This window comes from Trichosurus vulpecula, chromosome 6 (genome assembly GCF_011100635.1).
Source record: "Trichosurus vulpecula isolate mTriVul1 chromosome 6, mTriVul1.pri, whole genome shotgun sequence".
NCBI lineage: Eukaryota > Metazoa > Chordata > Mammalia > Diprotodontia > Phalangeridae > Trichosurus > Trichosurus vulpecula.
In genome coordinates this window covers 8,282,449-8,411,504 of record NC_050578.1, presented here as the reverse complement: position 1 = coordinate 8,411,504, position 129,056 = coordinate 8,282,449, and the positions used below count along the sequence as shown (strand labels likewise).

At 39.2% G+C, this 129,056-nt stretch overlaps 1 protein-coding gene and 1 pseudogene across 1 annotated transcript; both read right to left on the bottom strand.

Moving 5' to 3' along the window:
* Positions 1-36,537: 36,537 nt before the first annotated feature.
* Positions 36,538-36,921, bottom strand: LOC118852800 (ubiquitin-60S ribosomal protein L40-like). Its single transcript, XM_036762497.1, has 2 exons — positions 36,819-36,921; positions 36,538-36,731 (listed from the first exon to the last, which is right to left on the bottom strand). Exons 1-2 carry the CDS (start codon positions 36,919-36,921, stop codon positions 36,538-36,540), a joined length of 297 nt encoding a protein of 98 aa, XP_036618392.1.
* A 14,740-nt stretch (positions 36,922-51,661) lies between these two features.
* On the bottom strand, positions 51,662-122,509 carry LOC118853300 (annotated as a pseudogene).
* Between the last annotated feature and the right edge of the window lie 6,547 nt (positions 122,510-129,056).

The following is a 129,056-nucleotide window of genomic DNA, read 5'->3' as shown; positions in this document are numbered from 1 at the left end:
CACAGTCAAAGGTCCTAGATGCCACAATCTTCAGAAGGAGGCTGGGGGCAGGGGAGGGGGTTAGAACAAGGAGGGATGATGGGCCCACAAAGAGGCACACCACAGAACTGAGCCCTGGGTGTAGGGGCTCCGGGCCAGGCAAATGGTAGGGGTAGTAGCTCTGGTCGAACAACAGAAAACCAAAAGGCAAGGAGCTGGAAAACTGTCTTAAGGATAAACAATTCCCCCTAGAATGTCAGCACACTGAGGTAAAGTCCCAATCATTCTGACCTATTTATATCTCTTTAATCAGAAGACCTAGAGAATAAATTCTGGGGCATAGCTGTCATTCACCTTCTCCTTCAGATCTGGAACAACTTCATAGCCCTCCCTGGAAATGTTTGATTTATTTTGCGGCTGACAGCCTCTAAACAAATATCTCAATATCCCTTCCCCACGTGTCATTGCAACTTAACTGTAAACTCCAAAAAAAATCTCTAATTTTTTAAATGTCCTCTCCATTTTGTCAAATTTTACATGGTGAGAGCCTTCCAAATTTTGGCCTCAAACTGGTGCCATAAATGCAAACAATGATGTGGCAGATAGATCCAAACTAAAACCGATGGATAAGAAAGACACAAATGTTCAACTTGATGTAATAGTGATAAGACTTTGCTCATATTTTTCTTCCCACATCACAGGAGCTAATGTCTCGTCATGGCAGGACCTTTCAAAAGAGCCCAATGGGATGTGGAAATGAACAGGAACACTTCATATCCTCAAGATGAAGAAAGACATAAGCCTAACAGTCCCCAGAGTTTATGCCTGTGAAGCAGCACTTCTTTCTCCATCAGATACAGTGACTCCTTGGATTTGATTTAGGGTTAAGGTGTCACCAAAGCACTTTCTTATATATATATATGTGTGTATGTGTGTGTGTGTGTGTATCAATACATATACATATATGTGTGTATGTGTGTATATAGATATAGATATATAGATAGAGCCACAAATTACAGGTGTGGAGCTGAGCAAGAACTCTGTCAAGACATACTTTGCAAACTAAGAGAAAATGACACTTCAGCCAACTTGTCAGGTATTCTTCATTTTTCAGCTGCCACATGAGACCACAGCTCACAAGAGAGCAAACTTTTCAACTTTTGATCTCACTGAATTAAGAAATTGAGAAAATCAGCCCCTTTTAGCCGTGGCTGGTTCAGGAGGAGTTCTGTAGTCATAGAAACTGGGACTGATCAGAATAAAGTTCTTGGCCACTCTAAGCACAACCCTCAGTTGGAAAGAACTTGAAGTTGCCAGAGATCTGAAATGTATTCTCTGGGGACTGTGAAAGGAAAGTCTTCCCAGACTGCCAAGCTGGAAGGAACTTGGCTCTGCCTGTTCTTTTGCAGATGAACGGTACATAATAAACAAGCAGAGAGAGAAAGCTTAAATTCTAAATACCCTCTTGAGGAAAACCAGAAAGTAGTTCCTGGGAACAATGCACAAAGGCTGTCATAAAAAGTGAAGTCATTGGTTTCTATCATGAATGACTTATGATCATTACAATGTGGTTAGAATGGAGATTCAGCTTCCACTGCCTAAGGAATTGCTGGGACTGTCTCCTATGAGGCTCCATTTACACTCACTTGATAAAAGCATCCCTATAAATTAGACCATCTCTGGTTTGTTTAAACCTGTCTTTCTCAGGCTCATGAAAGTATTTGCCCATTAGTCCCATGTCCATCTATCAGTGCCTTTGGAATTTTGCTCACTCTCTTAGGAAGGCATGATGCATGCTGAAGGTTTGGGGTAAGATAAATATTGCATATTGTCCAGCTTTTGATATTTTCATGTCAATATATGTGATGCACTAAAGCATGAAGAATAAAGAGTTCTGTGCACTTTCCAGATAGCATGAAAGCCTTGAAGTAATCTACTGCATGCCAAGTGCATCCCAATCCTAGATGATTAGCAACCAGACCCTGGCACTGAACTGGCAAGGGAGTTAGCAGGCTAAAACATCCAGGATATCAAGCTTATACATGTCTAATAAGACCAGAGCTGGTGAGCCTAAGTCATCCAAGCAAGTGAATAAATGGGCCACACTCCATTCCCTTCCAATCATACTTCAAATGAAAATAAATGTATGCTCATCTGTAAAATTCAAAATTAAATCTTTTTTAAAAAATTAAACATTAAATATCATTACCATGAACAATGATAACACAGGACCTTCTTATGCTCATAGGAAGTGCTAGAAAACAAATTTAATAATATAATTATAATAGCTAATGTTTATTTAGTGCCCACTATGTATAAGTCACATACTATGCTAAGCACTTTATATATATCACCTAATTTGATCTTCACAATAACTCTAGGAGATAGATGCCATTAATAGCTTCATTTCATATTAATAAAACTGAGGCAATGTACACACTAAAATGTACTATGCCCCCTCATCCACATCTTTTCAAAGTCTGAGAATGTCAAGGTCAATGCTTTAGTTCACAATAATAACCTGTTGTAGGTCTTATTGAATTACTATCAATCAATCAATAAACATTTATTAAGCACCTACTTTGTGCCAGGCACTGTACTACTACTACTACTAGACTACAAGCTTCATGAGAAAAGAGTCTACATTTTATCTTCTCCCACCCTCCACCAAATCCTACCTCATTGTGGCATTCACAATACCCTGGGTTTTCAAAGGTTATGACAGAATAACAAGAGCTTTAATAGGACCTATCATGCTGAAAAGGGTTGCCTTTTGGGCCCAGTAAAGAAATGTATATCTACTGTCCAAGAACTGGCCTTGCTAAATCTGGAGAGGCTCATCATCAGACTGGCCTCAGGCTGGTGAATTTTGTAGCCACAGCAATCCTTCAACACTATCTACTAAGTCATAGAGAGTGTTATAACCTCAATAGAGAGGTTGTAACGTCTGCCAACAGAACATACAATAACAACAGCTAACAGTCCAAAAAGATTTTGCAAAACACTGAGCATGCCACCCTTTCAAACTAATCTTCCTAAAGTACACATCTGACTATGTCACTTCCCTGTTCAAGGAGCACGATAAATTCCTTGTCACCCCTAGGAGAGAACATTTAAAGCCTTTCATGGTTGGGTTCCAGGCTGTCCATCCAGGATGATGACACATTTCCCCTAATCATCATGCCCTCTATGTATGCTCCAGCCACCTGGGCCTCCTTGTTCTTCCCCATCTTTGACATTCCTCAGCCTGTTTGAAATGCTTTCTCTTCTCTCCTGTTCTTGGAACCCCTAACTCCCTTCAAAGCTGAATTCAAGATATATACATATATATATATATATATATATATATATATATATATATATATGTAGATAGATAGATAGATAGATAGGGTTCTGTATTTGGAGTCAGAGGACATGAATTTGAATCCCAGAACTGCCACTTAATTTTGGTGGTGGTTGTTGTTGTTTGTTTGTTTTTGGAGGCAATCCGGGTTAAGTGACTTGCCTAGGGTCACACAGCTAGTAAGTGTCTGAGGCCAGATTTGAACTCTGGTCCTCCTGATTCCTGTGCTCTATCTGCTGCGTCACCTAGCTCCCCCAAGTCGCTTAATTTCTATAGGTCTTGGCTCCACATCTAAAAGTGGAAATGCTGCGTGGCCTGGCCTCAGAGGTCCCTTCCAAATCTAAATTTAATCTAATCTAGAAACACTAGGGTTAAGGTACTAACAACTGGGGGATCAGGAAAGGCCTCTTGAAGGAGGTAATACTTGAGTTAAGCCTTTATAAGCATATATATACATATATGTGCATGCATAGCATGCTCACATGTATATGTGTATATATTGTATATAAACACATAAACACTTTTCCCCTGGTTCTGTGATTTCCTTTTGGGTGTAGTTGGGTGACTCCTAGTGTGAAAACTCCTTCCACCAGCATAGGTCAGCAAATCAACCTACGACTCAATCTTACAGAGCTGCTTAAGACACTAAGGTTATGACTTGCCTAGGGTCACATCTTTAGCTTGTGTTAGAGTCAGGACTTGAAATCCAGGTATTCCTGGCCCTGAGGCTGGCCTTTTATCTGGTACCTCATGCTTACACACACACACACACACACACACACACACACACACACATTATATGTTGTGTATCCATAAACATGTACATGCACCTATACAAATACATGTACATTGTGTCCATGATAATGATTGTAGCGGTTATTAATCCATGCTGTTAAAAATTACCTTTATCCCAGACTACATGGAATATTTGGAAATCAGTCAAAAATTTGATTTAGGAATTCAAAATATTCCAAGGGCTGAGAAATATACCCATTCTTTGTAAAAAAAAAACTACATTAAGCTTAATCATTTTTTACTAATTCAATCATTGGAATTTGTGCCTCATCATACAACCAGACAGGTTAACAGTTTTCAATCTTAATATGACCAGAAATCCATTTCTTCTCTTGTTCAAAAGGTGTGAGTTGGTTGCGTCATTTGGAGACAGCAATCAGTGCTTGCTTGGACTACTGTGTGAGTAATCTAATAATCTAATAATCTGTGTGAGTAATCTGAACAACTCACCCTTAGTTAGGAAGAAGCTCTTAGTGAAGTTGAGGCTGAGAATAACTCTCTGCATGCTAATGGAAACTATACCAGTGAACCAAATCTCTGGAGATTTATGAATTTCCATTAAGTAAACCGTTGATTACAATATTATGGAGTAACATCACTGCATTCTGTTTTTCAGAGTGAGAAAGTCTTTGAAATCTCTGAAAGCACTTTGAGAAGAAGAAGGCAAATAGGAGGGTGGGGCAAACCAGTCTTATCACCGTGCTTCCACTTCCATCTAGGTGTATATCCTTCAGCCTCTGCCAAGCCTATCAAAAGTGATGAAGTAGACATAGATAGTGTTATTGCAAAGTGGGCTCATATTGTTTTCAAGACTCCAGCTCTGCCCCTGACACTCCCACCTTTCCCTGCTGCTCCTGTTTTCAAATCTTTTAATTTCGTCAGCTATCAACTATCCTCAGTTAATTGTTCTCTGCTAATATTTGTATAATACTTCAGCATGATGATACGGTGAAAAGAGTTCTAGACTTTGAAGTTAGAAGATCTGGATTTGAGACCAATGTGATCTTGGGAAAGTCGCTTAACCCCTTAATCCCTTAAACTTCTAGTCCTCAGATGTAAAATGAGGAGAGTGGACTTGCTGATCTCTAAGATCTCTTTAAATAGCCAACATTCTATGTTTGAATAACTGAATAACCTTCAGTTATTAAGCATCTTAGGGATATTTTCATTTTTAAGAGGTGACTCTTAAAGCCCATAAATACCTTCAAGACCAAAAAGTGTCAGACTCTATTCTGTGCAGGGGATGCTGGTTAGTAGAAGAACTTGTCTGGATTGGGGCACTGCCCAGAATCCCTCAATTCAAAGCAGTAGATGTACCCCTACAATTCTTGTTCCTAAAGTCAGGATTTCCCAGCCCCGAGGCTAGAAAAGTCAGGGATCAGGAATTCTGAAACTATTAGAGGGAGGTAAGGGGGAGGGAGAGAGGGAGAAGGGGGGAAAAGAAGAGGGGGAAGGGGGGAAGGATGGAGAGAGGGTGAGGAGAAGAGAGATGGGGGAGAGAGAGAAAGGAAGGAGGGGGAAGAAGAACCAGCGTGAGAGAGAGAGAGACAGAGAGAGAAAGTCAGAGACAGAGAGAGAGCTACAGAGAGAGAGACTTGACATTCTGATTTTTTCCTGTCACAGGTTCTTCCTTTAGAAGCCCCACGCAGAGCTTGGAAAATGGGCAGGCCCTAGACCTAGGCATCACTTTGACCATCCTCACTCTGCCAATAAAAATATTTTTAAAACTATAAATATCATGGGAAGCAGTTGCTTGAAAATGAGTTCTATTTTATAAAACAGAAATAAAAGCAACTATTTAAAATCAGAACACATTGAAGCATTGACCAAAGCTAATAGAATGTTTCTAAGCAACAGGGACGGAGAGGTGATCAACATAAGTGGTATCAATAAAGAGTGAAAAGTAATCCAAGAATAGCCTGGATTTTTCATTTATAAAGGATTCACTTTAATAGTTAACTTGAATTCCTTCCAAATATTTGAGGATCAAATAATCTCTTCCTAGGCCTACCATCTCAACAATAGCTTCAGCTTAGAATCTCTATGATTATCAAGATCTTTTCAATCCAAAATAATTTCCTCACTTTAGAATACCTACACTACCTGGTGCCAGAAAAAAAACAGCATGAATTTGAGTCATTTGTCAATGCTATGCACCAGTCACCCAGTCTTTGATGTCAACTTAACTAATAATTTATTTCAACTCGATTTCTTAAGGATATTCTAGGGGCACAACACTATGCTAGGCCCTAGGGATTCAAAGATGAGATGACACAATTCCTGCCCTTAAGGAGCTTATAGTCTAATGTAACATACACCAGTAAGTATGATACAAGGTAGAATGTGATTAGGGCAAAGGATAAATTCATTCAAAATATTTTAAATAACTGAGGAAGTAGAGAACACTTTCATGTGGGAGAATGAGTGAAAACTTGACATGAGTCAGTCCTAAAAGGAAAAGAAAGAATATATGGTGATCAGAGAGGGCAGGATGTGATCAGGGAAGCAATGATATGGTAAGATAGAGAATTGATTTCTTTTAATCTGTCAAGACATCAGGAAGCAGCCTATTTTCCAGAGCTAAGGCCCAGCAAGCAAGCTACGCCTTGAGCTTGACATAACAACAGTCCTTTGCACCCACCCTCTGGATGATCTCACCCTCCGGCAAAATCATGTAATTATTGTATTGCTTTGACCAGCACCAAGCGTTCTTTGAGCTCAGACAAGCACCAGATAAGCTCCGACGAGTTCCGATCATGAAGCCCTGCTATGAATCAAACTTGTCACATTGTTGCCGTCACCCGTCATTGTCAGGGCTACAGCTCACTGTGCAACCATTGGTGTAAGCATTGAGATCTCCCCACGCTGCGCACATTCGTCATTTCTTGCAAGCTGTTTCCCTCACTCTAAATTAAAATTCTTTTTGATTCTTGACTCTCTTGTCTCTAGCTTTCTCTGTTCAGCCCTGGCTAGCCACAGGTTAGAGACCAAACTGGTCTCTAACAAATCCAGTTAACAAATCCTATAACGAGTAGGCCAAAGCACAAAGTATTTAATTTTATAAGTACGTATTTTATGAGGCAGCTAGTAGCACAGTGAATAGAGCACTGGACCTGAAGTTGGCAAGACCTGTGTTCAAATCCCACCTCAGACACTTAGCAGTTGTGTGACCCTGGGCATCACTTAACCTCAGTCTCAGTTTCCTCACCTGTAAAGTGGGGGTCATAATCGTAGTACTGTCAAGGCTGTTGTGTGGATCCAATGAGATAATATCTGCAAAGCACTTTGCAAACCAGCAAGTGTTACAAAATGTTAGCTGTCATTTTTTTTATATGCTATGTGATTTTCTCAAATGGAAATGTGATATTCTCTGACAGCTAAATTCGTCAATAAGAGAGCTATTATATTTTATTTCTTAATGTTATGGATGCCTTTTGTTTTTATAGCACAATGATTTCCTACAATGCCGCTAGTCACCCCTACACTAAAATGAACCCTCTGTCATAACAAAAGGGAAAAAAAGTCCAGCAAGTAAAAACAACTAATACAGTCTCATTCAACGCTTGTCTACCAAGAGAAGGGAGGTGTGTTTCACCTTCTGTAAGAGATAACTAATTTAGAAGAAATTCTGGGCACTGCAAGACAATATCTATAGATCCGACTAGTAATCTCATAGAGAAGAGCATTGAGCACCCTAGTATGTTTTATTAAAGTTATACAAAAATCCTTTAAACTCTTTTACAACTCTTTCCATAGGATAATAGCTTGGGAAAGAATTCGCAAAAATTGGAATCAATTTATAGGTATGAGGAATAATTAAAACTTGTTTCCATAGAAATTATGTAAGATATGATTTATGAAATTTAGGAGATCCATACTTTCCAGAAAGTCTTTTGACTTGCAGCAAATGTAGGAAAATAAATTGATTGTAGAAGACACTATCAACATAGATTACTAATAGATTACCTTCTAGCAGAAGAAGAGGAATTGAGAGATATAACAGAGAAATTTGTTTCCATAAGTTCAGAATAACAATCAGCGAAATGGGAGATATAATGGAGGAGTTATGTCTCACACAGAAAATAACGGGCAAAGCAAGGATCCAACTAATTTTGTCTTGTTTTCAGGTTGGAAGTCAGCTAAGTAGAGTAAAGGCTAAGTCTTTCTTAGAATGCTCATGCATAATAACCTTATGAATATTAACTTCTCCTCTTCTGGGAGGACTTAAGGTTCATTTTAATGGTCATACAATGCGTGTAGCAGGAAGGGGAACATATCAAGAGGAACTGTGTAGTAGGCTTATTGAAAAGTTGTACATCCTGTATTACCCAGCCAATGGGGAGACAAGGGAGGGACTTTGTGGTCAGGCATAGGTGTTCAGGCTTGTTTTTGTTTCTATAGAGGTGTATCTATCCAATGAGACACCTGCCACTGCAGTCATGTAAATAAACTTAACAGCTTTTATCTTCACCCTTCCCGAGCCTGAATCACAATCGATGATGAGTGATGTGGAAAATACACACTCTTTCCATTAAAAAAAAAAAGCTAAGGCAAAAGCATGGGACCTATACTTTTGTGTTTTCAGCCCTCTTTTACAAACAATAACAAAGCACAAAATAAGATATGGAGGCTGGAGGTGGGGGTGGGGGGTTGGGAGAGAGGAATAGTCCTAGGATCCTTTATGCCTAAGATAATCAAAACTAAAACTTTTTTTAAAAAAGGCAATCTATGAATTTTCATCAATGAAAAGCAACCAGTTTCTGTGATCAGATACCAGACAAAGCAAGCAAATAATGGGCAATTGTCAAACAGGCATTCTGTTTTGCTAGAAAGCTATACACCAGGAAATCAAATTCCAACTTCTCCACTCCCAGCCAAACAAAGGAACAAGTAGAGGTTGATTTTAAAAAAAAAGTTAAGCTAACATACCATGTGGTGAACAATAATTGCTTACATTTATACAATTCTGGGAGATTAAAAAAGCATTTTGCTCACAATAACCTTGTAACATAGACTGTGTAAGCAGAATTATCCTGTTTTCCAGATGAGGAAAATAAATGTCAGAAATGTTAAATAACTTGCCTACTGTTCCCCAAGGAGTAATAGTCATAGTTGGAATTTGAACTTGGGGCTCCTGACTATAGGCCCAACATTTATAATGTTTATGATGTAATGGACATCATTCCTTTGCAGAGTGGTGCAATCTTTTTCTTAAAATTGGTAGTCTATTTGATGGGTACCCAGTGGCTTGGCAAGTGACACACATTTTAAGAATTATCAAAATGAAGTATCACTTACAGCTTTTAAACAACATGGGATACTATTCGTAGGGTTAAAAGTACCAGTCCTTGGCTCTCACCAAATATCAGTGTGGGGAATGAAACTAGCCCTGACCTTTTAACCCTGTGTTATATTTTTGTCTACTTCACATTTAAATTATGACCAAGTTGCTTTGTTTTATTAAACTACTAGTGCTTTGCTTTTTGGAAGTTGCTGGACAAATTTATTACCATCTGTTGGAACTTTTCGGGGTGAAATGAAGACATTATATTATTGTTGTTGTTATAGTTTTTAAAATTATTCCTATCACCTATTATTCTTTGGACGCTCGGAAGGTCGACATTATAGTAAAATGAAATGTTTTGAGAGGTTTTTTTCTTCCTCCAGGAAATGCTTAGCATAAAGGTCATGTAAATCCACTTCACACCCTTAAATTAAGCTGCCAGGCCTTCCTATCATAGTTTCTAAATTCTTCGGCTACAATAAGAATCTTCAGTTTTATGATGAACACTCACGGGAGTTAAAGAGCTATATTAGACTCTAGAATCAAGTGAGGGATTGCTCTTCTTTTCCTCACTCACTCCCCAGCACTAATGTTCTCTTTGCTGATATAGTCATCTTTCATTCTGATATAATGCAATGGTGTTTCATTCAGACGTATAGCTTGCCTTAATGCTGTCTGCCCTAATGTGAGTGTGTATGTTTAAATGGCACCAGACCATGTCAGCAAAATATTATGTTGGCCGCAGCTCATGGCTGATAGAGTGGGGCTGGACTGATAAAGACACGAAGCCCCTTCTAATTGTTTGTTACATTATAGCTTGATCAGTCAAACTACGGAAAAAAAAATTTCTGACAGGCAAGATTTTTCTTGAAGCTGCTCACTCAGGCAAGTAAGTCGATATGGTCTAAGCAAATGAAAGCATATGCACAAAATCTGAATAGTGAGGTTGATGCCCCTGATCTCATGTTCCCCATAGGATTATAGCATCACAGATTTAAATCTAGACAAAATCTCGGAAGCCATTTAGTCCCACCCAACCCCCTCCCCATTTTATAGATGAAGAAACCAAGGCTCTGAATTGATCTAGGCTAAATCCACCAGGTATTCAAAGTCAGTGATATTCCAAAAAAAACACTCTGCAGTCATAAGAGGCACAGTATACGGCATCCAGGTCATGTGACCAACAAGATGGCTGACTAGGCACTTTCTCTGATCCTCATGCCCTTCAAATCCCTCCAAAACAGGAATTAGGCTCAAGAGACAGAGCATTTTCAGCTCTCTCCAGGGTCTAAGATAGTGGTGTCAAACTCAAATAGAAATAGAGGCCATACATAAACCATACATAAAGATTCCTGTGTGCCATGTATTGACTTAGAAAAACCACATACTAACATTATCTATGTTCTGTTGTGTTTTTATTTTGTTAAATATTTCCCAATTGCACATTAATCTGATTCCAGCTGTACTTGGATGGGGAATGGGGTGGTCAGCCTCTGTGTTTGATACCTCTGGTCTAAGACACCAAGAAACCGGAAGTAAAAAACCTTATGAATTGAGAGATATAATGTGGGAAAAGCTTTGGATCTTGAATCTAAGGACCTTGGTTCATACTCCAGCTCTTTTATTAATATCTGTGTGACCCTGGGCACTTAAGCTTAATATCACTTAACTTTTCTGCACCTCAGTTTCCTCAAATGCAAAATGAGGAGTTTGAATTAGATGGCCTCTAAGGTTGCAGCCCTAGATCTATGATAGGTGGATTCATTTCTGCTACATAATATTTGACTTTTCAGGCTGCAATGGACCACTTCACTATCATCAAGTTTTAATAACACAGTGATATTTTTTTCCTGGCTTAACATGACATGTGAAGGGTTCAAATTGCGAAAAAGCCATAAAATGCAGTAATAAGTGAAAAACTATGAAAACTTAAATTCTGTGAAAGGTGGAAGACCAAACATGGTGACCTGTTTACAATCATAACTTAAACACTGAGTCATAACTTAAGATATTATGACCTATTAAATCCAAAACAAGAATATTGTGACCCATATATGACCAGTACATTTTCCATACACAAACTTATATTTGGGCATAATAATGGCTTAACTCCCAAGCTTATTATTAAGCAGGAAATCAAAAATATCCACCAATTAGTAGTGATGCACTCTCTAACTCCTCCTGCCTTTGTCAGTTTTCTCTAATTACCATAGGGATTTTGTGGTTCTTTAGTGGGAATCCACAGAATGGTCTGGCTCCCACCTCAGACCAAAGATTGCCCATTTTTAAGTATTCATAAAGATTGATTAAACTACTACCTATAATTAATCTAGAGCTCCATGGCCTCTTCCTTTGGTATTAAAAAGAACACCCCATGGTTATGAGGGAGGTGCAGGATTCCCTAGCCAGGGGAATTCTGGACCTTACAATTGGCATAATCAGGCAGAAAACCATATGAATGCTAAGGGAGTAGGGGATCGGCCAGGGGAGGAGGAGGGGAAATCCCTGGATGGCCTCCACGTGGGCAGTAGTGATTAGGGGAATGCTCTGAAAGTGCCAAAAGGGCTAGAGTCCCTTCTGATGGAATTATGTTCCATCGGGTTGGGAAAAGGAGGAAGTAATGGGAGTATTTTAGACCCTTCTCACAGCATTAAAAAGTCACTACCAAGTTCCTAGACTCAGAGGCTGAGAACTGAAAGGAATTCCAGTTAGAAGAAACATGTCATTTAACCAGGTTGAAGGAAGTTAAAAATGTAGACAGGAAAGCTACAAGGCATGTAATTATGAAAGAGTCTTTCTCCTCTCTCTCCATCTCTGAATAATTAGGACATTTTCTCTCTCATTTGTTATGTACCCTTTAAGTAAGATATAACTTCTCCTATTCTTAATGTTATTTATTACAGTCAAAATACTTTTAACATGGTCATCAATGACTCTTTTCCTCCTATATTTGAGTGACCAGTATACAATACCAATGGTGCTTTCATGCTCGATTTTCTGTGTAAGGAAATTTAGAAAATGAGTTCAACAGAATTGGAGTTACCTGACTGGTAGTGGGTTCGTTCCAAGTATCAAATACATAATATTGTTTCAAATTGGTTATAATGTTTTGTAACTGCCATTTGGAAAACTAAGTATTTCTACCTTTGCTTGTAGTTGAGAGGAGGTTACAGCTAAAACAATTTGCCTGTCACTTATGAAAGTTGTAAGATTGTTAACTAAGTTATTTGGGGCTATTGTTTTAATGCTAAAACCTAGAACTAGTAATTGATTATTGTGTGTGAAAAGGAGGGGATGAGGTGAAAACCTTATCTGGATTGGTTCTGTCCATTCAAAGCAGTCCTCCTTGAGATATTAGAGTGTGCAACAGCATTAGTCTATTCTATCTTGGGGATGGGGGGTGGGGTGTGAAAGAGCCCAGCCTGTAGCAACTCTAAAGCTAAATGAGGTGGCTACCCCTTGATTCCCCTCCTTTAGAAAGATGGCCAAGGTAACCTCCAATGTGGGACTAAAAGGGGTGACCAGAGGCCCCATGTGCCACCTATGATTTACTGGGGTCCTAAAAGTAAGCAAACCATGTCTGCTCTGGCAGATACTGCTGCAGAATGCATGATGCTATATGGGTATCCCAAAAGACATCCTGGTGAGTGGGTAGTCATAGAAGAATAGAAGGGGAAATTCAGTCAGAGCAAAACAAACTAAATTAAGACTGCCACCCAGAAAGTATGTGGTTTACATCAATCTGGAGGAAGAATATCATGGGAGTGGGCAGGCAGGGGCACTGGAATTAGCCCCGTCTTTGGGATCCCTATCAATTCCCCTTATTTTGTAAACTTGCCTGGGCCCCAGAAACCATCTGTGTGGGAAAGGTCATCAACCCTGGGAAAAAAGCTTGTTTGGGTTATGAAGTTACTAAACAATGAACCTGGTTTGTTGATAATTTGCAAGTTTATGTATAATATAGAAATGATATCTAATATTATCTTCATATAAGGATAAATTTAAATTTGAGAAGGAAAGAAAAACAAATGAAAGATGTTAAGTGAAATCTCTTATGTATGCGAGTCCTGGTAAATTTTGGATGGCTCATTGCAACTCTATGAGAGTAAAAATAATTGTATCTAGCTCTAAGCTGTAATTAGCGAAATTTGCCATTTGAGCTAAAAGCTCTTGGGACTATAACTGATTTTGTTTTGAGGTCTGAGATTCAAATTCAGGTATAGTTGTCTGATGGATCATAATAATCCATCAACAATGAATAGTCAATAATTCACCATTTGAGAGTAATGCCACAAGCTACTCCGAGGGAATGTGATCCTGAACTGTTACAGGTGGAGGTTTGCATCTGGGAAAAGCCAAGAGGACAACCTGGGCATCCGCCTAAGGTGGAATCCTCCAGACTCAGTTTCACCATTGTGTTCCTTTGAAGAGGAATGTTTCCCACATGGCTATTCCTGAGTCTGGTTCTGAGGTAGAATTGATACTGCATGGTTGGTTGCCAAACTGTGACTCTTACCTGAAATCAAACAGAGCTATGGTTGCTTTATCATATGTGTGCCCTTAGGCTTAAGCCTGAAGGACCATTTTGATGCTGGTATAATCATTTTCCTTCTTTTTTTCCCTTGTGGCAAAATTTTATAATCATAGCAAGTGGTCAGTAAAAGACATGAGCACAATGGAAGTATGTGAGATCTTACTATTTTCAATCTAAATGTGTAGTAATTCCATATCCCAAACAACTAAGTAAGTTAGTAATCAAGCTTATCATCTGCCTGCCTTCATAGTCATGTGAAAGATTAAGTCTCTGAAATAGTTCATCCTTTCTGAATAATATGGGAATAATTAGGCAAAGATAAAATAAGGTCCTTAAATGTTTCAAAATGATGTAAGAATAATTGGGTATTGATACAACTGACTGAAGGACCTAGCTGTTGTTTTGTTAATTACTGAAACTAAATCAGAAACATCTTCAGTTTGGTTTGGGGAAGAGAATTTCAGTGCAATCAATTTTCTTAGAGGGAGGTAACTTATAGAATATTTTGTGTTACATTAAAGGAAAAGTCAATTTCATTCAAGGTTAGTACTAATGTGGAAATAACACCTGTTTGTATTTCATGCCCTGAAGCATCATTTTGATCACCCCCCATCCCCTTCTCAGAGCCACGAAGGAGCTCTTGGTTGCTTTCCAGATCAAAGTGAAATTTCTTAACCACTGACTTCTGTTTTTTCTCCTCTCTCCTTTCTCTAAATAACTTAAACAACTTATCGATATGCACTGTTTTGGAATTAATTACTTAAGTATCCTCCTGAGTCTTTTATTATTACAATTGGAGTAAAGTCAGCCTCTTATTAGTAAATTCATTTGTATAACTATTGAACTCAGGAGTGGAAAGGTTTTACCTGCAAGAATGTTGTTACTTATATTTTCATGTATAGGATGGAATCCTTATAGCATCCAGTCCTCCTAAAGGAACCGGAATCAGAGTAGAAATTTTTGAGAAAGTAACAATACCAGACAATCTTGTATATCAAATATAAATGATTCTAATGGAGCATGTAAAAAAGAAAAGAAAAGAAAGAAAGAAAACCCAAATTTTCTGAAGCTTCAAGCAAACTCTGGGTTCCTACTTTGATGTTCTCTCTTATAGTTCTGTTGTTAAGATTAGCACTCTAAGGTTTGATCTGGTCTTTACAATATGAACTAGTTATTGGAGAGCTAAAATTTGAGAGGTTATACTAAACTTGTATTGAGATCTGTTTTATAAAAGATTTTTAGCAGCAACATCTAAGGAGTCTCTACAAGTAAACTAGAACCAGAAAAGCAATTCTGTTGAAGAACTGCCCCTGAGGACAAGACATTTTCCAGGTTGCCCCAATAAAAACTGTTCCAGAGAGCAGACAACTACATGGAACATCTGATCCCAAGATAAAATTTGCTAATTAAATGGACATTGGGGGTGGGTTGATGGTCATCATCGTACAAGTCTCCCCTTCACAAAAAGGGGAAAATTGAGAAAATCAAATTGTTCTGATCCCGTTTTGTAATTGATTCTATTCTCTGTCACCCCCAATATGCTGTCATACTTTTTTAACTTTGTTTTTCTTGAGTTTTTTTGTCTATGTTTTCTTTCACAACATGACTATTAAGGATATGCTTTGCATGAGTATACATGTATAAACCTATGTTGAATTATTTGCCTTCTCAATGAAGAGAGGTGGGGAGAAAGAAAGGGAGAGAATTTGGAACTCAAAGTTTTAAAAATGAATGTTAAAATTGTTTTACATGTAATTGGGGAAAAATAAAATACTAAATACAAAAAGAAAAGTGAAAAAAAAAGAAGGCAGCTTCTAGTACCTTCTAGGTAGGGACCTGTAGGGAGGAGGTACAGAAACACATGAACAAGAATCACCCAAGAAAAAAGGTCTAAAGAGGGTCATCATCTTTTACCAACAGAGTTAACCACACTGATCACTGATCACAGATATATTCGAATGTGAAATATAATTCTGAATTGTACAAATAATTATTTTGAAATGGAAACGGAAATAAGGATGAGTTATTCTTTATTTTATTTGTATTTGTTGAAACTGATATTTTTCGTGATTAGAATTATTCTTTAACAAGCTTAATATATTATTAAATTTCACCTTTCTTATGCCCAGCAGAGGGTCTGCCACAAAACAGGTACTCAATAGATGGTTTTCAAGTTGGACTATAAATCATTCAACCAGAAAATCCTGAAAAATGTCCCTAGGGAATAGAGAATTGGCTCACAGGCAGCCTTAGGGCTAAAGTGTTGAACTTAGCAACAGGAGACCTCTATTTGAATGATGGGAAAATTATTTAAATTCTCAGAGCCTCCATTTTCTGATCTTTAAAATGGCAATAATACTTGTATAAACGTTCTTACTCCAGTCTCCCCTGCCTGAAGGTCAGGTATTTTATATTTCACCCTTTCCCCAGAGTTCTCTGGTACTCTTAAGGGGTTGAGAAATGGGACTCTCATCTCTACTATTGGTTCAAGCCCCCACTCATTATGTTCCCTTAATTTTAGGAGGTCCCTAGCATCCTAGTTCCATTTTACCATTTAAAAGTCAGGTTAGTATTAATATTTACTTCAAAGGCATAGCAAGAACAAACATACAAACATTCTTCCCCATACTAAGAGAAGAGGCATAATCCTCCCTACACAACCTCAGTCTGCAGGGGGGAAGGGGATTACATTCACAGCTTAATTCTGATCTTATATAGCATCATTCTCTTCCTTCAAGGAGCTTACATTTTAAAGAAGACCACACATGTGGAACGCCTGTGCAAATGCATTCTGTCACCTCAAAACTAACTAACCCTTTAGAAAAGTAGAAGCTGCCTTTCTTGGAGCAACCTGGCACAGTTTTCCAAAATTATCAGGTTTATAAAAGTTGTTCGTTCCTCCCAAAGTAGATTGGCCTAGATTGTATTTAATGATATTGTTTTCTGCCTCCATCTCTTTCCATGACTCCCTAATGGCCAAGAAACACAATCAATACCTGTAGTCAATATATTCAAATTTTTTCCATAGAAACAGAATTCTATAAAACTAAATGCAAAAGGAAAAGAGAAAGGATCTGTGATATATTGGATTATTTGCCTGACTGTCTGATTCACATTTTTCCCTAATAGCCTTCAGACCTGAGAACATGAGCCAGATCTCAACCTTGGAGGAGGATGCCCCACAGGTATCTGGTTGTGGTACTAATTTTCTGGATCGTACCCATTGCCTCCTACAGTCAAAAACCATATTATGATCAGGAAAGATAAAACTGCAGAATAAACGTCCAAAGATAGTTAATTGCTCAATAAAAATTCATAGAGCATCACTGGTTTTGTTTTGAGTTGATTTGTTAAAGATTCAGTAGATTATGAGAGTTAGTCCAAAGCCTATGTTGCCGGTCACCCCAGCATTTGCAAAAAATATGAAATTCAGGTTTCTTTGACTTTACCACCAGGTCCCTGGAAAATGAGGCTCGATATTTAATAAATCAACTTAAAGTCAGGTATGCCCCGTGCATTATTGAGTAAGAATTCTTAGGAATATGTGTGTGAATACACATAGATAGATAGATAGATATTCTGAGGTTTTTATTTTTCCCAATCTGAATTTGGGGATATTTGTGAAATAAACTCTGTGCTTGTATTGTCAATGGTTATGGACCAGCGTAAGGATTTCAGAGTTAAATTCCAGCGCTAAACCATGGAACTATAAACCAAGGTTGTTCTCAGCATCAAGCCGCCTCCTCTCATAATCAGTCATTATTGAATTTCTGTTAGGAGAGAGAAGGATTTTCCATCTGGGGTTTTCATTCCATGTAGGATCTACAACCACGAGGCCCTGGGAACCTTACCAAAGGTGTCCATTCTCTGAACAGATTCAATGCAGTTCACCAAGTAGCCACTGAGTGGCCACTGTACAGATCAGAGTTCTAGACCTCCTTAGAGGTCATCTAGTCCAATGTTCTCATTTTACAGGTGAGGAAACAGAGGCCCGGGGAAATCGCATGACTTACACAAATAGCAAGAGGCAGAGTGGAGATTGGAACCCAGGTCCTCTGATCCTAACAGAGCTCCCTCCTTCAGTAAGGATGGTTTTATTGTGGAAAAAAGAGAGCTATTCAGGAGAGTTCATGGCTCTACAGGCATCTCACAGAGGAGGATCCAAGAAGCAAAGTCCCAAGAAAAGTTAGTTCTTTTCCCAACTTACCTTCCTGATACTCATCTATCTACAGACACTACAATATAATCTGTCATTTCATTACGCAAATGTTTCCAATAAACTGAATTTTGCCCCAAACACCAACAGGCCAAGGGTTAACTAGTTGTTGCTGTTTAGTCATTTTAGTCACGTCTATCTCTTCATGACCCCATCTGGCATTTTCTTGGCAAAGAAACTAAAGTGGTTTGCCATTTCCATCTCCAGCTCATTTTACAGATGATGAAACTGAGAACAGCAAGGTTAAGTGACTTGCCCAAGGTCACACAGCTAGTAAGTGTCTGAGGTCCAACACTCTGTTCTTTGTGCTACCTAGCACCTAGGGTAAACTAGGGATAGATATAAATGTAGGATTAGGCAGTCTGTAATTAGGCATCAATAGTTTTCCAAACTAGGGGTTCATAGCAATTGTGACTGAACTCAGAACTTTTTATCTAAAATAAACTCCCTAAAACCAAAAAGGAGAGAACCAAGTAGACCTTTAAGGCCACTTTATTGGCCACAGGCTTAAAACAAGCTAAATTTATAACAGGGTGTTGCCCCTTTTGTTGTTACTATTTTATAATACACTTTAGCGGATGTGTAATGAGTTGTTTCTGCACCTCAGGCAAGTGGCATACACTTTGCCAAATAAGCTCTCGTAGTAGGGGACAGGACCATGCCAGGAAGGCAACCACTTGGACTCTAGCCACCAGGAGAAGGAAACACATCATCTGGTAACTTCCAATTTAATTATTCTTAAAAATTAATACAAAAAGTATAAGTGCTACTAGAAACCTCTCATTTTAAGTACCTTGGGACAAACCACCAGTGTACCTGCCCTAGTTACAGTTCTATCTATAATCATATCATTGCAGAATTTGTACTGCTCCTATAATAAGAGACACTAGTAATTGAGCTCCAAATGAAGAGAATATACAAAAAACCAAAGAGAGGCAACATGGCTTAAAGCAGGGCTGGGCTTCAGAGTCAAGTTCTGACCCTGTACAACAGTGGAAAGAGCCACAACTCCTTTATCAGAGGACATCAGATTCAAATCCCACCTCCAATGCTTATCACTTGTATAACCTAAAGCAATCTCCCTGGACCTCAGTTTCCTCATCCCCACCTGTCAGACTAGCTGGCTTCTGTAGTCCCTCAAAGCTCAGATTCCCAGAAAATTCTCTGAGACTACAAGTTCCAGATGAGAAGCCATTCTGCATCAAGGCAAGCAGTTTCCACACCTCTACTGATAAACCAATGGCCAGGGAACAAACAAATAAACAAATGAATGAATTGCTAATTATAGGTCTGGTCTGCCTAAGTATGCTTTATAAAATAACAATGAAGTGAATACTGAATAGATATCTATTTGTTAGTTTAAATAGTTTTTATTGATTTTTTTTGCATCACCAAATTTCCCCCAGTATCTCTCCCTCTCCTACCTAGAGAACCATCCCATAAACAAATAATATTTTAGAGAAAAATAAAGAAAAAATGAAAAATCTACAAAAGTGATAAACATCAAAAAAGTCTGAAAACATACACAATGTTCCATAGCCATGGATGGACCTCCCATCTCTACAAAGGTGTCGGGGTTGAGGATATCATCTCCCATCTCTTCTTTGGGGCCATGCGTGTTCTTTGTAATTTTGCAGTATTCACATTTGATTGTTCTATGGTGGTTCTTTCTATGTACATGGTCATAGTAATGTATATTGTTTTCATGGTCCTGCTTACTTCATTCTGTATCAGCATCATGTAAGTCTTCTCATGCTTCTTCCATACATTTATTATATTTGTCCTTTCTTATAGTATAGTAATGTTCCATTATATTCACATAATCTGTTTAGCTATTCCCCAATGAATAGGTACCATTTTGTTTCCAATTGTCTGCTACCACAGAAAAGCACTGCTATAAATATTTTGATATATGTGGAGATTTTTTCTTAGTAGTGGAATTTCTCAAAGTGTATGGACACTATAGTCACTTTGCATAATTCCAAATTGCTTTCCAAAATGGTTGTATTGATTCAAACTCTACCAACAATATATTATGTGCCTAATTTCTCATCACTCCTCAAACATTGACTACTCTTATCTTTTTTATCTATGCCAATTTGCAGGATGTGAGGTGAATGCTCAAGGTTGTTTTGATTTGCATGTCTATTATTATTTGTGATTTGGAGCATTTTTTTCAAATAGTTGTTAATGATTTGCAGTTCTTTTGAGAACTGTTCCTTTCCTTTGATCACTTACTTATTGGAGAAGGGCAAATGGGAACAATTTGTTCCAATGGCAATGAAGATAATAAGATGGCTGGAGCAGGTGCTTTGGAGTGGTTCGAGCTTAGTTAAACAGCTAAGACACCAAGGTCATCAACTGCATCCTGGGCCATCACCAGTTGTCTTAACTTTTGTCTTGCCATTGAATTTCAATGACTCTGGAAGAGAGAGTGAGGCTAACAACTTTGTGCAATTCTGCCTCACTTAAATCCAATTGACATGAGTCAATACATCACCTTGTGATATCATTGGTCCTCTTCAAAAACAAGGGATAAATAAATAATGACATTGGAGAATGGCTTTTGGTCTTATATACATATATTAGATAGTTGTTGAACTGTACCAAATCTATCCTATAGATAAGTATTGTTGGCAGGACTCTTCAATGCTGTGTGGTTCTCAAACTTCCTATTTTGTCCCAGATACCCAGGCAGTATAGCCACGCTGCTATGCTTACATATATTAATCCAGCAAATAGGCTTGGAAAATCTGGGGTCCACTCTATTTTTAATGCCATTGTCTCTTGCTGTTGACCTGTCCTCACTCCTTCCTATCCCTTTCCACATCACTGTAGCCAGAATGGACTTTGTTTTCTTTGAATGACTCAGCTCGCCTCGTTGAGCTTCCCTGGACGCTGGGGCTTGCTCTTCCGGGGCAGGACCAGAGCTTCCTGTGTGATGAGTCGTGGCGCTGGCTGAGGGGAGGTGTGTTAACGTGGTCTACGCTAGGGGGAGGGGCCAAGTCAAGAACCAATCGGCCCTGGTCGTTCAGGCGGCGCTTGATGATGTCAAAAACTCTATAAGAGGGGAGAGGACAGCTTGAAGATCCTCCTTTCCTTTTCCGGTTGGAGCCAGAGACACCTACAGCCGAAGCTGAGCTGCCGGTAGCAGAGCTGACTAGAGGCTAGTGGGTAATCTTCTTACCGTAGAAGGGAAGCATGTATACGATTTTTCCTTATACCATCTCGCTTCTCTGTGGCCTTCTGATTACCCTTGTAAGGCGGACTTATTGGGCCTGGAAGCTTTTGATGAAAATATCAAAATGGGGACGCTGGTTTGTGGGCTTGTTATTGTGGAGTGTAAATACATGCTTTAGTTCTCCTGCCTTCTGCCTAGAGAATTCCTTATATCCTGCGGTTCCGGACCTTTTAGGCACATATGAGATTCTCTTTGAAATCATAAATTCTGCCTTCCTAATATAATCACTGAGAGAAAATATTAATTACCTTCAGAACAAAATATTTTCTACCAACCACAAATGCTCAAAGAAACAATGAGGACATGAACCAAAACAATAACTTACATTTGTACAATGTTTTGTGATTTACAAAGCATTTTTTCAAATTACCCCCTGTGAGACAGCAGTTATTATCACAAGATCATCATAAAATTATTTTACTTCAGCACAGAGCAATAACTAGGAATGAGTGACCATGGCTTCTACCCAGGGTAACAAAATGTAATGAGTACTCCTAGTACATTCAGTCCTTCTTGCATAAAAACAAGTGAGCTTAGTACCTAGTTAGCAAAAATAATTAGATAAAATCATAAGTTGTGAGATGGTATGCAGAGCTCACTGAGCCTTGTTTCATGCTTTTGGAATGAGTATTGTAGGATCATGAACCTAGCACTGAAAGAGAATTCAGAGCCCTCTAGTCCAATATCCCTCCCTCCCACTGTAGAGATAAGTAATGTGAGGGTGAGATAGAGTAAGTGATTTTTCCATGGTCACACAGGTAGTAATAACCATCAAAACTGAGATTTAATCAGGGTATCAGACTCCAGAGCCAGCACTCTTTCCACTAATCCATACTGCCTCCCATTTGGTGACTACAAATAATTTCAGCCGAATCAAATCCAAAATCCCCTGCCTGGCTTTGAAGTCTTTCTTTACTTATCTTTATTTCTCATAGGTCCCCATGGATTCCAACATCAGTAGGTCTCCTCAGAGTTCCAGCTTTATTTCTGTCTCTGTGCCTTTATTCTTACTGTTTAGAATACCTTCTCCAACTTCTCTCCAACTTTTCAATCCTTTAAAGTTTGCCTCTCTTCCGCTTACTCTCTTCCATGTAGTACTGTCCACAACTTGAGCCTCCGCAGATCTCTCCCTTCTCTGAAATCTTATTGTGCTTGGAGTCACTCCTATGTAGTTTGTGCCTTATTATTCTGTCATTGTTCCATGGACGTTAGGTTCACTTCTCCAACCTGACTGGAAGTTCCTAAGGACCATAATATAGTACACAGCCCTCTCCGAAGTTTCAGTCATACATACATCTGTAAAGACCAAACTCCATCAACAATTCATAAATGAATAAGTTGTGCCTCATTCATGGTGGAGCTATGAATTGTTCCAACAATCTGGAAAACAATTTGGCATTATGTCCTAAAAGTTACTAAACAGTACGTTACCTGTGGCTCAGTGTCACCACTATGAGTCCTGTGCCCCAAAGAGATTCAAAGATAGAGGAAAAGGTCCTATATGGACAAAAATATTTGTAGCTGCTCTTTTTGTAATGATAAAGAATTGGAAATCAAGGGGGTGACTATCAATTGGGGAATAGATGAACAACATATGGTAGAGGAACATGATGGAATATTATAGTGCAGTAAGATGTGAAAAAAGAGATGATTTCAGAAAGACTTGGGAAAACATATAATGAGGTACAGTGAATTGTACAGAACTAGAACAGTTTGTACTGTAGTATCGATATTGTTTATGTTCAGTCATTGCAGTCATGTCCAACTCTTCATGACTCTATTTGGGATTTTCTTGGCAAAAATACTGGAGTAGTTTGCCATTTCCTTCTCCAGCACATTTTGCAGATGATAAAACTGAGGCCAGCGGGGTTAAGTTACTTGCCCAGGACCACACAACTAGAGTAAGTGTCTGTTTCAACAATCCGGCTAGCAGCTTCTGTGGGGGTGTAAGATCCACCCACAGCCAGCACCCAGAAAGCTGCCAACAGCGCAGGTTCTTTTGATCTGCTTAACTAAGGAAAGCAAGGTTAAGGGGTTGACAAGCTTACTTTAATTCAGCACACAAATATCATTCACTTAGTTCGGGGAAAAAGCCAGCACACTAAACTTCAGAGCAAATTACAAACAAAGTACAAACATCAACAGACAGACCCAATACAGATTCATAGTTATCAACATCTAGGTTCAGCTCAGAACAAGGGCTGGCCCAGAGTCACGAGCGCCACCACTGCTGAGGTGAAGAGCTCCAAGGAAGAGGAGGCCAACCCCTGGTTTTATATCTTTTTTGGCGTCAGGGGTAAGTCACACATGCGACTCACCCATGTGACCTAGAATCATCACAAAGAGGCGACTTAAACCCACATGGTCTAAGAGCCTCTGCTGTCCCAGACATGTAAACTAGGCCCTCCCTGGAGTTAGCCCCACCTTGGGCCCCACCTTAGTTGCCAATCCACACCCACTAAGGTTTTACACCTAATAGGGGTTTGGGCCTGGGGCTTAGCACCTAGTAAGGCTCAATGAAATACACTAAATTACTCAAAGGGAACAAAAGCCAAACTATTCAAGGGCACTTGGTTGAACTAAGTGCAAAGGAGCCCATTTTGCTTACCAGGTCTTCCTGGCTCCAGGCCCAGCATTCTATCCAGTGTGACACATATTGTAAAAATGAACAATCCTGAAAGACTTAATAATCCTTAATAATAACTTAATAGTTAAATAATCAACAGTGATTCCAGAGGTCTGATGAAGAAGAATGCTGCCCACTTCAATACAGAGAGAGAACAGATAAATGCAGAATAAGAAATGCATTTGTACTTGTGGCCAACATGAGATTGTGCTTTACTTGACTGTGCTTATATGACACAAGGGTTTTTTATTCCTTCCTTCCTTCCCATGTAGATACAAATACATATACACATGTATAATCACATAACATACACATACAAGCATATATGCATGTGCATGCAATACATGCATATACATGCACACACATGTACAACCACCCATCACATATGTGCATATATACATACCTAATCATATACTGTGCACATACAGGTATATATCATACGTTATCTGTGCACATACATGTAGCATATGCAAACTGTATGTGCACACATGGGGATATGTGCTCATGTGCATGCACATATATGCACGTATATAGTCACATGCTTATGTGTATATTAATTATAATGCCTATGTGAGTGTGTTCATATACATACACACATGCGTGTACATATACACATGCACAATGCATACATATATGCATGAAAATTCACATAGACATACACATACACATAAACACACACAATGAAAGGCAACCTGGCATGATAGAGAACTGGCCTCAAGCCCAGGAAGACCTAAGCTCAAGTCCTGCCTCTGACACAGAGTAGCTGTGTGACCCTGAACAAGCCACTTAACTTCTCAACACTCTTCAGGCAATACCCCTAAGACGGTAAGTTGCAGAGTGCAGACCTGGAAGATGTGTCCTCACACGGGAATTCCCTACACCCATAAAATCACAGGTCTAGTCCCTTCCCCTCTATATGATAATAACTGTACATTTCTCAAGTACTTTATGTATATTTCTCATTTGATTCCTTTCAAAGGATAGAATCAAAGTGGGGGACTCAATACATCAAAGGAGATGTTTGATAATTAGTCTTAGAGATAAGCAAGTGTGCACAAGCACAATTTATGACTTCAGGGCAATATGTTAATATCCTTTTACGTGCCATATTATCAAATAAATTTCTGACAGAAGCCAGAAATATCCACAAGAGTCCCCTGCATAGTAGCTAATGTCACTGTGTAGAAAGAGACTGATTTCCAATCAGAAGACCTGAGCTCTGATCCCAGCTCTCCCACTTAACTGTGATGGGACCATATGCATGTCATTCAATTTCCCTCAACCACAATTCATTATCTGTGAAATAGGTGTGATACTATTTGCACGACTTACCTCTCCAACTTTTTTGTGAAGCTGAAGTGGAATAATGTCCATAAGACATTTTGTAAACTCTAAAACTATCGTCAATGTCAGCTATCAAGAACAGTCTACTAATTTGCTGATTATTGATAGACATTAGTATTTATATTTGTTACATATAAATATATCTTTACACAGTATGGATTATTAATCACTCAACAATCAATGATGGGCCTAGAGTAGGAAGACCTGAGTCCAAATCCAGCCTCAGACACTTACTAGCTGAGCGAATCACTTAATGTCTATCTGCTTCAGTTTCCTCAGCTGTAAAGTAAGGACAGCACCTACTTCACAAGGTTGTTGTGAGAATCAAATGACATAAATTTGTAAAGTGCTTAGCACAGTGCTAGTAGATGCTTAATAAATGCTTGTTCCCCATTTATTAAGCATCTGCTTTGTGCCAGGCACTGCATTAAGAAGCTGAGGAATGCATAAAAGATATGTGTGCATTTGCATTTTCTACAGTTTTCATAAGACCTCTTAAGCCATCTAATCCAAACCTCTAACTTTATAGATGATGAAATTGAAGACAATAGAAATTAAGTGATATGCTCAAGGTTACATAATTAAGCTTTACAAGCAGGATTTGGACCTAGGTCCTCTGACTCCAGAAGTAGTATTCTTTCTCCTAGTACATGGTAAGTGCTTAATAAATGTTTGTTGACTGAATGTACACCAGTGTCTTCAAATTTAAAGTTTGAAGACACCTCAAAGTCATCTAATACAACTTGCTAAATTTATAGATGATAAAATTGAAGGCAAGAGAAGTTAGATGACTTACCCAAGGTCACTCAGGTAGTAAGTGGCATAACTGGGGACCTGTGCCTTTAAATTCAATACTCTTTCCACTGCTTCATGGTCCACACTTCCAGGCAGAAGCACTTTGCTTAGGGTTCAGGGAGCTACAGAACGGAATTAGAATAGCAGAAAGGCAAGATAGGATGCCAGAAGTTTCTCCCTCTCTCAGAATCAGTGGAATGAAAGTAAAGCCTTCCGCACCCACTAGACTGTCATTCTCCTTCTTTATTCCTATTTATCTTTTTGATCCTCACTGACTTAGCAGCTTCTACAACTATTTCTCCTACCACATGCTTCCAGAGTTCCTTAGGAATAAGATAGTAAAGCTTTCCCTATGAAATGACTCCTCCATTGCATCCCACCCCCTCACCTCATTCCTTACCCTGTGATGAGCATCCCAGAAGACAGGTCAGTGTGGAGGTCTGAGTTTGTCCAGGTTACTCTCTTCTTTCAGCCATTCAATTGAATCTACACCAGAATACTTCAGAGACCTTGAAACAGATTCAAGTGTAATAGGTTAGTCCAAACAGTGATCGGGACAATGGACCTGGTGGCTGACAGTCACCCAGCACTTTGCCCCCTTGCTGGTTAATCTGGGACTCTTTGGTCTAGGTTGCCCGTTAACCTCAAGAGTAGCCATGCTGCTCATTTATTCAGACCCCCACCTCTAAACCAAAGCTTTTCCTTTCTGATCAAGCATGTAGTTGATACCTCAATGTTCAAGGTTAAACAACCGTTTAATTAAATTAGTAAGGAAAAAAAGCATGGTAGAAGTCAAGCCACTTATATCACAATGGCAAATCCTTCCCAGATCCAACCCCAAGGCAAACCCTGCCCCCTCAGGTCAGAATCTATTTCTATTCTTTTCAGTTTCTGAAGTTGCAAGAGAGAAAATTAGAAAATTCATCTGCCAAATATACATACAACACTCCTCTAGCCTTTCTCTCTCTCCACAGAGAGGCAAGATTTCACCCACCCAACAGAAATTAAGAGAATGATTGTGGAAGCAGAAATGATGAGATGAAACTACCGAAGGGGAATGAAACATGAAGCTTATATAAGTGGTCACTCCTAGTGCTATTATTTCTTTTTATTTTTAAATTTTTTAAAAACATTTTTATTTAAGCTTTTGAGTTCCAAAATCTATCCCTCCCTCTCTTCCATCCCCCCTCCCTGAGATGGTAAGCAATCAGACATAGGTTATATATGTACAATTACGTAAAACATTTCCATATCTTGTACAAGAAGACTAGAATAAAAGAAAAAAATGAAAGAAAGTATAAAATAACATTCTTCACTCTGTATTCAATCAATATCAGTTCTTTCTCTAGAGGCAGATAGTATGTTTCATCATTGGTCCTTTGGGATTGTTTTGGATCATTGTATGCTGAGAATAGCTAAGTCATTCACAATTCTTCATAGAACAACATTGCTGTTGCCGTGTACAACATTCTTCTAGTTCTGTTCACTTCACTATGCCTCAGTTCATGTAAGTCTTTTCTGAAATCATCCTGTTTGTCATTTCTTACAGCACAACAATATTCCATTACAATCATATACCACAGATTGTTCAGCTATTCCCCAGTTGACAGATATCCTTTTGATTTCCAATTCTTAGCCACCACAAAAAAAGCTGCTGTGAATATTTTTGTACAAATAGGTCCTTTACCCTTTTTTTGAATGTCTTTGGGATATAGACTGTTATGTGAATGGGAAGATCTTTCCCATCCATTAATAGGCCTATGTGACCTGCTTTGAGCCAGAGTCACATGGAAGCCTGAGTCACATGAGCCTGGGTCACATGGAGCCTTTGATGGGAGGAGCTTGCTGAATGGGTAGAGCAAGAAGGGGTAGAACAGGAAGTGTGAGTGTGGTGGAGTTGGCAGAGGCAAAGGAGGCAGAGAGAGAGGAGGGAGGGAGAGAAAGAGAGAGAGAGAGAGAGAAGAGCAGCTAGCATGGGTGAGAGAGGGGCATTTTGCCTAAGGGAGCTTGTTTGTGGGGAGGCTTGATACAGGGAAGGCTTAGGGACGGTGATGCCCCCTGCATTGGTAATGTGTATAGACTTCTTTATTACTATGATAGATATGGCTTTTTGACGTTTGAATAAATGTCTTGGTTTCATCTTCAATAAAGAGAGCTTGTTATATCTTGTGATTCAAACCCGGGAATACACCTGCATATTCATAGCAGCCACTGTGGGTGTGGCATTGGTGATATATTTGGCGTCACAAACAGGATCACAAAATATAAAACCTCTACTTGGAGACAGGAAGGCTCTAGGGAAGAAGATGGGTATCCTGGGATGGGAGGATTTACCTTATTCCTCCCTGGAGAGAGAATGGGCTAAAAGCACAGAACTTTGTGAAAACTGGGAACCAAGGCTACAGAAGGGAGAACCCAGAGATTTAGAAAGATGTTTACAAGGAATACCAATAGAATCAGGGAAAGAAATGGCAGGGGTGTGTAGAAGAGGATGGGCCTTGTTAACAAGTTATTGCATTATATGTAAAAGTAGAGACAAATTGCTAGAGAAAAAGGTTCAGATGAAAAAGGAGTTAGCTGATTTGCATGAGAAAGCTTTCTATGCTACAGTGTTCAAACTTCCCTTTAGAAGAAAAAGCAGCTGTAAGTTTAGTTCAGAAAAAGAAAGGAAAGAAAGAAAGAAAAATTTAACAAGAGGAAGGTGCATGTAACAGCCTTGCACAGGATTGGGACCCAGACACCTGGGAGGAAGTTGCCTTGTAGGAAAATGAAACAAAGTTACATGAGGAGGCTTCTAGGAATGCAATACTAAGAAGGAAGCAGGAGAACCAGGGGGACCACACAGTGTTTAGGGAAGTAATTGAAGATTTTACTCAGCAGGAGGTCACAGATATTTTGAGTCAATTCACCCCCTAAATGGGAGAATTGTTAGTATCTTACATGGTGAGAATCAGTGATGAAGGGGCCAGAAGAGTAGGGATAGATTGTTTGAAATTCATAGGTATTAGTCAGAATCCTTTTGTAGTGCAAGCTTTTAGGGATTATCATTTACAAGGAGATAACAATGAAACTATTCTGTTAGCTTTGGCTGCAGAGGTATGCAGTAAGCAGTATCCCACTGACACGAGGCAGCCTAGTGGAGATAGACCCTGGTATTTGCTTGGAGACTATATGATAAAGTTAAAGGAAGAGGTAATGAAAACTACAGTAATGGTCAGAGATAACAAGGAAAGAATTATTCACTGCTTTATTAAGATCAGGGATAGATTTTGGAAGAATTGATGGTATTCCAACTAATGAACTATATAAGATGTATCAAGAAAAGGTACTTAATTTTAGACTGGATAGAAAAGTAAAAACTGCCCCTACAAATCCTCCTAAATCATTATATCCAAGTTTGTCACACCTGCAGGGAGAATAGGAATTTGGCCAAGCCCCAGCTCAGATTAAAGAAATACACAGCTGTAAGGAAGATAGGAATTAATACAGTTTCAGTGGGTTCATGGACTCCAGAAGCATGGCTGACACTATATTTACTCTGTTTCTGGTTATTGTCACCTTATTCTCTTTGGCTTTTCAACTTGTTTGCTAGATTTCTCTCTTGCAGGCTTAGTACCTTCCACTTGCAGATGACTGACTGCTTGAGCTGGATGTTACCTCCTGTCCAAGATTGTGATGCATCACCCCTGGACCTGGCATCAACCAAGCTCCGGACGCCAGCTGAAGAACTGACCTCTTCAATGGGACCTCTCAGGGCAGGGACAGCTCTATGTCCAATCTAGAAGAAGAGACCTTCACCCCTTACCCCAAAGGATTTGGGGCCCCATTCATTCAAGAGGGGAATGATGGGGTGTTTGTGTTTAAGACACCACCCTAAGATATTGTTTTATGCATTTATTTAGTGTTACCCTTGTTATACTGTTGTAAAGTAGTAGATACGAAAGATCTTGGGGCCAAATATTATGTTAATGGGAATGGGAAGATCTTTCCATTAATAGGCCTATGTGACCTGCTTTGAGTCACATGGAAGCCTGAGTCACATGAGCCTGGGTCACATGGAGCCTGTGGTGGGAGGAGCTTGCTGAATGGGTGGAACAGGAAAGGTGGTACAGTAAGTGAGAAAGTATGGCAGAGCTGGGAGAGAGAAAGGAGGCAGAGCAAGACAGCAGAGCAGCTAGCATGGATGAAAGAGGGGCATTTTGCCTAAGGGAGCTTGTTTGTGGGAAGGCTTGATGGAGGTAAGGCTTGGGGATGGTGATGTCCCTTGCACTGGTAATGTGTATAGACTTCTTTATTACTATGATGGATTTTGGCTTTCTGGTGTTTGAATAAATGTCTTGGTTTCATCTTCAATAGAGAGGGTCTGTTATATCTTGTGATTCAAACCTGGGAATACGCCTGCATATTCATAGCAGCTGCTACGGGTATCACATTGGCGATATATGGGCCTACCAGTGGTACTGTTGGATCAAAGGGTATGCACAGTTTTATAGTCCTCTGGGCATAGTTCCAAATTTTTCTCTAGAATGGTTCTCTAGAATGGTTCTCTGATTCTCTAGAATCAGTTCACAACTCCACCAACAGTGCATAACAATCCCAGCTTTCCCACGTCCCCTTCAACATCCAACATTTTTTTTGTCATATTAGTCACTCTGATAGGTGTGGGGTGGTACCTCAGAGTTGTTTTAATTTGTATTTCTCTGATTAATAGTGTATTAAAATATTTTTTCCATATGATTATAGGTAACTTTGATTTCTTTGAAACTGCCTGTTTACATCCTTTGACCATTTATCAATTGGGGGATGACTTGTGTTTTAATAAATTTTACTCGTTTCTCTATATATTTAAGAAATGAGGCTTTTATCAGAGATATATGTTACAATTTTTCCCAGTTTTCTGCTTTCTTTATAATTTTGGTTGCATTGGCTTTGTTTCTGAAAAAATATTTAACTTCATATAATCAAAACTATTTATTTTAGATTCTGTAATGTTGTCTGTATCTTTTTTGGTCCTAAATTTTTCCCTTATCTATAAATCTGATAAACTATTCCATGCTCTCCTAATTTATTTATGGTATCACCCTTTATATGTAAATCATGTAACCATTTTGACTTTATCTTGCTATATATGGTGTGAGATGCTGGTCTGTACCTAGATTCTGCCATTCTGTTTTCCAGTTTTCTCAGCAGTTTTTGTCAAATAATGAGTTTTTGTTCCAAAAGCTTGGATCTTTGGGTTTATAATATACTACATTACCATGGTCATTTACTATAATGTAATCTGTACCTAATCTATTCCACTAATCCATCACTCTATTTCTTAGCCAGTACCAGATGGCTTGATAATTACCACTTTATAATACAGTTTGAGATCTGGTACAGCTAGAGCACTTCTTTTGCAATTATTTTCATTGATTGTCTTGATATCCTTGAACTTTTATTCTTCCAGATGAATTCTGTTATTATTTTTCTAGCTCTATGAAATATTTTTTGAAAGTTTGATTGGTATATCACTGAATAAATAGATTAAGTAGAATTGTCATTTTTATAATATTGGATCAGACTAAACATGAGCAATTTATGTTTTTCAGCTGTTAGATCTGACTTTATAAATGTGAAAAAGTGTTTTATAGTTGTTATCATACAGTTCCTGGGTTTTTCTTGGCAGGTAGACTCTCAGGTATTTTATATTGTCTGTAGTTATTTTAAACGGAATTTCTCTTTTTATTTCTTGCTGCTGGACCCTGTTGGTAATATATAGAAATACTAATGGTTTATGTGGCTTTATTTTGTATCCTGCAACTTTGCTAAAGTTGTCAATAATTTAAAATAGCTTTTTTAATTGATTCTCTAGGATTTTCTAAGTATAACATATCATCTGCAAAGTGGTAGCTTTGTTTCTTTATTGCCATTCTATTCTTTTTCTTCTCTTATTGCTATAACTAACATTTCTAGTACCATATTAAATAATAGAGGTGATAAGAGGCATCCTTGCTCCACCTCTGATTATATTGGAAAGGCTTCTAGCTTATCCCCCTTACAGATAATCCTTGCTGATAGTTTTACATAAAAAATACTTATCATTTGAAGGTAAGCTCCATTTATTCCTATGTTCTCTGGTGCCTAATAGAAGTGACCACTATATTTTGTCAAAGACTTTTTCTGCATCTATTGAGATAATCATATGTTTTCTCTTGGTTTTGTTATTGATATGGTCAATTATGCTAATAGTTTTCCTAATGTTAAACTAACCCTGCATTCCTGATATAAATTCCCTTTCATCATAGTGGATACTCCTTTTGATATATTGCTGTAACCTCTTTGCTAGTATTTTATTTAAAATTTTTGAATTAATATTCATTAGGGACATTGGTCTATAATTTTCTTTCTCTGTTTTAGCTCTTCCTGGTTGGGTATCAACACTATATTGGTATCATAAAAGGTATTTTGTAGGACTCCACCTATTTTTCCAAATAATAATGGGATTAATTGTTCTTAAAATGTTTGGTGGAATTTACTTGTGAATCCATCTGATCCTGGGGATTTTTTCTTAGGAAGTTCATTGTTGGCTTATTCAATTTCTTTTTCTAAGATTGTGTTATTTAAATATTTTATTTATTATTCTGTTCATCTGAGTAATTTATATTTTTGTAGATATTCAATCATTTAATTTAGATTGTCAAATTTATTGGCATATAATTGGGCAAAACAGCTCCTAATTGTCTTAATTTCCTCTTCATTGGTAGTGAGTTCACCCCTTTTGGTTTTGATACTAGTAATTTGGTTTATTTCTGTATTGTTAATGTATTGTTAATGCAAAGGGATGATCTTTCCCATCCATTAATAGGCCCATGTGACCTGTCTGAGTCACATGAGTCTGAGTCACATGGAAATCTGAGTCACCTGAGCCTGTGGTGGGAGGAGCTTGAGGAACAGGTGGGGCAGGAAGTGAAACAGAGCAGTCAGAGCTGGGAAAGAGACAGCAGGCAGAGGAACTAGCATGAGTGACAGAGGGAGCAATTCTGCTTAAGGGAGTTCATTTATGGGAAGGCCCTAATGGAGAGAAGGCTTGGGGATGTCGCTGCTCTCTGCATTGGTAATGTGTATAGACTTCTTGGTTACTATGATGGATTTCTTTGTTGCTATGATGAATTTGGCTTTCTGGTATTGGAATAAATGTTTTGGTTCCATCTGTTACATTTTGTCTGTTACATTTTGTGATTCAGAACTACGCTGGCATATTCATAGCAGCCACAGCCATTGTGGGTATCACATTTGTGCTACAACTTTTTTCCTTTTTTTAACCAAATTAACTAATGGTTCATCTATTTTTTTTCATAACACCAGGTTCTAGTTGCCTTTATTTTTTTTTTGCTTTTTGTTTTTTTTATTTTGGAGGGGGGAAGGCAGGGCAATTGGGGTTAAGTGACTTGCCCAAGGTCACACAGCTAGTAAGTGTGTTAAGTGTCTGAGGCCAGATTTGAACTCAGGTCCTCCTGACTGCAAGGCTGGTGCTCTACTCACTGTGCCACCTAGCTGCCCCTCTAGTTGCATTTATTAGTTCAATGGTTTTCCTACTTTCAATTTTATCAATCTCTGGTTTTTCCAATTTGGTATTTTATTGAAGATTTTCTTATTTGTTCTTTTTCTAGTTTTTTTTTAGTTGCATTCTTCTCTGTTTTATTGATGGAAGCAATTAGAGATATAAAATTTCCCCTAAGCTTTTTTGTGGGATAACTTACCCCTTCAATCTCCCCCCTCCATCTTCTTCCAGTGCAATTTTCTTTCTCACGCCTTTAGTTTGTTTTTTGGGGTATCATCCCATCAAAGTCACGTCATATCCACACCCTCTGTCTACATATACTCCTAATTGCTCTGTTTAGTAATAAAGTTAAGAGTTACAAATATTAAAGAAATATAAGTAGTTTAACCTTATTGAATTTCTTATGTTTTCTCTATCTTGTTTCTTTTTCACCTTTTTATGTTTTAGTCTTGCATTTAGAAGTCAAATTTTTTTATTCAGCTATAGTCTTTTAATTAGAAATGTTTGAAAGTTTCATTAAATATCCATCCCCCCCCCAAAAAAAAGAATATATTCAATTTTTCTGGGTAGGTGATTCTTGTTTGTAATCCTAACTCCCTTGTCTTCTGGTATATAATATTCCAAGCCCTCTGTTTCTTTCATGTGGAAGTTGAAAAATCCTGCATAATCCTGATTACAGTGATCCTGAGCTATAGCTCCACAATATTTGAATTGTTTCTTTTTGGATGCTTGGATACTTTCTCCTTGATCTGTGAGTTCTGGAATTGGGATCTCTTTCAGGTGGTGATTGGTGGATTCTTTCAATTTCTATGTTGCCCTACAGTTGTAATTTCTTTGATAATTTCTTGAAAGATGTTGTCCTGGATCTTTTTTTAGTGGCTTTCTGGTAGTCCAATAATTGTTATATTCTCTCTCTTGGATCTATTTTCTAGGTCATTTGTTTTTCCAATGAGAAATTTCACATTTTCCTCTTCTTTTTTTTTTTACTTTTTAAATTTTGTTTTATCATTTTTTGACATCTCATAGAGTCATTAGTTCCCACTTGTTCAATTCTAGTTTTTAAGGAATTATTTTCTTCAGTGAGCTTTTGTACTTCCTTTTCCATTTGGTCAATTCTATTTTTTAGGCAATTATTTTCCTCAGTAAATTTTTGTGTATTTTTTCCCATTCTATTGACTCTTTTTTCATGATTCTCTTGCATTACTCTCATTTCTTTTCTGAATTTTTCTTCTAATTCTCTAACTTGCTCTTAAAAATCCTTTTTTAAGCTCTTCCAGGAATTCTTTTTGGGCCTAAGGCCAAATTACATTTGTTTTTGAGCCTTCACATGTAGCCATTTTGACATTGTTGTCCTCTTCTAAGTTTATGCCTTGATCTTTCCTGTCACCAACTTTACTTTCTACAGTCAATTTCTTGGGAGGGGGGGGTTGCTCATTGTTTTCTGTCTTCTTTTTTTGTGACTTGGTGTTTTTATGTGAGAGTTGGACTCTGTTCCTGTATTGTCCCAAGCTTTTTGTGCTGGGATTCTGGGTCTTACTGCTGACTTTCACTGGGCTTCAGGGCTTAGTTGCTTGTTTTTTCTGGTGACCAGGCTTCCCTTCTGGCTTGTACTGGGGTGTGGGACCTCCCCATTAGCTTCTTCAGGTGTGGGGTTTAGCTGCTAGCCTGCTCCAGGGGTGGGGCCTTGCTGCTGGGTTGCTATGGTAACAGAGTCTTTCTGGTGGCTGGTCCTGGAAGAGAGAACCTTGTTATTGGGTTGCTATGGAAATAGGATCTCTCTGCTGGTAGGCATCAGGGGCAAGGTCTCACTATTGGAAAGCCTTGGCCAGCCTTCCTACTTGTCAGCAATGGCATCAAAGCCTTATCTGGTGGCATGTGCTGGGAGTGGGGTTGCTGAAGTGGAATCTTGCTGTGCTACACAGACTGCTCACTTGCCTAGGGGTCTGCAGGTGTGCAAGAGGGCAGGGACTCCCTGGTGGATTGCTTCAGGCTTCCAACATTGCTGCAGGGCCCCTGATGTGAGGCTGGCAGCAGTTGCTGCTGCTGCTGCTCTTGGACCTCTCTCTCCTCCCTCTCCAGTGAAACAGACCTTTCCTGCTGGGCTGATAAGCTCCTAGACCAATTTTGAGGTGGCTTTCTAATTGTTTGGAGGGGAATTTGGGAGAGCTTCAAAAGGTTTCTTTCTCACTTGCCATCTTGGTACCAGAAGTCCCAGTGCTTATGTTTCAGTAGTATTTCTTATGTTTACATACATAAATTTTAAAAAATTATAATACAATAACTATAACAGCAATAATTATAATGCCTGAAAAGTACATAGCAGAAATGCAAACTAAGCATTAGATGAGGCCTGAAGTGGGGAAAAGGTAAATCATCAACAACAAAGTCAATAAAAATATATTAAGGAGAAAAGCATTTATTAAGCACCTACTATGTGCCAAGCACTTTCCAAATATCATTTCATTTGATTCTTACAATAACCTTGGTAGGTATTTTTATCCGCATTAGATAGTTGAGGAATCTGAAGCAGATAAATGTTGAGTGACTTGCCCATGATCATGAAGCTATTAAGTGTCTGAAGTAGGGTCTGAATTTAGCACTTACTATGTGCTAGTTCCCATGTTAAGTTCTAGGAATATAAATACAAGCAAAAAAATAGATAGTCCCTGCCTTCAAGGAGCTTATATTCTTTTTTTTCCTGCTTCTCTACTAAAAGGGGATTTTATTGATATCACAGACCCATTAAATCCAGGAACAATGCCTTGTTACAACAGACTACTCAAGAGCACTTCATCAGTCAGGGGAACCAAACCAAAATTGGGTCCCGAGACTGGTCTTTATTTGATCTTCTTGGGGTGCAGATTGTTGGTGTGGCCACATTTCTTCTTATAGCAGTTTACAGCACGGGGGTGCAGGCAGGAATAACACTTACAGCAGATCATCTTGTCACAGTTGTACTTCTGGGCCAGCTGACAAAGGGAAGGCTCAATGATGCCCCCTTGAAGACACAGCACCAAGTGCAGAGTGGACTCTTTCTGGATATTGTAGTCAGAGAGAGTTCAGCCATCTTCTAGCTGTTTTCCAGCAAAAATCAGACATTGTTGATGTGGTGGGCTACCTTCTTTGTCCTGGATTTTGGCTTTGACATTCTTGATAGTATCACTGGGTTCGACCTCAAGTGTTTTGGTCTTGCTCATCAGGGTTTTCACAAAGATCTGCATCTCTGCAATGCTGTGCCCGCCACTTGGCCACCTCGCCAAAGAGAAAGAGCAAGGAGCTAATATTCTAATGGGAGAAAGAAGCTGAAAAGGGTATGTGTGTGGAAAGGGGAAATGAAGGCACCTGGTTGCAGGAGTATGGTAGACAAAGCCATATGGAGACGAGTCAGAGGTACAGCCTGTAAAAGAATGAAAACATGGTTGCCCTGGGCACCGTTCTTAAAAAGGAGGTTCTAGAAGAAACGAGCCCATCAGAGGGAAAGGCTGCTGGGAGAAGGGGTAGAGGCATTTGTATTAGGCTTTAAAGAAGAGCTTTGAGAAGAGTGGAGGAGGAGGAGGAGGAAGAGGAGGAGGAGGAGGAGGAAGAGAACATCTCAGGCAAAGGAAACTATGAACAAAGGTATGGAGGAAGGAAGAATTTTTTATTTTATTATTTATTTATTTAATATTTTTAGTTCTCAGCATTGATTTTCACAAGAGTTTGAATTGTAAATTTTCTCCCCATTTCTACCCTACCCCACCACTCCAAGATGGCATGTATTCTGATTGCCCTGTTCCCCAGTCAGCCCTCCCTTCTGTCACCACACTCCCCCTCATCCTCTTTTCCCTTACTTTCTTGTAAGGCAAGATATATTTCTATGCCCCATTGCCTGTATGTCTTATTTCCTAGTTGCATACAAAACCTTTTTTTGAACATCTGCTTTTAAAACTTGGAGTTCCAAATTCTCTCCCCTCTTCCATCCCCACCCACGCTCCCTAAGAAGGCAAGCAATTCAACATAGGCCACGTGTATCATTATGCAAAACCCTTCCACAATACTCATGTTGTGAAAGACGAATCATATTTTACTCCTTCCTATCCTTTTCCCCTTTATTCAATTTTCTCCCTTGACCCTGCCCCTTTTTGAAAGTGTTTGCTTTTGATTACCTCCTCCCCCTATCTGCCCTCCCTTCTGTCATCTCCCCTTTTTAATCTCCTTCCTCCTTCTTTCCTGTGGGGTAGGATACCCAGTTGAGTGTGTATGGTATTCCCTCCTCAGGTCAAATCCAACGAGAGCAAGATTCACTCATTCCCCCTCACCTGCCCCCTCTTCCCTCCCAACAGAACTGCTTTTTCTTACCACTTTTATGTGAGATAATTTACCCCATTTTCTCTCTCCCTCTCTCAATATATTCCTGTCTCCTATGTATATTCCCTTCAGCTACCCTAATACCGAGGTTTCATGAATTATACACATCATCTTTCCATGTAGGAATGTAAACAAAAAAGTTCAACTTTAGTAAGCCTCTTGTGATTTCTCTTTCTTATTTACCTTTTCATGCTTCTCTTGATTCTTGTGTTTGAAAATCAAATTTTCTATTCAGCTCTGGTCTTTTCACTGAGAAAGCTTGAAAGTCCTCTATTTTGTTGAAAATCCATATTTTGCCTTGGAGAATCATACTCAGTTTTGCTGGGTAGGTGATTCTTGGTTTAAATCCTAGCTCCATTGACCTCCAGAATATCATATTCCAAGCCCTTTGATCCCTTAATGTAGAAGCTGCTAGATCTTCTGGCTGCTTGCAGTATTTTCTCCTTGATCTGGGAGCTCTGGAATTTGGCAACAATATTCCTAGGAATTTTCTTTTTGGGATCTTTTTCAGGAGGTGTTTGGTGGATTCTTTCAATTTCTATTTTACCCTCTGGCTCTAGAATATCAGGGCAGTTCTCCTTGATAATTTCTTGAAAGATAATGTCTAGGCTCTTTTTTTGATCACGGCTTTCAGGTAGTCCAATAATTTTTAAATTATCTCTCCTGGATCTATTTTCCAGGTCAGTGGTTTTTCCAATGAGATAGTTCACATTGTCTTCCATTTTTTCATTCCTTTGGTTTTGTTTTATAATATCTTGGTTTCTTATCAAGTCACTAGCTTCCACTTGCTCCAATCTAATTTTTAAGGTAGTATTTTCTTCAGTGGTCTTTTGGACCTCCTTTTCCATTTGTCTAATTCTGCTGTTCAAGGCATGCTTTTCCTCATTGGCTTTTTGGAGCTCTTTTGCCATTTGAGTTATTCTATTTTTTAAGGTGTTATTTTCTTCAGTATTTTGGGGGGCTCTCCTTTAGCAAGTCATTGACTTGTTTTTCATGGTTTTCTCACATCCTTATCATTTCTCTCCCCAATTTTTCCTCTACTTCTCTAACTTGCTTTTCCAAATCCTTTTTGAGCTCTTCCATGGCCTGAGACCAGTTCATGTTTTTCTTGGAGGCTTTTGTTGTGGACTCTTTGACTTTGTTGACTTCTTCTGGCTGTATGTTTTGGTCTTCTTTGTCACCAAAGAAAGATTCCAAAGTCTGAGTCTGAATCTGAGACTGTTTTAGCTGCCTGGGCACATTCCCAGCCAACTACTTGACCCTTGAGTTTTTTGTGGGGATATAACTGCTTGTAGAGTAAAGAGTAGTTTGTCCCAAGCTTGAGGGGATGCACTGTTGTTTTCAGAGCTATTTCTGCACAGCAAGCTCGGCCACACCAGCTCTCCTCCTTCCCCAAGAACTGGCAACCTGGACCATGACTCAGATCTAAGCAGGCTCTGCACTCCAGCTCTGATCTGCCACTTAATTCCTCCCACAAGGTAAGCCTGGGGCCCGAAGCAAGTGCAGCTATAGTTCTGTAGCTGCACCTCCTCTCCTGCCCCTGGGGTGGTAGCAGATCCGTGAACTCCTTTCACTCTGTCCCCCACAGTTTTTCCCACTAACCTTTTCTGTTGTCTTTGGTATTTGTTGATTGAGAAGTCTGGTAACTGCCACAGCTCACTGATTCAGGGTGTTAGGGCCTGTTCCACCTGGCTCCTGGTCTGGTTGGTCTGGGCGCAGCTCATGCTGGAGTTTGCTCCCCTCCGCTCCCAGCTCTATGTAATAGACCCTTTCCTGTGACCATCCAGGCTGTCCTGGGCTGGATCCCTGCTTCCCTCTGTTATTTCGTGGGTTCTGCAGTTCTAGAATTTGTTCAGAGACACTTTTATTGGTGTTTGGAGGTTCCTGGGGGAAAGCCCTAGGCAAGCCCTTGCTTTCCAGCCTCCATCTTGGCTCCTCCCCCACCCCACCCCCACAATTTCCTGAGGGAAGAAATTTTTAAAAGGAGAACCTTCTGTTTTGGATATATGCAGTTCATAAGAGATAAATCTGGACAGGAAGGATGCTACAGAATTCTAACTTTACACTGATGGTTTATAAACTCCTTAAGGACAGGCTCAGTTTCATTGTTGTTTTTATATCCCTGGCACCTACATCATAGTAAGAGCTTAATAAATGATTTTTGATTGATTGATTCCAAGAAGATCAGGGATATCAGCAGATCTATGATTTTTGTCCTTGTTATTTTGGACCTGTTATTTATTGGTGTGGGGGAACTTCTGGTGCAGAACCTCTGTCCACTGAAGACCAGCAACTTGTCTGGAACTTAGAGTCACAGTTACCTGGGGAACTGAGGAGTTAAATAACTTCTAATCTGAGGCAGGATTTGAACCCATGTTTCCATGATCCCATGATGATGGTCTGACTGCCAGACAAGCTCTGCCTTTTTGCTTAAAAAGCATTCATCTGGCAGGTGTTGGAAGGATGGATTAGACAGAAGAGATACTGGAAAGTCTGTGGGACTAACAGATGGACTGTTAGGAGGCTATTGCAATGGCCCCGGCAAGGTACTGAGGCTCCATTCTGGGTGGCAGCAGGAAGGAAGAAATAAAAGTTATGAGAGATATTGCTAAGGCAGAATCAGTACCAAGCTAACTAGAGAACCATGGGCAAATTGGGCCTCAGTTTCCTCATCTTAGATGCTCTCTAAGGTTCCTTTCTGCTCTTAGTCTATGATCCTAGGAACCTACAAACAGGACTTGTTAATTGATTAAATACAAGAAAAGAAAGGAGAGTCAAAGATAGCCCTAAAGTTTCTTTCTCTTTTTTTTAAGGCAATCAGGGTGAAGTGACTTGCCAAGTATCACACAGCTAGTAAGTGTCTGAGGCTGGATTTGAACGCAGGTCCTCCTGACTCCACAGCTGATGCTTTATCTGCTGTGCCACCTAACTGCCTTTAATAGCCCCAAAGTTTCAAATGTGGGGTATATGGTGTTGCCAATGACAGAAAAAGTTAGCTCAGAAGAAAGTTTTAGGAGGTTTGCAAATTGCTTTACAAATATTATCTTATTTTAACCCCACAACAACCCTTAGGAAGGGAGTACAGGTAGGGACTATTATTATTGACGTTTTACAGATGGAGGGACTGAGACATGACTTGACACAAGTTAGTGTCTGAAGCAGGACAAACTCAGGTCTTCCTGACTCTAGGTCTTGAGCTCTATGTACTGTGCAGCGTGAGATAGCCTAAGCATATCAAACTGAAATCCTCGTGAACCTCCTCATGGAGGTGGTTGCAGTTTTTGCAAAACAGTTGTGCTGAATTAGGGCACCAGCATCAAAGAAGAAGCAAAGCACCTGCTGGTAGCCATTTGTTCATGGTATTTTAAGCCTCAACAGGAGGCAAATAGTTCTGTGTGCCATACTCATCCTCTTTCCTTCCCACCCTCAGTACTAAAAATAAGTCTTCTAAAGGCAGTTTTGTCTTGCAGGTGTTCTATATACACACCATAGTTTGTATTTTATGTGATTAGAAAGAAGGGAGTTGCTCCTAGCAGCTCTGGCTTTGCACTTATTTGTCAGGACACTCAGCAGCCTTAGAAGGCAGCACATCACAAGGAACATAAGGAATTTCTGGTTCAATAAGGAAAATGAATTGAATTCAAGTAAATTTTGGACACAAATGAGGCAGAGCCAGTCAATAGGCAACAATCAGAAATGCATGCCATATTTTTCTAAAGCCCTCTTAGGGAAGAGAAATTTAAAAAAAAGAATTTTAAAGCAGGCTTTAACATAATAATGATACCCACACTGCACCATCCTTCAAGTCTAAAGCTATTAGTGACCCATCGTTGACAGAGGAAGCAGCAAGGCATGGTAGTAATAACCATACCCTGGGAGTTCTAGACCTGGCTCTGCTATTAGTTTATTATATGATCCTAAGCATCATCTCTGTGGACCTCAGTTTCTTTAGCTGTCAAATGAAAGGGTTGGGGTAGATCACAAGTTCATCTACTAAGAATTAGCAGGGACTTTAGACTATCCGAGGCAGCTAGGGTGCAATGGATAGCATGCCAGGCCTGAAGTCAGGAAGATTCATTTTCCAGAGTTCAAATCCAGCCTCTGCCATTTAGCTGTGTGACCCTGGGCAAGTGTATTAGTAAGGCAGTAATGACAATGTAGATGATAATTGTCAAAATTCTGTATCGCAAAGTATGACAGACTCTACATAAAGAAGGTAGTAAGTATAACACTTATTCAGACACCAGAGAACCATATCCCATAGCCAAACGTTCAGCTCCCACAGCCAGTCAGCCCACTTTATCATAACAGCAAGGAATCCAAAACACAATATCACAACATGGAGCCTCACCATCCCAAAACCTCTCTGACCCCCTGCTGTGGTCTTCCCAAAAACAAACTCACCGTACAGCTAAGTCAACCTGTTCAGTTCTAGCAATCACGATGGCAGCCATTAGCAGCCATTAGCAGCTCTCTCTTTCTCTCTCTCTCTCTCTCTCTCTCTCTCTCTCAGCACTTCCTGTGACAAAGCTTCCTTTTCCTGTCAGGAAGCTCCTCCCACCACACATGCTTCCTGTGATGTAAGCAGATCACATGGCTTATTAATAGGTGGGAAAGACCTTCAAATCTAAATTGCTACTACATAAGTCACTTAACCCAGTTTGCCTCAGTTTCCTCATCTGTAAAATGAGCTAGAAAAGGAAATCGTGAACCACTCCAGTTATCTTTGCCAAGAAAACCCCAAATGGGGTCACAAAGAATCAGATACAAGTGAAAAGTGAAACAACAATTTAGAGACTTTCTAGTCTGGCCCCTTCATATAAAGTACTAAATAGAATAGTCAAGATTTAAACACAGATCTCCAGACTCCAAATCCAGTACTCTTACCATGACACTGTCCTTTCAGCTTAAAAGAAAAATTGTGATGATTCATGATTTGTATGGTTTGAGGGTTTTTTTCTTTCAGTAGGGGCAATGGGTGATACTTGACCAGATATACCCTCTAGCTTAATCTTTTAGGGCTAATGACAGATTTGTTAGTAGATAGGTGGTGAGTTTATTCCAACAAATGTGAAGATGGCTGTATTTCCTTCTTGTAAAATTAACTGGCCTGTATAGAGATTAAGCCTTTGACCTTGCCCTCATTAACATGCAATCCAATCATGGCCAAGTTGCCATGAAAGCTTTATGGACAATAGCCGACTGTCCACTGGGATACTTGGAAATGTGAATTCCTCAGCAGAACTTGAGTGCTTTGGTGTAATAAAAGCTGCTTGACAACCCCCCACTGTTTAGGACTTTTGTCTTTGTGTCATAGATTTAGGTTGGAAAGGACTTCACAGGCCATCTAGTGCAACTCATTTGACAGATGAGGAAGTTAACTGTATACCCAAGTCTATGCCTTGCATATAATAGGCACTTAATAAATGCTTATCAAATACAGATTTTTAGTTGTGTTGTTGTGTTTGTCCTTCATTCTCAAAGAGGACCACAGCATCAGGGAGAAGATGACATGAATTGTAGTTGACTTTGATTTGAATGAGGGAGGTCTTTGCAAGGTCACCAGCCTCACTTTCTCCTCCAGAGCCATCTGGGTCCAGTGACAAGATATTCATCAGGACAACTGGAGATGGCCCAGGATGCAAGGGGAGACCCTGGCCCTTTTAGGCTAAGGTCTTCTCAGGTTCTCACTTTGAATGAGGTAAAGCCCATTCAGTGAATAGGCCTCTTTAAGATGTGAATCAAGGGATGGGCCCTTTAATAAAAAAAAATCAAATTCGGAGGGGAAGACCCTCAGGGTTGCTGGCCAAAAGAGAAGCAGTCACTATTTAGATTCACTCTGAGCCAGGAGGGCCCAAAAATAGCCATTAAGCAGTACTTGGGCAGGAACCTATCCAATCTATGAGCTCCAGTGTGAAATGGGCTTAAGGCTTGGTTTTTAGTAGATGCAAAACAACAAAATTGTTCAAGGATCACTGATCAAGGAACCATGAGAAGCTTAGTTTTTCACTTAGCAGTATTTCACTGCTTCTAACACTGAGAGTTTCTGGTTCAAGTCTGTCCTCTTTGGTCATCTTATCAACACTCTCAGTTTGAGGTATTCAGTGCAGCTCCTTTTGGCCATTATCCACATCTGTTTTGGGAGCATTTTCTAACAGTGTTGTTCATACAAATTACCAAAACTCCAGGTCCTCAAGGATGGATGATTTCAGGACTGGGCGAGGGGTGGGAGGTGGCAGGGGGCAGAGTTGGATGTGTATACTCCCTCCATTGACACAAATCTCAGTTCTCTGTTCTTTAGATGGCCCTCACACCTTCACGAGTCGTTCTGGTCAAAAAAGAATCACTACAAGTCAACCAATCTGCCAAACATATAACAAATGAGGGGGAGGGAAGTGGAGGAAGAGAGAGAGGGAAAATGCAGTTAAGATTTTAGCCATGTTCTCTTGGTATAAAAATGTAAGTTTAATTTCTCATGGTGGGAAAACCAAATATGCAACCACCAAAAAGAGAAAATAATTTGGGAAGAGTGAAGAGGCTTTCTGGAAATTCAGAAGCAGAGCCATAGGAAGCAATTCTGACACTCCAGTCAAACATAACAGAACCGGGACATACCACAAGAAAGGTTCCGTCACCTCAGTTGTTTAAAAAAAATCAGCAGAGTGGGGCATAAGGATGGAGTTTTGAGGGAGACCTAAGGGAGAGACTATCAGATCACAGGACATAAGACTGAATGGAGGAAGAAGACCCAGGATAACAAAAAGTCATTTCTGGGGAAGTTGCTGCTAAAGATGAGAACAGAGTAGAGCCAGACTGGGCAGACTCATCTGAGGTATGAGATGGGGAGAAAATAACATCATCTGGTAGCTTCCCATTTTCAAGAATTATTCTTGCTAACTCAGGGCTAAACTCAGTTGTTTGTATTTTGTATAGAAGTACAAGCATTGTCGGGTCCTTTTATATTTTAGCACATTTGGGCAAAGCGCTTAATCACCCCACCCTAGTTTTAACTCTATAGTGGATGGGGTCACTACTCAAACTAGCACTCATTTTGCAATGGAGAAGCTTATTCTTCTGGGCTGTGGGTACCGCTTAGTTCATTCCCTAAACTCCTTAGGACGCATGACTCAGAGCCGACTCTGGGCCCTGGTAGTATGTAGTAGGCAGTAGAGAGTAGTATGTAGTAGTAGAGTAGGTAGAAGTTCAATAGGTAGTATGAACATTTTCTACTCTTCTTCTACTGCTATTCTCTTCGCCATCTCCTTTTTATCCCCTCCCTTGCTTTTTTAAAAGCCAAAAACCTAATGAAAATGACCTCAAAGGCCACTGGAAAATAGGAAGTACAGAGAATCCTAGATCTCAAGCTGGAGAAAATCTCAGAAACAACCCCTAGAAATTCTGTCCAGTGGCCTGATAGTAGGGAAATGGGCTTGACCTGCTTGTTGGAGGCCGTGGCAATATCAATTACACTCAGATATCTACAGACCGATAAAGATCATTTAGTGCAAATCCATTTTATAGATGAGGAAATTAGGACCAAGGTTACACAAATAGTAGAACAGACCCTATAACCCAGGTTTCCTGGCCTTTGCGATGGTGGAGGGTCCTTCGGTTGCTACATTCTTATTATCAATGTCTAAGGAAGGAAGGCCTCAATGCACAGGGTTCAAATACCACATTCTCCATGAAATCTTCGCTGAGCACCTCAATTTGTTTTGACTGAGCACCCATATTTGTTATGAGTTTTCTTTTTTTTCTCTAGTGGGAGGCAGAAGGTGGGAGTGAAAGAAGACAGATTTTTGTTCATTGAGCAAAAGTACTTTTAAAAAAGACACCAATGGAAAAAATTAAGTCTACCAAGACACCTCTATTTCTGGAAAGGAAGGAAAAAAGGAAGGCAGGAAGGAAGGAAGGAAGGAAGGAAGGAAGGAAGGAAGGAAGGAAGGAAGGAAGGAAGGAAGGAAGGAAGGAAGGAAGAACTCTTCACATGGCACCACCCGAGTCAGGTTTCAATTTGAAATAGATTTATTGAATCATTCTAACTGTCCACATTGTACGATGAAACTGCTGACTATTATTGTTGTTGTTCAGTTGTGTCCAACTCGTTGTGACTCCGTGGACCATGGGGCTTATTTCCTTCTCCAGTGTGTCTCCATTTTATAGATGAGGAACTGGAGCAAAGTTAAGTGACTTGCCCAGGGCCACATGGATAGTAAGTGTCTAAAACTGGATTTGAACTCAGATCTTCTTGACTCCAGGTCCGGTGCTCTATCCACTGCACCACCTAGCTGCCCCATCACAGAATGCTGACTATCAAAGAATCACAAAATTTGAGAGTTGGGATGGGTCTCAGTGGCCATCAAGTCTGATCTATACAGAAAAGGAACCCTATAGATACTCTTCCAGTCCGAGCATAATAACTATAGAATCTCATTCCTTGATTCTTCTCTTTTCTTCTTTTCTTTGACCTGTCTCTGCCTGTGCCACATGGGCAATATAGCCACAGTGGAGTCACAGTGCCAAGACATGAAGAAAGAGGCAATTTCCCCCACCACACACCTTAATCTCTCCCTATGAGAACAGGTACTCCTCATCCAAACCAGCTCTCTCAACTACAACAGGGGCAATTGGGCTCATTATTTTGTTTTTTTTCCCAGCTCAAGGCATTTGAAACAAATGGTATTTCACTGAATCTAGCTGTGGAAAACATTAAAAAACAATGGCTCATTTCTGTTAATAAAAAAACAGTTCTTAAAGAAGGGGAAATATCTAGTCAGAAATGGTCACTTCAAGCTATAGAATTAACTCATCCAATGGGAGCCCCTCCAGTCCCTAAACATCATTCTGAAGATGGATTTCTGATTGGTTTTCCTTTTGCTAGGTTTGCTGGTTTCCATATTGTGTGCTCAGGTAATAGGAAAATAGCTCTTCCCAAGTCATCCTTGTTCTGAAACTATCTCTATGCAAAGATGCCCTAGCAGATATATATCAAATTTCCATTCGATGTTCCACATCTGAGCCCTGTAGTTGGTACAATATTCTACTAGTTCTCCAGCAAATAGACCAGTACTGTACAGTATTTCTTTTGTTGGCACTGTCTAAAACCAGGGTGTCAGGACAAATAACCTGAGGCAAACAACCCAAAATTGGGAACTTGGTGAGCTGAAATACCAATACCCTATGGTGCTAAATTATGGAGTACCATGTTCTCAGGAGATGACACAATTACATTTTTGTAACTACTCAAGGCCAAAGCCTGACATCACCATCAACAACTTCCCATTTCTCACTTTCTAATTTTCAGCCTTACAATTCTATTATGGTCTAAATTTCCTTTTTGGGGGGAGGGGCTTCATAAGAGACATTATAGCCTAGTACCAATGTGGTGATTAGCTGGTCAAAACGGGAATGGGTTGAAAGATGGTGGAAGCTTCAACATTTTGATCCCAAACAATGTCAGCTCTGGCCAGTTATTTCTACCAACAAATTAACTTTCTGGTTCTCTTCTTCTGTCCTTCACCCCTATACCCTCACCCTCTCCCCCAATTTGGTACAACTCACAAATGACTAACTCCTTGGACTGGGAGCATTCAGAACTCAAAGTAGCTGCAAATAGGTGTTGGAGCTGCACCAAGAACCAGCTTCTTTAATGTGCAGCACCACTCTTTCCTACCAAAGAGAAGGCAGGGAAAAAAACCTCAGAAACATTAGGAGGGGAATATAAAGGAGACCAGCAGAAGGGAAACATATCTCTTCATAGTGCTGTGAAGGGTCTTTTTAAAATGTACCACTCATGGTTACTTGGTATTTTAGATTGTCATTACATTACATCGCCACAGCAATGACATTGTAATCTGCATTCTGTCCAGAAGCACTATTGTCAGGATACAGTTATTTTTATTGTTTTTACTAGATGTATCACTGCATCATCACCACATTCCCACATCTAATCTGCACAATGTATTTTGCCCCATGACTCCCTTCACAGATTCAGGTCAAATGAGTAGAAGCCCAAGTCTTTAATGCCTCGAAGTATAGAAAATACAAATTCACTACTCTATGATGTATTAATCTGAGAGAGATGGAAGATGGAAAGAGAGAGATAAACAGAGAAAGAGAGAGAGAGACAGACAGAGACTGAGACAGTAAGAGAGAGGAAAGGAGAGAGAGGGAGAGGAGGGAGAAAGAGGCAGGAAAAGAGAGGAGAGAAGAGAGGAAGGGAGTAAGAGAAACAGAGACAGAGTGGAAGACAGGGGGAGGGAAGGAAAGAGGGAGCGAGAGAGAGAGTAGAGAAAGAAAGAAAAAAGAAAGAAAAAGGAAAGGGAGAGAGAAAGGGAGGGGAGGGAGAGGGAGAGATAGATGAACAGAGACAGAGATAGACATAGAAAAAGGGACAGACAGAAGTGGGCACCAGTGTGAGAGTACAAAACCTCTGGTGTGAGGGTATGCTGAGCCCTTTTCAGGGCTGCTCATTCACCTTCAGTGTCAACCTGCTACCCAACTCAACTATGTTTCCAAAAAGCTGCAGCATGCACAGAGTGGCCACACCCTGGTAAAACCGTCTGGGCAGACAGGCTAAACCAGGTTGAACAGAACCTCAAACCCATCAGTGACTTAGGGAAATGTCTATCCCAAGTGTGTGAAGATTTCCCCAGTGGAATGAGCAGACAACAACAGTTTGTTCTAATGGTGTAGCAACAATGTGGCTAGCAGCCACTGTGGCTGTGTAAGACCAACAACCAGCACACACAAGGCTGCTAACACAGGTTCTTTGATCTGCTTTTCTAAGGAAAGCAACTTTAAGGACCTAACAATCTCAGTTTAATCAAACATACATGTATCACTCACTTAGTTCTGGGGGACTTCAAGGCAAATACAAACAGAAATTACAAACATCCACATTCTCTGATCAAATCACAATTCATAATTACTAGAGAAACACCAACATCTATCTGGGTTACAAAGCCGGGGGTGGGGGGCAAGTTCAACAGCTTGCCCAGAGTCTCACCACCCACGCTCTTTCAGTGAGTGTACCCTCAAAAGTCAAACACCAACCTTGGATCTTATATACCTGTCTCAAGGCCCTGGAGCACTTGAGACTCTCCATTTAGAGTATGAGAAATCAGTGTGGGAAAGCTCCAACCACCAGTACCACATCACATAAAATTCAATGACTCCTGATTGCCTCAATACTGAGAAATACTCCAAAACAAAGACAGCAAAAGGTTTCCCACCTATTCAAACAAAGGGGAGACTTGATAGTCTTAGCATCCCAAAAGGGAAGAATAGGGAAAGTCTGATTGCCATAACAAATGGCCATGAAGGCCGCCCAAACAGGAACTGTGGAACACTTAGAGATTGGTCGGATGTCAAAAGGGCTTAGGTCATCCAACGAATCTGGGGCTATCTTCAGTCATCTTGACTTTTGTCTTGCTACTGGACTTCAGTGACTCTGAAAGAGAGAGTGAGGCTGACAACTTTGTGCAATTCTGCCTCACAAATCTAATTCATGCACAACTCAAGACATCTCCCCTTGATGTTACTGGTCCTCTTAGAAAATGAGGGATGAACAATAAAAAGCCATAGAAATTGAGGAAGAAGTAGCCTAACCTCACTCATTAGAGACAAGGCTATCCAAGAACTAAACTTGATAACTTTGTATTTGAGGTTCGTAGAAGGGCTCTCTTAGTTGAGAAGGTGTAGTGTCCTAGTCCCTTGGACCCATCATCAGTTATTAGTATTAGAAAAGAAAACTGAGAAATAGAGAGAAAAAAGATATGACAGAAAAAAGACACAGCCCATGAAGAGAAAGGAAACAGAAAGACAAGAGAGATAAAAGGGGAAAAGGAGAGCAAGCACATTTGAAGATAACAAAGAAAGAAAAAAGAAGAAACAGGGAAAGAGAAAGGAGAAAGAAAAGAGAAAAGGGGAGGAAAAGATAGAGAGTAAAGGAAGAAGAGGGAGAGACAGAGTAGAAGGGAGAGGAGAGAGAGAAGTGAATAGAAAAGAGAAAAAAAAGAGAGGCAGGAGGGGGAAAGAGAGGAGAGAGAGGCAATAGGGAGAGAGAGAAAGAGAAAAGTGACAATGTAGAGAAAAAAAGAGAAATTAAAAAGGAGAGGGACAGGGAAGGAAGGACAGAAAGAAGGATTCTCCTCTTGACCTCAATAAAGGATGGTCTCTTGGAATTCTCCTTCAAAATTTTCCAAGGTTGCGACTCACCTCAAGATCCCCTATACTCACTGTTTTGTGATTTTAGCAATAGTTTTCTTACACAGTGCACAAGGAAAGTCCTCCGGGAGCTTGGAGGAACATAGAACTGCATGATCCATTCACAATTTACTTCTTGCTGTTTCCTGTTTTCAAACTCTGGTACATGTACAAGTACAGGGAAGACAGGCCATTTTAAATCATCAGAGACAGACTCACTGTATCCTTTTATAGTTTTCTGTGGGGCTATGCTGTCTGTTGACAGTGCCTGAGTGCAGTTGTTGCCAATTTGCAAAAAATGCACACAGCAAGAAGAAGAATGGGAAAGGACCATAGAGCCTTGTGTTTCACCAGGGTTCTCCCTGTTGCGCTTACTGGCCCCATGCTCACTCACTGGAAGACTTTCCCTGAGTATACAGAGGACCATGATTTGTTAAGTCAAGAAAAAGTGAATATAGGGGAACTTCAGTGAGACTAGTTACCTTAAAGAATTTGGGAGGAAGAATGACTTCACAACTTTTACTGCCCTTTGGGGTCACAGTTAAGAAAGGGAGATGTTTTGTCACAGAAGGAGTTGAGGAATAGAGCACATATAGTGTGGCCTCTATAGAGGGCCAGAAATTCAATCAATTAAAAAATGTTTTTCTGAAGAACTATATTTGGGAAATTGCTTTCCCTAGGAGCTAATTTGCTATTCCATTCAAGCAATAGAGTTTCTCCAAATTGGTCACTGCAGCTGCATTTGTCATCATTCTTACCATGTAGTACTAAATATACCCTGGTGGGAAGAACTGTGCTATTGTATTTACAGCTAAATGTATTCAAAGAATGTCTTAAAGACCATTCTTTATCTTCATCATCAGCACAGTTTTTATGTTAGAATGTTATAGCTTATGGGTAAAACTGTGTGGGTGTATGGAATAGACAAATATCAAGAAATCCAGTTAGAAGGTTGTTATAATAATCAGGTAAGAGTTGATGAGAACCTGAATCAAGGTGGTAGCCCAAGGTTGAAAAGAGGGATTTAAATGGGAAATATGTTATAGTAGTAGAATATCCAAGACTTGGAAATCCAAGTGGATTTTGGAAGGGAAAGAGAAGGAAGAGTCAAGAATGAAGACCTTCTCTCTTACTTTACAGAAAAAATAGAGGCCAACCACTCTTAGCTTTCTCTTCTCTACCCACACCTCAAAATCTATTGACATCACCCTCATTCTCTCCTCCATCATTCAAGTCTTGACAGACAGATGGTGCCATGTCTTGTCAAGCCCAACCCTTCCATTTATGCCCTTTGAACTTTTCCATTTAGTTGAAACTGTGATCAACAAGGTTAGCAGTGAACTCTTAATTGCTAAGTATGATAGAAATATGATGGCATTTTCTCAATCCTCATCCTTTTTAGCCTCTTTACAGCATTTGACTGACCAGTTCCTCCTCCTGGAGACCCTCATCTTCCTGAAGTTTTGGAACATTCTTGATAGTATCACTGGGTTCGACCTCAAGTGTTTTGGTCTTGCTCATCAGGGTTTTCACAAAGATCTGCATCTCTGCAATGCTGTGCCCGCCACTTGGCCACCTCACCAAAGAGAAAGAGCAAGGAGCTAATATTCTAATGGGAGAAAGAAGCTGAAAAGGGTATGTGTGTGGAAAGGGGAAATGAAGGCACCTGGTTGCAGGAGTATGGTAGACAAAGCCATATGGAGACGAGTCAGAGGTACAGCCTGTAAAAGAATGAAAACATGGTTGCCCTGGGCACCGTTCAATGCAATGAAAGAGTTGAAGGAAACTATTTGAATCATAGACTTTTCTAAATTTATTTTTTAAATTCCATGTTTAAATATTAAAAATGAAAAAGATCATTTTCATATGCAAAGTAGAAGAGAGAAGGGGATTATATGTGAAACCATGAATCTATTATATACATCCTGATTTTTTCAAAGTATATGAAAAATGTAATGTTACTTTCAAAGCTCTCCTCCTTAACTTCCTTCTGTACATTTTTAAATATACTTCAATGAATTTCTTTATTTGTTTTTTCTTGGTAACACTCTAACTAGCTCTCCATCTTGCTAAGATATCACCTCCATTGAAAAAAAAAGAAAAAGAAAAAGAAAACTCTTGTAAGCAGTTGTAATATTCATTAAGTTGGGACTTTTTTAATGTTTTAGAATGCTAAATTGACTAAGTGTCTTTTATTGAGCCTTACTAGGTGCAAAGCCCCAGGCCCAAACCCCTAACTACTAGGTACTAAGCCAATGTGGGCGTGAAGCCCCCAGGGCCCTGAGGGGAGTTGCTAAGACCAGAGCCAATAATAGGTGCCTAAGTTCTGGTCACTCAGATGACATTTGATGAAGTCTGAAGACCGTATGAAAAGAGAGAACAGAGCTATTTGCTTGAGGCTCTCACTACTGGAGGAATCTGGGCTTAGGACCCTGGGCAGCTGCTCTAAGAGCCTCCTGGCTTGTTGATCCAGATGTTGATGGTTTTTTGGTGACTATGAATTGTGATTTGGTCTGTTTATATTGTGTATGCTTGTAATTTGTTTGTATTTGCTCTGAAGTTCAGGCTGCTGGCTTTCCCTCCTGAACTAAGTTAGTTTATATGTATATGTTGGATTAAAGTAAGATCGTTAACCCCTTAATATTACTTTCCTTAGTAAAGCAGATCAAAAGAACCTGTGCTGGCAGCGTTCTTGTTGTTGGGCTTGTGTTGGTCTTTTACCCCCACAACAGCTGTTAGTCGAATTGTTGCAACAGCAGTAAACATTTGTTGTTGTTGTTCAGCCATTCTGTCATGTTTGACTCTTCTTGACCCCATGGACCACACTGTTCATGGAGTTTTCTTGGCAAAGATATTGGAGTGGTTTGCCATTTTCTTCTCTAGTAGATTAAAGTAAACAGAAATTAAGTGACTTGCTCAGGGTCAAACAGCTAGTAAGTGCATGAGGCCATATTTGAACTCGGGTCTTCCTGACTCCAGATCCAGTACTCTATCCATTGAACCATCTAGCTACCCCCAAGCAGTAAACATAGTCAAGCAAAAAAAAAATCCACTCCTTTCATGTTTAAAAATTAGTGTCTCTTTCTGTACTTTGAGTCTCTTATCTTTCTGTCAGGAGGTTGGTAGCGTCCTTCATTATTAGCCTCCTGCAATGCCAGTCTATCAGAGCTCTTAAGTGTTGCAAAGTTGTTTTTCTTTAAAATATTGTTACTATATAAATTGGCAGCTAGGTGGTGCAGTGCTGGGCCTGAAGTCTGGAAGATTCATCTTCCTGGTCATTAACCCTATTGGCCCCTGTTTTCTTAGCTGTAAAATGAGCTGGAGAAGGAAATGGCAAACAACTCCAGTATTTTTGCCAAAAAAAGACCCCAAATGGGGAACAGGATTCTGGGAAGATGGCGAAGTAGGTCAGAAAATTTTAAGGTCTCAAGATTTTCCCCCATAAAAGAAAGGAGATAGCATCTCTGGGCAAAGAAAAAGCAGTAAAAATAAATAAGAGTAGGGGCAAAACAGTGGTCCTTCTGGGACAATTGGACATCTGAAGAAAAATCCCGGGAGGGGTTTGGTGCCTGTGAAGAGTAAATGCCTCCAGGCTAGGGAAAGTTTAAACAACAAGCCCCAAGCCCTGGGGTTAGCTGTGTTGGGAAGCTGCCTCAGCCCACAGGAACAAAAACCCTGGGATGGTGAGGGGATTTGGGCACCTGAGGCAGGGAAGACTGAGGGGACCTCTGCTGACAAAGAACACCAGACCCAGTTGCGCCGTGGAAATGTGGTGGGGAGAGGGGAGCAAGAAAACCAGCGCATAATTGGTGAGTGCAGAGGCAGGGACCACTAGCTGCGGGCTAGAGGTCTCAGTTTTGGTTCCAGGCAAGAAGAGAGAACTGAAGAGACACTATCCCCCATACCCCAGGACTAGAGGTGATTACAAAAGCTGAGCTACTACAAATTTTAAAAATGCACAGGCAAAGGAGAAAGAACCCAATTGTAGAGAGTTACTATGGGAATAGAGAAGACTGGGATTCGTCTTCAGAGGATGCTAAAGCACAAAGAGTAACGTCAAATGGTCAGCTGCCCAAAAAGAATTCATAGAAGAACTTTAAAAATACTTGAAAAATCGAATGAGAGAAACTGAGGAAAAACTAAAAGAAAGAAAGAAAGAAAAGAACAATCCAAGAAAAACAAGATTGTGAAAAGAAAGACAACCAATTAGAAAAGGAGATCCAGAATCTTAGGGAAGAAAACAACTCCTTGGAAATCAGAATTGGACAAGAGGAAGCCATCAAAGTTATAAGAGACCAAAAAATAATAAAACGAAATATAAAGAATGAAAAAATAGAAGAGAATGTGAAACATCTCATAAGAAAAACAACTGATCTGGAGAAGAGATCAATAATTATTTAGAGCATTTTCATAAGACTATAGATAGCTTTGATTTCTTCTTCTGAAACCTGCCTATTCATATCCTTTGACCAGTTATCAGTTGGCGAATGGCTTTTATTTTCATAAATTTGACTCAGTTCTCTATATATTTGAGAAATGAGGTCTTTATCAGAGAAACTTACCATAAAAATTCTTTCCCAATTTCTTCCTTTCCTACAAAATTTTGATGCATTAATTTTGTTTGTACAAAACCTTTTTAATTTCATATAATCCAAATTATCCACTTCATTTATGACCCTCTATTTCTTATTTAGTCATAAACTCTTGTCTTATCCATGTATCTGACAGGTAAAATTTTCCATGCTCCCCCAATTTGCTTACGATATCACCCTTTATGTCTAAATCACATATCCATTTCGACCTTCTCTTGGTACACAGTGTAAGGTGTTGGTCTATGCCTAGTTTCTGCCACACTGCTTTCCAGTTGCTCCAGCAATTTTTGTCAGATAGTGAGTATTTGCCCCCAAAAGCTCGGAACTTCAAGTTTATCAAACACTAATTACTATGGTCATTTGCTACTATGTATTGTATATCTGGGATATAGGGTGTGTTCAGGACAGACAAGTGCCTCTGGTGTGAGGAGTGCTGAGCCCTTTTCAAGGCTGCTTTCTACCTTTGGTGTCCACTTGATCCACCAACTCCAAGAAGCTGTAGCATCCACAGCAGCCACACTCAGGTAAACAGTTTTGGCAGACAGGCTAAACAAGTTGATTGAGGGGTCTCAAATCCATCAGTGAGTTAGGGAGGTGCCTGCCCCAAGCATATGGAGACTTCCTTGGTGGAATAGGTGGATGAGAACAATTTTTTCCAATAGCCATGAAGGCAGCTAAAACAGGTGCTGTGGAGTGCTTAGAGCTTGGTTAGATATCAAAGATGCCAAGGTCATCCACTGCATCTCAAGCCATCAGCAGCCACTGGACTGTAATGACTCTGGAAGAGACAGTGAGTTTCATTACATGGAATTCTGCCTCACTTAAATCCAGTTTACACAAGTTTACCATTTTTACCTTTCTCAAAGTCCTATGACAAGAGGAAAGTGATAAAGCAACAAGAGCAGATACACTGAGAGCTATAGTCATGACCCTGCACATAAGCAACCCAGGCCATAGGGTCATTTTATCACTGGAAGCAGCAGTGGAATTTGGCAGCCTCCTGGGTATCTGAGCAGCCTTTTAAGGATAACACTGCTCACCTTCTGGTGTGAAGAAGGTGCTAGAAAAAGTGCCCTAAAAATTGTCTGCTTACCCAACCCCAGCCTGATCACCATGGCAGGGTCCCACCCTGTGTTCAAAACACAAAAAATGTACAAAAACTTCTGCAGAGATGATTCCATTCACTATCAGTACATGGAATATGCACACTGTTATAGACAACACAAAATCCAGTAGACCTAAAAAATAAATAGCTCTTGTTGCAAGAGAACTCAGCTGGTACCACCTCTAAGTAGTAGTCCTAAGTGAAACAAGGCTGTCAAGTGAAGGCCATCTCACTACACATTTTTTTCTGGAGTGGCTGCTGTGAAACAGAATACCATGGAGGTGGTATAGATTTTGCAGTCAAAACTAATCTATTCAACAAGCTTGCATGCCTACCAAAAGGAGTGAATGACAGACTTATGACAAACCAATTGCCACTTTCAGGAAGATGCCATGCCACCATCATTAGTACCTATGTTCCAACCGTTTGCCTCAGGTTAAAGTCAATCCCCTCCCTAGCTGAAGTTCCAACTGAGTTTATGAATGCCCTTAAGCTCTTTTTGGGTGGCAAAGCACCTGGTGTTGATTCTATGCCAGCTGAGATTTACAAGGTGTGTGTGTGTAGAGGGAGGTGTCCATTGCTCATACAAGGTGACTGAAATTTTGTGGGTTATATGGCAAGAGGAGGTTATCCCCCAGAAGTTCAAGGACACCTCCATTGTCCATCTCTATAAATGTAAAGGAAATCAATTGTGCTGTGACAGTCACGGAGGGAGTGGGGGAAAAGGGGGAGGGGAGGGGACTCTCTCTTTGTCACTGCTGGCAAGATTCTTGCCAGAGTCCTCCTTAAGGCTGATCCTTCACCTGGGAGATTGTCATCTGCCTTAGAGCCAGTGTGGTTTCAGAAAGGACTGAGGAACTGTTGATATGCCAAGAGAAATTCAGGAGAAATGCCAAGAGCAGAACAGAGGTCTGTACACAATGTTTGTAGAGCTGACCAAGACTTTTGATGTAGTCAGTCATGAGGGCTTATGGAAAATTATGTCAAAATTTGGTTGCCCAGAAAAGTTCAGTATTGTACTTCAATTTCATAATGGCATGCTTGTCCAGATTCTGCATAACGGACAATGGTCTCATGCTTCTTCAGTCACCAATAGAGTGAAACAAGGCTGTGTGCTTGTGCCCCTGCTATTTAGCATGATATTTTCGACCGTGTTGTCAAACGCCTTCAGTGAAGACAAGTACAACATCAAGGTCAGCTGCCACACTGATGGTAAATTCAACTTGGAAAGGTGTTTCGACAATCCGGCTAGCAGCTGCTGTGGGGGTGTAAAACCAACAACAACCAGCTCACAGAACGCTGCAAGCCCAAGTTCTTTTGATCTGCTTTACTAAGGAAAGCAATGTTAAGGGGTTAACAATCTTACTTTAATCCAGCATACAAATATCATTCACTTAGTTCAGGCGGAAAAGCCAGCACCCTGAACTTCAGAGTAAATACAAACAAATTACGAAGATCAACAGACAGGCCTTGTCTGATTCAAATCACAATACATAGTTACCAGAGTTGAACAAAGTCCGAACATCCGGGTTACAAGCTGGAGGGCTGTTAACTACAGCTTCCCGGAGTGTCCACATCAGCATGCCATCAGGAGTGAGAACCCTAAGCAAACAGCTCTCTCTTCCCTTTTTGTGCACTCTTTAGCAGTCATCAAACATCATCTGAGTGACCAAAACTTAAGCTCTTACTATTGGCTCCAGAGTTAGCACCTCCCCCTAGGACCCTGAGGGCTTTACACCCACATTGACTTAGCACCCAACAGATAGGGGTTTGGGTCTGGGGCTTAGCACCGAGTAAGACAGTCAAAGACACTTAATCATTTTAAAACAGTAAGAAAGTCCCAACTTAATTGATATTACAAAAGGCTACAAGCTAAGATGAAAGTAGAGGGTGTGTTGGCACATGATTTTTTTATTTGCAGATGATTGTGCACTGAATGCAGCCTCTGAAACTGAGATGTAACAAAGTATGTATCGTTTCTCTGCTGCTTGTACTAATTTTGGCCTAACAGTTAACACCAAGAAGCCACAGCCAGCACCACACTGCTCATACATGGAACAGTTGGTTACAGCAAATGAGAAGTTTTGAAATTTGTGGATGTTTGCCTACCTTAGCAGGATACTTTCTAGAGATGTACACATTGAAAATGAGGTTGATACATGCATTGCCAGACCTAGGCTCTGAAGGAAAGTGTGGGAGAGAAGAGGTATTAGGGTGACAACTAAACTGAAGGTCTAAGGAGCCTTTGTGCTGACTTTATTGTTGTATGCCTGTGAAACCTGGACACTATGCCAGCACCATGCCAGGAAATTAAATCACTTCCATTTGAATTGTCTTAGGAAGATTCTGAAGATCACCTAGCAGGATAAGATACCAGGTACCAAGGTCCTTTCTAGAACTAAATTGTCAAGCCTTCAAACTCAACTGTAGAGAGCACAACTACAATAGGCTGGCCACATTGTTTAAATACCAAATGTATACTTGCCTAAAAGACTATTTTATGGAGAACTCACAAAGGGCAAGCACTCAGAAGAAGCAATGCAAGGACATTTTCAAGGTCTGTCTTAAGAACTTTGGAATTGCAAGATAGTGGCTGGAAAGCAGGAACTAGCATGAGCTCACCTCCAAGTCCCTCCAAAAACCTATAAAAATGGCTCTGAACCAATTCTACAACTGCAGAACCCACAAAATAGCAGAGAGAAGCAGGGCTCCAGCCCAGGACAGCCTGGATGGTCTCTGGGTGAGGTCTTTCGCGCACGGAGCTGGGAGCGGAGCAGAGCCCAGCATGGGTGGTGCAGACCAACCAGACCAGGAGCCTGGCGGAGAGGGCCCTAGCGCCCTGAATCAGTGAGCTGCAGCAGTTACCAGACTTCTCAACACACAAACACCAAAGACAACAGAGAAGGTTAGTGGGAAAAGCTGCTGCGGACAGGGGGATAGAGTTCGCAGTTCAGCCACCCCCCCCCCCCCCCGGGGCAGCAGAGGTGTGGCAGCTACAGAACTACAGCTGCAGTTGCTTCCCGCCCCAGGCCCACCTGGTGGGAGGAATTAAGTGGCAGATCAGAGCAGAAGTGAAGAGCCTGCTGAAGGTCTAAGTCCAGTCCGGGCTGGGGGTTCTTGGGGAAGGAGTAGTGCTGGTGTGGCAGAGCTGGCGCATCCCCCCAAAGCTTGGAACATAGAACTCTTAACTCTACAAGCAGTCATACCCCACTGAAAAACTCAAGGGTCAAGTTAGTTGGCTGGGAATATGGCCAGGCAGCGAAAACGCACCCAGATTCAGTCTCAGACTTTGAAATCTTTCTTTGGTGACAAAGAAGACCAAAAGATACAGCCAGAAGAAGTCAACAAAGTCAAAGAGCCTATAACAAAAGCCTCCAAGAAAAACATGAACTAGTCTCAGGCCATGGAAGAGCTCAAAAAGGATTTGGAAAAGCAAGTTAGAGAAGTAGAGGAAAAATTGGGAAGAGAAATGAGAAGGATGCGAGAAAACCATGAAAAACAAGTCAATGACTTGCTAAAGGAGACCCAAAAAAATACTGAAAAATATACTGAAGAAAACAACACCTTAAAAAATAGACTAACTCAAATGGCAAAGGAGCTCCAAAAAGCCAATGAGAAGAAGAATGTCTTGAAAGGCAGAATTAACCAAATGGAAAAGGAAGTCCAAAAGACCACTGAAGAAAATACTACCTTAAAAATGAGATTGGAGCAAGTGGAAGCTAGTGACTTGATGAGAAATCAAGATATTATAAAACAGAACCAAAGGAATGAAAAAGTGGAAGACAATGTGAAATATCTCATTGGAAAAACCACTGGCCTGGAAAATAGATCCAGCAGAGATAATGTATTCATAGCTGAGAAATTACACAGTGCCTGAAGATCACACTAACACTGGAGACAGAATGACAATGGAAAAAAGAGAAAATTATCACCATGGAAAGGAAAAGTGATCAATAGGTCTTTTGAGGTAAGGAAAAGAAAGCAAACCCTCCAGAATTTCTCAATGGTAATTTGAGATGTTGTGTCTTATTTTTTAGAGTTTTGTTTATTAAGTCTCATTTGGAATTCAAATTTAATTTGGGACCCAGACAACACAGTTTATCACATGAAAATCTGAGAGGGAAATGGTAGGATCATAGCTTTAGAGCACCCCACATTTTAAAGAAAGGTTATACAACTTGCCCAGGATCACAAATATCTGACAAATCATTATGGTATTACACTAATTTGGGGAATCATTTAATATTTGAATATGAAAAATTAAAACTTAGTGTCTGTTTATCAATCTGTCTTGAAAGTTCCCTTTACCTTCAGGGCTCACAAGTGGGCCTTCTTGCATTCCATTAGTTCCATGCCACTGACTCACAAAGGGAACTACCCTTTGGTTACAATAATCCTGAAAGAGGCATGCAGAACAAGACAGTGCCTATCCCTTGGAATTAGATCACTAAGAGTAGCTTTCCTAAGCACTACAATTTTCTTTTTTAAATCCGTTTTGCTGATAGTGACTTGCTTTTTTGTCCTGCACCAGCAAATGGAGGAAATATAAACCTTACCTTTCAAAAAAGCCTAGTAGCTATGTTTAAAATGAGGATAAATTCCTGGAATAGTTGCATAAATGGGATGTTCAGCAAACCCTGTAATAATAATACCTACAGCTATGGGAGCAGAGCAGTTAGAGGACCTCCCTGATGTATTTTACATGTAGCTAGTAAAATCGTGGGATCACGGATTTAAAGCTGAAAGAATCTATCCAATCCAACCTTTCTATTTTACAGATGAGGAAACTGAGGCACAAAAAGTATAAGTGACTTGCCTAGAGTCACAAAGATAGGAAGAATCTTGGGTTGCATTTGAATCTAGGTCTAAGTCCAGTACTATAGCTACTTCCAGTGACTTCTGCAAAAGACCTCCTCTGATTTCTCATCCTGGTTCTCAAACACAGTTTAAGAAGCACTGGAGGGGTTGCGAGTGGAAAAAGTTTGAGAAGCCCTGGATAGAAGAGAAGCTGAGTAGAAATCTCTAGTTTAGGCAGATTCTACCAATCTGTAAAGGTTTCAAGTACAAGCAACATACTGCAGGCAGATTAGTTTTATTGCCCAGTAACTAGCTTGGCCACGTTTTGTGTGTGTGTCTGTGTGTGTGTGTCTGTGTGTGTGTGTCTGTGTGTGTGTCTGTGTGTGCGTGCCCACATGCGCACGCACATGTATGTACGCGTGCACCACGTGCCACAGCAATTCACGAAACTGTCTACAGAGAATTGTGGAAGGAGTCATGAACCGCCTCAGGGAGGGAGTGTTCATCCTAATGAAATCATAGTTCTGAAATACTGAAGTAAGGAGAGTAAGAATATTATAACTGAGTCTTGAGAATCCCAACTAGCAAGACTGAAAGAGAAAAACCCATCACATTATATACTAAATATATAATTGTCCAGTAACAAAGAAATGAATCCAAACATGTCAGTGTGTTGCAACACACGTTTTAAAAAGTGGCTGGAATGTCATCAAATAGGAGGGATAGAAAGAATGAGATCAAAGAGGTTGTCACTGTATTTCCAGAAGAGTTCATGGAAGATCTCCAAAGGCAGAGGTTTTTTTTCCCTGTACTTTAAATATGTATATATTTCATTGATTTGTAATACCTGCACTTCCTAATTCATCTCTTCTCATTCTTCCTCAGAGTCATTCCTTGTAACAAAGAATAAAAATGATTGAGAAAGGGAGAAGTTCAAAAAGTTCAGAAAAAATTAACCATCTTATCAACCAAATCTAATTATACATATATTGTTTCACACCCATTGTCTCTCCTTCTGCAAAGAAGAGAGATGCATTTTCTCAACACTCTACACATGGTTTTTATAAAGAAGAGAATTCTAGACAGAAACTTTGATGTATGTTTGAAGGTAAAGAAACACGGAGACTGTCCAGTCAGATATAATATCCTATTATAGATATAGAACTCAGAGAGACATCGGAGGTCATCTACAACCTCGTGAATTAAGTGTTATTATCTCCACTTACATATGAGGTAACTGAGATACCAAAAGATTTACCCAAAGTGACATGACCAGTAAGTGAATGATTCCAGACTTGTACCAAGTTTCTTTTGATTCCCATTCAAGTGTTCTTTCCTCTCTACCAGAATATGTCTCCTGTAAAACAGAAGTATACAGAAAGCCCTGGGTTCAAGTTCTGTCTCTGGACCTGACAGAGGCATATACTGGCTGTGTTACCCTAGAGAAGTCAGTTAACTTCTCAGTACCCTAAGTTTTAGAGAAAGTACCAATCTGCAAACTTAGAGTTTCCTATTCTATTTAATCACAGGTTCAGTCTCCATCCCTAAAATGGAAATATTTATTCTTCTATATTTCTTATGGTAACTAAAAACTATTTGCCTTATCAAAGACACAAACAAATAAAATCATGATTTCGTTCAACAGTGTAGTATATGTAGATCAAAATTCTATAATGTCACTATGCCTGGCAGCTAGGTAGATCAGTACACAGAGCACTGGGCATGGAGTGAGGAACACTAGAGCTCAAAAATGGCCTCAGATACTTAGTAGCTGTGTGACCCTGGGCAAGTCACTGAACCTTAGTTTAATCAACTGTAAAAAAATGGGGATAATAGTACTGCCTCCCAGAATTTTTGCAAGAATCAAATAAGATAATTATTGTAATGTACTTAACACAGTTATTGGCACATAGTAAGCACTATATGTTAACTATTATTATTATTACTATTAAACATTTATTTTTTCCTTCCTGTACCTTCTTATTCTATAGGCTTTACATCTGTGTTATTCCATAAATCTTTCATAGATGATTCACTTAACATGGTATAGTCAAACTTATCCCACTAAAATGCACATTCAACTTTCACTAGTAAAATTAACTCTTTAATAATGTAAATTGCCTTTGCCTATGAGACTTATCTCATGTGCATAAATAAGTCATCATCAAGAAAGGATGTTATAACTGCCAGTATGCCAACAAAATATAATGAAGGTGAACGAATACCACTTTAGACTCCAATTGCCTGCAACATGGTATTTGGGAGCTCCGAGGAAGGCATAAAATTCACTGATGGAAAATATAAATGTTTGTTTTTGTAATGAGGTAACTAGACAATGAGGGCCTCATCCTTAAAGAATGTATAATATCTGCCTGCTGCCCATTCATGTGGAGGCTTGGTGTGTTACTTCCAGAAGTATATAATAAAGGGGTCACTTCCTCCCAATTCAGAGCATATATAGGCATTCTCTATTTCTGTTAGCTTCCTGTTTGGTAGTGAGCAGCCTTTTAATTGGCTGCTGAACCATAACTGAATGTGCATACAGAAGTCTCAAACAGATGAACTCCATTTCTCTTCGCTGGTGTCAAGCGAGGTAAGAAATGCTATAAGACTCAAGGGAAGGGAGAAGTGACAGTAACAAAATAGAGCTCCCTATCTGGAGAGCTTCCTCTCTTTCTTCTGTCTCAGATAGATATAGAGAGATAGATGGATGCATAGAGCATTTATTAAGCACTTACTATGTGCCAAGCACTGAGAATATAAATATAAGCCAAAAAGATAAAGAGATAGAACCTGATCTCAAGTTCACATTCTAATGGGAGAAGACAACACATAAATAGGAGCTGGGAAGTGGAGGTTTATCGGGAGGGAGGATACCTGAACCAGGGTCAAGGATGCTATGGAGGAGCTGGAAAAGTCCAGAGAGGCAAGAGTGCAGCCAGAAGTCAAGTAACCATGAAATTTGTGGGAATTCACCAATCAGAGAAGAGGTCTTCAGGGCTATCATTTTTCTCTATCATTTTCGTTCTTTCCTGATCTTAAGTGAATGAATACTATAGATGGACTAGACAAGATTACAACTTTGTGACCTTCTAAAGATTGAAAGAACCATCGAAAGTCCCCTCAGCAACCACAGCTAATAGCCGCAATAGGAAAGTCCAGTAAGGAAACAGTCCTAAAAAGCAACCTGCTTGACCCAGAGCAACAGTAAATCAACCCAGCAGTCAAGACACCAGATCCTACAAGCAAGGAAGTGACTTGTCCATCAGCTATGCCTCACTCAGAAATTAACTGGGGGCAGGAATTTTTGTAGCAATTACTTTATATTTTAGTTCATTTTCCCCAAGGACTGAAGTGTTTAGAGTCTCAGGGAGATATTGTTTTACTTCACTGCTTGCCATAAATATCCATTTGATAAAGCCAATTGATGTTAATCAGTTAATTTATATTGGGGAGATGTTACTTGGTCAACTGATATTGAGGGGAGCACACAAGATGAGGACTTGTGTGCTATAATACTAAGAAGAAAAACCTCAAACTCCTCAGGGTTAGCCCTACAGGGGTGAAGAACCTGCAGCTTCGAGGCCACATGTAGCCCTCTAGGTCCTCAAGTGCAGCCTTTTCACTGAATGCAAATTTCACGGAACAAATCCTTTTGTTAAGGGGATATTTAGTCCAACTGCTTCATTTTACAGTTAAGGAAATTGAGGAAACAGAGAAGTTAAGTGACTTATCCAGGGTTGCACAACTAGTAAGTGCCTGAGACAGAATTGGAACCGAGGTTCTCTGACTCTTAAGTCTGGGCTCCTTCCATTTCATGTCAATACCTGTATTAGGTATTGAGTTGGAAAATTAAGGTACAGAGAGGGCAGTGACCTCCCCAGAAACATACTGCCAGTCAGTGTTGGCAACAAACTCATTACAATGTCCAAAAAGCTAAGACAAACTAAATCCCTTTCTAAGGAAAGAGACAAAACAAAGAGTATAAACTATGTGATAAGAATTAAGTATAATGTGAAAATAATCACAGTTCCAGAAAAAAATGAAAATTTTTATTTGCAAAGCATTTAACGAATCATATCCTGCCAAATCTCTCCTGTTCCATATATAGTGAAGCCTATGTAATATACTTTTCTAGTTCCAAGAAGCTATGTGGATTAATTATTTAGAATACTGTATTTTCTTCTTTTTCTCAAGAATGCTTTCTCCATTTAGCTTTTTCTTCTGCCCTCAGGATTATATATCTAAGGTTTTCTTTTTTTCTCCATAAGGTCAACAATTCATGTGATTCATGCTCCAGTGTCCCAGTGTAGTCTCACAAATAAACACAAATAAGAACCATTGCTAGATACTGTAAAAATTCACCACTAAGATGTTTTGTTTTTCCTGGTACACATTAGCATTCTTCAGACAACATTTGCTTTATTTTTTTCCTTTGGATTTTCTTTCTTGGTATTTGACAAAGACAAATGGTGGAAGTTACAGGGATTAGCTTTAGACTAAGTATAAAGAAAAACTTCCTGGTATAATGTCCTATCTCTTTATAGTTTGTTGCTTAGTTAAACCTACTCAGACTTCTAAGAGTTACAATTTCTCTGAGAGACAGTTGTTGAGGGCTGCCTGAGAATTCTGTGACAGTTGTTAAAGCACTTTTAAATGTGACATATTATTATGCACTGAATAAACATGGGCACTAGAACTGCTGTGTGATTTTTGGCGGGGGGTGGGGGAAATGTAATTCATCTGATTATAGACAGAAAAGAATTTGATTTCTAATTATAAGCTAAGGTAGAGTTGTTCACAAAGAGGCTCCAGTGACTAGACCCAGAAGGATAAGGGAAGAGAGAAAAGGGAAACGATATATTTCTGAATTGCATCTACTAAGTTTGAAGCTAGAAGTAATATATATTGGAGTTGCTATTGATGAAAAAGTGGGTGAACAGTTTGAGTTCAGGAAATCAAAGAAGCTATTAAGAGGATCAACTAATCAGACTGAGATAGTGTGCTCATTGGGGTGTTAGTCAAACACAGTGTGGATCAACTCTTAGCTATGAAGCTTCTAATCAACACAGAAGCTTTTATGGAATTTCTGTGGACAGTTCTTGAGACAGAGAGAGGGTACTGAAGTTCACAGTTCTACAGTTGTCAGTGACTCTGAGCACAAGGATTTTCCTTGCTTACATGTTTCCTTGGCAGGTTTCTCAAAGTGTCTGTCCACTCTCTCCCACAGGTACTGCGCATTGACTAGTTTAAGAGTGACTCTAGTTTATGTGTAAATTGTATGCTTTCATATGTGAATGTTTGTGAAATTACTGTTATTTCTTTTGCCTTGTTGTTAAGCTAATAGCTATGTTTAAGATCCAGAAATGTCATCATTGTGAGTGGTTGGTTATGTAAATGAAAACTCATTGATGGTGAGTAAAGGAAATATATTTCTTCACAATAGGCTTACTTCTTGAACCCTGAGAAAATGTGAGTAAGATAGAATGAGCTGAGGCCAGAAACAGTCGTGTGTGTATGAATACTAGGAATGGTCCAGACCTATGATTCTGTTTATACAGGGAACTCCTAGAGAGAAAGATTCTTCTACCATTGTAGATTAGCAACTCCTCTGTACCTTGGAGTCCTGGAGAGTTTTATCTACGTACGGGGTTTAATGGCCTTCCAAGCATTACACAGCAAGTATGTGTCAGTGTATCAGAAGCAGGTGCTGAATTAGGCAAAAAATTGCCTGAATTTTATGAGGTTAGGGAGTTCCTGGTGAGGAACTCCCTCTGCCAACATAGCTAGTACCTCCTCTGCAATTTATAATCTGAGAGTTGCCTGAGGGCACTGAAAGGTTAAGTGCTTTAGCAGGTCTTACAGCCAGTACTTGTGGAATGTAGAACTTGAACACAGTGCTTGTTGACTCCAAAGTCAACTTTTGTAGCTAATGCACCTATCTTTTTTTTGTCTAAACCAAAGGAGTGACTCAAATGATTGCTATTTCAGGCTGGTAAGAGAGAAGATGGAGCCATAAGCAGGTAAAGGAGATATTAGGGCACAAATTGTGCCTCCTTCCTGTCTCTTTTCAAATCACCCCCTCCCCTTATTCTCCTCAAAGATAAAGCTACCCCTGAATTAAGATGGAAGGTACAACTTATCTGCTTTTTCAAATGCTCTGATCTCCCAGACCTTACTCTCTTTTCTTACTAATTCTGTTTAGAAACATAAAAAGTATATCTAGCCTTTTCATCTTTTTTATCACAATAAGACTTTTCTCAGAATTTAAATGACCTTTGCTGTAGAACTACCCTCATGAACGTTTTCCCAATATACTTTTTGTTTTTTGTTCATTGTGAAGTCAGACTAGATTTAGATCCATATACAGAGACCACATCTTCCCAAACAAACAGAACTGTTCTGTCCTAGTCTTTCTGGATGGCAGACTGTCTCTAGACTATTCTTGTGCAGGAAGCTTTTTGTTTTGTTTCCATTCAAAAGCAAATAGTTGTTAAGTGTTTCATCTTTTAAGACATTACAATCTCCAAAATTGATGTGACCAGTTAAGATTGGGATGATGAAGAAGAAAGCCATTAGTCAAACTTTCTCTTGACAATCCATGTGCATCATTGTCCTTCAGGAATGTTCTTTGTGGAGAGGGGAGGGGAGGGAAGGGAAGGAAAGGGAAGATAGAAAAGGAAGGGAAGATGGTAGGGAAAAGAGGCCCGAATACATCCTCCAAATCTCCTCTGTCTCAAGGGTAGGTTTACTAGATGAAACTAGTATACAAGACCTTTTGGGAAGATGTTCTGGATAGCTAAACAAGCAGCTGAAATAACTTGGTATAAGAGACTCAAAACATCCACCATCCCCTAACACAGGGAAAATTCCAAGTAGGAGACAATTAGGACATCCATTTTAGATCAATATTCGCTGGATTGTACATAATAGTCAACGTTGGGCCACTTCCACAATACAACATGAAAAAATCCCCACAATGCCAGGCTTGCAGGCAACTTTCCTAGGGACTGTAGAAACTGTACATCTCTCTTCACCATCCTTCTCTCCCTCTCTCCACCCAGTAAATATTTGATGTCCCTGGGGTATAATTTTGGTCTCTGCTTTTATATGAGCCCTATACCTATATCATTTCAATGAATAAAGGTAAAGCTGGGATCACAAGAATACAAAGAGCATTCCAGCATTACTGGAAGCTCAGTGTGTCCATGGAGATTATAGGCCCAGAGTTCTTTCGTCATCCTGGTCTGTACACCTACCCCCACTCATTGTCTCTGAACTCTGCTAATACACTCCTGTGCATTGTGCTCACTCGCTGGCCTTGGCAGATGTATGTATGTGTATGTCATTTTATAGAAAGATGCTTCTGCCTGAGAGAATAGATGACAAAGAGCTACAGAAGCTTGCCAGCTCCAGGGTAAGCTCCTCTGCCTTTCGATGCTTTAGTTCTAAGGCTTGGCCAGTGATGCCACCATGATGATCTTTATTAATTTTGTTTTGCCATAGCAATAACTGTGGGCTCATTCCTAACTTACAATTTCCACTGTTAAAGAACAGCTCTAGGCTGAAAACGGAGAATTTGGGACTACCAGATGATTTTAAAAGGGGAAGGAAGTATTGTGGGGCCTCTTTTTAAGATTAAGCTGTGGTCTTTTTTTAAAGCATATAAATTTAATTTACCCCAAGTCACAGATGGTAAAACTAAGAGTCTTATTGAATTTACATTCAGCTTATATAACCTTTCTTTTCCCCCCTTTTTTCCTGTTGTTTAAAATTCAACTTTAACACAAAAGAGAGTGCTTGAAATTCAGCCACATCCTACATTAGAAACACAGGATCACTGCTACTCATAAGCCATAGGAGAGTCAATTGGGAAGCCATGCTACACAGGCTGGCATTCCATTGACTAGAGTCAGAAAAATGCTCACTCTTGACCCTGGAGGATGGGGGGAAAGGGTGGTAAAGAAACTCATGAGAAATGCTACAATTTCAGTGGGCAAGAAGTCGATCTATTTTAAGCAGTGCAACAAGTTAGGGATAGGGGACACTGATCCCTTCTAAATCCCTGTGGGGAGTAGGCCTGTAAATTCATATAGCAGGTGGTTGAGAAATGTTTCTTTTTTCCTGAATGCAGTCACTGCCCCTCCTTCCAAGGCCTCCTAGCTAGCTTGCTGTTGGAGGAAGAAAAGATAGACTTCACTGAGCATACTAGACTCATTCTTCCCTACTGGCCCTAGCAAAATAAAACAGAAAGGAATACCTTTTTCTTTGTGCACTGATTTTTATCACATAAGTATAGCAAGAACTGCAAATATTCTCCTCTCTGGTGTGCAGGAATGTTGAAGGAAAGCTTGGCATCTGCACCTTCATGGTTTTGACTCAGAAATAGCCCTGGATACTTTGAAAAAAAACTTTTATCATTTGTCTTTGAGGGAAATTGCAAGGACTAAAAGTCATTCACCAAGAGGCTGGAATAATCTCTCAAGACTCTAGCCCTTATGGGGAGGCACTGCTACCAGGAGAAGAACTATCATCTGAATACTGAGAGAAGGAAAATACTATACTATAGATTTATCCTTTCCACATTGTGGGGAAGGGGAGCGGAATAAGAGGTGTGGTACCCTGTCAATCTGGAAAATCAGCATAAAATTTTTTGTCACTCTCTTTGTACCAGAAAAGAAGAAATTGTGTATATTTATGGTATTAAAAGATAGAATATGTTGATATTGTACAATACTATGCATATGTTTTATTCATTTCTGAGTTTCTAAACTTTTTCTGTGTCATCTGTTGGCCTTCATGTGTCATCTGCAGCTTCCACAAAACTCCCCCAAAATTCCCATTTAAGCTTTTATGCTGACCCACAATACAGAGAAATTGCAATGGGAAAAGTAGAGCTGTGGTAGGGATAACTATAATATCTTTTCCAAGTAAATACAATATTGGTGAGACAAATATGGTAGGAGTTAGGAGGAGTAAGTGTGTTCCTGATGGTTAGGCACGTATTTGTGAAGTCCAAGGTCACAGGAATAGTACAAGAAGATTTCAATCTATAAAGAATAAGATAAAGAAGCAGCTCTCTAGAAAGAGGAATGGCCATTGTCACCTACTAGGAACTAAGAAAAGCTGTAGGTGCAATGATGTGCAGGATAAGGCACCAGCATAGAAGCAGAAGACACCATCTGGTACCATAAGCTCATGTAAGAAAAGTTAAGGGGTACACAAGGTGGTGGAAAGATGGAAATAATGGCTGCAGGAAGGAATCCTGAAGAGAACATGAGGAAAAATGAATTATGCAAAGAGATGTGAGTTGTAGACAGTGATGCTCCGAAAAAGTAGCGCTATGTAGAAGTGACCCAGACGCCCCTGCTGGAGCTCTACTCAGAGCAACACTCTAAGCATGTAAGTCTCCGCAGGCTTCTTGAGACATTGCTCGCTGCTGAGTAGTATTATTTCATATAGGCTCTGATAGAAATACTGTTTGTGTTCTTTGACCTTTAAACAAATCTATCCATTTTTTGACTTGTGAACTGTGCGCTTACAAGGGGAGCTGGTGATGACACACCGGAGGCAGAGGAGAATAGGTTATTCAGGAAATTCTTAAATTATCTGGTTCGGAGCAATTGATGGGAGAAGTGAAAAATTCTCCCAAAGCATAAAGTCTTCACTTTAAATGAATGCCTCTGTTAAATGGAAATATTTTTTATCGTGCAGCCAAGCTCATAGCGTGCTGCCTCAGTGCCACACGAATGATCCTCTGGGGATAATTGTAGTGGTGTCTCATGGTCTTGGTCAGCCCAGAAGGAGAAAAGAAGAAATTCTTTTCTACTCTGCAACTTGAGGGGGTTTGTTGTCTAGACTTGATGAGCAAGAGAAGGAGATAGGCGTTTATTGCCCTATTTTGTTATTACTTTCAAGAGACCTTTCCTGCACAGGACTTTTGGAAACATTCCAACATCATGAAACTAAAGATAAAAAATATTTAAGAGCCCTCTTCTTTTTCCTTAATGAGTTTACTCAGCTTCCAGGACTCACACAGGCAATAAAATTAATGCATCAGCCTTTTTTATTGGTATAAAATAAATAAGCTTGTCTTGAGCAAGTGGACGAATTGTTTGATTTGTAGGCATCAACTGATTCATTCTCATAATCCAACAAGGTGGGCATTCTGACATATTTACCATACGTCACCATTAATTAAACCAGATGAATGTCATAGCCACTGGATTTTTGTTGTTTATAACCAGAGCCGTGACATACATCTCAGTACATGAGGGCAGGGAAGGACCCAGCCAGAAGGTAAATAGCAAAGACATGCATTTTGTCTGAAACCTGAGGGATCAATCCTCTCTTCTGTTTCTTCCTCCTCTAACTGAGCAAGACACAGAGTGGGGCCGGTGGTAAGTGTCCCCTTCAGTTCTGAGTGCCACAATCCTACCACATTATCTCAACAAATCCCTACATGGAGGCGGGGAGGGGGTGGAGAAGAAGAAGGGGAGTCAGGGTCTAGAAATCAGATAGAGTTCAACCTCACCAGAAGCGCTTGCTCCTATACTGTACAAGACGGACAATCTAGGGGATGGAGCCAAAATGGCAGACTGAAAACGGACTTCCTTGAGCTCTCCCCCAAATTCCTCCAAACACCCGTAAAAAAATGACTCTAAACAAATTCTAGAGCTACAGAACCCACGAAATGACAGAGTGAAACAAGTCTCCTGCCCAAGACTGCCTGGATGGTCTCTGGGAAGGGCCTATTGCATCGTTCTGGGAGCTCAGCACAGACCAGATTGGGCCATGCCAGGACAGACCAGGCCAGAGCAGACCAGATGGAGCAGGCCTCAGGGCCCTGAATCACTGAGCTGTGGCGGTGGTTTCCAGATTTTTCAACCCACAAACACCAAAGACAACTTAGCAAGTCAGTGGGAAAATTCAGTTGGACCTGGGCAAGAGAAGGGCGCAGTCTGGGGTGGCCACTTCCAGAGCTCCAGGCCCATAGACAGTGGGGGAAATCAAGGGGCTAATCAGAGCAGGAGGGCAGGGATCTCTTTGTTGGCCCTGAGGCAGGATTCTCTTGCTTTGCCCTGCCTGGTGGTCTTTGGGGGAGGAGGAGCACTGGTGTGGCAGAGCTTATGGTGACTGGGGAGAGGGAGTCCTCCTGGTAGTTACACGGCAGAGAAGAGTGCTTGAAGTCACTCACAGACCAGAGCACAGGCCAGGAGAGGAGCAAACACCTCTCATTGGACCATACCACCTCAGAAAAACTGAAAATTTACAGGTGCCTTGAAATTGCTCTGAAAACAGCAGCTCAAAACCCCTTAAGTTTGGGATAGAGTACCCTCTACTCTGGAAATGGAGTTCTACATTGGCAAAGAGCTAAAAAGTCAAGTAATTGGCTGGGAAAATGAAGAGACAGCAAAAGATGGACAAGTTAACTCTTTTGTTTAGGCTTTCTCTTTCCAGAAACATTCAAAGCCAAGGTCAAAGATATATCACCAAATGGTGAATTCTGGGAGTTTTGTCTTGAGTTTCCCATTTCCATAGCAGAACTATATGGGCAGGAAGCCAGGGTTACACAAAAGGAATACGAAATAAATGCAATATAGTATGGTGGGGGTGGTGCTGGCAGCTGAGGAAATAAGGAAAGGTCTAATGTAGGAGGTGATATTTGAGCTGATCTTTAAAAGAATCTATTTAATGTAATCTATGTAATGTAATGGGTTTGGAGGCCTGACTGCCTCCTGAATCTTCTGTTGTCAGCTTAGATGTTCAGTGAGCAACAACTCCTCACTTCATACTGTACCATGGCAAGGTTGGAGGGGAACATTTGAGACCCATCCAGTTAGGCTTGTGAAAATAAGAAGCTTCTGGCAGTGAAAGTTATTAAATAATAAAATGTATTTTAAGAGATATCTTTAAAAATAACAAATGTCTGTTTTCCCATCAGGATTTCTGTTCTGTTCTACCTCATGGCAAAGTAATTGGATAGGTGCCCCATTGCCGGCTCTTCCATTCCTAGATTTCTCTAAGTATTTAAGCGCAGAACCAGCCCCTTGAAATTCTAAAGTGAGTGGACACAACAGCTTCTACATGAATCTGGTTGCCAGGAGGTAAAAACTATATCAATGTGAAAATCAGGACAGAGGGATTTAAGGGAGGGAAAAACTCCAAGAAACTGCATTACTAATAACATTCTTCTGAGCCCAAAGGAGAAACCAAGGTATATGGGGAAGCTTTCAGCTCTTTGGAGAAAAGATAACTATAAAAATCAAAGATTGTATTATTTATATTTTTATAGTTCAGATACATCTAGTCTAAACCCATTAGAAAAGCACATATTCCGTCAGCCTAGTATTTGATCCAGTTGTCAACATTGGATATTTGAAAATAAAACAAAACTACATTTATTATCTACACACTATCAAATTCTGTAATTGGATAGGTCCAAACTAGCAGCTCATTTTACTCTTGTCCATTTAAGTATCTATTATGTAGTAGAAAGAGCACTGAACTTGCAGTCAAGACACTTGGGTTCTAATTCTGCCTTTAATACTTAGTATCCACATAACCCTAAGCCCCTTTCATCTGAAAAATGAGATCATTGAATTAGGTCATCTCTAAAGTCTCTTCTACCTCTAAATCCTATGTTCCAGTTTTGATTATTCAATAGATTCCTGGCAATCCTACACTGATTACTGGCAGACTTCAATCTTATAAAACCTCTTAGCTGCAATGGAATGGTGACCTCAGCTACTCCTGAAATTTCTTGTGACTCTGGTCCATTGGGTAGTACCACTTACTCCACTTTCCACACCTTGAAACTGACTTTTGAGAAGAACAAGTTTCATTATTATTTCATAGCCCATTTTCTTCCTTCTTTCCTTTTTTTTTCATTCTCTCCTTCCTGCTTTCTACTACATTTCTTTTTCTTTCTCTCCTACCTTCCTTCTTTCCTTCACACCACATTTTCTTTCTTTTTCTTTCCTTCTCTCCTACCCTCTTTTTCTGTTATAAGCAATTGATAATTTTGTGATGAAATAATAAATATATTAAAGTGCCTCTTAATTTGTATATAATGTGGTCTGCCACAAATAAAGTTATATTTGACTATATAAAAGGCTTCATGTTTCCATGCTTTCAGTGAGAAGTAGTAGTAAGTTGTGGTGGCATAGTGTAAAACATTCCAGAATTGGAATAAGCAGACGTGGGTTCAAATTCCAGCTTTGGCATTGACTAGCTTGGTGACCACTAGATCTAATCTATCCCCTTGGAGCCTGTTTCCTTATCTAGAAAATGGAGATAGCTTGCACTATCTACCTCATGGGGTTGATATAAGGAAGATATTGTGTAAACCTGTAAAAACTATGAACGTGATTCACCGCATTGACTCACCTCTCCAATTGTATGTTCAACCTTATTCCACTACTCAAAAGCCCTTGCTTCAAACAAAAATTCCCCTGAATGTATTATCTTGACAGTTTTTCTTATACAGTTTTCCTTTCTTGGAATGCTTGCCTTCTCTAACAATAATAGCTAACATGAATATGTTTATAATAATGTCAAGGCTTGAGAAATATTTTATATACATTATCTCATTTAATCTTTACAACAATCCTGTGTCATCTGTGAGACTCAGAGAGGCTACTCACATATGTGACCAAAGTCACATATGTAGCCAGAATGGACTTTGTTTTCTTTGAATGACTCAGCTCGCCTCGTTGAGCTTCCCTGGACGCTGGGGCTTGCTCTTCCGGGGCAGGACCAGAGCTTCCTGTGTGACGAGTCATGGAGCTGGCTGAGGGGAGGTGTGTTAACGTGGTCTACGCTAGGGGGAGGGGCCAAGTCAAGAACCAATCAGCCCTGGTCATTCAGGCAGCGCTTGATGATGTCAAAAACTCTATAAGAGGGGAGAGGACAGCTTGAAGATCCTCCTTTCCTTTTCCAGTTGGAGCCAGAGACGCCTACAGCCGAAGCTGAGCTGCCGGTAGCAGAGCTGACTGGAGGCTAGTGGGTAATCTTCTTATCGTAGAGGGGAAGCATGTATATGATTTTGCCTTATACCATCTCGCTTCTCTGTGGCCTTCTGATTACCCTTGTAAGGCGGATTTATTGGGCCTGGAAGCTTTTGATGAAAATATCAAAATGGGGACGCTGGTTTGTGGGCTTGTTATTGTGGAGTGTAAATACATGCTTTAGTTCTCCTGCCTTCTGCCTAGAGAATTCCTCATATCTTGTGGTTCCGGACCTTTTAGGCACATATGAGATTCTCTTTGAAATCATAAATTCTGCCTTCCTAATATAACATACAAAGAAATTATGGGAGGTATCATTTGTATCCAGTCCTTTCTGACAACAAGTCCAGAGGTCGATGCCTGTCTAAGTATCTCCTCTGCTCAACCACACTGGACTATAGTGAACTTTCTTTCCTTTGTCTTTGCCATAAGGGGAAAAATAAAGAATTTGGGTGCTTAGCATATGTTATTATTGGTCATTTTCAGGTACATATGACCTGTTTCCCCAAATAGATTCTAAACTTCCTTAACTTCAGAAAAGTTATATCTTTCTACCTCGAGCACTTAACACATTACCTTACATAGAGCAGGCAATCAGTAAAAAATTTTGTTGAAATGATCTTGGTTAAATCATGTTTTCCCATACTTGCTGTAACACAGAATCACAGAATCTCAGGATGGGGAAGGACATCAAAGGTCATTTAGCACAACTGGACCCAAATAGGAATCCCTCACACATGGCCAACATGTGGACCACCATCATCCCTTTAAAAACTTCATAGATGGGAATCCCACTACCTCCTGCAGTATCTCATTCTACTCCTACAGCTCTATTATTAGGAGCTTTGTCCTTATCTAGTCCTTGTTTGGGTGGCAGGGACATTGGTGCTTGGCTGGCCAGCTGAGTTATTTACTCCCTCTTGGGTGTTCTCCACCCTCATGAAAGTAGTACTCCTTTTCCAGCTATTCTCTTCAGCTATTATTTTCTTTCTAGTCAGTACCTTTAGCTCTATGCCTCAGGGAAATAGTTTTCTTTTTAAACCTTCATAGGAAGAGCAATGTGAATATGGGATTTCAGAAGCAACTGCATTAGAAAGGCTACTCCAACTGACTTCTAAATATTCCCATACTAGGATTGCTGACTCATATGTCTAAACAGGATTCAGGTGTTCTTTTTCTGAATTTGGAAGTTCCCAAAATATGAATTTTTAAAAATCTTTTTTGTTCATCTTGAGCCATTAACTTAATAATTATTATAATTATACAAATGTGTGCACACACACAGATCTTCCTGTGTATATCCATTGCCTCCCTTTTGGTTACATTTACCCCAGAGATACACATAAGTCAATAATGCATTGAATGACCATTCTATCTCAGACAAACAAATGGCAAAACAGACAAAAACCTTTTAAAGAACAAAAATTAGGAGAACAGGCTCATCTCTTCCTTGTAAGAAGATGGAAGAAAACAAGATGGGAAAGCAGAAATCACCGGTTCTATTTTAGCAGCACAATAGATAGGATACTCTCTATCTATTCTGACTGTCTTCTGCTCAGCCCTGGTCACACAGGTAGATTGGTGTCATAGCATCCTCTTCTTACTCCCTGGGCTGATGCCTCTCTCATGCTATGGCACTCTCAGTGGCCATGGCCTTAGGTCCAGCTCACAGTGGGTAGCAACTATGCTACACCCACCAATCCTCTCAGTGCTTACTCATATTTTTTTCTCTCCGAAGGTTTATGCTCTTCCTCTACCCCATCTAAGAGAGAAAGACTAGCCTTTCAGAGTTACAGTCCATTTGACTACTGGCATACTGGGGATTCTTGTTTTGAATAGTTGGCTTCTATTTCCAGCAGCCTCTCCAACTCTCACATACCCCCCACAATGGTGTAACACTCATAAAAAATTGAAATGTGCCCCTCTACAACTGCCATGAAGTGTTCCTAACTAGGACTGAGCAAGACAAATGTTGTCTGCCTTCCAAATACCCCATCTTCGGATTCTCAAAGACATCTACCACATCACTTCTAAGTCTTCTCTTCCAATCAACTTCATGTTTTGTGTGTAATGAAGCCAAGACTTCTAATTATCTGATCACTTGCCTCTGGATAACTATCAGAGTATACCTATTTTGAGAGGACACGTACCTATTGAGAGAAAAGTGAATGAATGATGATGATGATATTGATGATGCCCACTCATGCCATTCTTGGTGACAAGGCCAATATTCCCTAGAGTTTCATTAGATGATTGATTGAAAGGCACCAAGAGCATTCCTAGATATCTTGGAATTTCTCATCTGATCACTGAGTCCCTATGAGACAAGACACAAGAAAGCCAAAAAGATACGGGTTTTTTTCCCAAGTTTGTTGGTTCCTAGTCTGAAATCATGGAATTCCATGCCACCTGTGAGAGATAGTGAATAATGGCCTTTATGCTTGTGCCATCCTTGAAATTGTCTGTCCTCACCACTACCAAAATCCCCTGCCTTCCCACATAGAACTCTTAGTGTTATATTCATTCAATTGACTGACAGGCATTGCCCTAATAAGGATATTTCATGAGCATGGAATTAACCATGTCAACAAATGGATTATTAAATCAAGACTGATAGTTGGAAGGGACCTGAGAAGGCATCCGGTCAGTCATTTTATATGGGAAGCTATTTAGGCCCGAAGTGGGTTAGGTGATTTGCCTAGAGTCAGACAGATAGTAAATGACAGAGGTGGGGTTTAATCATCTGATACCAAATCTACGGTATCAAATAGGTAAGATGCAGTGTCTGAAATGACCAGTCAGATGTTGCCACGATCTCTAGATAAATGAACTCAGCTTTACAATTCAGTTCAACAAACTTTAATATGTACCTCCCATATCCCAGTCAATGTACCAGAGACTGAGCGTACAAAGACAAAATAGCACACAGCACAATGGAGGCAGCCATCCACTCTGTGATCCTCGGTCTTCAGTCCTAATCAATCCAAAATTGCTTAGGCCTCCAGAAATAAGAAGACTGTGAAGAAATTCCGATTGAGCACCAACCAACTGGCCACCAGCTTAGATGTGAAAACCTCTACCTTTCAATGTCATGGAGACTTTCCAGCACATATGTTGTATTGGCTTGATTGTTTTCTAGTTCCACAAAAGCAGTATCAACATGAGAGTGATACAGATACTTTAGAGATTCAAAACTGAGTCCATTGCTTGCTTTCAATATCAGAAATCTTTGAAATAACATTTTCACCAAATATATATAAAAATAATTTGTAACATTCTTTTTTTAAGTTTTGAATTCCAAATTATATCCTTCTGTCTCTTACCACCTCCCTGAGAGTTAGGTTATACGTATAGGTCATACATGTGCAAACACGTAAAACTTATTTCCATATTAGTCATTTTGTGGGAGAAAACTCAAACCTAAATAAAAAAAGAAAGAAAGTGAAAAATTATATGCTTCGGTCTGTATCCAGACACCATCAGTTCTCTGTCTGGCGGTGAATAGCATTTTTCATCATGATGCCTTTGAGATTGTCTTGGATCATTGTATTGCTGAGAATAGTTAAGTCGTTCACAGCTGTGCATCATATAATATTGCTGTTCCTGTGTACAATGTTCTCCTGCTGGCTTCACTCTGCATCAATTCATGTAAGTCTTTCCAGGCTTTTCTGAAATCATCATGTGCATCATTTCTTAAAGCACAAAAATATTCATTATGATTATATGCCACAACTTGTTCAGCCATTCTCCAATTGATGGGCATCCCCTTAATTTCCAATTCTTATCCACCACAAAAAGAGCTGCTGTAAATATTTTTGTACAAATAGGTCCTTTCCTCTTTTTTATTCTTTAGGATACAGATCTATTAGTGGTATTGCTGGATCAATAGGTATGTGAGAAAGTAAAGGAATTGTAGTTAGAAGAAAATAGAGCCAATCAAGAATAGGGTTCAGCAAAAGTATGGTTGATTTGAATTCTTTGTTTTGGTGCTGGCTGCTACATTTTCCACTCAAGAATCTATGCTCACAATTGTTTGGTTGAAAATGGACTGAATGTGTGATAAGCACGAACAGAAGATTTTAGCGAAATCTAAAATAAAACCATTGCTTATATTCACCCAACCCCAGGTCCTTTCCATTGACTATTTACCACCCTCTACCCCCACCTCCATCTCATTTCATGGGATGTAAAACCAAAAGAGACAGTCACACTTTTGTTCCTGAACCTACATATTTGTTCCTCAACTTGATAAAGTATAAATATTCTGAGGGCAAGGACTATTTCATTTTTGTCTCTATATCCATGATGCCTAGTGTAGCTACTTAAAAAAAGTTCGGTGAGTTGAATTAGCTTTTCCTTGCATTTATATAATAATAACATGGAATGGGCTCTCATTAAGATAATGTAATATGGTTTACATTGCAGCACATAGCATAGCCCAGGAGGTCTCTGCTTTGGTTTGGGGGTGTTTTTGTTTGTCTTTTGATTTTTTGCAACTTCTAGGATCTTTCAACAGAGGACAACTCAGAAGGAATTGGCTCCACGGAACGAAACTCAGAGACCGTCCACCAGAAATTAGCCTACCCCTAACATTTTTACCATAGAGAAAGAAGACAAGGTACCCAGAATTGCCCTGAAAGTTGAAAAAAAAAAGACCTCTGACAGAATAAAACACATGCTATTTTACCCTATTCATAGTCTCTTTCCCTCTTCTCCCCATTTAGCTTTCTGGTCATGAGACATATGGATACAAGTGGAATTGCTGAGTGGTGAATGCATGAAAAGGAGCAAGTGCATGACCAGGGTTGCCCAGAGTCTGTAGAGGGCTTTGAACTATGTTGCGTCTTGCTTATGACCACCAGATTGTGGACCTGGGGGAAATCTCATCTACCTCTGTGTTTATTTATCCTTGAGAATGAATGTTGCTACCCTCATTCCTCCTTTTCTTACCAATCTCTGGTGTATTCTATGGAGATTCCTTTTTTGTACAGACAATTTGAGAGGCCTAGAAAAGGGGAAGGGAACAAGCATTTCTTAAGTACTTATGACAAGTAATATGCTAAGTATTTTACAAACATTATCTAATTTGATCCTCACAACAACCCTATAAGGTAGGCACTGTTATTAATCCCATTTTACAATTAAGGAAACTGAGGCAGGCAGAGGGTAAGTTATTTGTCCAGGGTCACACAGCTAGTAAATGTCTGTGAGACGATTTGAACTCAAGTCTTCTTGATGCCAAACCAGGCATTCAATCACTGACCCACCTACTTGTCAAAAAGGGGATAGTTATAATTGCACAGGAATATTTTGTTTATTTTCCTTTTCATCATCTACCATCAATGATGAAAAGACATCATTGTAAAAGTCTGAATCTACAGATGCTATAAGAAGTGACTTAAGAGAGTTGAATACCCTTAAGGAGGAGGTGCTTTCTTTGATCCACCTACAAATACTTGACTTCACATTTCAATATTTGATCAGAGTTTCGTTTCATCCCCTCATCTAATTTGGGCCTTGGCTAGTTAAGGTTAAAATAGCTGCTCCTGAGCCAAGAACTTGAAAGTGGTCAGGACATATTCGGGGAAAGGACAGTTGCCAGTTGTTTAGACTCACAGTTCTGCTAACAAATGAGCCAGGATGCCTAGGAGCTATTTACACTGAAATATTGCATTCTGAGCTAATTTAAACTCCTTTGCTGGATAATTCACCTAGTGAGATTCCTCCCTCTGTGGATAAGGAAGGTAGTACTAAGAGAGGATCGTTCTACCAACAACTCTGTGAGATAGTGCAAACACCATTAACCCCACTTTACGCATGAGATAGCTGAGGCTCAGAAAGATACCCCCAAGACCACAGAGTTAATAATTAATAGAGACAGGATTTAGCTTAGATCACATGGCTATTAAGTGATAGATATGGGACTTATACCCAAATTCAATATCCTGTATCCAAACTCAACACTCTTTCCACCATATTATTCTGTCCCTCTTATGGATCAACATGTTTATGCACCCGTGGCATGCTGATTAATGCTTAACAGCCAGCAACAATAGAAACAACATGAAACACTTTTAAGGTTAATTTCTATTATTAACATTTTCTTCATCACTTTATTGAGGCTAGACAATCATCAAAATAATAAATCAAGCTCAGATTTGTAGCATTTGAAAATGCCCAGGGCGTAAACACTTACATTAAAATTTTAACATGAGGGGCCGCTAGGTGGCGCAGTGAGTAGATCACTGGCCTGTTTCAACCATTTGGCCAGCAGCTGCTGTGGGGGTGTAAAACCAACAGCAATCAGCTCACAGAACGCTGCAAAAGCCCGGGTTCTTTTGATCTGCTTTACTAAGGAAAGCAACGTTAAGGGGTTAACAATCTTACTTTAATCCAACATACAGACAGCCAGCAGCATTGCTTGATTCTCCTAAAGCCCATGTATATAAAAAAAAAAGCTCCTCATTAAAGTATCTGCATATAAAAAAAGAAAATAAACAAAAATCTTTCTAAATGAAAATGGTCCGTCACCGAACATTTACTTAGCGTCTACTCTGTGCCATGTACTGTGCTGAACATTGGATACACAAAGGAAAGCAAAAACAATCCCTGCTCTCAAGGAGCTCATAGTCTAATGATAATAATAGCGTTTACAGAGCACTTTGAGGTTTGCAAATCACTTTACAAATATCTCCTTTTATCCCATAACAGCTCTGAGAGGTAGGTGTTATTTTTACAGATGAGAAAACTGAGGCAGACAGATTCTAAGTGACTTACCCAAGGTCTCACAGCTAAGGAAGTGTCTGGGGCTGGATTTGAACTCAAGTCTCCCTGATTACAGGCCCACTGCTCTATCTACTGTGCAACCTAACAGCCTTAGTCAAAATAACTGACCATTTTGAGTTAATGACAGTCTTTATACCAAAGAAGAAGACTAGTGCATGTTGTTTTTAGCTTGGTATACTCTTTATAATAGAGCAAACGTATAGCTTTCAAACTGGTATTGGGTTTCTGGGCATAAACATCACTAACAACACCCAGCAATGCTGGTGACAAAAATTATGTTTAGTATAAATGTTGAACAAAATTCAATCATTTATCTTTATAATTTTACATCTATTTTTACAATTTTTTTTCCTAGCTTGGCCTCTCCCAGGCCTCCTCTTTATTGATGCCAGATAAAGCCTCCTTCCACATCCCCAGTGAGGCCCAGGGGCCATCATTCCCTCACCTTGCGTACACAGAAGCTACCTGGATGCTTGGTAGGGGGTTGGTTCTTGTAGGCAGTAGGCCATTAAAGCAACATTCAAATGACTTTGGTCACTACTACAGAACAAAGAAAGAATTGAGTCATTCTTTATTTGCTTTTTTGACAACGAAACTGGGAGATTTAAGCAAAATAAAAGTCTACTGTAGGCCCTTAGTTTTCTGATTGTTCACATTTACAGAGAAGGAAATTGAGGCTCAAGAAAGTGAAGTAGATTTGACAGGGTCTCATAGTGAGAGGAGATTGCACTTGATACCCGCTGAAGCCCTTCCCAGCATGAGGAGTCTATGAATCGATGGCATTTGAGGGACTAGAATTCAGGGCTCTTGACTCACATTGCCCTTCTCTTCCCCAGTGTGTGGGAATTAGGGTTGGGAAAGGACAGAGATTTGAAAAGGAGAAAGTCTTATCAAGGAGATAGTCCTAGTAAGCAGCAAGAACGGGGTTATGAATGCATCCTCCAACTTCATCTCTACCCCTTTAGAAGTATCAAAGGATCAAGCAGCCTCTAGCCACATATTTCCCTTGATCCACAGGCCACCAGGAAGGGGTGGTCACTAGAAGCTGTGGCCTTGGGATCAACCATTTGGGGAATCTTTGCTTTATTTTCTATAATACGTGGAGCCCAACTATCCCTTTCCCTACTATCTGTCTTTCTATTTATCATCTATCTACCTATCTATCTATAACTATATGTACCTATACATACATACAGAGAGAGAGAAAGTTAAAAGCTCAAAATATATAAATATATTTATATACAACAGTGACTGTGGGAACTACATTCCATTTCCTAAGAAAGTCTCTTTAAGCCATCTGATGATATCCATTTTTGAGGCAGAAAAGGTGGTAGAAAGGGCAGAGGCTCAGAAATAGGAGCCTCTCCTGCTTAGTGAAGTGATTCTGGGGGAAAGAGTGATTTTATTCCTTCCTTTACCCTTCAATGTTTCAAGATTCCTTCAATTTAACCAATCAGAATGTCACTCCACTATCAGCAAATTTGTTTGAAGTTTAACTTACAGTTTTTCTTTGTAATAGATATTTTCATTTTCCTTCTCTGAAAGTGCTACCTGTACCCACTTCCATCATTTCTCCACAGCACATAAAATGTTCCTAATGTGTTTAAAAATAATTTTTCAGAAAATAATATCAACACAGATTTATAAACATTAGGTTTGCAAATCACTTTCTTTACAACTACCCCGGGAGAGAAGTGATGCAATCATTTTTATCCATATTTTAGCAATGAGGAAATGGAATCTTAGTGAGACTGAGTGACTGGTTCCAAATGATGAAGCCAGTTAAGACCCCAAAATCAGACTAACCCAGACCCAGGTCTTCTTAATATAAGTTCAGTCACTTCTTTTCACAATTCCAACCTGCCCTTCACATGTTGTCATCATCATTACTCAACTAAAAGGACTCCTATGTGTCTTTAGTAGTTTAAAAATGATATTACAACTACTTTACCTGCATCCATTTTTCCCTATACTATACAGCAGAATAGCTATATCATTTCATCAACATATATTGCTACTACCACATCATACTTATTAAATTGGCAAAAAAGTAACTTAAAAATGACAAAATCTAATGCTGGTGGTGTTGTGGGAAAACAGGTACACCCATACACTGCTAGTAGTATTGCAAATGGGTAAAATCTTTTTGGAGATGTTTCAACAATCTGGCTAGCAGCTGCTGTGGCGGGGGGTGGGGGTGTAAAATCAACAACAACCAGCTCACAGAGCACTGCAAAAGCCCAGGTTCTTTTGATCTGCTTTACTAAGGAAAGCAACATTAAGGGATTGACAATCTCACTTTAATTCAGCATACAAATACTATTCACTTAGTTCAGGGGGAAAGTTAGCACCCTGAACTTCAGAGCAAATACAAACAAATTACAAACATAGACAGACAGGCCAAATACAATTCATAGTTACCAACATCTAAGTTCATCCCAGGAGCTCATAACAAGGGCTGGCCCAGAGTCATGCGCCACCAGCTGTGGGTCAGAGCTCTGGAACATGCCACTCAAACCCATGTAAACTAAGCTTTCCCTTGAGGCAATGAGGTCACCAAGGAGTCTAATCAAGGAAACAAAGGCCAAACTCTTCAAGGGCACTTGGTTGAACCAAGTGCTGAGAACCCATTTTGATTGTCAACACAGGAGAATACTCTGGTAGAATACAGTGAGTTACAAAAGTAATCTTCTTCTTTGACACAGTCCAATAATCCCATTACACTAACAGTTCTGTCCTAGAAGATAGGGACCCTGTCTGCACTTGTGTTTTCATTGGTGTAGATGAGTAAACTCCCTCTACCAATTCAGGTTCACCCCTCTGCAGCTTATAGTGTCAGAACTAGAACTCAGAACCTAGAACATTTAGAAGATCAGCAACTTGATTGACCAGGGTCTCACAGCTAACCACATACTAATATGGTGTCAGAAGTAGATCTTGAATCCGGGTTGTTATGGCTTTGTGGCTAACTCTCAGTTCTTCCATAAAAGCAAAAAAAAAATTAAAAATATATAGCAACATCTTTGTTCATTATTAACAGCCAAGAACTGCAAACAACCTAAATATCTAACAATTGATAAAGGTCTGAATAAAACTGTGGTATATTAGTGAAGTGGACTACTACTACAATGCCATTTAAAATTATAATCAGATAGGAAGACAATGTGGCACAGTAGAAAGAGCTTTGGTTCAGATGATCCTGGGTTCGAATGTTCCTCCTGACACCAGCTGAGTAAATCACTGTTTTCCAAGGCCTCAGTTTCCTCTTACACAAAATGAGGTAACAGGACTACATAGCTTCTGATGTTCCTTTCAGAGCTAGGTGCATGATCCTATGACAATCCCAGGACAAATATAAAGTAAAGCTAAGTAATCAAAACAGAACAAAACTTTGTACAAACGAACTGAAGTGATTGAGAAGACCCAAGTAGCCACTTTCCAGCTATTGCTGAACAAAGGGAACACAAAGAATGGACAGGGAGAATCAAAGGATGTCTCACAAACATATGGCAGGTAGAAATTTTTTTTAAAAGTCTAAGCAGTTACAGATGTATGTTGATTTGGTTTGGGGGGGGGAGTATTTTTTTAAACTATACTACCATTTACTAAAATTTAAGGTGAGTTAACTCCATTGAAATTGTCATGACACCAATATGCTCCTAGGTTCTCAAAGGCTATGCCAACAAAGTGCAAGCTCCAACAAGATCCTACCAAGACGGAAAAGGGAGGGAGGTAAAGAGGAAGGAAACCAGCATTTATTAAGCTTCTACTATGAGGCAGTTTAAAGCACTATGCTAAGTGCTTTAAAAATACTATCCTCACAACAACCCTGGGAGATAGGTGCTATTATGGACACACCATCTTACAATTGAAGAAACTGAGGCAAACAGAAGTTAAGTGACTTTCCCAGGATCACACAGCTCATAAATGCTGAAGCCATATTTGAACTTGAGTGTTCCTGACTCCAGGCCCAGTAACTCAATTTGCTTTACTACCAAATGCCTATTGAAAAGCTTCAGTGCTGGGAATCCATTTTATCTGTCATCTAAGAACCAGCCTACCTAAATTCAGAGAGTTTCAGCAGCAGAATGATACCCCTCCCCCAGGAGAATATTTTTGACCACAGGAATTCATGAAACTGGCTACTAGAGAATAAGGGAAAAGTTATCATTTGTATTAGTGGAATAAGTATGCAGACTAATGAAATCATAGATTTTTTTAAAGAATTAAAATAGAGTGACAGCAGGTTTTTTATTGAAAATAACAATATATCAATATCCCAATGGATCAGTGATCTGTTGTATATGTGTATCCTTCCAGTGATTGCCAGGGCAACCTCTCTATTCCTACCCATACTAAGGGATTCACAACCACGTTGTCCCATAAATTAATGAAACGGGATCTACCCAACTTACTAGAGGCCTTCTTTACATTCTCTTGACATTTAGAAGATTGTGATGAAGCATATAGGCTATCTGTCAGTTATCTCTGACTCTTGATACATGACAAGTTCATTTTTGGTAGAGGGAGGGTGGCACAGACATTTCTTCAATGACATCTGACAATGACATGATTCCTTATTTGTGACGTATTTAAGTCTGTTCACACATATCATGGCACCTCTCTATTGCCCTTTGGATAATCCTCTACCACAGTTCTTCAGAGAATGTTGCATTCCATGACTCACTGTCACACATCCCCGGAATAAGTATACTTTGCAAAAAAAAAAATGTTGTAATCTAATGTGTATGCCTCTCTCTCTCTCTTCCTCTCTCATACACACGCACACACACACATTATTTATATTTTATGTGTATAGAACCTATATGAAGTCTTCATGTAGTTTTAAAACTTTAAAAATTTTAAACCTCTGTAGTTCAGTCTTAAGTTTTAATAGGGCCCACCAGGAGATGGCCTTAAAGGCAAATTGAACTTTTAAAAGCAGTACCATTTGCTGGACACAGGACTCTGTGGTGCCATAGAAAGAACATTGGATTCAAATTACCAGCTCTATCACTTACTATCTATGGTGCCCCAGCCAAATCACTTCCCCTCGCTCTGGATCTCAGCTCCCTCATCTCTAAAATGAGCAAGCTGGAGTAAACGACCTCTAAGGTCCCTTCTCGCTCTAGAACTAAGACCTTGTGATCCAAAGGAAGAGTATCTTTGTAACGGAGTTGTCCTAATCTTGAACAAGTTTATTTTAAAACATTGCTGTTATTGTACTCTAAGCTCGTGACCACGCTTTCCCCCATGAACTTTGTGCGTATTTGTGGGCAAATGAACCCCATACTTGGAGGGGAAATGTTTTATAATCATTGTTCTTCCTTTCGAGATGGTCAGAAAATTAAATCCATTCTTAGCTTGTGGGCCATAGAAAAACAGGGGGCAGGCCAGTTTGGGCCCAGGGGCTGTACTTTGCTGACCCCTGTCCCATTACATTTGAGTAAAATGCCTTTGCTAACAGGTAGTTAAATCTACTGGCTGATTATTTGTAGGAATCTCACCATTAGCTGCTTATGAGTTATAGTGTTGTGTTAACCCCACTGAGTTGCCCCCCTAGAAACCTACAAAATAGTCATCCCTCTGGGGACCCAAACTATGAGTGTTAGTTCTGGCTTAGGAATGTCAAAAGGCATGCTATAAGAAACAATAGCCATCTTTCTTGCCTTCTCAGTGGGACAGAGAGGAAGAGAATTTGGAGCTGAAAAGAGAACAAAACTGAATTTCAAAGAAAATAATAGTTAACTGACCTGTGAATAAACCTGAAATTAACTAAAGAGAAAGTGTCTGAGTACGGTTAAGATAAAAAAGGAATAACAAAGGGACATGGTTAGTCATTAACCATTTCACTCCTATTTATTTAGTTATCATCATAACCACTAAAGCATCTTTGGTTCATAGACCATCCAGCCACACAGTAGGTAAATGTGAATATTCAACAAAGATTCCCACATGCCAAGAATTATTTAAAATCATTCTGCATATCTGTTCATGCCAAGGAAAAGGCTTGATACACAGATGATGTACATCAAGGTCTCTCCTCAGGAAAAGTGAGAATTTGCCAAATCATCAGGAGATGGCTTTCCAACAGAGGCCAAGCACCACATTTTCCTAATTGTACTGGCACACATATAGTGATTACAGAGTGAATTCCTCAAGTTGGAAATAATAACCACATGGATTGAGTTGAGGCTGACACAAGCCAAGTCTTTGAAAAGCCAAACTACTGTGATGTGTCAAACTCAATGACATTTAACTGTGCGGGAGAAAGATATTTGTCGATGAGGAGAGTTCAATGTTTGACAATCTGGATGAACAAACAGTAACTAAGATTAGCCATTTCACTTGAAAGACAGAAGTTCTTCTATTTTGTCATTCTTTAAACAGGGGAACCCCTACTAACCACTCGTTCCTGCCAGAAGATAAGTGTGAGTAACTGATGATCGCATTCCTACCTCAGCCTCCTTGCTCATAGTTTTCTCTCATATCCTCTTCCTTCTTTCCACTCATAGGTCTACCAGCCTACTCCAGACTCTCATCATCCCTTACCTAGAGTATAAGAACAGCTTTCTGTGTATTAAAATCTGTCCACCATTCAAACATCAGCTCAAATCCTATTCCTTTTTGGAAACTTGCCCAAATCATCAGCCAACTCTCTTTCTGAACTCTGATAGGAACAACTGTTTATACCATTCCTACAGCAGCTGTCAGGTACTCTGATGTATTGCAGTTCTTTGTGCAATTGATTCATCTCCCCTTCTAGATTAAAAAGCTAGATAGTGGGGATTCTCTCTTATACTTCATTTTCCCAGAGCACCTACCACGGTACGATGTCTGTTGTAGTTGATTTGTAAATAATTACTGATTGATGAATGTCCATAAAAGATACAGTTCTCCTCTGAGGAGTGATGATCTATAATTGCAAAAAATTTAGAAGACAATTTATGGAGTCAATGAGGCCAATATTAACCACCCACATTACCTAGTAATGACATGAATTCTGTTTATGATAAAGGGAAGAAGCTAGTTTTCTATTTGTTCTAGCTGTAACGGTACCCAGATCTATACTAAGAAGAAGATAAGGTCTTGTATTATCTGCCATTTTCAACATAACTGGATGTTTCTCATAAATCTGCAATGGGCACACAATAAATACTTGTGTTGATTTATTGATTGATAGATTTCTGAGCTCTCAGCTCTGAACTCCCACTCCATAAGATTTACACAGAGACTTTACAGATTTCTTTAGACTGGATGTATTAGGGAATTAAAGAATAAAATAGACTGCTTGCCCATAATTTTGGCCAAGTTAGTGACCCTGAACAATTCCAAGCAACTGGGACCAGGAAAACCAAAGCAAGGATAGAGATAAAGACAAGGGACTAGGGGGCTGCAGAGGCAGAACAGACCAGGGGAATTTCTGAGGTGTCAGAGTCAAGGTAGAGACAAGAGGGTCTACAAATAAGCAAGAAGTCAAGAATTGAGGTACATAAAAGTACTGAAAATCAGAGAAAGACAAATAAGTGGGAGCCAGACAGGCAGAAAGGAACCAGAAAGACATAACAAGGCAGGTGGTCAAAGTCTGGGTAAGCGGTCAGGAACCAGGAACTACACAAGAATTAGAAGGTAGGTAAGTCAAGGCCATGAAGCACAAATCCAGGCCAAAACTGTAACCAATGTCATAAAATGTCAAGGTCAGAAAAAAGTCTAGATATTTGTAGCAGAGCACTGTTTAGCATTTATTTCTCCAAAGGATCTATAGAAAGGCAAATATCTGCAAAGTCAAAGTCAGGAAATGTGGATCCTTCACCAAGGTCAGAGAATGAAGGTTTTGTGTTTTCATTCAATGAGGATTCCAAAGCCATAATCACTCAGTGCCATGATCATCCCACCTATAGTTTCTCCAGACCCAAAACTGGGTAACATTTTGTGAGATCCCTCTAACTCTTAATTGAGAAGGCAACATCCTACCTCCCACACATGCAATTAAGGCAAATAAGTGTCCAAAATTCAGAAGATTTTTTTTAGATTAAATCAGTATTTTGTACTACTCTTGACAACAGATTAGCAGCCTGAGAAAATCAAAACTCAGGCAGAAGCTAAACCAAAAAGTATACTTTGAATCCAAGAAAAAAGCTATTTGAGTTTACATCTGAGCAAGGATTTAGGACAAAGACATCAATATTTACTAGTGAGGGATGGATAGATGGGTGGAGATTCAGTCTGAGCGACTCAAAAGCCCTGTTCTGCAATCCTTGGCAATAATTACTGAATCCTCCTTGCCAGCAGCTGAGCGGGTTGGGCACCCAGAAATGCTAGTCCACGTTCCAGCAAAATTAGACCTAGGGGTTTCATAGCTTGTAGTAGCTGCAGGAGGGTAGGGTTTTTTGTTTTTGTTTTTTAATGAGAACACAGTGTCCTTAAAGGATCCATTAGAGACACAGAATGTCTTTCTGTGGCCTTTGGAAATGTAATGAGGGATGAGTCACTACACTGGATAGAAAGGTGGAAAAGTAATCTGAAAGGACGAAAAAGCTGGGATTTATGGTTGACCTACAGGATAGAGGCAGTGGTGAGGAGTAGTTCAAATCTAGCACAGCCTTGTGACTGAAAGGCATATAAACACCAATTCACAAGGAAAATTAGAAATTTTAAGGTGGGGGGACTATTAAGAAAAAACAGAAGAATAATGGATCTACTTTAGAGAGATAGGATCTGGACTCGCAATTTCAACAAGACACCAGTACAGATCTGCAGTTCATCTATAACCTATTGCCTAAGGCACTGATCAATAAAGTGACCACCATTGTCATACAGCTCTTGTGTGTCAGAGACAGGCTTAAACTCAGGACTTGTGGACTCCAAGACTACCTTGTTATTTCTGTATCATACTGTCTCTCATTCATTCACACTAAAAGGAGTGTATCGTAAGGTCGTATTGTAGAGCTAAAGCAGAAGGGAACTTGGAAGCCATCTAGTCCAATTCTTTAATTTCACAGATGAAGAAACTGAGGCCCAGGGAATTTTTTAAATATTATTTATTTTATTCTGAACTTAAGAAATAAAACAAGCATTTCCATAACACAGTAGAATAGGAAAAAAAGAGATGATTGTACATGAAACTGCAAATCTATTATGTACAACTTGCTATTCCTTTTAAATATATAATAAAGTTATCATGCAACTTTTTTGTTCTCCCCTCCCCTCCATGATCCACTCCCCACCTAGAGAAGGCTACCGTTGGATACAAATATGTGTGTATGGATATGCGTGTGTGCGTGTATATGTATGTGCATACATTTATGTATGTAAAACCATTCCATACATACTTCTATTTATCAATTCTTTCTCTAGATACAGATAGCATCTTCCTTCATATAATCCTTTGTAGTTAATTTTGGTATTTATAATGATCAGAATATCTTATTCGTTCAAAGTTGTTCTTAAACCAATATTGTTGTTACTACATACAATATTCTCTTGGTTCTGCTCATTTCACTAATCCAAATTTTGGTAGAAAGCACCAGAAATAAGATTTGAACACAGATCCTCTGACCTCAGTGCTCTTCCCATTCATTTTTATAGTACATTAAGTTTATATATATATAATAGTATATATATGTAGTATATATATATATATATACTATATAGTATGTAGTATATATATATATATATATATATATATATATATATATATATATAGTACATAAAGTTTTGCCAAATGGCCAAATGGCAAAACTCCTCACCTCAATTCTCTCCACACTCCAATCTGTCTTCCCCTCAACTGCCAAAGAGATTTCCTAGAGCAAACCATGTCTCCTTCCTACTGAATGAACTCCAGTGGCTCTCTATTGCTTCTGGGATCAAATACGGAATCCTCTCTTTGGCTTTTAAAATCCTTCACAGTCTGGTCCCTTCCTACTTCTGCCTTCCAACTACTCTGTGATCCAGGGATAGTCATCTTCTTGCTGTTCCTCCCTCACGCAGGACACTTCATCTCTTGACTCTGAGCATTTTTACTGGCTCTCTTTCCCGTGCCTGGAATGCTCTTCCTCCTCACAGCTGGCTTCCTTGGCTTCCTTCGAAGTTTAGCTCAAACCCAACCTTCTATCAGAGGCCTTTTTAGAATTCCACCCACCTCCCCCACGGCCGATGCCCTCCCTTACATAATATATCTCATGCCCTGTCTCCCCCATTAGAATGTGAGTTCCCGGATGTCAGAAACCATGTTTTGTTTTGTTTTGTTTTCCTTTCTTCATATCCCCAGAACTTAACATAGCGCCCTTAGTCAATGCTTGTTGATTGGCTGGCAAAGCATTTTGCTCACAACAATTCAGTCTGGAAACAGTCCAAGCATTATTTTCCCGTTTTACAGATGAGGAAATTGAAGCTCAGAGCCCCAGCAGTCATACTTCTAGTAAGTATCAGAGAGAGCCTTTGAACCTGGGTCTTGACTCAAACACCAGTACTCTTTCAAATAGCCTCTGATATTTCAAATTTTAACTAACCCTTTGGATTATCCTGTGAATTTTTAAAATGAAAACTTTAGGAATGCAGCAAAATATCCCTTTGAAACTAAATGGTGACTAAGATACTCTTCATGCTCCTGGGGAAGTGGGCTGGGTGTCTGACTGGCACTTAGTACCCTCCTCATCAGGTTGCAGGGATAGAGGAAGCTGGCTGCTAGGGAGACAAAGCCCTCAGAGTAGAGACCTGTCCTTCTAGTACATGCATAAAAATACTCTTGGGACACAGGGAGCTGGTGCTAGAGACATCAGCAACATTAGCCAATCCAAGTACTGATTGCTCACTCTAATAATTTTCCCAATGAAAAATTTAAATCCCAAACTTATTTCCCATTTGACAAGTTATGCTCCTGGGCTGCCTTCCCACCCAACCATCAACTGTCTCTTCAAGGGAGACAAATTAATTTATTACTAACTTGAACACATTAATAGGAAGATAAATCTGCAAACAAAAAATAGGTTACTGTATTGGTAATTAAGGTGGGACTTTTTTCTGTTTTCTTTTAGAATGCTAAAGTAATCAAGTGCCTTTGATTAAGTCTTTCTAGGTGCAAAGCCTCAGGCCGACACCCTTTTGCTAACTAGGTGCTAAGCCCAGGCCCACACTCTTGCTGATTAGGTGTGAAGCCTTTGGTCCCTAAGAAGGGTATATAAACTCAGAGGTTAACATTTTGTTTGGGGCTCTCACTCATCAGAAGAGTATTGGTGTGGAGATGTTAAGGAGCCCTCAGCTTTAACGAAACCTAGATGTTGGTGCTTCTCTTTTTGGTAACTATGTATGTGATGTCTTGATCAGACAAAGCCTGTCTGTTGAATTATGTTTTTTACTCTGTTTATGTTTTCTGTGTCTGTGATTTCTGTTTGTATTCTCTCTAATGTTCAGGGTACTGGCTTTTCCCCCTGAACTAAGTGAACGATATATGTATGTTTGACTAAAGTGAGATTGTTAACCCCTGCTTTCCTTAGAAAAGCAGATCAAAGAACCTGTGCTTCCTATGTGCTGGTGTTGTTGGCCTTACACAGCCACAGTAGCAGCAAGCAGCATTGTTGTTACAGTTACATGGAAAATCAAAGCTAGCTGTCTTTGTAAAATGTACATGTGTGTGGCCATGAGGGCTTGGAGTCAGAAAGCTTGGGTTCAAGCCAAGGGAGTTCTGGTAAATGTTTAACAATTAGAATGTTTAACAATTAGATTAATTTAACAGATTAACTAGTTTGACAAATGTTTAACTATTAGAAATGTATACTAGAAACACTTTTAAGTTTAATCTGCATTATTAACATTTTCTCCACCACTTTCGAATCAAGTCCTGTTTTGTAGTGTTGGCCAATTTATAAGGTGTAAACGCTCACAGTGACAATTTAACAATAGGCTCTCACTAGTTGGTTTGAGCTGGCTCCAGCACACCCTCGAAAGTCCCCCTTCTGTTATTAGCTGGCTATGTGATGCTCAGCTAGTCATTTCATCACTGAACTTTAGTTTCTTCATGCTTGTTTATTAAGCTCAGAATAAAAGAAATTTTTTTTTAAAAAAAAAGAAACCATGGACAGAATGTTTGACTGGGCGTCAGGAAGACCTGAGTTTGAATCTTGCTTTGTACTGTGTGACCCTGGGCAATTCACAGCTTCCTTATCTTAAAAAATGGAGATAATAATAGCACCTACCTCGCAACATAGTTGTGAAGATCACATGAAATAATATTTGTAAGGCACTTTGTAAAATTTTTTTGTTTTGTTTTTTGTTTTTATTTAGTATTTTATTTTCCCCAATTACATGTAAAAACAATTTTTAACATTCGTTTTTAAAACTTTGAGTTCCAAATTCTCTCCCTTCCTCCCTCCTCTCCCCAACCCCCATTGAGAAGGCAAGCAATTTGATGTAGGTTATACATGTATACTGATGCAAAATATTTCCATAACAGTCATGTTGTGAAAGAAAACATAAACCAAAAAAACCTCATGAAAATAAAGTTAAAAAAGTATGTTTCAATCTGTATTCGGACATCATCAGTTCTTTGTCTGGGGATAGGTAGCATTTTTCATCGTAAGTCCTTTAGAGTTGTCTTGGATCATTGCACTGCTGAGAATAGCTAAGTTATTCACAGACAATCATTACACAATATTGCTGTTACTTTTTACCAGTACATTTCAGTCTGTGTCAGGTCATGTCTTTCCAGGTTTTTCTGAGAGCTTCCTGCTCATCATTTCTTATAGCACAAAATTATTCCATCATAATCAGGTGCCACAACTTGTTCAGCCATTCCCCAACTGATGGGCATCCCTTCAATTTCCAATTCTTTGCCACCAGAAAAGAGCTGCTACAAATATTTTTGTACGTATAGGTCCTTTCTTTTTTGTTTTTTATCTCTCAGGAGTTTTATAGGCCTTTGGGAATAGTTCCAAGTTGCTCTACAGAATGGTTGAATCAGTTCAGAACTCCACCAGCAATGAATTAATGTCTCTTTTTTTCCCATATCCTTTCCAACATTGGTCATTTTCCTTTTCTGTCCTATTAGCCAATCTAATATGTATGAGGTAGTACTTCAGAATTGTTTTAATTTGTATTTTTCCAATCAATAGTGAGAGCATTTTTTAATATGGCTATAGATAGCTTTGATTACTTCATTTGAAAACTGTTCATGTCTTTTAAAAATTTGTCAATTGGGGAATGGTTTCTATTTTTATAAATGACTCAGTTCTCAATATGTTAGAGAAATGAAGCTTTTATCTTGCTTCAAAATTTTTTCACAGTTAACTATTGCTAACTGTACTTCCTTCCATTCTATTTCCCAGCCCCAACCCCATTTATTCTATTCTCTCCTTTCACCATGTCCCTCCTCAAAAGTATTGTGCTTCTGACTTCCCTCTCTCCCCTAATCTGATCTCTTTTCTACCACCACCACCCTCTTCTCTTATCTCCTTCCCCCCCCCCCAATATCTTGTAGGGTAAGATAGATTTTTATACCCAGTTAGGTTCACTTACCTCCCCTGCTTTGTAAAAGTTTTTTCTTGCTTTTTTATGTAAGATAATTTACTCTATTCTACCCCTCCCTTTCCCTTTCTCCCATGACATTTCTCTTACCTCAATTTTATTTTTTTAGAAATCATCCCTTCATATTCAATAAACACCCATGCCCTAATAATGAGAAAGTTCTAAGGAATTACCACTTTTATCTTCCCATGTAGGAATGTAAACAATTTAATCTTATTAAGTCTCTTTCCTTTTATTTTTTCTTTCCTGTTTACCTTTTTATGCTTCTCTTGAGTCTTGTTATTTGAAAATCAAGTTTTCTATTCAGCTCTGGTCTTTTCATCAGGAATGCATAAATAAGTCCCCTATTTCATTGAAAATCCATTTTTCCCCTGAAGGATTATACTCAGTTTTACTGGGTAGATGATTCTTGGTTGTAATCCTAGCTCTTTTGCCCTCCAGAATATCATTTTCCAAGTCCTCTGATCCTTTAATGTAGAAGCTACTAAATCTTGTCTTATACTGACTGTGATTCCACGATATTTGAATTGTTTCTTTCTGGTTGCTTGCAATATTTTCTCTTTGACCTGGGAACTCTCAAATCTTGCTATAATATTCCTGGGAGTGCCAAAGCCAGGCAATGGTCATTTGCCCCATAGGGCCAATCAGCTCTTGGAATTTAGGGTTCTCAATTATGCTGATGAGCAGATTTGAGAAAAGTACCAGGCAATCTAATGCCCTGAAGGTAAATCCATTGTATCTTCTGGCCATTCAGATGCTTTTCTAGTCTTTTCATATAGAAATGAGCTGCCCAGTATTTGTTAGCTTTTACTAGATAGAATATGATCCACTCAAATCTCAAAGGGATTCACCTTTACTTTTCTTTATGTCAGTCACTTGGCTTTTCCTCCTACAAATTCTCCAGTCATGTAACCTACTGTGGAGTTACTTTATATGAAGTTTAACTTTGCGAATAATAAAAGCTAGTCTGGAGGGCTGCCATTCATACTAGACATTTACTGCATACTACATCCAAACTAGAAACTTAGCAGTTACAAGCAGAGTTCTGCATTAAATAAGCATCTTATAAATGTTTGCTAGACCTAATTCTTCACCTGAAGGGACATCAGAGTCTTTCTAGTCCACTCATTCAGTGGAATGAATATCAGCTCTTTGAGGAAAGTGACTCTTTCACTTTTGTATTGTATCTCCACCCCCTAATTCAGTGCCCTACACATAGTAGGTAGTAAAAAAAATAGTTTATTGAATTAAATTGAGCTCAAACTAACTTATGTTATGGAAGGTAAAATAATTGAATTACTTGTATCAGGGCTCTAAAGAGTTTAAGAAGAGTGGAAACTGGAAGCTGGGAAAAAGGAGGGTGAAAAATGGTAGGAAATATGGAAGAGAAAGAGAAAGTTTATTATTATTATTTAAAGTTTATTATTTCAAGAAGTAAGAACAAGCAGTAGTAAAAACTTTTGTGGACCAAAAAAATTTGCCTTCTGCTGGAGTGGAGGTTCTTAAACATTTTGACAGTCAAGTGAAGAAAGAATATGAACCCATTCTCAGAAGGGGTATACAATGTATAAAATTATTTAAATATTGTAAACTCTCCCCAGACCATTTTGAACCCCCAAGACCTAAGAAAAGCCTAAAACCTGAATTGGCCAATCAGGAAAGGCATTGTGGCCCTCTCTGAGCTTAGTCCACCATAATGCTTTGCAATACTTTGGCATAATAGACATGCCTTGCTCTCTGAGTGAAATCAAAATGTCCCTTCCTGTGTCAACACTACAAGGCCAGATGAAGCTGGCCAGAATATTCTTCCATTAATGACTACCAAGGACAAGACACTATCTTGAACAATGAGACTTTTCTTATCTTAATAACTTATGGACATATACTATATTATGGCATGTTGATGGTAAAGAAAACGCAGATATCCTGGGTTGTATTTTTGATTGACACTCTGTCAACTCTCTCAATCTTTTTGCATTTGCAACCTATTCAATTAAGAAAATTCCTTTCTCATACTATGGTTAAACATACATGGAGATCATAAATTTGAGTGACACAGGCCTCCTGAATTGGGATTGTTCTAAACTGTATTTAAGTCTTCTCATTCTTTTGATCAGATAGTCAGAACTTAATGGTTCCGTATACATGTATCTGCTAGCTTTAAGGGAATAAAACAATATGAATTTATATATTACCTAGTCTGTTTGCTTCTTTTAACTGAACTTTCAGGTCGACAATAAATAAAATAAAATACATAGACTTACAAAAAAATCAATACTGAAACACGACCTTTTTAAAAAAAATTATATATCCAGGTTAAGAACAAATTAGAGGAACAAAAACATTCAACCCTCACATGAAGTACCCCCTACCACAGTGGTATCAAACTCAAATAGAAACAGGATGCTAAACCATATATGCTTCATACTGACTTAGAAAACTACATATTAACATTATCTATGTTTTATTGTATTGTTATTTATTTTGTTAAATATTTCCCAATTATATTTTAGCCTGGTTCTAGTCACACTGAGGAGTATTTGCTGCCCCTGGGCAGCCTGTTTGTCACCTCTGTTCTACAGCATCCCCTGACAAATAGTCATTTAACGAGTTATTAATTGGCTGAATGACTCCACTCTTACTCTCTGTTCCCGTGGTCCGCTGTCGACAGTTACCTTCCTAATAGGGCCTCTGTATATTCAGGACAAGAACAGCTGGTGTCAACTAGACCAAGCCAGGCACCAGCAAAACACCACAAGCCAGGTAAAGCAACAACAGAGCAGAGACGGGTTATGACCAAGGTCCCAGGTGAAGTCATACAGTCTGTTGGGGAATTATTTTGCATGGAGTTCAGCTTTCTGAATGAAGGCTGGTCCAGAGGGCTGTCATCCACACATTCTAAAACTAGAAACCTTTCAGACTTAAACTTCATTTGGTTTAGACACTAATTCAATGGGTTCCCCTTGTTAAAAGAAAATCTTTGTTATGCCCTTTGCCCTCAATCATGAAGCAAACTCAGGTAGATAAAATTAAAAGGATTTATTGTAGCATCCAGGGCAAAAGCATGTTAAAGCAGCCAGGATATTAAATACAAACCACTAGGTTCTTTCATAGACAACTTTTTGTAATAAGAACAAGACAATCCTGATAGGTGTGTGTTTCCAAAGCTCTTTCTGCATTGTAGCCTGTTTTAACAATCCGGCTAGCAGCTTCTGTGGGGGTGCAAGATCCACCCACAGCCAGCACCCAGAAAGCTGCCGGCACGCTGGGAAAGCACAGGTTCTTTTGATCTGCTTAACCAAGGAAAGCAAGGTGAAGGGGTTGACAAGCTTACTTTAATCCAGCATACAGACAGCATTCAGTTAGTTCAGGGGAGTATACAGACAGCATTCAGTTAGTTCAGGGGAAAAGTCCAGCATACTGAACTTCAGAACAAAATACAAACAAATTACAAACATCAACAGACAGACCCTATACAATTCATAGTTATCAACATCTAGGTTCAGCCTGGGAGCTCAGAACAGGGCCTGGCCCAGAGTCATGCTCACCACCACTGCTGCTCCAACAGAAAAGGGCTCTTCAAGCTGTCTTCTCTCCCTTTATAGAGCTTTTGACATCATCAAGAATCGTCTGACTGACCAGAGCCCAGGCTCTGGTGATTGGTTCTTGAGTTGGTCCCTCACCCCAGCACCCTGGGAGGCTCACATCCACATAGATTAGGTCAACACCCAATAGGGCATGGCTCTGGAGTCAACACCGCCCCCTAGCCAGCCCCATCCTGGGCCCACCCCAGTCACCAATCTGACCACCCACATAGGTTCCACACCTAATAGGGCCCTGGGCCTGGGGCCCAGCACCCAACAAGGCTCAATGAAATACGCCGAGTCACTCAAAGAAAACAAAGGCCATTTTGCTTGCCAACACATAGCCTCATAGGAAAACAAGATCATTGGTAAGGGGGATGGCATGACAGCACGTGTAGCCACATGCTGAAAAAGAGATAGGGGATGGGATCAAAGTACATTCTGCAAACTGGTTGATGCCCCTCCCAACAGATCAATTAACACTGACCTAGAAAACAAACCAGACTAAACTTAGCATAAATTTCAATACCCTCAATAAATTGTTTAACAATCTGTATCTCTCAAATTAGGAATGATAGTTCTACTCTTGAATCTAAACGGCTATGTGGAAAAATCATCAAAATTCTAAAATATTCTGTAAAAGATTAAAAGTATAATTGTATCATCTCTACATAATTCCCTTTATGTTACTGGTTTTTTGCCCTATACTACTTTTGATGGAAAAAAACTAAACTTACCAAATGCTCCTTATAATTTAGGTAACTGTCATCAATCTAGATAGATGTAACTTGCTCAAAAAAGCATTTTAAAATTTAAGAGGTTACCAATAAAAATGTTTTTAAAAATAACTACAACCTGGCTAAGAATTGGAAATTGAAGGGATGCCTGTTAACTGGGGAAGGGCTAAACAGGCTGTGGTATATGATTGTGATAGAATATTATTGTGCTATAAGAAATGACAAGCAGGATGATTTCAGAAAAACCTGGATAAATTTACATGAACAGATGCAAAGTGAAGTAAACAGAACCAGAATGTTGTATACAGTATTCTCAGCAATACAATGATCCAAGATAATCCCAAAAGACTAATGATGATGCCACCAGAGAAAGAATTGATATTGTTTGAATACAGAGTAAAGCCTGTTATTTTTCATTTTCTTTCATTCTTTTTCTTTTATTCAAGTCTTCTTGAACAAAAATGACTAATATGGAACTGTTTTATATGATTGCACAGGTATAACCTATATCTGATTGCTTACTGTCTCAGAGAAGGGGGATGGGAAGAAGTGAGGGATAGAATTTGGAACTCACAACTTAAAAAAACATTAAAAGTTGTTTTTGCATGTAATTGGGGGAAAATAAACCATATACATAATTTTTAAAAATAACTACAACCCTAAATCAAGTGTTGTTCTAATAAATCTGTATGAAGTTTGAAAATATCTAGGGTCATTGAGAAGAATTCAAGTTTTAAAACTAAGCAATCATTTGCTCCAGCTAGAGCCAAAAGTGGAAAGAAGCCTGTGAGTAAAAAGAAGATTGCTAACATGCTCTCAACCTGCTTTCCATCACGAATATGTATTCATTCAACATTTATCAAATATGTATTATGTACAATGCACTGTGCTGGGCCCCAGTGGAAATAACAATGATAAATAGGACACATAAGCACATCCTGAAAGAACTTACTGATATATTAGGAACAGGATAATTGCGTGAGAAAGAACAAAGTCTTCCTCTGAAGGGAGGAACAATTATTTCCACCTAAAGGAGTTGGCGGGGGGTGGGGCAAGTTACTGGGGAGGAAATGGAGTTTGAGCTGGGCTTTGAAGGCTGGATAAGATTTCAGTTGATGGAAATGAACAGACAAGGCATTCCATGCATGGGATTATAACTGAAGGAAGATATTAGAGGCAGGCCAAAGTAGACAGGAGTGAAAACCCAGGCCTGTAGTTTCATTAGAAATTTGTTCATATATACTGTAAAACAGCTGCTTCCAGCTTTGTCTAAATAGAGAATCACTCTCTTTATAAATTTCATCTGTTGTGTTTTTTATGTAAACACTTGCCACCTAGTGTTTTTCTGTACATCAGCCGCCCTGTGTAGACTATAAGTGAAAAGATTAATGGAAGCTGAAACTAATTTGGGTTACAACTGTCTTAACAATCCAGTGGAAAGGTCTTGGCTCCAGATAATTACTATGATTTACACAGCAGCTTAAGTATACTAGGTAGCACTTTATAAGCCTGATATTACAGGGTAGGAGGCAAGCAAATACAGGATGTTATGAAGGATATCTTTCTGTCATTATTCAGCTATATCCTAATCCTTGAGATCTGAATAATAGAATTAGGCATGGTGTTTATTTTCTAACTGAAACTTACATGGAAGCAAAGAAGCAATAAGGTATATTTCAATGCCTAAAGCAAAGAGTTTATGTTCTCATAGAAAATAAAATTATAGTATATACACTGAGTGCTGTCTGGGACCAGAGGACAGATAGTTGAGAAAAGATTTTAAAAAGGAAAGAGAGCCCTACTTATGTCCTGAAGAAGTCAAAGATAGAAAGAAAAATCCTTTAATTTTGATTACATTAAATTAAAAAGTTTGCACAAACAAAGCCAATGCAACCAAGATTAGAATGGAAGCAGAAAGCTGGGAAACAATTTTTACAGCCAGTGTCTCTGATAAAGGCTTCATTTCTCAAATATATAGAGAACTGAGTCAAATTTATAAGAATACAAGTCATTCCCCAATTGATAAATAGTCAAAGGATATGAACAGACAGTTTTCAGATGAAGAAATTAAAGCTATCTATAATCATATGAAAAAATGCTCTAAATCACTCTTGATTAGACAAATGCAAATCAAAACAACTCTGAGGTACCACACCACACATATCAGATTGGCTAACATGACAAAACAGTAAAATGATAAATGTTGGAGAAGATGTGGGAAAATTGGAACACTAATGCATTGTTAGTGGAGTTGTGAACTGATCCAACCATTCTGGAGAGCAATTTGGAACTATGCACAAAAGCTATAAAACTGTGCATACCCTTTGATCCAGCAATACTTCTACCAGGTCTGTATCCCAAAGAGATCATAAAAAGGGTAAAGGACCCACATGTACAAAAATATTTATAGCGGTTTTTTTTCTGGTGGCAAAGAATTGGAAATTGAGGGGACGCCCATCATTTGGGGAATGGCTGAACAAGTTATGGTACATGAACGTAATGGAATACTATTGTTCCATAAGAAATAATGAACAGGCAGATTTCAGAAAAACCTGGAAAGATTTACATGAATTGATGCTAAGTGAAGTAAGCAAAACCAGGAGGACATTGTACACAGTAACAGCAGCATTGTACAAGGATCAGCTTTGATATACTTAACCTCTCAGCAATACAATGATCTAAGACGATTCCAAAAGACTCATGATGGAAAATGCTATCCACATCCAGAGAAAGAACTATGGCGTCTGAATGCAGATAGAAGCATACTATTTTCTCTTTTTTTTCTTGCTAGTGGTTTTTCCCTTTTGTTCTGATTCTTCTTTCACAACATGACTAACATGGAAATATGTTTAATATGATTGTACATGTATAGACTATATCAGATTGCATGTTTTCTTGGGAAGGTAGGAGGAGGGGGGACATTTAGAACTCAAAACATTATAAAAATGAATTCTGGATACTAAAAATAAATGAATAAATTTTAAAAAAGAAAAGAAAGAAAGGTCCTTTATACACCAAACTATTTGTAGCATCACATTTTGGTATAACAAAGTACTGGAAACAAAATAGACACCCATCAACTTGGAAACAGCCAAACAAATTTGTGTGTGTGTGTGTGTGTGTGTGAGAGAGAGAGAGAGAGAGAGAGAGAGAGAGAGACAGAGAGACAGAGAGAGACAGAGAGAGACAGAGAGAGACAGAGAGAGAACAGTGACAATCCTGACTTCCGAGGCCTGAAGGCCAGGTGAGTTACATTTCACCCTTCCCTCAGGGTTCTATAGTACTCTTATGGGAATTGGGGGTACCTTGAGGGCATAATCATCCCTGTACCCCGTCAATTTGTAGAGAAAGGAAGAGGATTAGGTTCACAATTTGGCTCAGTTCTTATCTAGCACAGTCCCAAACTCTAAACTTGGGATAGAATCATGTCATCATGGCTTTATTCCAGGTCTAGGAATACTGCCTGTACCTAGAACTGAAAAGGAGAAATGAAATTGGCCAGAATAAAACCCCTAGCCCATTTCTCAAGGCCACATGACCTAAAAGGAGAGTAGAAGAAGGTGGTCTTTCCCTTAACAAGCTAGTCCATAGTGCTTCTGCTCCACCAGAACACTGACCTTCACTTTTTTTGGATGCATCTGGAAAAAGAGAGAGAGACACTTTCCTAGTTTGATCATGTTAAAGATATAGCCAGTGGAAAGAGTCTGTTTCCATCCATGTGTCAAGGGAATAGCAGAACGCCTTCTCCCAGAAGCAGGTCTCTGGCATCTCTCACTTAGGTACCTACATGTTTGGTGATCCAGGCACGTAAGAAGCATGTGTCTGTATCTATTACAGACAACATAATGGAATATTACTGCACTGCAAGAAACAATGAAAACAAAAAGTACAGAGAATCCTAGGAAGAGATATAGGATCTGATACAAAGTGAAGTAAATAGAACTAAGAAAACAATAAAGATGATGACTGCAAAAATATAAGTGGGGAAAGAACAAGCAAAAAGACTGGGAATCAAAAACTATGTGAATAGATGACCAAGTTTGGTCCTGATAAAGAGCTAAGAGAGTGTTCTTCTCTTTCTCTCTCTTTTTTGAAGATGTGTTGAATACTGAGACTCAGTTGAGATGTTGGTTACTTTTGCTGAAATGTCTTTTTTTCTCTTTTTTTCCCTTCTCTGTTGTGAGGGATGGCTCCCTGGGAACAGGAGAAGAGAGAAATATTAGGAAATGTAGGTGAGGTAGAAAACAAAAAATCAATAAATATTTTCTTTTTAAAAACAGCTCAATTTAAAATCACTCTGCCATTTTCACAGTTTTGCCCTCCTTGCTATTGAATGATGTAAGTAAAGTCTAGGAATATGGAATCTTTCAGACGTAGGTAGGAAATGGAGGGCAGGGGTGGGGAACCTGCAGCCTGAAGGCCGCATATTGAAAATATGACTCTACCATATTGGTACATGGTATAGCCACTACACCATGCTATGTGTATGTATTTTCAACATGGTAAAGTCAGTCATCTCCTTATTAATTTACAAGGGGACAAGAGAAGAAGCCATATTAATCAATCAATAAGCATTTATTAAGTACCTACTAGAGCAGCGAGGTGGCATAGTGGATAGAATCAGGAAGTTTGGAATCAGGAAGTCTGGAGTCAGGAAGACCTGGGTTCAAATCTGGCCTCAGACACTTACTATTTATATGACACTGGGCAAGTCATTTAACCCTGTTTGCCTCAGTTTCCTCATCTGTAAATGATCTGGAGAAAGAAATAGCAGATCACCGCAGTATCTTTGCCAAGAAAACTCCAAATGAGGTCATGAAGAGTTGGATATGACTAAAATGGCTGAACCACAACAGGAACCTGCTATATTCTAGGAACTGCACTAAGCACCAGGGATACAAAAAGAGGCAAAAGATAGTTTCTACCTTCAAGGAGACTAGTCTTACTTTAACCATACAGTGTTTATTGGGTGAGTGAAAAACAAAAACTCTTAAGAAAACAGACTTCCAAATATGCTTAACTTTCAGTCATCTCTGTGGATCAACTGAGAAAATATTTATAAAGCACTTAGCACAGTTCCTGGCCCATAGGAGGCATTTTATATATGCTTGTTCCACAGAGAGCACTCACTTTTGGCTAAATCTAAGCTTTCTTCATCCCAAATTTGCTTCCAACAATGCTCCTGTATTGACCTTCCTCTCCTCTACCAGCCAGTGTATTCAGGAAGGCAAATAAAGCATAATACTAATCAGAGCCATATTTAATTAGGAAGGTAGATCTGTTTGGAGAAAACAGAAATACAATGGATTCCAAGCCAAATAGAAATCACTACTACCATTACTATTATCATTATTATCATCTAAGCTACTGCTTTCCTCCACTGGCTTGGGCGTCAGAGTTGTAAACATACTATACTGTTCTGTCAAAGACTTGGCTTGCAAGTGAAATGGTACTAGGGCCACAGGGAAACAATCATTTTCTTGTCTCAGTATGATTTTTGTTTATTGATTGAGAAATGCAAGTTAAATGAGGTAGCTAATCAGTGGCAGATAAGCTCTCATTCAAAAGAGGATCTGAAGCTTAAATTAATAGCCATGGGCAAGTTTTTTAATGGGGAAGGTATATATGCCTTTGTGAGATCCACAAAATTTGAAAAAAAAAAAAAGCAAGGGATTTTTTTACCTGGTATTTTATAACTTGGACCAACTATTTAGGTCCAGAAACAGCCAGGTGGTACAGTGGCTAGACTGCTGGACCTAGAATCAGGAAAACTTGTGTTCAAATCCTTCTTCAAACACTTCATAGCTAACCCTAGACAAATCACTTTACCACTACCTGCTTCAGTTTCCTTTTCTGTAAAATTGGGGTAATTAATAGCACTTCCCTCCCAGGGTTGTTGGGAGGATATAATGAGATAACATTTGTAAAGCATATCTTAAAACACTATGTAAATATTAGCTATTATTATAATACATGGAGTTCCATAGTAATCAGCTTGAGTATACTGGAAAGTATTTTGGAGTTGGAGTCAGAGAAACTGGGTTCAAATCCCAGCTTTGCCACTTACTGCTTGTCCCACTTTACCACATTACTTAACTTCTTTACACCTTAGTTTAATCATCTGTAAAATGACACAGTTGGACTAGATGGCCTCTTAAGCTACTTCCAGTCCTAAATCTAAGATCCTATGATCATCCCCTGTCAACTCACTTGATGACAGATTTACCAAGTCTTTCAGACTTTAAATCCTAGAGTTGGATAGAGAAACTAAGCTCCCCTTCTGTACATTGAGAGAAATAATAATAATTTAAGTTAGGGAATACAGCCTCTGTGGCAAAATGCCAGGCTCATGCTTTTCTCTTTATAGCCACCTATCAAGGACCTGGGGTCATTTCTAGGGCCAGCCTTAAAAAGAGGTCCTTCCCTTACCTCTCTGACTGGCTCTGTCCACTTTGAGATCAATGGTCTTAAAAACTTTTATACATATAAAAGAGATTTGGGTCCAGTTTAGGAGATCTCTTACTCTCTTAATTTTTCTTGCCTCTATCTAGGCACCTGTAACAGTAATTAAGGTGGGACTTTTTGCTGTTGACCTTTAATGATTCTGGCCATTGTTTGAATGGGGCAGATAAAGTGGGATGTTTTTGTATTTTTCACCACTGAGACAATTGGGAGTCATTGATTTGTATCTGACGTGATATTGGGGGTGGGGAACTTCTCCACACCCAGCCTGGGTGAGGTCAGGGCCCTCAGGCCCTGAACAGGATATGTAAGCGCAAAGGTTAGCATTCTCGCTCTGAGCCACAGCAGGAGTGGCTTGTGACTCTGGGCCAGCTGTTCTAATGAGCTCCCCGGCTATACACCCAGATGTTGAAAACTATGAATTGTATTTGGTCTGTAATCCAGGGTGCTGGCTTTTTCCCCTGAACTGGGTGAATGTTATTTGTATGCTGGATTAAAGTAAGATTGTTAACCCCTTAACATTGCTTTCCTTAAGTAAAGCAGATCAAAAGGACCTGTGTTGGCAGCTTTCTGGGTGCTGGTTGTTGGTGAATCTTACACCCCCACAGAAGCTGCTAGCTGGATTGTTGATAAAGCACCATGCCCAACACATTCTCAGTCCATGGTAGTCCTCTTCCACCTTAGCTATCCATAAAGTCTGTATTCTCTTCCTAGTCCCACCTAACTTCTTCTTCTAGTCCAAAGTGGATCTTTCTCTAAAATCTCCTAGGTACCAGGTAGACAGTGTCTTCCTTAACATAATAATAATGATATTAGCCATTCACAAAGCACTTTAAGTTACAAAACAATAAAATATTATCTCATTTGATAGGTCTCCCATTGCATGCAGGGCCATTGCCAGTTATCCTGACTTATGTCTTGCTAATGGACTCCTACAACTCTAGTGGAGAGAATGTGGCTGATGCCTTTGCACAGGCCTGCCTCACTGTAACAACAATGTTACTTGCAGCTACTGTAAGGCCAATAACACCAGCACACAGGAGGGCTGCTAGCACAGGTTCTTTGATTTGCTTTTCTAAGGAAAGTAACTTTAAGAGGTTTACAATCTCACTTTAATTAAACATACATGTATCATTCACTTAGTTCAGGGGGAAAAGTCAGCACCCTGAACTTCAGAACAAAAATCAAACAGAAATTACAAACATAAAATATAAACAGATCAACCTATAGGCTGACCATAACAATACAGAAATACTTACCAGAGAGAGAAACACCAACATCCAGGTTTTCAAAGCCGAGGGCTACCCAGAGTCTCATCCAAACAACACTCTTCCAATGAGTGTGTCCCCAAAGCAAAATGCCAACCTCAGAGCATGCATACCCTGTTTAGGGCCCTGGGGCTTAGCGCCTACTTAGCAAAAGGGTGTGGGAAAGATCTTTAATCACCAGCACCACATCATATATATTGTTTCCAATCAATGACTCTTGATTCAAACAAAGGCAAGACTTAAGGGCAGTTGATTGTCTTGGTGGTGAGAAGCACTCCAAAACAAAAAAACAAAAAAGTCCCACCTTGTTTGCCATTACACTCAAATCCAGTTCACATGCAAGTCAAGACATCACCCTCCAAATGTCATTGGTCTTCCTCCAATGAAGGACAAACAACGAACAACAATCTCGTTTGATCCTCACAACCTTAAATGAAGGAAGTGCTATTATTATGCGAATTTTACAGATGGGGAAACTGAGGCTGTGAAAGATTAAGTGATTTGCCCAGAGTCACAAAGCTAGTAAGTATCTGAGGATCTGAGGCAAAATTCAATCTTGAGTCTTACTGACTCCAAGTCCAAAACACTATCCACTGTATGACCTAGTTGCCTCTGATTTTCAGCTTGGTCAGAGCAGAATCCCACACCCAGTTCCATTACTGGGAACATACTAAAAAACTAGTCTCGCTTGGTTCACAGCTTCTTTGGCATTCATTCATCTTTCCCTCCCTGTACTCACTGTCCTCCTCCCATCCAGACACCTGGATCCTACGTCCATTGCTCCACTTTTAAACTAAGTTCACAGATCTATCTGGCTGCTAAAGTGAAAACACAGTCATACCTTGGGGGGAAGGTGGGGGGAGTTCCAACCCTGGCCTTAGCCCTGAGTTTCTGGTTTCTCTTAAAAGACAGACAGCTTAGCCTGAAATGTGGGGTGCACACAGAAGAAGGAAATGATAAATCACTAAAGGAAAGCTCAATTTTGCTTCCTTCTTTTCCTATTCTTCCATTATTCAAGGTTAGCCCAAATGCTAACCATACGTGAGAGTAGTTTTTTTTTAATTTTTAGAATTTTCAGGCTTTATCTGGGTTTTGTTTGTTTGGACTTGCCATGGGCTATTGACTGACTTTTGCTCATGTTACACAACTTTCCAGTTTGATTTAAGGAAGCCAATAGTGTTCATGTTATTGTTAACAATTCTCTTTTTCTTTAAGAACTGCCCTTAGGGCAACTAGGTGGCACAATGGATAGAGCACCAGCCCTGGAATCAAGAGGACCTAAGTTCAAATCTGGCCTCAGACACTTACTAGTTGTGTGACTCTGGGCAAGTCACTTAACCCCGATTGCCTCAACCAAAAATAAAAAAAAAACCTTCCTTTCCTTGAGTTGTATATGATAAAGACAAAATTATTTGAAGTAAGATTTGAAAAGCAAATTAAGACACTGTAGTAGAAACACAAAGGACCCACACTTTAGCCAGCTTCATCTGTCTCTCCTCTGGTATGTAAACCCATTTCCTCCCTGGTTTCTAAGTCCAAAGTGATCACATATTGCTGTTTATACTCCTGACGATGAATAGTGAAGCTTTGAACTTAACTCCCACAGTTCCTTTAAGAAAGATAGCAAGAAAATGGCCAGTGTCTGGTCTAGATCACAACCTATATGTACCTCTTCATCTTATGGAACTCTCAATCATCCCGGTACCATAAATCCTCAGGATCTATCCAACATTCTGGAAGCCTTCCTCTAAGTCAAGAATTGGCACACGATGACACAAGAGCCAAATCCTACTTGCCACCTGTTTCCAAATTTTTAAAATGTAAAAACCATTCTTAGTTCCTGGACTATACAAAGACAAACAGCACCCAGATTTGGACCAGGGCCTAAGCTCCAGACGCCTATTCTAAGTCATTTAAGATTATGTGGGTTCCAGTGCCATATTCTGAATGACTAACCCATATCTTTCTCTGATCATACATCTTTGCTTGGTCTTTAATGCAATGTCTTATGGATGAATCATCATGGGTGCTTGCTAAGCCATCACTATACTGCTAACAGAGATAAACAACCTTAAGAGGCTGGATTGACATTCTCATTAAGTACAAATTTGAGGATGCAAAGAGAAGGATTTTCATCGCAAGAACAGAGTCCTCAGTTTCCTTAAGATGAATTATTGAGTTATTTTTTTTTCATAAAACCAGTTCCTAGTTTTATTTATTAATTCAATGGTTTCCTTATTTTTCAATTTTGTTAATCTCTCCTTTGATTTTCAGGATTTCCATTTAGTATTTTATTGAAGATTTTAAAATTTGTTCTTTTCTAGTTTTTTTTTTAGTTTCACACCCAATTCATTGATCTGTTCTTTATTTTATTGATGTAAGTATTTAGAGATATAAATATTCCCCTGCTTACTGCTTTGGCTGCATCCTATAAATATTGGTGTGTTGTTTCACTGTTGTCATTCTTTTTAATAAAACTATCAAGAGTTTCTATGGTTTGTTTTTTTACCCATTCATTGTTTAGGTTTTAATTCTTTAGTTTCAAATTAATTTTAATCTGTTTCCACAGTCTTTTACTGAACGTAATTTTATTGCATTATGGTCTGTAAAGGGTGTATTTAATATTTCTGTGTTTGGTTGTAAGATTAAAAGCCCTTAATTAATGGTCATTTTGGTGCGTCATGTCCCATGGGAAAAAGGTATATTCCTTTCTATTCCTATTTAATTTTCTCCAGAGACCTATCATATCTAACTTTTTAAAAATTCTATTCATCTCCTTAACTTCTTTCTTGTTTATTTTTTGGTTAGATTTATCTAGTTCTGAAAGGGGAAAGTTTAGTTTAACATCTATTTTCTCCTATAACTCATCGAATTTTTCCTTTAAGAATTTGGATGCGAGACCATTTGATGCATATAGGTTTAGCATTGATATTACTTCATTATCTATGGCACTTTTTAGCAAAATGTAGTTTCCCTGATTACCTCTTCTGATTAGACCTATTTTTACTTTTGCTTTATCTGAGATCATGATTACTATCCCTACATTTTTTTTTGTTTCAGCTGATGTATAATAGATTCTGCTCCAGCCCCTTCCCTTTACTCTCTCTCTCTCTCTCTCTCTCTCTCTCTCTCTCTCTCTCTCTCTCTCCTTGTAAATAACATATTGTAGGATTCTGGTTTTTAATCCACTTTGCTATCCACTTCTATTTTTAGGATAAGCTTATCCCATTTACATTCACATTTATGATTACTGTGTATTTCCCTCCACCTTAATTTTTCCCCGTTTATCCTATTCTCTCCTTCTCCTTTCACCCTGTTCTTCCTCAAGATTGTTTTGCTTCTGACCACTGCCTCCTGCAGTCTTCTCTCCCTTTTATCACTGTCCCACTTCTCTTAACCCCCCTCCCCTGCTTCTTCCCAAAGGGTAAGATAGATTTCTTTACCCAACTAAGTGTGTATGTTATTCCTTCTTTGAGCCAATTCCAATGAGAGTAAGGTTCAAGCATTGCCCACCCCCACCCCCATCTTTCCCGCACTATGAAGGCTCTTTTGTGCCTCTTTTATGTGAAATAATTTACTCCATTTTATCTCTCTTCCCCCTTCTCCTAGTGCATCCCTCTTTCTCACCACTTAATTTTATTTTTTTGGATATCATCAATCATAGTCAACTCACACCCATGCCCTCTGTCTATGTATGTATCCTCCTTCTAATTGCCCTAATAATGAGAAAGTCCATAGGACGTACAAGTATCATCTTCCCATGTAAGAATGTAAACAGTTTAACTTTATTGAATCCTTTCTGATTTCCCTCTTCTATTTATGCTTCTCTTGAATCTTATATTTAAAAGTCAAATTTTCTATTCAGCTCTGGTCTTTCATCAGGAATGCTTGAAAGTCTTTTATTTCATTAGATATCCATTTTCCCCTGGAAAGATTATACTCATTTTTGCTGGGTAGGTGATTCTTGGTTGTAATTCTAACTCCTTTGCCCTCCAGGATATTATATTCCAAATCCCCTGATCCTTTAATGTAGAAGCTACTAAATCTTGTGTTATCCTGACTATGGCTCCACAATATTTGAATTGTTCCTTTCTGGTTTCTTACAATATTTTCCCCTTGACCCAGGAGCTCTGGAATTTGGTCATAATATTCCGGTGAGTTTTAATTTTGGGATCTCTTCCAGGAGAGGATCAGTGGATTCTTTCAATTTCTATTTTACCCTCTGGTTCCAGAATACCAGAGCAGTTTTCCTTGCTAATTTCTTGAAATATAATGTTTAAACTCTTTTTTGACCATGGCTTTTAGGTAATCCAATAATTCTTGAATTATGTCTCTTTGATCTATTTTCCAGTTCAGTTATTTTTCCAGTGAGATATTTCACATTTTCTGCTATTTTTATTCTTTTGATTGTTTCTTCTTGTCTCCTGGAGTCATTAGCTTCCGTTTGCCCAATTTTGATTTTTAAGGAATTCATTTCTTCAATGAGCTTTTGTACTTCCTTTTCCATTTGGCCAATTTTGCCTTTCAAGGAGTTCTTCTCTTCAGTGGATTTTTGTGCCTCTTTTACCATTTTCCTATTCTATTTTAAGGTGTTATTTTCTTCAATATTTTTGTGCTCCTTTTACCAAGATGTTGACTTTTTTCATAATTTTCTTGCACCACTCTCACTTCTTTTCCAAATTTTTCCTCTACATCTCTTATTTGACTTTTAAAATCCTTTTTTGAGCCCTTATGGGAATTTGGGCCTGAGGCCACCTCACATTTTTCTTTGAGGCTTTGGATATAGCTGTTTTGACATTGTTGTCTTCTTCTGAGTTTGTGTTTTGATTTTCCCTGACACCATAGTAACTTTCTATGGTCAGATTTTGTTGTTGTTGTTTGCTTATTTTCTAGCTTATTTTTTTTTTACTTTTAACTTTATGTCAAAGTTGGGTTCTGCTCCTGGAGTGGACAGGGCACTGCTCCAAGCATCAGATTTTTCATGCTGTTGTTTTCAGAATTAGTTGTGAGGGCTGTAAGTTTTTAGTCCTTCCAACATGGGATGACCTAAAGAGAGTTGTGGTCGCTCGCCTCCTTGACTTTGCTTTGCTCTGTGAGTAGCCACAAGCACTCTTTACAGCCCTGGAACCATGACCAGGGTCCACATTCCTGCTCACCCTCCTTCTTGCCCTGCAACTGTGACTCTGAACCAGGTATAGGCAATGCAAGAGAGTTTTACCCCCGGTACCAGAAAAGAGTCCTATGAAATATCCTTCAGACCAGTTGTCCGACCCCTTACCATTCATGGGCTAAGAGCTCCAGAAGTCACTGCTGCCAATTCAGCCACTCCCAAAGCCTGTGCTGGCATGCCAGGGTGTGGCCTGCACTGGAACAGCCTGTATTGGACTGAACTCTCCTCTCACCCTATTGAGACAGACCTTTCCTACTGACTTTCTAAGTCATCTGGGGCTGGAAAATTATTTTTCCCTGTCCTTTTGTTGATTCTGCCACTTCAGAATTCATTTTGAGGCATTATTTTAACATTGTTTGCAGGGGAATTTGGGATAGGTCAGGCAAGTCTCTAACTTTACTTGACTATCCTGACTCTGTCCCTCATATAAAACATAACATCAACACAGGCAAAAGGAGGGGAGAGAGAATTGGGGAGAGCTGCGGTGTTGGGTGTTTTTAGGTGATCCACTCTTCTGGTGGGGTACGGGGAGAGGGGAGATTGACTTTTGAAGGGAAATTATCCACTTCTGAATATGCTTTCTGCTTAAAAGCTATGACAGCCTTCTTTTTAGTAAGAGAAAGACCAGGCACATGCAGCTGCCAATTCAAACAGTCAGATCCAGACATGAAAGAACTGTGGGGGAAGAGATGTCAGCAGCTTCATTTGTTTGTGTTCAGACAGGAGAGGGTCCCTCACAAATTTTCTCTGCTAGGCATTAATATTTCAAAAGGCCACAGAGGGGTAATAGAAGTGTCCTTCTATAGATGGCAACTTGGTATAGTGGAGACAGAAATATCTGGGACAGACCCTAGGGTTCTGGAACCAGTATTGGCCCTATCTGCTTAATTCATCTCTCACTCTGAGCCTCAGTTTCTTGTGTGTAAAACAAAAGAATGATATTAAATGATTACTAATGTCCCTTCCAGTCACCTAAATGTAAGTTAAAGTGGCACAAATTTGTCAGTAGAACATAATGAAAGAAGGCAGATGAATACAGCCAAGTGTTAATCAAAGATACATGGACAATCCTCACTTGCAGGCTAAGCTGGCACTTTCTTCATCCCACCAACCTTAGAGAGAGGATTGTTGTTCTCACATTATCAATGGATCCTGGAGCAACTCTACCTCATCTTCAGTAAATATTCATATTTCTACCAAACCACCCACCTCCCCTACCTATCAAGACTCACCCACTTAGAGATTTCTTTGACTCCTTTCTTTGACTCCTTTCTCTCCTTCAGGATCCATATCCAAACTCTCATCCAGTCTTACCAAAATCTCTCTTAGTTGCTATCCTTCCTCCCCATTTTCATAGGCACCACTGTATAAAGACTCCCTTCAGCATCTCATAATTATAATCTCCAAGCTGGCCTTCCTGTCTCCATTCTTTCTCGTCTATAGTTTACCTTGCACAATTCTGTTTTTGTGGGGTTTTTTGTTTTTTGGCAAGGCAATTGAGGTTAAGTGACTTGCCCAAGGTCACACAGCTAGTACATGTGTCAAGTATCTGAGGCTTGATTTGAACTCAGGTACTCCTGACTCCAGGGCCAGTGCTCTACTCACTGTGCCATCTAGCAGCCCCCTACCCTGCACAATTCTGAAGATGAATTACTTCTTATTTTCAGTTTTCCCTAAATGAACATCTAGATTTACCAACCAAATAAATTATGGGAAGATGATGCATTATTCTAAAGAATTTTTACTTTGCAAACTGATTGTCCCACAAAGGCTATAACAAAAATTAATTCTTCCCAAAAATAGCTAAAAGGCTATTTAGAGATTTAGAGATGAGGTGAAAGTGAATGCACTTGTAAGGATTCAATTCTAATTCAAAGCAAATGCGATTATGTCTCTGGTCAGGAATAAAGTCATGTTCTCTTTGGGACTCCTTCCCCCAGAATTCTACATGAAAACTCACCAAGTTATGTCTCTAAGGATTTGAGAGAGGGTCGAGAGGGTATGAAATAAAGCAAGAGAAGAAGAGATATAGCTTTGGATACCCCAATCTATGAGAGGTAATGAGGCATGTCCCTGCTTACACCAATCCTTGTTGGGTAGCACTTCTACAATCCATTGAAGTGCCCTCTTCAGCTCATGACAGCACTAGACTTCCCCACTTTGTTGGGCAAGGTCTTTGCTAGCCATTTTGAGGCAAACCGGGGCCAGGAAGTAATGGCATTGATAATTCACTGATTCACTATGAGAAATGATGGTATCCCATGCATCAAGGTGTCACACTTCCAATATTTATCTGATAATTCAATTGCTAAGCATGGTAGTACAGGAATTGGTTTAGGCTAAGGTGCAAATGTGACATAGATGCAGGATAGCTTTAGTTAATAAGATAGAAACTTCTCCTAAATCAGGAGTGGGGAACCTGCAGCCTCCAGGCCACATGTAGCCCTCTAGGTTCTCAAGGGCAGCCCTTTAACTGAATCCAAACTTCACAGAACAAATCCTAATTATTAATTAATTTATTAATTAATCCTTAATAAAAAGATTTGTTCTGTGAAGTTTAGATTCAGTCAAAAGGCTGCCCTTGAGGACCTAGTGGGTCACATGTGGCCTTGAGGCCTCAGGTTCCCCACCCCTGTCCTAGACGGATGACTTAGGACTCAGGTGCTTCCCATCCAATAGGTAGGGGCCTCCCGAGAAGCCACCTACTTCTCCTAGGTGTCTAAGACCTGATGGACCTCTAGCTCTCTGAGGAGCCACCTTCACCTGAAAGTCACCAACAACATCTATGAAGAACAATAGGAAGACCATTAGAAGTTATGCCTCCTTATAACCCTCCTTGAAAACAACATCCTACCTCACTAAAGTAAGGGCTTACTTGAGTGCTCTCAGCTCTGAATGTTGTATTTCAGTTGTTGTGTCCAACTTCATGACCCCATCTGAGATTTTCTTGGTAAAGATATTGGAGTGGTTTGCCATTTTCTTCTCCAGATCATATTACAGATGAAGCAATAAGTAAACATGGTTAAGTGGCTTTCCCAGGGTCACACAACTAGTAAATGTCTGAGGTCATATTTGAACCCAGGTCTTCCTGACTCCAGGCCCAACATTTTATCCATTGAGCCACCCAGCTGCCAAAGGTTACACTGCATCTGGGCCAACTCTATCTGGAACCTTAACATACTTTTCACTGTTCCTCTACTTGATTTAATGGCAGAGGATTAGGAGAAACTGAACTTAGAACATCATTTCTAATGGTTGAGAAGAGATATAGACAGAAATGAGTGGTAAGAGTATTTATGTTAACTTCCTTGTTATTAACCTTGCATTTCTATTTTAAGTAGTAATTTTTTACATTAGATGATATTGCATATGTATAACTCTGGCTGTCCAAGCAAAATGGTGGCTTGTAAGCAATAGGGAATGGACTTAAGTAGGTTCTAGATATCTGCAGGTAGTATTCCTGGGCCCCACTGAATAAAACATAGGGATGGAGTCATTTTTATTGTTCAGATCTGCTATATCATTGGTGCAGGGAAGGTCTAGTATGTATTAAAGTTTGTACTTTAAAATTTTTGCGTTTGTTGTTGATCATGACATTGATAGTTGTTTGCAAAGCACTAGACTGGATCCAGGAGGGCTTGTGTTCAAGTCCTGCTTCTATCACTTATCAGCTGTGAGGTCCCAAGCAAGTCACCTCTCTCAGCCTCAGCTTTCTCATCTGTAAAATGGAGATAATAATAGCACCTATCTTCCAAGACTGCTGTGAAGATTAAATGAAATAATGCATATGAGATAAAGTGCTTCACACTTCTTAAATTGTTAGCTATGAAAAAGTTAGCTATGACTTTTTTTCTTTTTTTCTCATTGCCATTTGGTTGCAAGAGTAACAAACTGAATCTGTTAGTTTGCTCCCTCCACTATGTGTCTGCTGCTGGGGTATCACCACCATGCTGTTAATTGAAGCCTTAATTGATACCACTTCCCCATTGGAGGGCTGGAGGATGGAGGACCAAACTTCTCCTGATGCTTGCCTTTATAGAGGGCAGAAACTAGACTCTCTCAGCTCACTCCACTTTGCATCTGCTGCCCTGCGAGATGTCCCCAGGTACCTCTTGGTGTGCCCCTCACCTTTCTTCCTTTTGCATGTTTTCTAACCCTTTTAATTGTAAGCCCCTGAAGTTCACGAACTGTCTTTCTTTTATTAATTGTATCCCCAGCACTTAAAATAGAGCCTGGAACATGACAGGTGCTTAATAAATGTTTGCTGGATCAGATTGGATTGGATCTCTGGATTTATATCAGCAATGGTAGGTTTCTGTATCTATCACAATCCAACAACCTAATAATGAGACTTCCATAAATAATAGCTACAGAATTACACCTTTGGGAGATAGATTATAGCAAAATTGTGTGGAATTTCATAATTCTCTGAAACTTTAGAGATGAGCTAGTTCTCATAGGGAGAATTCAAAGGAAAGGTTTTGCAAAACAGACCCTTGCTTAGATTTTCCATTTAGATGCTCTCATTGCCACAGAAAAGCGATTTGGATGGGACCAATTGCCTTTTATAGACAAGAGATAGGCAGTCATGTTTCATCACCAAGTCCATTAGAGCTACTAGCTACTTTCAACTCATTCCATATTCCTTTGCCACAGACTAACCAAAATTTTCCAAAATGACCCCCAGAATATTACCTCACAGTGTATATACTAATTACTCAATTGACGTTTCCATGACAACTGCCTTTGTTCAGTATGAGCCAGACCAAATAACAACTTATAAAGTGGTGGAACATAGTAAAGAAGGAAAGCCCAAACCCTAAAAATTAGGCCCAAAAGTTGTTTTTAAAAGCTAGAAACTACAAAGGACACACTGTCCACTTCTGAGGTTGAGCTAGAAAGAGCTGCCTCTTTTGATTGTTTAGATTTATAATTTCACAAGCAACAAGCAACCAAAGCCTTGTCATTTACCAATAACAAAATCAGCCAATTTTATTTTCTTTGCTCTGAAATGTCTTTCCTAAATTAAAACCAGAGATAGAAATTTAAATTTTTTCAAAGATTGTTTTCTACATATTTCTGATAGATAAATAAAAGGCATCTTTCAAAATATATTTTGAAATAACTCCTGATTTGTACTCTTGCCTGTGTACCTGTTGTTGCCTGCTTTCTCACTCTCTTCACCCTCTTCACCATCCCCACCACCCAGTTCAAATAAAATGTAAACTCCTTGAGGACAAGAACTGTTCAGGTTTTTTGTCTTTGGGTCCCCTGGCTGGGAATGGTGTCTTATACATACTAGGTGCTCAATAAACAGTCATTAAATTTAACTGAATGAAAAATGATATGGTCCAATGTTTCATTATTTAATATGTAATTCAATGGTCAAATAAATTAAAACTTGAGACAATGTAATTGTTCTATATTCACTTGAGTGTCAATCATTAGCATATTCTTTATAGCTATTACTAACCTTTGTTTATTGGATGCTAATGAGCTATTTAGATATGCGTAATGGTTTTAGAAGATATAATCACTTTTGCATATAGCAGCATCTCATTCATCTGGCATCATCGTGCGGTGAGATGCTCCGGATAAGTGTTTTCCCATCTGATAGTATACCAACAGAACAGAAGCTTTGGATTGTTCTATTCTAGTGGAAAGATTTCAGGTACAGTCTCAGGAAGGAGTCTGCTTTCTGAGAGCCAACTTAGCTAAGTGCAGAGAAGCTTATCACTGGTAGGCTACAGTCTTGGAGACTGATCCTTTAGTCATGGTGGAACATGAACCAAAGAGAAATACAAAATGGCCCTCGATGCTATACAACCTCTTTCTGCTTCCAAAGAGACGTTGGCAGCATGATAGAAAAGGGAATAGTGGACTCTTAAGAATCACAGTTTTTTAGCCTGTTTATAAACTGTAACTTAGCTGTTGGTACTTTAAATGTGAGATCCCATCCAATGCCTATACTAATATAAGGGTTAAATCTTATCTCTTTTGGTGGTCTCATTATAAATGAAAACTAAAGGCAGAAGAAAATTGAAACTAAATGGAAGGATTGCTCCCAGGTTCTCCTTGCAGAGGAAAATAATAATAATAATAAGCTAATACTTACATAGTGCTTACTATGTGCCAAGCACTGTATTGAATGCTTTACCAATATTATCTCATTTGATCCTCACAACAACCATGGGAGGTAAGTGCTATTAATTTCCCCATGTACACAGAAGAATACTGAGACACAAAAGGATTAAAACATACAGCCCGTAAGTGTCAGAGCCCAGATTTGGACTCTGCTCCTTTTGACTCCAGGCCCCGTGCTCTATTCACTGCACCTCCTCACTGCCCCCAAAATGAAGGAACAAAATAAAACAAAACAAAACAAAACTACTTTTATCCTGTATCCAGAGGCAACAAGAAATATCATTTGGTGGGACATGTGGTAATCATGGATTGTAGTGCTTATGTTAAGTACTTTTTTAAACTACAAAAATAATTATAGCTTGTGCATCAAAATCACTTGCAGAAGATGAAGAGGTAGAGAAATTCTACCAAGAGTTTGATAAGACCCTCCAAATTAAAGCAGTATATACTGTGCTACTTGGTGACCTTAATGCACAGGTGGGAATAGGTGAGGATAGTAAGAAGATTAAAATTGATCCTGTATCATTTTCTTGTTTATCCTATTTACAGTTAATTGATTTTGCCCTGTAATTCCTTTTGTCTTTTAACTGCTTAAGTCATGGTTCTTTGTCTCCGAACTTAGTTCAGAGTTCAGCTGGCCCATAATGGGTTAAGTTTAAAAATCCAGTTTTCTTGCCTCAAGGAATTTTGCTAACCTTGAGAAATGTGTGTGAACAGAAAGAGAATTGGGCTTGATATCTTTATGCCACCAAGCTATCTGTCAAGGATGTCAGGTTTGCTGTCCAAAAGTCTGGGCCACTATCTCACAGCTGGACTCAAACAGAGAGTACTTCTTAGTCTCATGAGAAAAGAAGAGGAGTCATTGCTAGCCCAGAAATTTCCAACTAATCATGTCGTTTGTTCCCCGTGCCTCAGCTTTGTAACCAATCGTGTTGCCCTTAATTCTATGACATCATCTACCTTGTTCTATTCTTTGTTCTGTACTCCCCAATTCCCCATATAAGGGGAAGTATACTTTTGCTCAAGGTCTTTGGCACTAAGGGAGGCAAGCCATGGGTCCATTTGTTGATAGGTAGCATGCCCCTGCTAATAAATGTTATCTTGCACAGAGATCTACCTCAGTTTACCTTTTTGTTAAAATCTCAGTCACGACAATAGTGAGGTAGCTAGTTGAAATAGCACTAGACTTGGAGTGAGGAAGTTGTTGTTTAGTCGTTTTTCAGTCATGTCTGACTCCTCATGACCCCATTTGTGTTTTTCTTGGCAAAAATACTAGAGTAGTTTGCTATTTCCTTCTCTGGCTCATTTTTTAGATGAGGAAAATGAGGCAAAGAGGATTAAGTGACTTGCCCAGGGTCACACAGCTAGTAAGTGTCTGATGGCAGATTTGAGCTCTTGAAGATGAGTCTTTCTGACTCCAGACCTGGCACTCTACCCACTACACCACCTAGCTGCCATAACCCATATATTTAAATTTCTTCCTACTCTTAATTGTTGACCTACAGGGAAGAAGATGAATTCAATTCTGCTCTCAGACACTTACTAGCTGTATGATTCTGGGCAAGTCTGCCTCAGTTTTCTCATCTGTAAAATGAGGATAATAGTGATACCTACCAGTCAAAGTTGTTGCAAGCTTTGAGCAAAATAATATTTCTAAAGCACTTTGCAAATGTTAAATCACTATATAAATGCTAGCTAAGTGTTAGAAAATATAGATCAGGAATAAGGAATGGGAAAAGCCAAAGATTTGTAGGCTATGGAGAAGTATCTTGTCCCATTATTAGCAATAATAACAGATACTATTTATATAATACTTTAAGGTTTTTAAAATACTTTACATAATTATCTCATCTGATCTTCACAGTACTGTGGGATGGATGCTAATATTATCTCCATTTCACAGAAGAGGAAAGTAAGACTGACAGAGGCTAAGTGAGTTGTACAAGGTCACACAGCTATTAAGTGTCTGAGGCAGGATTTATACTCAGATCTTCCTGACTCCCAGGCCAGGATCTAATCCACTGTGTCACCTGACTGACAAAAATCATTAATTATTTCTTTGAGCAAAGAATAAGAAGGCACTGGCTATGAGGCACCAAATAACATTAAAATTAAGTCAATCATATTGTAACAAATAGAAAATTTTTCATTATTGATGTAGGAGTTATCCGTGAACTATCTTTCTGCATAAAGTCATATTAGTACAAAAATTAAAATTAGTACAAAACTAGAAGAATAAATATTAGAGGAAGAAATCACTTGTGATTAAAATTATTTCATCCTCAATTCTTTTTTTATTATCTAAAATGCTTATTTTGAAGAACTAAAGGTTCTCAGCGATTTTTTCTGCTCCCCATCAACAGAATACAGTAAAAAAGTCTTAGAAAAATATTAATAAACAAAATATCAGAAAGAAATTGAATAGGTTAATAAGGCCTTTAAAAAAGACTGGAAGGTCCCACTCCCCTCCTTTAGAAAAGAATTGTGGTTTGTGAAAGTAGTATGTTCACAACACTGGTGAATGGCAGAGGAAGTCAAAGGCATTTAAGGCTTATGAGAATGGCAGGGAGAAAGTATTCACTTTAAAAATCAGTTAATAAGAGATCTAACTTACTCTTTTAGGGAAGGCAGGCCTTTTGATCTAAGATCAAGGCAACAGCTTCTAGATGACAGAAGTACAGATGCCCCTGGAAGATCTGGGTGCAAAAATCTGCCATTGGTTTGACTGATAAGCACTTGCAAGAGGTCAAATCAAGTCCAATATCCCTTTCAAGTTGCAGTTTAGTGAGTCTTTCCCTGGCTTTTGTGGAAAAGAGATCAAAAAGCTTCATAGGATATCTGCAGAACAATGCATCATGGAGGCAAACTTAAAAGGTCACCAACAGACTTAATATCAGTTTTCTTAAATATTAGTAGTGCCCCCGGAAAAGGTAAAGGCCTTGTATCATCACTCCATAATTTAAGGACTCTGTGAGCTAAATGATCCATTTCCCCTTCTGAAACACAAGTTGTATCCCTTTGCCAGACAAAGGAGGGGGAGCATTCTTCAGGCAGCTGTCCAACACATCTTTTTCATAGGTTTTTAGTCCCCTAGTGACACTGTCAATGGCTATTGCTGTAGGACCAGTCCTCGATGTACATTTGCCCACCAAAACACAGATGTTCCTAGTACCCATGAAGATCCTACTCTTTCCCCACTTTCTTTCACTCCATCAAAGATTCTTTCATATTTGGAACTAATTCTTGGATGCAAACCTGAGGAATTCCTTATTGCTCCTATAAGATTTGTTTTCTCTATTCTCTAAAAGGCTCTGTGTCCCCTGGTCCTGTGTAGCCCTAGCTGTTTCTAGAAGACAAGTATGAGCAGCAAGCTACATGAAAATTTTCACATAAATCATTGACCCTTCCCCTCCCCAGCTCACCCCAACTTGTAATAATTAGAAAGTATAAACCTTGACACCCTAACAGAAGAGTTTCCAGTCTGAAGATGCTGGTATTGTTTCCTTTAGAAGAAAGAGATGCTGGATTTGCCACCTGGTGGGTTGAGGACTTTGTTGTGTGAGCGAGGCCTGGGGCCCAATGTGGGTTCATGGTTGTCAATCTTAAGTTTAGACTCAGTTTCCTCAGCTCATTGTTCCTTTCCTTTATCACATTTCTCATCATGTTCTTCTTTTGGAAATTGTATATTCTCTGTAGTTCTGAATTGCAATTTTGTGCCCTCACTTTCACATAAGACATATGTGATCCTTGGCCTTTTGGGGGTGTGCTAAGGGCACAGTAATGGTGACTAGAGACCCAAGATGTCACTGGTCTTCCCACGAGGGGGATTCAAACTATATCAGATCTGCGCAGGAGTAGGCTCTTCAAAGATAGCATTTCCTTTGCCTCCTAGAGTATTTGACCTTTTGGTTGTATTCTGAGGTTCCTCGGATGCTCCAAAGATAGTAGATGTCAGTCTATTTGGTCTAGTTGAAGGAATAACTTTTTCTGGAGTTCTGAAGAGATTGCTTGAATCTCCTCCGGGGGTTTCATTATCCTGGAGTTTGGCTTGCCATCATCGTTCTCCGGCCCCTGGAACATGTCAGCAGCAACTGTGGTAGTGGTGGTGATTGTGGCAGCCAAAGTGTCAGGGGCAGCAGGGCACCCCTCTTGCACTCCAGACCAGCACTGTTCCATTCTCACTTCTTAAAACAAGTTGTTGAGGGTGAAATCTTAGATACGCACAGAAGAAAGGTCGTAAATACTGACTACCATAATTACACGTAGAATTGAATTGATGTAAATCCATCGCCATAACAAGATGACCAAAAGAGCCAAAAATTACCTTAGCTAGTAAACATGTGATCCACTTGCCATGTGGAGTGATATGACAATTAGGGACATGCTGGTTTAAAATGGAAATTTGTAAGCAAAATCTTGTACAGAAGAACAGCAGAAGATATAAGCATCATTGCTCTATAAAGCAGAGATATATAGTTAAGCATAGGAGCAGTTTAAAGAAACTCTGGAGGGAAAGCTCATGGGGACTTGGTTAAGGCTGAAGATGGAAGGACAAAAAACGGAAAAGATCGTCAAAGATTTTTGTAACAAACTTTCTTCACCACCAGTAAAACCACCATACTTAGGCTTGAATGTCACAAATATCTATGTGGTTACAAACAAAATAGATACGGCACTAACAAGAACAAACTGGGAAAAGTAACTGGAGTAGATGAAAGTACATGGAGAACCAAGCTGAATGGTGAGGAATCAATTCATGAAGAATCTGGAGGAGAACATAGAGAAGGAACAAGAAAAAAATGAACTCTATTAATTTCCCCCAAAAGTAACTGAGAAGACATCAACAACAGACATATGCTCACTTTCTCATTTATGTAAAATAGATCTTCTGTTTGCCTCAATTTCCTCGTGTGTAAAATGCAAGGAATAATAGCACCTACCTCCCAGGATTGTGAGGATCAAATGAGACGATAATTGTAAAGCACTTAGCATGGTGTCTGGCACGTAGCAAGTGCTCTGTAAATGTTATCTAACATCATCTATCATAAAATTTTATTATAACAAATATTTGATTATCTTAATTATTTATTACAACTTACTTATTGATGGCAGAGAAGCAAATAAATTAATGCCTTAAACTAGAGTTAGTCTAGAGACTCTGGCCTCAAAGCTATAAATTCAGTTCCATTGTGTAACATGTCAGAAGAAAGGTGGTAAAAAGGTTAAAAACATGAATCAAATGCTGTTTGTGCTGAAAATATAACAAGATACTAATGCCATTTGTTTAGAGATTTTTCCAGTTGTTACAGTCTCCCATCTAAGGATCCTCAAAATTGTTTGGTTTATTCTGTCTTATTTACACTACAATAGGGTCTTTCAGCCTACTTCCTTGAAACAAAGAATTCTATCCCAATCTGTAACATTTTACATGTAGCTGCTAAGAGTATTCGTAAGTATGTATAAAAGCTACCATATCATGTCTGTTACTCAGAGCTCTCTCCATAGTGTCACTGTATTTATATAGAAATCACTCTCTTTGCAGCTGCATGATTTGTTTAATAAATCTTTGATTTTATTAGAGCTGATCTTAAACCCAACAAAGAATAGTTCTTGGTTCAATAGCAATCAACAAGAAGATGTTTGCAAATAATATTCCACACTATATCACACCAATACCGTCACAAACTGACTGAAAGATGTAAAGAATATATGATTCTGCTTATTTTTAAGCATTTTATTTATTTAGTGCAAAAGTATTCCTTAAAGGCTGTCTTCCCCCGAATGTGTCCCATACACACTTAGATATTTTTCAAGATTCCTCGAAAGTTATAGCAACAGAGATAACTTTGTTCAAGACTCCCTCTGATCATTATTATCCAGCCAGGCATAAAACAAGATGTGCTCACCGAAGGTACCACAAGGAAGGAGATCCAGGGTTAAAGGGTTAATCCAGGGTTAATCCAAGTTGAAGAAGGATTCCTTCTACCTGGTAAGGTCCCCACCATACTCTCTGTTTTCATATGACACCTTGTTAGTACCATCAATACTGCAGAGCCTCCTAGAAGAGATCCATAAACATTGAAAAGAGATAGATCCAACCATCCACATTAGAAAAAAAGTGGATAAAAAATCATTGTGTGCATACATATGTGTACATACATGTGTATAATGTGTGTTCATATGTACATATATACAATATATATGTATGTATATGTGTGTGTCTCTTGAACAGAGCACAAATAGACAAGTTGGTCCCAGAATTAGATGAACAGAGAAAAGGCTAGTTGCTTTTCAGAAACTACAAAGCTTCTTTAATGACCCCAAACTTCTCCCAAGAACAAAGGCACGTATTTGTAACACCAATATTCTACTGGTGAGTCATAGGATGCTACAGTCCGAGAAGAATTAAAATGAGATCACTTAGAGGGCATATGGTAGATGTAAGCAAGCTGCCACACAAAACAAATTAAGAAACAAGAAAGGTGAACCAAAGAATATCATGAAAGAATTATATGATTGAAAAAGATGGGTTTACAAGGAGAGTAGGGGTAGCTATTAGATGGCCCATGTTTTCCATTGGTATTCTCACAATGTTAGGAGCAATTAGGGGAAGCCCCATTCCAATGAGGTGGACTCTCTATAGTGAGAATATAGACAAATAGTGTCACAGATTGAACAGATTGGATGAGTTGTTATATACATTGAAGGAGAGAGCATCCGCCTTGATGTTGTTTGATTGAGTATTTAAATAATTAAAGTTGAGCCTTTTATTGCCCAAAAGATTTTGAGATTCTTAATTGAGGTCTTTCTGAAATATAACATATATTCCCCTGCCATTACAAAGAGTATGCTGAACTTAAAATTTGTATTGGTCACCCAAAGTCAATCATAATTGTTTGTAAACATCAATGATTGGACTGTGCTGTGATACATATAATAATGCCTTCAGGTTTGTTATGGAAGCCTCCCACAACAATAATTTGTTTTATCCTAAGCTTCAAACCATTAACAAAAAAACAAATATTCAAATAAACAAATAGAATGAAAACTGATCGTGCATAAAAGGGAAAGGAATAAGTCTCTATTAAGCACCTGCTGTGGTAAGGCACTGTGTTAGGTGCTTTACAAATATTAAAACCACAAACTCCAAAGTTTTCTAAATTTTCTAACAAAAATGAGCATATTATGACCCCAAGTTTCTTATTGGCAACATTTATATAATATTTTTTAAGATTTGCAAAATTATCTTGGAGTCAGAGGATCTGGGTGAAATCCCAGCTCCTTATTACCTGTGAGGAGGTTGCCTAAATCATACAATTCCTCTAAACAAGTTTTCTAATCTGTAAAATGAAGGAGTTATATTAGATGATCTCTAAGATTCCTTCCTGATCCTACAAAAATGACAAACTCTTTGTCTTCAAGAAGATTGAAATACACAAAAGAAAAAAATTGAGTATTTATTAAGTGCCTACTATGTTCTAGGCACTGTGCTTAGTGCTTTACAAATCTTGTTTGATCCTCACAACAACCCTGGGAGATAGGAGCTACTACTATCTCCATTTTACAGTTGAAGAAACTTGTTTGTTTCTGTTGTTTGTCCTTCGTTCTTGAAGAGGACCAAGATATCAGGAAGGTGATGCCACAACTTGCAAGTGAATTGGATTTAAGTGAAGGAAGGCTGTGCAAAGTCACCAGCCTCACTTTCTTCTCTAGAACCCTCTGGATCCAATGGCGAGATATTGATCAGGATGACTGGAGATGGCCCTGGCAGTTGAGGAAACTGAGACAGGTAGCAGTTAGGTGACTTACTTTCCCAGGTAGCACAGCTAGTTAGTATATAAGACAGGATTTGACTTCAGGTCTTCTTAATTCCAAGCTCAGCATTCTATCCACTGTGCTACCTAGCTAGCCCTAGCAAGAGACACAAATGACATATACCAACGATAAGGTATGGTGTTATAAAAGAGTGTTCAAGCGACTCTGGTATCAATTTGATGACACTACAAGATACTGCATTGGTAACTAAGGTGGGACTTTCTTACTGTTTTAGAATGATAAATGAATTAAGTCTATTTGATCGAGCCTTACTAGGTGCAAAGCCCCAGGCCCAAACCCCTAGTTACTAGGTGCTAAGCCTACGTGGGCGTGAAGCCCTCAGGATCCTAAGGGGAGTTGCTAAGACCAGAGCCAATAGTAGTAGTAAGTTCTGGTCGCTCAGATGACGTTTGATGATGTCCAAAGACTGTATAAAAAGAGAGAACAGAGCTATTTGTGAGAGGCTGTCACTCCTGGAGATTCGGGACTCTGGGCAGCCGCTTTAAGAGCCTCCCAGCTCACCCAGATGTTGATGGTTTCTTGGTAACTATGAATTGCATTTGGTCTGTTTATAATGTAAGTTCCGGGTGCTGGCTTTTTCCCCTGAACTAAGTGAATGATATTTGTATGTTGGATTGAAATAAGATTGTTAACCCCATAATGTTACTTTCCTTAGTAAAGCAGATCAAAAGAACCTGTGGGCAATGTTCTTGTTGTTGGGCTTGTGTTGGTCTTTCACCCCCACAGCAGCTGCTAGCCAAATTGTTGCAACAGACACAGACCATTTTTTGCAGGCAATTTATGCCTAATCTTTTTGTGGGGGACACTCACACATGCTTTAGGGGAGGGTTGCTTTGGGCTTTTTTTGTTTGTTTCAGGAATTCTCAACTTTACTTTTAGATATCTAAATTTTTGTTTGTTTGTTTTTAGAGAAAATGTGCCCCCCACAATACAAGTACTTTGGGATACATACAAAGTCTCCAATAAATGTATATGCAACTTATCTGCTCATTTAAAAGTCAGCCAAATGCTAGCTACTTTTGGCATCCAAAATAATTCCCATTTCTTTCTTCTTTAATTTTTTCAATTAATAAGTATTTATTTTCTCTCCCTCCCCCCGCCCAGTGACATAAAGAAACAAGAAAAAAAAACCCTTGTAAGAAATATATATAATCAAATCAAACAAATTCCCATATTGGCCATATAAAACGTGTATCTCCTTCTACATCTTAAATCTGTCACTTCTCTCTCAGCCAGTGAGTAGAATTCATCATCCTTTGTCTTCAGAAATCATGGTTGGCTGTAGCGCTAATCATAGTTCTTAAGTCTTTCAAAGTTTTTTCTCTTTATAATATTTTTTTCTTATTGTATAAATTGGTTTCCTAGTTCTGCTTACTTCACTTTGTATCAATTCATACAAGTCTTCTCAGGTTTCTCTGAAACTATTGTACCTTTATGGCACAATGATATTCCATTACACTTATATATCACAACTTGTTCAGTCATTCCCCAATGAACAGCTACACCATTATTTTCCAATTCTTTGCTGTTACAAAAAAATACTATATTTTTGTACACATGAGTCCTTTTCTTCTGTCTTTGATTTTTTTGCTATATAGAGCTAGTAGTGGTATGTATCACTGTGTCAACGGACATGCACCTCTAGGTTACTAATAGAATAACAAATGCTCTGACATTCTAGTAAAAATGCCCTTCTTTCACAGGGTTATACATGGTTCTTTCCAGATTCGTAGTGCCACCTTGTTGCTTACAAAAAGATAAACACCCTTTGGCAACTACTAAACAAGTAATTCTCTTTACTTTGGACCTGTAAGGTCTGAGTAATTCATTAGCTTTGTTCTCTTGATAGAATGCTACACAGAAAGAAATTATAATGGTCATCTTCTTGTTTCTTCAAGAAACATACAACATCAAGGAGTCTTCTTCCTTCTTACAGGACTGGTGCCTAAACTCAGGTGCTCCTGAAGGTGGAATTACCCACAAGGCACTTTGAAAGACTGGAACTTTCAAAAATTATTTATTTAGTATCTCCACCCCCCAATTACATGTAAAACCAATTTCTAACATTTGATTTTTTAAAATTTTGAGTTCCAAATTATCTCCTTCCCTCCCCTATTCCCTCATTGAGAAAGCAAACAATTTGATGTAGGTTATACATGTGCAGTCATGCAAAACATTTCCATATTAGTCATATTGTGAAGGAAAACACACCATTAAAAAAACCAAGAAAAATAAAGTTTAAAAAAGTATGCTTCAATCTGCATTCAAACTCCATTTAGCCAATCTGATAGGTGTGGGATGGTACCTCAGAGTTGTTTTGATTTTTCTAATCAATAGTGTTTTAATTTCCATTTCTCTAATCAATAGTGATTTAGAACATTTTTCATAGTATTATAGATAGCTTTAATTACTTCATCTGAAAACTGCCTGTTCATAACCTTTGACCATTTATAATTTGGGGACTGGTTTTTATTTTTATAAATTTTACTCAGTTCTGTATATATTTGAGAAATGAGGCCTTTATCAAAGAAACTTGCTGTAAGAATTTTTTCACATTTATGATTACTAACTATATTTATTCCCTCCATCCTATTTTCCCCTTGTTTATCCTCAAAAATGTTTTGCTTCTGACTACCACCCCCTCCAATCCATCCTCCCTTCAATCAACTCCTCTCCCTTTTCTTATCTCCTTCCTCTCTTACTTTCCTGTACAATGATAGATTTCTATACACAACTGAGTGTGTATGTTACTCCCTTTTTGAGCAAATTCTGACAAGAGTAAGAACCTTAG

Bases quoted from the DNA above. Each gene is read 5' to 3' on its own strand.
- LOC118852800 (XM_036762497.1), bottom strand. From the start codon at position 36,921: ATGCAGATCTTTGTGAAAACCCTGATGAGCAAGACCAAAACACTTGAG. The intron at 36,732-36,818 runs GTAGCCCACCAC...ATATCCAGAAAG, and splicing joins CAAAATCCAGGACAAAGAAG to AGTCCACTCTGCACTTGGTG.